The sequence below is a fragment of the Gopherus flavomarginatus genome, chromosome 3 (genome assembly GCF_025201925.1).
Source record: "Gopherus flavomarginatus isolate rGopFla2 chromosome 3, rGopFla2.mat.asm, whole genome shotgun sequence".
NCBI classification, from domain to species: domain Eukaryota; kingdom Metazoa; phylum Chordata; order Testudines; family Testudinidae; genus Gopherus; species Gopherus flavomarginatus.
In genome coordinates this window covers 258,462,832-258,607,010 of record NC_066619.1, presented here as the reverse complement: position 1 = coordinate 258,607,010, position 144,179 = coordinate 258,462,832, and the positions used below count along the sequence as shown (strand labels likewise).

The following is a 144,179-nucleotide window of genomic DNA, read 5'->3' as shown; positions in this document are numbered from 1 at the left end:
TACCTGATTTTTTTAAATGACAATGAAGTGCCCACTGCTTTGCAAATGTATATTTATAAACAAATGTATCTCTCAAAGAATCACAGGAAAAAGAAAGACTAAAACAGGGGCAATACCAAACTAAACTTCCAGCTATGAGTTTGTAGAAGAAATTAACATCTCACTGACTTTACATTTGCTATATTTTGTGAATTCACACAATTTCCCGGACTGACTTTACCTGAACCCAGTATTCTGCCACAATGTTCCTTTGTTTAAAGAATTCTCTTTACTCCCCAGGGAAGCTACAGTGAATCGCCTTTTGCAACAGATTGTTTTCATCCCTATTATGCCCCTCCCTGTATCAAACAGGCGCCGCAACCTCGAAAGCCACCATGTTACAAGCCCATGCGAAGGAAACCCTGTAGACTCTTTGGAACACACTGTTACCAAGCCCTGCCGCCGGGGCTGAGCCTCGCTTGGCGGCCCCGTGGGCAGGGGGCTCATACGGTACATCAGACCGGGCCCTGTGCCGCCCGGAGCTTTCCAATAAGGCCCGCCCCGTTCCCGGCGCTCTGTAGAGCTCTACTCTCCGCGGGCGGGCGGGGCGGCGGCGCTGGCCAATGGGGCGGCGCGGCGGCCAGGCGGGGGAGCTGAGGTCAGTTCCGCCGCACACTCGCTGGCTGCTGCACTCGGCGCAGGGCGTAGAGCCGAGTGGGCGCGCAGGCTCACCCACGGAGGGTAAGTACCTGGCAGCGGGGCGCTGCCGCTCCCCCGCAGGGCGTAGGCGGGGATGGGGGGGTGCTGCTGGCGCTTCGCGGCAGGGAGGAGGTTGCTGGCTGAGCTGTGGGTGTTCGGGATCCCCAGCCCCCCCTCCGTGTAACCTGAGGCGGGGGCTGTCCTAGCCCCCCTTCTCTCCCCGGGGGAGGCAGCCTCGACTAGGCCCCAAGCGGACACCCTCCCCATCCCGCTGTGGGAGGAGTCTCCAGCAGCGGGACCTGGCGCTGCAGCCCCTAGTCCTGAGCTCCTCTAATTCCGTGGGTCTCTTCTCCTCTCGTCACCGGGCGGTGGAAAGGGGTCCCCCAGCTGCGGTCCAGGCGGGGGTTGCACTCTTCGGCTGGGGGAGCGGTAGGACCTGCTCCTGCCGCACTCTGTGCTGCCCTCCCTGGGCCGGTTGGAGCATTGCCGGGATTAGTGGAAAAAACCTCCTTCCTCCAACCCCCCTTTTATTTTGTAGTTACAGACTATGAGAAATGTCTCTTTTCCCCAAGGAAGGGATCAGGGACCCTGCTTTGAGCCTTGCAAAGTGCAGGGAGGAAGCAGGTTGTCTGCTCTAGTCGAGTCCCAGTAACACTGTTACTTGGATGCATTTCCTTGGGCACATTGGTGCAACTTCTGGCTGTTCAACAAATTTTGTGTGTGGCCATGGGGTTAGCCTTTTGTAGAGCCTTTCAGACATCCATCGACACCTACTCTGTTGCCCCAAGATTACAACTGGGTCTTTTGTCTTGGTGCTGAATAGGAACTTTGGTTAGTGGTTCTGCTACTGAGGAAAGTTTAGTACATGGCCTTAATATACAAATTAACAGTGAAATACTGTAGGGCAAGAGCTGTAATAGATGATCTAAACGAAATCTTTTCTATCTGTAATTTGTTTCAAAAGAAACTCCCCTAAGACCATAGTAGAATGAATATATTTCCTCAAAGGATTTAAACACAAATAATGATTTGTAATTAATATCCTGTAGGGAATAATCCTGCATTATCTCAGATTTGGCTAAATGCCTTGCAGTATATTTTCAATAGCAAATTTCCATGCTGTTACTAAGAAGACCATCAGTGGGACTACTCATGGTTGTAAAATGTTTCCAGGATCCAGGTCTAAGAGATACATAGTTTTTAAATAGGATACCCTTCATCATTTGGTTCTATGTTTTCTTCAGTGCTGTTCCTCGTTACTGTATTCTTATTTGCCCTGTAAGTATAGAATAGTATAATACTAAACCCTGGTTAACCAAGCTTAGAATATTGAGGGATTTTTTTAATGGGCATAAATGTGTGCAACAAAAAACTCTGATACTTAATTTAAAGGCTGGCAATTATACATCTAATCACAAACAAGTGAAGGTATCTCTTGAGTACCTTTTACAAAGGTTACTATAGATGCAGTAAATATTTAGCATCTCAGGGTGTATGTCAGGTTACTGCAACAGGACTACTCTAGTTTTCTGCTTGAGGTTGATAGCAGCATTTTGTATATAAGTAAATTGAGGGCCCTGATCCTTCACTGAACGATGTAGGTAGACCTCTGTAGTTCTCAGTACAGGAGTGAGGCCCTAGAATACTGTGCAGTGCAGTGCATTTACAATACATTCTTCTTGTTTTCCTGAGACAAAATATATTTAAGCTATGCTTTAAAATATATATTTAAGCTATGGTTTAAAAATACCCACAGTTTGTTTTTAAATTAATGTTTTGTATAATTCACTTTATAGGAGGTCCCAATAAATTGTTCTGCATATAATTCAAATGCATATAATTCAAATGGAGATTTTTTTTACATGAGCACAGGATGTGAAATAATATAAAATAATTTTATATTTTATAATAAAGGCAAGCTTTAAAAACTGGTGCATGGTTTTTGCTTTTTTTAAAAAATCTGGTGTATTGATATTTTTATTTATTTTTAAAGAGAGAAGAACTTTGAACTCCACATAATACATTAAGTGTTCTGCTACATGGCTAGAAGTTCATTTGGAAACAGGATATCTTCTACACCATTATTTTTGCCAAAGAAAGTTCCATTGGCAGATTTGGTGGCTCACTTGCTTTTTAGCACAATATTGTTTCTTTTAAATTTATTAATACTTTTCTACATGTTTCGAAGATATCAGAACTGAAAACAGTATTCCAGCAGATTTATATTACAACATTATAACATTTTCAGTATTCTCTTCTCTTCCATTCTTTATATATTTAAATCTTTTGTTTGGTATATTGGCTGCTGCTGGACGAGCAGAGGTCCAAAATGATACCTTTGGATTGTATAGTCATCTGTACTTTTCTGTGCACATTTGAGTTGTGCTGCACTTTGAAAAACTGTTTCGTTTAGTTAACCATCTGCATTGTATCTCTATAAATACTTTGAAGAGTATAAAGGTAAGCTACAAAGTGTCCAGTTTTTCTACATACTTTGTCATGCTGGTGTGTAGGAAACCCACAGTATGTTGCCTCCTGAGGCTGTGTGGATTTGCACAATTCATGGTAACTGTGTTCTGAAATATTCTCACATCTTAGTCAAACATCTATATTTCTCTTGTTTTCATTCATTCTATCCCACACAATGACAAAATGGAACCCTTCACGCCAAAACCTTCCAGATTGGACATTCAGCGCTCAAGAACAACCAGTGGTGGGTCTTGGCAAAGCAAATAGGGCATGTCATTAAGACGTCAGATTGCTGTTTAATCTTTTTTTCTCCCAGAACACTATTTGAATGTTTCTGTTTATATTCATTCTCTTGATTCTAATACAAATCTAATCTGAACATGAGATTTGCCACATGCTTAAATATAGGATTTCTTCTAAATGTAAGGCCTGTTCAGTTCAGAGAACTCAGTACGGACAGTCAGCTATCTAAAATATCCCAGTTTAGTGTTTACCGTATCAAACTTTCTACTTTTAAACTGAATAGCCCAGTTGTATGTCTATTAAATCAAAACTTTCTTAAAATAGTTTTGTTTCAAGCATACTTCAAAATCTCTCTTGTGTTCGGCTAAGGCCTGCCTCTTTGATATACTTCTGTTCATTTGTCCATATTTTGTGAAATTTGTCTTGCTGTTTTTGTAATAGCATAAGAAAACACTTGAGATTTTAATTCTTTTGTGTGTGTGTGAGATCAAGTAATTGGCAGCTGAAGCCAGAAGGTTTTGTTTCCCTATTTGGTTGGGTGCAATTATATTGTCTATGGATGATTGCACATAGTTTTTTTAAAAAACGCTTAGGATTGTCAATGAGAACATAAATGTTCTCCATCTTTGCTTTTGATATACAGTTTCATTAAGATTTCAATGCTGCAGACAACATCAAAACAATTGTGTGGATGCAACACTTAAGTTTTGAAGAAAATGTATTTTAAATTTAACAGCATTATAAACATCAAGTAAAGCCCTGTATCATCATCTTCACCTGAAACACAGCAGTAGGTCTGCCATATTTATGCCCAAAGGAAATAAAGACTTGGATGGAAAGTGGCTTGCTCCTGTTCAACCTTGATGAGACAGAGGTGATACTGATATGAAAAGAGACAAACCTGGATGGGACAAATAGGAATTTTCATCTAGTTCTCTAATAAGGGCATATACCCTCCAATTGTCAATATGGTCAAAGCATTGGAGTTATAAAACATACTCATAGATGTCCAGATGGCTCAACAGCAGCCAACATTTGGCTGCACAGGAGTCTGTCACTGCTTCCAGATGTGGATTTAGCTACAGTTATTACCACATAAAACTAGATTACTACAATTTGGCTTCATCCATAACGCTGTCACAAACTACAGTTTTATTCAGCACATAGCAGAATAGGTGGTAAGTGGAGTGAACCAATAAAAGTACATAACACAGTTCCATCAATTACATTTGATTTTCATAAAAATTGAGGTGGTACTTCAAAGCCCTGGATGGACTTAAAACCAAGATATCTCTGAGAATCAATCCCTTTCCATGGCAGCATTTCCTAAGAACACTAACTGATGGAATACAGATTCAAGATCAAATGAGCTCACAGCAGTGCATTGTCTGGAAGTCATTCCCACCATAGTTCAGGCTGACACGTAGACTTATAGTGTAAAAGTGTCCTCTTTCACATGGGCATTGCCTTTGTATGATATTACTAACTAATCCCAACATCATGCTCTTGGGGCAATTGCCCAAAACGTAGCTATCTATAAGAAAGCAAAGGGAGGGGAGAGGATGACTCCTGATGAATATGTTGCTATGCAACGTCATCTAGAAATGTCTCAGTGCTCATTATGCAATCGCATCTACATGTATAGAAATGCTTGTACAGGGAAAATGCAAATACATTTTACATGTTGATGCTTGGGTAGACGCTACACAGAAGGAGAGTCTATATAATTAATCTTTATTTAGCTTTGTGCATGCTTTGAGCAAAAAACTTTTTTGTTTTATTTTTTTAACATATATCAACATTCTCACAATCTAGACAACAGCTGAGGATCAGATTTTATTTACATGAAGTTTGAAAACCACAGGAAAAAACGCCATTGCTCTTTGTTCAAAGAATTTTGGAACTATCAGGTTGTGAAATACATTTTGTATAGGCTAAGAGTGCATGGTTTGCTGCTGTAGCTCCCAGTAGAGTCCTGCAGTTTTGTGGATATTGATTTATATCTGTGAATATGTCTTTGTATTCGTGCAGGTCTCTACCTATGCAGTAACTAGCACAATGGAAATTTGGTTCTGACTTGGATCTTTGTGCAGCACTGCAGTGCAAATAAATAAAAAAAAATTATATATCAACTAAATTGGTTAGTCCTTATCAGTGGTAGGATTCGCAAACTAAGCTATATGCTTTTTTATGATTATCCAAATTAATTTTGATCAAAAACATTGGCACCGACTAAGAGAACCTTATTTGAAATATTCAACCTCACTGGAGCATTTCCAAATTGTCTAAGCCAAGGGGATTTTTAAGCTAACTCGTGGTAATTAGGAATGTGATCTTGATGGATAACAAATACTCATTCAACTCTATCTCAGTAGTCTTTGTAAGGGCAGGAAATTTTAGATCTGCCTCTTCTTAGTTCTCAGCAGAAACAAGACATGGAAGTTGTATTCTAGTGTCCATATGATAATTTGGCTTTTGCTCTCAAATGATAGAGAGGTTTCTCTCTGCTTCAGTAACCTTATGTCAAATTTCATTAGTTTTAAAGAATTTTAAAAAATACATAGGAGAAAATACCATAGAACACTGTATTGTGTGAATTTTATATAATGCAGATTACAGCTGCAGGATGTAAGCACTTGTGAAAGAATACATTGAGTACTCTTTAATGGTTGTATGTACAATATGCCTAATAAAGCAGAGAAACATAGATTTGCAAACTATATTTCAACAGTCAGCTATTTTTATTATACTGCAAGTATTTACTTACCAAGTAACAACAATTTTTCAGTGTTTTTTCAATAACTGACCCAGTCTTTCACTTTTATTTTTTTAGTGCTGCAAATTGAGAGAATCCTGTAGAGAACTGAAAATAGAGTTTTATGGTTTCAGAACTTGAAGCAACACTTATTCATAAAGATAAAATGCATACTCTCCAGAGCAGTTGCCCGAATGATAGCTGAGCAACACATTTGAGAGACTGTCACTATGAAAATTGTTTGTGTCTATTGCTATTGTATTTGACTAAACCAGCAAAGAGCCACTTGTTTTGAAATGCAGCTAAAGAAAATGAGAGAAATTTTACCAAAACTGTATACAAGCCAAGTTAATGACATAAATAATTCTTTGACTACATCTCCAAAGCAAGCCAATGAGGATGAAGCAAATCAACCAAAAGGGACTGAAGGCCAGAATTGTGACTATCAAGTGGCTGAAGCTGAGGATAAGCTGTCATTGGTCCTTTGTATAAAGTGCAGAAGTATGCAAAAACTTCCAGTGCATGAATTACAAAAGCATAACAAACCCAGGCAGACTGAAGACAAAAACTTTGTTTGCAGCAGTTGTAGTCTGAATACGCCACCGACTTTCCATTTTGTAGCTGACAGTGCCACTGCCATAGATTTAGAAAATCAAGAAAAACCATCCCTAAGTAAAACTCAAAAAACATTTAAAGTAAAAAACTTTCAACCAGACAAATATTACTGCGATAAATGTCGATTTTCAACAAAGGATCCTTTGCAGTATAAAAAGCATGCAGTTCAACATGAGGAGATTAAGTTTGTTTGCTCCCACTGTAACTATGTATCCTACACCAAAGGAGAATTCCAGCGGCATTTGGTGAAACACACTGGAACTTTTCCATATCAGTGTGAATACTGTGAATATGGTGCTGTTAGACATGATTATATAGTTAAGCATACCAGAAGAGTACATGAAACAGTTACTGAGAAGGGGCCAGTGAATATGGCTGCAAAGCAAGAGCAAAAGAGATCTTGCTTATCAAAGAGAAGCACTTTTTCTGACAAGCAGAAGTGTGATCTAAAAGTTCCTCTTCAGAATGAGCCTTCAGATTTATCGTCAAGTACAGCTTTCAGCAAAATCCAAGATGAAATGAGCAAAAGAGTTTGTTTGTCTGGCGATGTAGAATGTAGCCTAGGTACAGCATCAGTCCGAGATAAAACTGTATTGGAACCAGCTGAATTAAACATATATGAGAACCAAAATGTGGAAGTTGAAGTTTATTCTCCAAAAAAAGAACCCGTACAGCCTGGAATGCCATTAACAGTGATTGCACCTTCAGAACTTGTAGTTCCTTCTAACTGCTTAGCTCAGTTATTAGACATAAAAATAGTGAATGGAACACAACAATTGGTTCTTAAACTTATTCCCCTGAAAGAAACAAGTAATAAGCCTATAAACTGCGAAGAAGAGAAACCCAGGAATCAAGGTGCAGAACAAACAGAGAAAGGAAAAAGACTAACTTCTGTTGCTCAAAATGAATTAACCACTGAAGCAACTGTAAATGTATCTAGTATTAGTAACATGTTTGCTTTAGATAATAAATACAACAGGAACTCTGAATGTCTTAATTCCTCCAATTCTCATACTTCAGACTGTAACTCAAATGTACCTAAGCAGGATAAATCAAAAATAAGTTGCCCTAAATCCTCAAATAAGGAAAAATATGCAAAAAATGATTTATACTGTTCTAAAGAGACTCTGGACATGCCCACATGTGCATATGCTGCTTCTGCTGAAGGTGATGGATCCCAGACTGTTTTGTTGCAGGCGGCTCAGAGGAGCAACAGTTCTTCTTCATCTCCTGCCCTTGGAGAAAAGGACATATTGCCTTTAAATGGTGATGACAAAGAATGCAGGAGCCACATCATTAGCTCTCTGAAAACACATTTATTTGATACCTGTTTAGTTAAAGAATCTTTTAAAACTTCTCAAGGAGGAGGAGAGTTCTCTTTAAATAAAAGTGCATCTTTAGAGGAATCAAGTGTTGGCTTAAGTAAATTAAACAGAGAGAACTCTGATTGTCAAAATAATCCTTTAGAAGCTTTAGAATTGCAGAATGTAGAAAATAAGGACAGCCCTCCTGAGGGTCCTGTCATTTCATCTGTATTTTCCCTTAGCTCTGGGGCTGAAAACATCCCAGAGGGAATCAAGTGGGATAATACTGCATGCAGTAAAAAGTCAACAACAATGCTGTGTAGAAAGATTGCTCAGTTGATGTCTGCTGCCGAGTGTAATGTGAAATCTACATTGGCTGCTTCACCTATGCCTGTTAGATGTTGTGCTTCTAATAAGATGCCTTTGCCTCAGGAAACTTTAGCAAACTCTGAAAAAAATGTCCCTGTTACTGAATTGGAACAATTTGCATCTTCTCTTCAAACACCGCAGAATGGTGGGATTGGTAATGAACTGTGTAATAAACAACCACCACAATCACGGTCAGCTACAACAAAAACTAAAAGTAGAATGACTAAAAACACTCACGTTGCTACTCCAGTGTTCATTCCAAAAGGGACAGTGCTGAGGGTCCTGAATGTTGCTAGGAGTGAAAACACAAAAGAAGTAGGAGATAAGAACGAAATTACATCTGTTACGATGTGTTGCAATGAAATGTTTCTACCACGACCAGTTCCTTTCAGCATTTCTGAGAAACTAAACAGTAACTTTCCTTTGCCCAATGAGAGTGAACTTAATGAGCAGTCCAGAAATCAAAATATGTCACTTAGGCACAGACCAAAAAGAGAGTCTAATGCAAAAAGTAATAGCAAACAAAATTGTGTACTACTGCATCAAAAAAGTGATGAGCTAAGTAAGCAGAGCAAACTTACTTCAAAGGATCAACTTGTATCTAAAAATAAGGTAAAACAAGCAAATTCCAGGGATTATTTGTCTAAGAAGAAAACAAGAAGCCACTCAGAAACCAGTGGCATTTCTGAGGCGATGCTTCTTTTGACAGCAAGACGTCTTAGGCTTGTACCTCTTAGAGAACATCAGTTGATAAAATGCCCTCGTCGTAACCAGCCTGTAGTTGTGTTAAATCATCCTGATGTTGATTCAGCAGAGGTAATTAATATAATGAAAATTGTCAACAAGTATAAAGGCAATATTGTGAAAGTCGTTTTATCAGAAAGAACAAGTAGTTGTCTTGGTGTGAAACAGTATAATAAACGGCTTACATTTCAGAACTTGGAAACAAGAAGCGAAATGAAAAAGCAAAACTTTTTAAAAATGAAGCTAAAAAAGACCCATAGAAACAACTACCGGGTTGTGGAAACGTCACCAGCTAAAACACTGCAGTGTATGTTTAAGTGTTGGTTTTGTGGAAGGATATATGTAGACCAGGAAGAGTGGATAAGTCATGGACAGAGACATTTGATAGAAGCAACCAAAGGCTGGGATGTTCTTTCTCTTCCTCTAGAAAGCCACAAGTGAGAATCTGTCAGTTTACTGCTCTTATTTTAATACGAGTGCCATTAATTTGTTTGGAAAGGGAGACAGAAGTAAATATTTTACTGGAGGATTTTTATATTTAGCAGGTGGGAGAGTAGTAATAGGGATTACAAACTGTATGAGAAGCCAGTCTTGAGCACTAAACGCTACATAGCACTCCGATGCCTGAAATAAGTGTTACGGCTGTTCCTTGCTTTTTTGAAGGAGACCTGGAAATTATATGCTCTGAAAACATTCTAGTTGAATTCTCTTCAATAGGACACTATATGCAGTAATGTTATGTTGCAGGGTCAACACAGATTTAAAATATCCAACTATATGACTAGCTTAGTGGTTCAGCTATCAGGCATAAGTCTAATGAAGAGCATCTTTGACTCCGCTATGAATAAAAAGATGTTCATCATAATTTAGTAGCAAATTAAAAAAAAAATGCCATAGAGGAAGAAACTGGTGCTGAATCTGATCAAACTCCAATTTTATGGAACAGAAGTAACTCCACTGACTTTAGTGGAGCTAAACCAGTGTAAATGAGGAATTGGTGAGATCAGAATCAGACCCATTATGTGGAATGGCAATGAAAGCTTGATTCTGTGTTGTGCAGCCAGGGGCCAAGCTGTGTATTGTGCCACACAGGTGTGAAGGGAGAAGAGGACACAGGTGACTACTTACTGTGCAAGCAAGCAGGAGCTCAACTTAGAGTGCTTGAAATGAGGCCTGGCTTCTTTACTGGCTGGCATGATGTGATTCTGATGGATTGTGCTTTAATGAGTTAGGACCTGACCACACCAACCTATGCTGTAGGGCGTAATGATCAGTGCTATGTGTAATCCCATTAGAAACGTACATGTTCAGGATAGAGCCTTTAACCAGGACCCCAGCCAGCCTAGCAACTAGGGCATAGATGAGAAGAACTAGTTGGAGAAGCAGACTGCTGCTTTGAAAAAAGAGAATTTATGTTGCAGAACTCTACATTGCCAGTACCTATCCACATTTTCAGTAGAATCTTTGTTTTGACATCCTAAATGTGAAGAATTTGAATGTTAGAATCTACACCTGTAAGCCTCAATTCAGCAAGCTACTTACCAATAATAAGAAGCACATGCCTAGGCATACTCCCATTGATTGCTGTGTGACTACTCAGTGAAGTCAGTAGGATGATTCATGTGCTAAGTGCCTTGCTGAATGAAGGTGAGTTTTTAGTCGGGAAAGAGGATGGATGATAGTGAAGTTTAATAGTTGGCCACTGACGTATAGAATTTCCTTGGTTATCTTGTCACAAATTGTAAACCATTTTATTTTTTAAAATGTCATGTACAGCAAGTAATGACTTGAGCACATATTTGCAGTCACATTTCTACAGGTAAAAAAATAATGAATTTGATGCTGGAGATGCATTATACATTTGAACGTTGTATAAATGCTTGTAGTTCCTAATTGTTAACAGTGGAAAAACACATTTTGTTAAAAAAACAAACAGACAAAAAATACAACACCCCTCCCACCCTCCACCCCAAACAACCTACTAGTCTGGGAATATTTTTGTTTTTTTATACTCTAGAAAATTAAACATGCTTTTGATAAGATATGTTCTATATCTGTATTGAAATGTAAATACTTTGAAACTATAAAGCACATGTTGAGACTTAGGTCTAATTTACAAAAACACTTATGTGAAACTTTGTCAGAGCATTTTGCAATACAGTATTAAAATCTTCAGATATTTGGTGCTCTCAGAAGGGAGATCTTGTATTACTTTGCAACTTTTTGTATTGTAGTGAGAGGCTAAACTGTTCAATAGAATACATTTTTGTATTCTCTGTTTTTTTCCAGTAATTAAATGACAGTTCTTATTTTGAAATGGGAATTTATATTTTTTTAGATAGGTACAGTAGAGATTTTCACTGTGTTCTTTGAAGCCAAACATAATATTGTTTTTAAATTGTGAAAATAGTTTCCATTTCTAAATTCTGTCATATCAGAGTATAATAAATATTGAAACTGGTAACACATGAAAAACCACTTCTGGCCAAATTCTTCCTCACTTACACTCATCAGCCCAGGCAGATGTTTGAACCGACTTAAGTTTCTGTAGAAGCTATTGAGGAAATACTTTTGAATCCTCTATTTGTTTAAGAGATGTCATTGGCAAAATATGAATATCTTTAATCAACTTTGTATTCTTAAAAATGGTGCTGCGTGCAGGATTATAAACAGATTGTAGATGGGCTTAGAAGTGTTTTCCTTTGCCTATTTTAGTAAACAAAGAAGAGTCTTTTTGTATCTGAATTGTTAATCTACATGCAACTGTTCTCCCTGTATTCAGTTTACAAAATATAAGTGTATTTATATTAACATGAACATTTTTAGTAAATTGAATTGTATGGTGACTATAAAAATTAGACAGCAGATCTCATGCCTCTTTCTCTTGCCAAGGATATCCAAACTCAGCCCAGATGAGTGTGTCTCTGATTTTTGTTTTTTGATGTAGTATTGTCTTTGGTTAGTTTTCCTTCTGGAATTTTAATACTTTTGTGACTTAAGAAGTGTGTGACCTGGATTCTCTCCTGTGCTGAGCTTCCTTTGACAGAGTATGCTCCAAGAGAGAGGCTGTCTGGGAGTTGGGTATGGCTTTCTGTTTCTCAGGGCAGATTTGCACCTTGATGAGCCCAGTAGAAATTAGAATAGGGATTGGAATACCCTATTAGGGCTCTATAACCATTTTTTTTCCTGCATCCTGCCAGACAAGATACTCTTTCTTGTTCCTGATTTGTTAAACTGATTCTGACTGATTCTGTTTTCTATTATATTTTAATCATCTAACCAATCTCGTGGGAAGCACGCTTGAGAGACCCACTGAAGGTTTGAGGAACAGAAGCAAGGTTTGCCCTACACGTTCAAGCTGAATTTAAACTACAGAAACTGTGCAAATCTCAAATGATGTAAATATATACTATATATTACATAAGAAATTCTTTTTGTACAAACTTTTTAGTGTGTGTATTTTTAAAGTGGCCAGAATTATGCTCTAGTGCCTCTGACTATGATTTCCTCTCAAGTTTGCATAGGGTATGAATTCAACGGGACTAAATGCGTGAGTAATCTTACCTCCATAAGGGTTTGAAGAATTGGGAATGAAACACAAGCCTCTGTTGCTTGAGCTGAAGAATAGTTACTGTTAGTCATCCCTAGTAGTAAGATTTATCTCATGGAGGCCAGCCCTAAAGTCTGATCCAGAATCATAGAATCATAGATTATTAGGGTTGGAATGGACCTCAGGAGGTCATCTAGTCCAACCCCCTGCTCAAAGCAGGACCAGTCCCCAAATCCCTAAATGACTCCCTCAAGGATTGATCCAGTGGTGGTTGAAGTCTGTTGAAAGACTGTAATTGGTTTCATGAATATTGGATTGGTCCCCTACTGAGCAGGTGATTGGATTGTTTGTTTAAAACCAGCCTATAGTCTGCCCCAACAGAGAAATGGTTAAACAATAAGCACCAAGTTAGATGCAACTTTTCTGAGTTTAAATGCGGGAATATTTTGTAATGCAATTCTAATATATTACATTGTTTTGTTTCATGGATTTATTTTGTATTCCTAGTAATGGAGAGGTTTTGTTAATATAAGCAATCAAACAGTTTATCAGTTATCAGCAAGACAGGCAAAATATTGCTTAGAAGTTAGCTGCTTTTCATACCTTTTATTTGCAGTTGTACTATGACATTTATTTGTACGTGCAGCAACACCCTCTATTTGAAGTTTCACTTTTGTATATTTCATAATTTTAATCATGCACAGCAGAGTACAATTTGATCTAGTCTCACATATGAGAAATCACATTTCATGGAAGTTTCTCATGAATAAAATGAAGAGTTCTCATTCTTGTTGAACTCAAGTCTAATCTCCTAATTTCTACACAGATATTAAATATTAAAGTGTTCTTATTTCTACATTTATACAAACAGTTGAAATCACTTAGGGTAAGAGGCATCTTCTGTTCAACTTAAAAGGGTGTGTTAGGTAACATTGTTCTCTCTGGATTCCAGACTTATCCTTTCCATCAATAAGTGTAATGGGAACATATGTGTAGAAGTCAATGATTTCTTGCACAGAACCAAACTTCTGAAAAACAATAAACAATTGAACAGAGAAATGCTGAAAATCCTTATCTTCTGATATGAAACAGGTAAGAAGAACCAAAGCAATACCACATATAAGAAATAACACTCCTCCCCACGCACTGCCACCCCATTTGATCCCCTTTGTGCCTCCAGTAGTCTTCCTTGCTTAATATCACATTGGGACACGGTAGCTTTCTTTTTTAGGGGCAGAAGGTTTTACACCCTGGGAATTTAACCTAAAATCCAGCAAACAGCAATATGTGTGTGTTTTTAAAGTGTGGCATTGCCCATAAGGGATTAAACTACTGATTTTATTTATTTATATACACTGGACCCTTGCTGGAATGCGGGATTTGCAGTCCATGCACGGTACCGCATTAATGCGGGGACCACATTAAAATGAATTGCAATTAAAATAATTAAATTTGGGATCCATGGCTGCAACTATATTATATGCAAATTCGTGCTATATAGACGAGTGTTCTAGTGAGGGTCTGGTGTATATAAAAACCCACTCACCGTTCCTAATCTGTTACTTACTGAAGTATCCAAAAAAAACAAAAAAAGAAAACAAACTGACATTCAGTGCAGAATACGTTAACTGTTGTATAATATGCTTCCTTGTCCTTCCTGAAATTGATGTCTTTTAGTGAATATATTGAGCTCATGGGTTTTGATAGCACTTACCTCCCAGCTGTTATGAGGAAAGTAAGATAAAAACATCCTACTTTTTTTTAAACTAAGCAGTTGGGGATATCTTTTGAGGAGCTGAGCATCTCTCACCCTCATTAACTTTAATGAGATTTGAAAGTGCTTAGTAGTAACTCCCAGAAGATGCTTGGCTCATTGTACGATCGGGCCCTCAGATGAGCTCAATTTAATATACAAAATATATATGTAAATGTGTAAAGCTGTGGCTTAATTGCCAGCAAAAGGCACCAACAAAGTTATGATTTTAAAATTGTTTTTTCTCTTTTGCTTGTATTCATTGCATTATGGCTTTGTACCAATTTAACTGCATGAGGTTTTAGACAAATGGTGTTGGTCATTGTGCTGCTAATAGAGCGGTAACAGTTTTCTAGGATAAATCCAAACTCTAGTCAATACATTTTTTTTTCATAAAGAGATGTAAGGCCTAACGCTGTCCTTGGATAGATGCTTAAGTGGAATCGATTCCTTCTCGGAAAACTTCCCAAGGAAAAGTATGAAAAATAACATATATGAGTATACATTAGTTAACAATCTGAATATGAAAGATCAAAACCAGTATTTGGGATGGAAAAAAATTGCTAGATTAAATTAATTGAGTTTAAAAAAATAGGTAAAATAAATTAATCCAAAAGTGAAAGCATGATGCAGAAAATTTCCATCAGAAGAGCGTTATCCTTTAAAGAAGTGAAGATGCGAAATTGGAGAGAGGATGGCAAAGTACAGATTTTGTCTGCATCTATTTTTTTTCTGTCTCCCACATGCAAGTATGGAATTCACTTAACAATATACTAATCTGTACTAAATACCTTTGAAAAGCATTTAAGCAGACAGGGAAATTGCAGATTGCAATTTTACTCTAATTGTTGAAGCCTTATAAATGTTTTAACCTCTTTGAGACAAACTAAGAAGAGAATAAACAAGAAAGAGCGGCTTTGGACTCCTGCTTACTCCATCTGAAATGCAGAGGCAACTCTGATGAACGGTACATGCTGTACCTGCACCCCTACCCCAGTTCAGTGCATCAGTTCCCTCCCCACTTCCCAAAGGCAGGTGCTGGTGTGATAGAAAGAAATGCTTCTCTTGGGAGTGTCTCGTCTCTGGGGCTTCCCAGTGCTGCACAGAAACTCTGGTCAATAGGAGACTTTAATCAATCTCCATTGTTGGTTTCTGGGAAAGTTTTTTTTTTTTTTTTTTTTTGAGTTAAAAAAAACAACCATAGAAAGCCAACATTAAAATGGAGGATTTAAGCCATTTCTAATAGTTATAGATGTATTTTGTTAAAACCAGCCAGTCTTGTACACTATGGTGATAAGAACTGAGAGACTAATAAAATACTTATTTTTGAAAATGGAACAGCATTGTAATATGAGTACTTTTGGTGCAGATCCACAGTCTAGGGTGGGCATGTGCCCTCTGTGCACAGATTAGAACCTACTTTTAAGTTCTGACTTTTGGGTCTGTTCATCACCTGAGATGACAAGGTTGGTATGTCTACCTTCCCATGTCTATCAAATCATTGTAAGATTTTTTTTTTCCTCAAAGTTGTTTGCATTTGTAAGATCATATATAGGTCTGTCTTTTCCAATGTGCTAAAATGTCTGAAATTTTGGTAGCACTCTGTACCATTGTGTAATAGTGCTCTGTACTGCCAGTTTTACTCCATTTTTTATGAGAATTCTATCTCCTGTTTTGGAGCCTTTTTATTTTGTCTGAATCCATTAACAAGAAGTCTCAAGTGTGCATCTTGCGAAAGGCAAGATGTCATTCACCAGCCTCCACTTCAGCTGGGTGGTTGTGCTTGGAAGAGGGTCATCCAAAAATGTGATGCTCAGTTTACTGATTTCACTAAAACATTCATATGGAGTGAATATGAGTGTTCATTTGTTTTTTTTTGACAGAAGAGGCTTTGAAAACTTAGGCAAGGTCTGGCCACAGTGCCAAGTGAAGGCCAGGCCCTTCTCCCTTATGAGAGCTGACACAAATCACAGGCCATATGCAAGGAGTCCTTGGTTCCAAGAGGTTCCAGGAAGCCTCAACAGTTGAAGAATCATACAAGCTTGAATATCTCTTTCAGGGAGAGGGAAGAAGCATCACCACTGTTCCCCTGGACCACACTGTGGTCCCAGGAAAACAGCTAGAAACTCAGATCTGAAAGAGTCAGCACTTTTTTAGAGTGCCTCACAACCAAGACAAGGGGGCTCCAGCAACACCTTGGTGATGAACCTTTTGAATCCGAGGGATGGAACATCTATATTCTTGGTGTGAACAGTTCCTTTAAGAGCTGAGTGCTGGCTGGAATCTACACTGTGATTATTAAGGTATTCTAACCTCTACTTCTAAGTCTAACTCATTGTGTCTGAGCTGGGATCCCTTTCTCATTGCTAACCCTGCATCCACTGAAGGGAATCTGACATTGGAACTCAGGCCTCAAAAGTGCTGTCAGATGCATAAAGTAAAAACTGAAAAAATAGCAAAAATTATTTTTAAAAAATTGCATATGTCATTTGGAACCACATGGATGAAACTATATAGGCCAGAACTGTTCTTACTTGGGCAAAATTCCTGATGGTTTAAAATGGGAATTTGAGCATTTAAAATTAGGCCCTAAATTATTTCTGTGACTTATTTGTCAGCATTTCAAGCAGTTACTATTTGAAATGAAACTTTTAATGAAAAACCTGACAAGTTAGTTATCTTTATGCTACGTATTTTATAAGAACGGCCATACTGGGTCAGACCAAAGGTCCATCTAGCCCAGTATCCTGTCTTCTGACAGTGGCCACTGCCAGGTGCCCGGGAGAGAATAAACAGAACAGGTAATCAAGTGATCCTGTGATGTTGCACTCTGTATGATTTTATGAAAATATGCTAATGTAACGAATATGCTTCATGCAAAAGGTCTCTTATAAGGTATCATTACAAAGCTTATAATCTGAGTGTGATCATCCTATTTGTATAAAGGTACCACTCTTGTATCTGAAACTAGAAATATGAAATATAACTCTGAGGACCTGTTGTAGTTCTGCAAAGTGGGGGCCATTAATGGTGGTTTGGAATCTTGATGGCTCCCATTAACCAGGACAATTGACTGTAGATGGGTGTGTTTTACTTGTAAGTCTGCCTGTATACCTGTGTGCTGGCAAGTGGGTAATGAAGTCTTACAGTGACGTGATCATCTCACCTGAACTGGAATCCATCTTTAATCTGGTGCTTTTCCATTGGGGGGACCCAGAGGGACAAAGGATTCCCGCCTTATGCAAAAGATATGTAAGAGGGTAGAACAGAGAAAAGAGAGAGCCGTCATGAAGAATCCCCTAGCTACCACCTGAGCTGGAACAAGGGCTGTACCACGGGAGAGGATTGTGCCCAGACTAGGAAGGCGTCCAGTCTGTGAAAGAGACTTATTGAAACATCTTTCCGGGTGAGGTATTATCTGTACTCAGTTGTATTCGTGTATTAGGCTTTGATTTGCGTGTGTTATTTTATTTTGCTTGGTGATTCTCTTTGTTCTGTCTGTTACTACTTGAAACCACGTAAATCCTACTTTCTGTATTTAAAATAAAATCACTTTTTTACTTATTAATTAACCCAGAGTATGTATTAATACTTGGGGGAGAGGCCAGACAGCTGTGCATATCTCTCTATCAGTGTTATAGAGGGCGAACAATTTATGTTTACTCTGTATAAGCTTTATACAGGGGTAAAATTGATTTATTTGGGTTTAGACTCCATTGGGAATCGGACATCTGAGTGTTAAAGGCAGGAACACTTCTGTAAGCTGCTTTCAGTTAAGTCTGCAGCTTTGGGGCAAGTAATTCAGACCTTGGGTCTGTGTTGAAGCAGATGGGTGTGTCTGACTCAGCAAGGCAGGATGCTGGGGACTCAAGCTGGCAGGGAAAGCAGGAGCAGAGGTAGTCTTGGCACATCAGTTGGCAGTTCCTAAGGGTGGTTCTGTGATCTAACCCATCACGGATCCATCCCCTGTTGCCCATTCCCAGCTTCTGGCAAACAGAGGTGAGGGACACCATTCCTGCCTATCGTGGCTAATAGCCACTGATGGACCTATCCTCCATGAACTTTAGTTCTTTTTGAACCCTGTTATAGTCTTGGCCTTCACAACATCCTCGGGCAAGGAGTTCCACAGGTTGACACTGCACTGTGTGAAGAAATACTTTCCTATGTTTGCTTTAAACCTGCTGTCTATTAATTTCATTTGGTGACTCCTAGTTCTTCTGTTATAAAAAGGAGCAAATAACACTTCGTTATTTACTTTCTCCAGTCATGATTTTATAGACCTCTATCGTATCCCCCTTAGTCATCTCTTCAAAACTGAGAAGTCCCAGTCTTATTAATCTCTCCTCATATGGAAGCTGTTCCATACCCCTAATCACTTTTGTTGCTATTTTCTGAACCTTTTCCAATTCCAGTATATCTCTTTTTGAGTTGTGGTGACCACATCTGCATGCAGTATTCAAGATGTGGGTGTACCATAGATTTATAGAGGCAATATGATATTTTCTGTCTATTATCTAGCCCTTTCTTAATGACTCCCAACGTTCTGTTTGCTGCACATTGAGTGGATGTTTTCAGAGAACTATCCGCAATGACTCCAAGATCTTTCTTCAGTGGTAACAGCTGACTTAGACTTAGATATTTTATATGTATAGTTGGGATTATGTTTTCCAATGTGCATTACTTTGCATTTATCAACATTGAATTTCATCTGCCATTTTGTTGCCCAGTCACCCAGTTTTGAGATCCTTTTGTAGCTCTTTGCAGTCTGTCTGGGACTTAACTATCTTGAAGTTTTGTATCATCTGCAAATTTTGCCGCCTCATTGTTTACCCCTTTTTCCAGATCATTTGTGAATATGTTGAATAGGACTGGTCCCAGAACAGACCCCTGGGGAACACCACTAATTACCTAATTAATCTCCTATAGTATTTAGAGTTGTTAAGTGCAGCACGTAAACAATAAAGTAGAATATCACTTACATCATCTCCTCTGAGCCCTGTTCCCAATGCATATTGCTTGCTGTCTTCCAGAAAACGTATTTTAATATTGTATACCTTGTTTCCATAATATATGACCAACACATATGGTTCAGAACTTGATTTTGTTGAACAGTCTCTGACCAAGAATGTCTCATCCTGCATGAAAAATTATAACATTAGTTACACCTGTAAATTCCAATACATAAACAGCCCAAGAGTTTTGGGTAAATTCTACAGGATTATTTAATGTGTGAACTATATAATGGAATGTTGTAATCAAAGTAGATTTTGTAACATACTATATTTGTAAACAATGTGTCTTCTGACAAAATAACAAAAGATTTTTAATTAATAACGTTCTTAGATTTAAGTAATGAATTACATCTACGTAATATACTTATTGAATCTCTGTATACAATAATGAGAATTATAGGGCAATGTATATTGCAATATTATAGAATGTTTGTTTTAATGTGGAAGTACCTTTTTCATATTACAAAATGCTGGAAAAATTGATGATAAGAAGACAATATTGTATGCAAAGAAAGAAGAGTAAGATGATGATGCAAGGTAGTGGGAGTGTGATACCACGGGTATTGCATTTAAAAATAAAGTTCTGGTTCATGCACTTCAATTACACCTGGATGTAAAGTAAAGAAATTACATGGACTATCTGAAATGGAACCTATGATATTACCATACATTCTATATGTTTGCGTTGAACCTCTTAATTTATTTTAATTTAATTTTATAGATCTAGAAGGAAGCATGCTTCAAAATTTGATTTTTGTATTGTATTTGCACATTTTAAAGATATGCATTTTAAAGATATCAGACTTAATTTTATTATAGACTTTTATACAGGCCCCAAATCTACATACACATACTTAACGTTGAACTCTTGAGTTGCCCCATTTGTGTCAAAAGTATGTCTTCACTACCATCATTAAAGCCATGCCACAGCAGCACTTTAACGTGGCTGTGTAGTTGTGGCACCAGCGGTGAGAGAGAGCTCTCCCAGTGCTGTGTTTTTAAAAAAAAAACAACAAAAAAACAACCCCAAAACCAAAAGAAAACAAACCAACCCCCCCACCCCACACTACCACTAGGGAAGTACAGCTGCCAGTGCTGGGAGCACTGTCTGCACTGCCACTTTTCAGGGCTGAAACTTGTATCGCTTAGGGGGGTGTTTTTTCAGACCCCTGACGGAGAGAGTTTCAGCACTGTACAGTGGCAATGTAGACAAGGTCTTAGTGTTTGCAGGATTAGGACCTTTAGCAGTTCTAGTGAATTCAGTAGGGTTGCTCACATGCATAAAGTGAGTCATAAGCCTAAGTACTTGCAAAATAATGGCCTCAGATTCTCAGGTCTTCAGGGCAGGGACACTTCCTTCTGTGACTGGAATGTGCCTATCGCATTTTGGATGATACCATCGTATAAATAATAGTAGCAGTAAAGCTTTTCACTCAGTTTTGCATTTAATTAGCCCTATGATCTGAACATGATTGAAACTACTTTTAGCCACTCTAATTTGGGATTACTCAACCTCACAATAGAAGTAGTCTGGAAGGGATAAAGTGTGCGCCCTTTTTGACAACTGCTGTTCCACATATTTTATTTGTTGTACTGAGCATTACAGTCCTGGATGTGGATTATTTGCAGCCTATCTTGTGTGTATATTGTTTTTAACCTTCACAAAGTGTGAGGGCCGCACTGAAAGTACAGTGAGAGACTTGCATGTATATTGCTAAGTAGGTACCTGTAATAAGTGTAGACATCACACAAGTTGTTTCAAGACACTGTTTGTTTGATAAATTAAGCGAATAGCTTAGTATCAGGCAAACTACATAACAATTAGATGTACTAGGTATCCTGAACTTCATTTTCCTATTCAAGAAAAGTTACTAGTCTCTATGGGGCTGATCCTGCACCTATTGAAGTCAACAGCCAAACTCTCCATGTCCTCAATGGTGCAAGATCAAATGTGTTTTCACTGGCAGTTAACCTGAGAAAGAAAAAACCTCATAGTGATAGGGTTTTTCAAGAGAGCTGTTTTATTATTGAAGGGGAAATACATTGAAATGGATTTTGAAAGTATCTTTACATTAATGGAAATTTTCCTTCGTGCTTACCATGAGAACATTAAAAGAGAAAACAGGATCCTCTTTTTGTGGTGGAGTCATAATGTCTTAAGGTATGTCTATACTACCCATGATACAATACTGGCACTTTTCAGCACTAAAACGTTTGTCAATCGAGGGTGTGTTTTTTCACACCCCTGAACGACAAAAGTTTTAGCACTGAAAGTGGCAGTGTAGACACAGCCTTAGGATGAACATTGGGTGGGATTTTCACAGGTGGTTAAAGGAGTTAAGTGCCCAACTTCTACTGACTTTCCAATGATAGAAAGGAGAGTGTGCCCATCCCTCTCACAACAGCAGGAGCAAGTACTCAAGGCTGAATGATGTCCTTTTTATATTGAAGTCTGAAACACAATACACCAATGCAGCCACTCCTTGCTGAAGTTATCCCTCCCTAATACAGAGACGTTTTGGCTGTGATCCAATTTTCAGTATTGGAAAGCCATCTTCTGGTGAGATCTCCCACAGTCAGGTTGTGACAAATAGCATTCTTTTGTTAGCTGCTTTTCCTTTATACCACTCGCCTGTACGAAAAAACAAAAGATCTTCTTTTGCTTTCCAAATCATCCATTGTGAGGATGGCTGGTACAGTTCAGTGCTGTCAAATATGCCAATGCAAGGGGCCTTCAGCTCTTGTATGCTGCTTCATGCTAATTGAGAGTTCTTTGGGGAAAAGGTGAGCCCTCTGGGAAACAGAATGTCTCCCACTTACCTTGGGTTAAAAATATTATGCATAAAATGGCCTGAAATAATATTGCAGATTCCTTTAGTCACCTATTTAACAAGAAACCTGTATGCAATATTTAAATGATAAATGAGGCTGGTTTCAGGACAGTGTTCCCTCTAATTTTTCCCATGTGTGCAGAATGAATTTTGTTATGTTCACCAATACGAAGGTGATTTGTCACACATCACTGTCATATTGATGCACATAACAAAATTCATATGGTGGGGAGGGGGCTCAGGAGTGGGGCAGAGGGGTGGGCTGCAGGGGTGTGAGGGGTCTGACTGAGGGTGTGGGCTCTAAAGTTGGGGTGGGGAAGAGGGGCTCAGGGCTGAGGCAGAGGGTTGGGGTGTGGGCTCTGGAGTGGGGCCAGGCCAGAGATGAGGGGTTTGGGGTACAGGAGGCTATAGTAGGGAGAGAGGACTTCCCTGAACTCTCACTCCCGGCAGCAGCAGAAGCAGCATCTGGGCTGAGCTGGGCTGGGCTGTGGGGAGAGGTGCCTCTCCTCACCACAGCAGCTCCAGGGCTGGGGCCGTGAGACTGGTGCCCTGGCTGTGGCAGGTCCCAGCTGGGGCTGGGTTTGGGCTGCCCCTGCCCAAGCTGTAACAGGTCTAGGGGTGGGTTGGGGCCTGGGAGAGGTGCGCCCTTTCCACGGCAGATCCAGGCTGTGTGGGTTGCCTGAGTGCCTGCAGGATAACTTACTTATTTAACAAGCAATAGCACAGTACTGATCCTGCTGTAATCGAGCCTTATTGGAGAAAGAAGGTGGGTGAGAGAACTTATACTAGACCAACTTCTGTTGGTGAGAGACAAACTTCAGAGCTTACACAGAGCTCTTCAGGTTTGGGAAACTTTGAGTCACAACTAAATAAAAGGGGAACAGATTGTTAAGCATAAGTAGTTAAGACATAATCCAATGGACTGTGCTGGTTGTGTTTGGACTTTTCTCTGAGACCTTTTCCATTCTGTCCCCAATAAATGAGCTTGAATCTGGGCTTGTCACTGATGTGTTTTTAAAATTGACATACAGCAAAATTACCCTAAGGTGATCAAGCTCAAATGCACTGGAGTGGGTATAGGGATTTACCACAACTCCGAAAGCACATATGTTAATTTTATATATAGATGAATGTGTGCATATTACATAAATTCTAAACCGTCCAAAAGTTACAAAATATGCTAGTAAACAAAGCTGCAGCTGCAAACTTATCACACACTGCTGGAGAATCTGTGATAGTCAACAGGAAATATGGCAATGAATAGTGTCTTGCAAGACCCTGGCAACTTTAAATTTCCTGCTGCTGGAGATTAACCCTGTAACTCCTTTCAGGAGTGTGTTTGTGGGACACTAGATGAAAGATTTTTTTTTTTTTTGGCAAAAATAGTCATTTTTTAAGAGTATTGCTGTATTTATTCCAAGAAAGACTGTCTTAATTATAGTACATCCATGTGCAGAGATGTGTGTCATGTAGTATTAGTGCCTTTGTCTTTTAGTTTTGCAGCAATGATTTCAATTCCTCCTTTTGGTTCCAGGTGATGATTAATTTAGTGTGTTTATTTTTTCACAGTCTGTCATGTTTTGGCTTGGTTAAAGAGAGGTTCTAGCAGTAGGAATAATGTAAGAGAGGATGGAGCTACATTTACTATTTGAGGAACCTTGCATAATGTTGACCTTACCTTGCATGTTCTAAGACTCTACAGGAGTAGGAGGAGAACAACCAAGCTAATGACAGGGAAGTCAATCCCAATAGCAAAGAGTTTCACTAAAGAAATCATTACTGTTCACTCTTGGGATTAGGTCCTGTATAACAGGATGGTCTATCTTTTTATGGGTCAGGGAGGCTGGGGAGCAGACAGCACTGTTCTAGCAATGAGCCTGGAAGGCAGGTACAGGGAATCATCCAACTCAGGTGGGCAGCATCAAGGGACTGGGTCTGATGACTTCCAGTTAAGGAATATAAATGAGGGCCTGAGCTCCATGTGGGAGCATGGGACCAAAGCGTTCTGAGAGAAGACTCCTGGAATTGCAGCTGGGGACAGCAAGGTGGACCTACATGGACTGAGTGGACATTCTGATCAAAAAGTTGCTGAAGACCAGTAGGCTTTGGAGCTGGTTTGAGACTGGTTTTGTTACTTTATGTTGTCATTCCATGTTTCCTTTTGTCGAACAATGAACAGAGCTCTGAGACGAGGACTGTGAACAGATCTGAGCACTGCTGATTGTCTTTTCTATGCTGGTGATTGAGTCCATCAGCTTCCGTCCCCTTTCTTAGCTTCTCCCCCCTCCCTTTCCACATTTCCACTTCTAATTCTTGGTCCTTAGTCTGTCAAAACATGTCAGAAGTGCCTCCTCTGAGAAGCAACCAATAGTCAGGAGCCTCATGTGTGATACAAATTAACTGTGGCCATCCCTCAAAATTGGGGCCCTACCTGACCAGGGCCCATAAGTAGAGCCCTGTGAATCTGTGGATATCCATGGATGCATGTTTGGAGACCGTGGATGGATTCAAATCCAAATTTTGTATGTATACAGGGCTCTACCCATAAAGCTTGCCCCAATAGCAGCACATTTCTAGTACTGTTACATTTAAAGGAAAATGTTGGTTTGTCTAGAAATAATGTTGCTAAAATGAGCATATTTAATCCAGGGGAAAATATGGCAGTGTAGTATGGTATTATTCTTTCCTTAGTCCTGATCCAGCAAAGCATTTAAGCTCATTAATATACTACAAAACTGCAAGATGTGTGTGTATTTTTATGAGTATCCCTACATTAAAAATCCCATAAAAATAGGCCCAATGCAGCCCTGAGGAACAGTGTAACTCCCTTTAATATTCCCTGGGATGTAAAAAAAACAAAGAATTTGACCATATATGTTTGTTTGACTGATTTGTGTGTAAATTACAGGTTCTGAAAAAATATAATTAACAGCTGTACAATGAAATTCAGAAGTGATTTAAAAAAAAAATGTTTCCAACCCTGTTCATATACACTGTACCAAACTAGAATGCTACATAGGAAAACCTTGTTTTTCTCCAAGAGTTAAACCCATTGCTTTGAAGATTAGTGATACTCACAATGTTCTCCTGTAACAAAGCCTCTTCTGCTTTCTGACGATCAAATTCTCCGGTATACCAGTCATATTTATTTAAATCCTAAAATTTGATTTGTTATACATACATATATAAAAATGAAGTACAGTTTGCAGAGGCAAGAGCCAGTGAAAATATACTGAATAGATACAGTTTGCATTTGAAAGAGAATTGTATTCATCAATTACCTAGTAGTATAATTACATTAAGGGAAACCTTTTTTAAAAAAATTCTGTGCTTAAAATTAGGCATGATAAATCTGTAATTGGCCTGATTTTCAGAGGTACTAATTGTGACACTTGTACCAAAGACCCCGTCTCAGTTAAACACTGACAGATACATAGCTGGAATCAGTCTGGCTCACCTGCATGTTAATATTGTTAAAATGGGTAGTAGAATTATAAGACTGTGTTTAGACAATTGAATGCTTGTGAGTTGCTGTGTGAATTAATCTCACTTATAACATCTGTATCCCATACTACAACGGAATATTTGAGTGGTTGTATTGTGAACTTCTGTGACTGTATAAATCACCAGGCAGGAGAAAGACATAGTGTGAAGAGCTGATCTTCAACAAAAGGTGTTATATCCTGCCCAACAGGAAAGATCCATTGACACTTGACGGACTATTGTGAACTGTTAACAAGAACAAAGGACTTTGTTGCTATGCCACCCTGCCCCATGAAGATGAATCATGCAAATGGTTTCCTCCCATCAGCTGAGGGCAGGGGTGGCATGAGTGTGTGCTTGGGGTGGCAAGCCCCGGGGGGCACTCTGCCAGCGCTGTGAGGGTGGCAGGCAGGCTGCCTTTAGCGGCTTGCCTGCGGAGGATCTGCTGGTCCCACAGGACTAGTGGATCCTCCGCAGGCAAGCCGCCGAAGGCAGCCTGCCTGCTGTGCTTGGGGCGGCAAAATGTCTAGAGCTGCCCCTGACTGAGGGCATGGCTACACATGCAGATGTAGAGTGCTGTGAGTTAAACCTGCCTTTGTAGAGTGCAGTAGGGAAAGCGCTGCAGTCTGTCCACACTGACAGCTTCAAGTGCACTGGTGCGGCCACATTTCCGGCACTTGCAGCGGCATTGGGAGCGGTGCATTATGGGCAGCTATCCCAGCATGCAAGTGACTGCAATGTGCTTTTCAAATGGAGGGGATGTGGAGTGTGACAGGGAGTGTGTTGTGTGTATGTGTGGGGATAGTGGGTTTTTGGGGTGCTGAGTGTGTCAGTATGCTGTCTTGTAAGTTCAAACCCCCGCCTCTCTCTCACTCACTCAAAGCAAACAGTAAATGTTTGCTTTTTCTCTGAGCTGAGAAGCAGCCGGCTTCTTTGAAACAGAGCTTTGAAAAGGCATTGCCACATTCCTGCGGCCGATTTCACAATGGCAACAGTGGCCACTTGACTTAAGGGGATTATGGGACATTTCTGGAGGCTGATCACAGCGCAGTACCTTGTTCACACTGGCACCGCGGAATACCACCAGCGCTGTAGCTGCGGGGTCAGAGCGCTCTTCATGCCTTGCCAGTGTGGATGGGGAGTGAGCTAGGGTGCCCAGGGCTGCTTTATTGTGCTGTAACTTGCAAGTGTAGCCAAGACTTGAGTTTTGCACCTCAGAACACAAGAGAGAAGGGGGATAAAAACCCCTAAGAAGAAGGAACTGTTTCTCTGTGCTACTTGGACTCTGTGGGGGCAAGATTTTCTAGGCATAAGCAAGGGATCCCCAGCGTCTTAGCCTGGGTTAGCCCTAAAGGACATATAGAGCTGTGGCTCCCAACTGGGGATCCGCAGCTCCTCAACAGATTTCAGAGGCTCTGCCAAATGGGTCCACTGGGAATCGAAGCCTGAGCCCCACTGCCCAAGGCCAAAGTTGAAGCCCAAGCCCTGCCAGGTTTACACTGAGTCAGTAAAACAAAAACAATATTCAGTTTTTTTTTATTTTTGTACCTATCTTATCCTTTTATTTTTTATATTATATATATGTATGTGTTTACTTGTATAACTATCAATTTAATGCAACTTTTAATCTACTGGATTTGCAGAAAATCAGTTGTTGTGGCACAGGAGGGCCATCGAGTTTTTATAGCATGTTGTCTGGGGCCTCAGAAAGAAAAGGTTGAGAACCCCTGAAATAGTTTGCTTATTATAGAACCTTCCATTACCTATGGAAACTTAGATATACAATCAGGGCCGGCTCCAGGTTTTTTGCCACCTCAAGCAAAAAAAACCCAACAAAAAACAGAGTGCTGCCCCTTGAAAAGAGCCTCCCCAAGCTTGGAATGCTGGTGCCTAGAGCTGACCCTGTATACAATGAGTTACAGTCTTATGTTTACCTGCTTTAATATTGCAAATAACGCTTGTTTCCTTCTCCTATTTAATTAATTTTTATACAGTTTATTATAGGATTGGCTACAAGCATTGTCTTTGGTATGAGATCTAAGTTGCAAATGGCCTGGGGTAAGTGACTCATTCTTGGGACTGGGAGTTGTGACATGATCAGGTTAAATATGACCACGTAGACCTCTGTTGCTACCACTGTTTTATAATTGCAACAAATCTTGTACAAAGTGTGGCATGTAAGATGTCTATGGAAAAGTTACAATTTCCTGAATATGATTATGCCATTTGTATGCATGTATTATTTTTGTATCTAAAGTAATGAATATGAATTAGATACCTGTATTTCAAATGTGTTTGCTTCTGGGTAACACCAACGAAGTATTTAGCTAGCACATTGTGAAGGAACTGTTCAAGTTGAATGGCACATCAGAGAACACTTCACTCACAATGAACCACGGAAGTTGCCTATCTACACTAAATGGACTTTCCTGAGAACATTCTAATTTGAGTATGGCTAATGGCTTCTGCTATGACTGAGGCCACGTCCAGACTACCCGCCGTATCGGCGGGTTAAAATCGATTGCTCGGGGATCGATATATCGCGAGACGCGATATATCGTTCCCCGAGCACGCTTATATCGATTCCGGAACTCCATCAACCCCAACGGAGTTCCAGAATCGACACGGAGAGCCGCGACCATCGATCCCGCGCCGTGTGGACGGGTGAGTAATCCGATCTTAGATATTCGACTTCAGCTACGTTATTCACGTAGCTGAAGTTGCGTATCTAAGATCGATTTCCCCCCCCCCTAGTGTGGACCAGCCCTAAGTGAAGCATGCCTGGACATGGGGCTTGCCCATGTGACTCCAAACTCCATCTTGTCACCTGTAATTTTCCATAAACTAGAACAATGGGTTTCCCTTCATTTGGGAGAAGCTATAACAGGCCCTGGAAACATCTCCATTTTTTGCCTGTTTCCTGTTCTGCTCTCTGGATTATGAACTTATACTAATGGGAGCATTATAAGCAAGGAACTGAAGACCTTCCAAAGATTTGGAAGCAACCAGAGACTTGACTTAAGCCAGCAGTTTATTCTATCACTGCTACAAGCCTGATCCAAGAACCTTGCATTTATTGTATGTATTTGATTCCTTTAACCATTTTTAACTCTCACCTTTCTTTCTTTTTATAAATAAATCTTTAGATATTAGATCCTAAAGGATTGGCAACAGTCTGATTATTGGGTAAGATCTAAGTTATATGTTGACCTGGGTATGTGTCTGGTCCTTTGGGATCAGAAGCACCCTTTGGTTGATTAAATTGGTTTCAAATAACCACTCATCATTAAGTCTGTTTGGTTTTGGTGGTGATACAAGGACTGGAATACCTAAGGAGACTGCTTTTCTGACTTCTTGTTAGCCAGCGTGGTGAAAAAGAAGTTTGCTTTTGTTGCTGGTCTGGTATATCTTATGGATGAATAACCACCAGTTTTGAGGTGTGTCTGCTCTATTTCTCAACTGTTTGTCCTGAATTTGATATTCTCAATTGTAACCCATGGAGACACGGTGACAGGAGTAACCTGAATATTACTGTGATTCTTGGTGTAAGCCATCTGTTACAAATGTATGCTCACCTGGGTGGAAAGATAGATTTGAGTACGTGAAGGGACACTCTGTGACTCCATATTTAGGCTATTATAACACCTGAGGAGTTTATACTTTTGATTATTGATTGGTGAAATCTAAGTACAGAATTCACAACCAATTTGCAGTTTGTTCCCTGATTCTTAACAGTCTGCCCTAAGGTTGGTATTCATGCTTATGAGTCACTGCAAGCAGCATTACACTAAGCACCCACCGTTTCCAGGCCACTTAAGTGCCTAGATAGAGTTAGTATGCAACTATTGTGGCTATGTCAGTGTGTACGCATACAGAATATACAGTGTTAAAATTTTTTTGCTGTGTGTTTGTACAGCAACCAGCAACTACTACAACTATATCTGTTTGGTAAGAAATTGACTCTTTAATGTTTCAGAGGGTTGTTTACCTTTTCAGCAGGCTTCCTAAGATGCGGTGTTGGCAGGTTTACATATATACCTTGTGATCTACATTCAGAAGGCTTGTGCTTTCCTGGAGATGGTGACCTCTCAATTGAACAGTTTTGTATGTTTAATCTGGATCCTGTAAACATAAATTAATGGGAGAAAGACCACGTTGTTCTGTATTTCAACCATCATGTCATTTTGCCATCATATGTGCCTTATTGAAAATACCTTAAAGTGTAGTGTTTATTATTTGAAAATGCAGTTTTGTGATAACATTTAAAAATAAAGGGACCTGATTCTGATCTGGGTGATACGGCTATAACGCCACTGATTTCAGAATCAGGCCCAATTGCATTTTCCAAGGATTCCTTTTTACTTCACTCAAGGTTCATGCACAATGAAAGTCACTTGCAAATATTAAATATGTACTACTTATCTATAACATAATTTCTAAGGGCCCCCATGGTCAAAACAGTGCTTTAGCAGAAAATATTTATGGCTATCTATGTGCCATAAGGGTAACAAAACTTTTCCCACATTTTATACTGCTTGATTTCCATGGATCTATGTAGCCTTAGCAATGCTTGGTCTAGGGTACATTAGAGCCATTCACAATCCCACCATCTGGGGATACCACTTCTGTCCACCCATCCACAGGAATCTCTAAATGTTCAGGATCTCTGCTGCTCTACTTAATATGAGTCTTCCCAATGAAGTCTATGAGCTTTGGCTCAGGCCCTGTAGTCTGAGTTCATAGAAGTGACATCTGCTACTTGTCGCACAGCTGGGAGGTATGAAAAGCAGTCATATATTTCTAATTTTCGCTAATCAGACAACAGTTAATGTACAGATAATATTGGAATAAAACTGGATTATTGTAACAATGTTTAAAAGCATATCGTGAGCATGTCACTTATGTAACAGAATATTTTATTTGTTTTGAAAAATGACATGTGGAAAGGGTACAATAAATGATTATAAGACAGGAAAAGAAAAATGTGATTATCTAGCTCTTCTATCTTTTTTTTCTGGGGTCTATCACTTGGGCCTGCTCTGTTTACCCAAGCTGTATTTCATTATATTTTATCTATCTTTCTTGCACTGTTCTGACCATATTGCATGCTGGAATAATGAAGACTCCCAATCTTGCATGCTGGAATAATGAAGACTCCCAATCTTGAAAACAAGTTATATGACAGAAAAGTAATAGTTTTCATGTGTTTAAAATTAATACATCTTTTGAGCAGTATATACCACATTCTGGCTTCTAACAGTATAAAATTTATTTTTAAAGACATGAAACAATGCCTATTGAAATCAGTCGGAAGTCTCCTATTGTCTACGCTGAGCATTGGATCAGTTCCTAAATGAAGGCTGTGAGCCAAATGTTTAAAAGGTCTGGAGCCAGGCCTATAATTTTGTGTCTGCAATCAACTGTGTGTGTCAAATTGTGGCTATGGCTATATATCCAGTTTGTAGCTGCAAATCAGGTCACTAGATACCAAAGCTCTGTCATTTGTGTCCACAGTTGATTGTAGATACAGAAGTAGTTGCCGCTTTCTGGGAGGGGGAGGCAGCACTTGTAAGCAAGATTTCATATGCTCTACTTTAAATTTATTGTTGTAAAGTCTCCTTGCTTTGTGTGGAACTGAGTGCAGCAGCCTGGAAATTCTGTTGCAGTCTTGGGTAATTTTTTTTTAAATGCAGATTTTTATTGATTTAAATATAATAATTACAGCTGCTATTAAAATTTTTTTTGAAAATTTTTAGTTTAATTTTTTTATTTCCCCACAAGAAAAGTTTGGTTTTTGACCTCAAAATGCCTCCTAAAATCCTTGAAAAAAGTTCATTTTTTTTATTAACACCCAGAAAACTTCAACCAAAATGACATTTTCCATAGGAGTTTGCTGCCTAACCTACTTAGTTAGGTGCTTTTGAAAATCCCACTAAGGTCCAGATTTTTAAAGGTATTCAGGCACCTAGAGAAATCAATGAGAGTTAGTCATTTGGGAGTTTTTGAAAATCTCCCTAGATGCCTGTCTACATCTTTCGATATGTAAATACCTTTTAAAAACTTGGGCCTTAGGTCTGTTGAAAATGGGACTTAGGAGCCTAAGTCACTTAGCACTTCTGAAAATTTGACTGCAGGTCTAATAAAAATACATGAAATCATTGAATTTTTTCCTGGAGATGTTTATTTTTATAGTAACTTTATCTTATGCAGCCCCTAAATTCAGTGTGACTCAGATTTTTGTGTTGGCAGTACATCAGTGCATTTGCAAAAGTAGTCAAAGGAGAAGATAAAGGTTTTGGTAACTGGGTAGAGATGAGCTGGAGCATTTACCACCAGGCCCACTTGCTGCAAAACACAAGAACTAACTGAGCCCTACCCTGCTTAACTTGAGAAATCTGATGATAAAAGCTTGTTAGCCTGGTGCAATATTAATGCAATAAAAAGCTCTGTTAATTTGGGTTTTTTATTAATTTTTTTTTATTAAAGCCACTTCATTCTTATTTATAAGTAATCTATCTTCTGATTCTTATACATTAACCCAAAGACTGTTCATACATCAACTTGTACATGTAGAGGCAATACAAGGAGATATTCCCTTTAGCAGGTGTTTGTGCCTGAAAGACATCTTGTCTACATTCAACTAATTACAAACTGATAGTAAAGTCTTCTGCTTAGAGAGTAGGGGGCCCATTCTTTTATAACCAAGCCTGGAGAGCAGGTGATAGAATGTGAGCAGGGTTATTGTTATCTAGCTACCTAATTAGATAAATCTATATGGCTCCGATCGCCATAATATCTGACTGCTTTTCTAAGGTTGAAAGAAAGAGATTTTGTTCGTTCTTCCTTGCTTGTGCTAAGTTTGGTTAGTAGAGGGCTTTTTGTTTTGTTTTTGTTTTTTTAGTGTGTGTGTGGTATTATGGGAACATTACTGTAAACAACGTGTACTAACCAATAATTAGAGGTGAGCCAAATAAAATTTTGGGGTCTTTGGTCTTCATTTTACCAACACAGATTATCCAGGGGTGATAGTGAACAGCACGTTTGACAGTGTGATTTGGCAGTAAAAAGGCCAGTGCTGCTTTTAGCAGCATATGAAGAAACTTCATTTTCTGACTGGAGAGATGAGTATTTCTCTCTGTGTGACTTTGAGGAGACTGCTCGTGAATGATGCATTCACTGCTGGTAATCAGAACCAGAAAGATGCAGACAAAATGAATAGAACTGAACAATGCTGTCAGTTACTGGGCCAGCCACACATTAGACCACTATTTATCCCTCTTGTGTGTACCCTTCAGTCCACCCATTTAGACTGGATCTCTGGGCCTCCTTGTTCCCCAGACATGTTAGCTGAACAAGGCAGTTCAGGCTCCAATTCCAGCAGCTGACACTCCAGGCCAGGATTCAGCAGCAGCTGAGCAACTTACTCAGCCCCGCATGTTTGCAAGCTTGTCTCCCTTTGGGCAGGGGTTGGGGGATGGATGTAAACAGTGTAAATGATTGTAAACTGGCCGGGGGGAGGGGGAGAGTGGGTAAAAACATCTCGTCCCCCGCCCGGTGGGGGAGTGGAAAGGGGTGAAAGCTGCATAGACCACAGCACTGCTCCTGCTCTGTTGTCTCTGGCTGCCTTGGACTGGCTGCCCCAGTGTTTTGCTGTAAGTGGCTGCCCCATGTGGGGGGCAGGCAGTCCAGATGTGCCTATCTTTAAGATGCAATACAGGCACAGTGCAGTACTTGCTTTTTTCTTCTTCTTCTTTTTTTTAATCTCTGATGCCTGATTGGTTACTTCCAGTTTCACATGGTGTCTAGTTGACCGGTCAGTCCATAACTCTGGTGTTTGTATCTTTGCGGTTCTACTATTTGCCCTTGCCTATACCTTAATCTTTCCTTAAAAGCATCTGTAAGTTCCCCTCAGCCCAGCTAACCCTCCTCTGTGGCTGGAAGAAGCAGACTGTACTGCTTTCATCACACTCTCTGTCGTTGTGTGTTGCCTTGTATGACTGTCATCACTCACTGACGCTCCCTGGGGTGCCTGAGTTATCTTATCCACACTTTCTCCTTTTTGTAGGCCCAGAGCCATGTAATGGTTTAGCATCTCCTTTGTCCTGAGCTTAGCCTGGGAAAGAGTAAGCTTTTTTTTAACCTGGTTAGAGCCACATAGGGGGCATTCCCAAATAAACAGCTTCCCTAGTGTTTCACCAGGGACTTGGATCTGTGTCACGGTTTTACTTTAACAACCCTTTTTGATCTAACCCCATAGCAAGTAACTCATCATAAACAAACACACAGGCACATATTGTATTAATGAAAAATAATACAACTTTCTAGTAGCTATTTTCTAGTTCATCATAGAAATATTTGCACATATATTTGTGACACTAGGACTTAGCCATTCCTGTTTTACAGGGTTTTTTTTGTATGGAATCTTAGGATTCTTACCTGAGCCTTGAAAACGTTTACTACTCAGCATACAAGGAGGGCTAGGAGAAAGTAGTAAATAATGTTAAATGCGTACAAATACTCAGTCTGTTACTGATTGTCATATTGCATATACACAAAGACAAACATATGGAAAGTTTAAATGCCACTGAGTTCCATCAGGGATGAATTTGTATCAAAATAATCTGTTAAACATTAAGAATGAAGACAAGGAAAGTGTGAGATGAATGTAGCATGAAAAAATTTCTAAGTTTGAGCTCTAATGACTATGAAGGGAAATAGCATCAAAGGTTGGTATATAGGAACCACAGTCATAGAATCGTAGGACTGGAAGGGACCTCGGTAGGTCATCTAGTCGAGTACCCTGCACGCAAGGCAGAACTATGTAATAACTAGACCATTCCTGACGGCTTTATCTAACCTATTCGTAAAAACCTTTTATGAGGGAGACTCCCTAGGCAATTTATTCCAGTGCCTAACTACCCTGAGAGTTAGAAAGTTTTTCTGAATGACCAACCTAAACCTCCCTTGCTGCAATTTAAGCCCATTGCATCTTGTCCTATCCTCTGAGGTTAACTAGAACAATTTTCACCACCCTCCTTGCAAAAACCTTTGTATTTGAAAACTGTTATGTCCCCCCTCAATTTTTTTTTCTCCAGACTAAACAAAACCAATATTTTCAATCTTCCCTCATAGGTTATGTTTTCTAGACTTTAATCATTTTTGTTGCTCTCTTCTGGCCTTTCTCCAATTTGTCCACATCTTTTCTGAAATGTGGCTCCCAAACCTGGACACAATGTTTCAGCTGAGGCCTTATCAACATGGAGTAGAGCGGAAGAATTACTTCTTGTGTCTTGCTTACAACACTTCTGATACATCCCAGAATTATGTTAACTTTTTTGGTAACAGTTTTACACTATGGACTCGTATTTTAGTTTTTGATCCACTATAACCTTCAGGCCTCTTTCTGTAGCACTCCTTCCTATACAGTCATTTCCCATTTTGTGTGTGTGCAATTGATTGTTCCTTTCTAAGTGGAGTATTCTGCATGTGTCCTTATTAATTTCATCCTATATTCTTCAGACCATTTCTCCAGTTTGTCCAGATCATTTTGAATTTTAATCCTATCCTCCAAAACACAAGCAACCCCTCCCAGCTTGGTATCATCCACAAACTTTCTAAGTCCTGGTCTACACTACGAGCTTAGGTCGAATTTAGCAGTATTAGATCGATTTAACCCTGCACCTGTCCACACGACGAAGCCATTTTTGTCGACTTAAAGGGCTCTTAAAATTGATTTCTGTACTCCTCTCTGATGAGGGGATTAGTGCTGAAATTGACATCACCAAGTCGAATTTGGGATAGTGAGGACACAATTTGATGATATTAGCCTCTGGGAGCTATCCCAGAGTGCTCCATTGTGACCGCTCTGGACAGCACTTTCAACTCTGATACGCTAGCCAGGTACACAGCAAAAGCCCTGGGAACTTTTGAATTTCATTTCCTGTTTGGCCAGCATGGCAAGCTCATCAGCACAAGTGATCATGCAGTCCCAGAATCACAAAAGAGGTCCAGCATGGACTGAATGAGAGGTACTGGATCTGATCACTGTTTGGGGAGATGAATCCATGCTATCAGAACTCCATTCCAAAAGATGAAATGCCAAAATATTTGAAAAAATCTCCAAGGGCATGATGGACAGAGGTTACAACAGGGGCCTGCAGCAGTACTGCATGAAAATTAAGGAGCTCAGGCAAGCCTACCAAGAAATCAAACGGTTGCTCTGGGTCAGAGCCCCAAACATGCCGCTTCTATGAGCAGCTGCATGCAGTTCTGGGTGGGGCCCCCTCCACTACCCCATTCCTGTCCATGGACACCTGCAAGGAGGAGTCTTGTGCAACAAGGATGACGATTTTGGGGACAAGGAAGATGAGGAGGTGGAGGAGGATAGTGCACAGCACGCAAGCAGAGAAATCATTCTCTCCAACAGCCAGGAACTGTTTATCACCCTGGAGCTAATACCCTCCCAACCCAGGCTCACAGACCATGATGTTGGAAAAGGCACTTCTGGTTAATGTACCTTTTGTAAATATAATGCATGGTTTAAAAGCAAACATGTTTAATGATTAATTTGCCCTGAAGAGTTGGGATGCATTCGTGGCCAGTACAGCCCCTCCTTTTAAATGGCTAACCCAATGGGTACTTGGTATGGGAAAGGAGAGTGCTGCTGTTTGAAACCATTCCCACATGTTATGAAGGTTGAAAAAGCTGAACTTACCATGGCTGCCTGCAAGTTGAATTCTGTTGCCTGGCCCTGCATGTGTGATCTCTCACCAAACTGGCAGGCCCGCAATATAAGAGGCAAAATGCGACCGTGTACCGAAAGCACATGTGCTATGTAATGTTAACTGCTTGGTTCACCGTGGAAGAGTGTACCCATTGTTCTCTAAAATGTGTGTTTTTAAATAGTACTCTCCCTTTTTTTTCCCTCTCGCAGCTGCAAATGTTTCAACACTTCCCTATCATCTCCGTCCCAGAGGGTAGCGCAGATAAGAAGGTGGGAAAAAAAGCACTTGCGATGAAATGTTCTCTGAGCTCATGTAGTCCTCCCACACTGAAAGAGCTCAGCAGAATGCTTGGAGGCAAACAATGTCAGAGTCCAGGAAAGCAGAAAATGAACATGAGGACAGGAGGGACAAATGAGATGAGAGGTGGCGGGAGCAAGATGAGAGATGGCAGCAGCGCGATGAGAGGAGGCAGGATGCAATGCTGAGGCTACTGGGGGATCAAACTGATATGCTCTGGCATCTGCTGGAGCTGCAGGAAAGGCAGCAGGAGCACAGACCACCACTGCTGCCCCTGTGTAACTGCCTGCCCTCCTCCCCAAGTTCCATAGCCTCCTCACCCAGACACCCAAGAATGTGAGGGGAGGAGGAGCTTTGGGCACCCAACCATTCCACCTCAGAGGACTGCCCAAGCAACAGAAAGCTGGCATTCAATAAGTTTTGAAGTGCAGTGTGGCCTTATCCTTCCCTCCTAACCTCATCCACCACCCAAACTCTGCAAACAGTGATCGAAGGAGTGAGGGTGGTTGGCTTATAGGGAAGTAGAGTGAAACAAGGGGGTGGGTTTTCATCAAGGAGAAACAAACAGAACTGTCACACTGTAGCCAGGCCAGTCATGGAATAGGTTTTCAATGCTTCTCTAATGCGCAGCGCTTCCTGATGTGCTGCTCTAATTGCCCTGGCTATCTGGCTGTGCGTAATCAGCGGCCAGGCGATTTGCCTCAACCTCCCACCCCGCCATACATTTCCCCCCCCTTATTCTCACAGATATTGTGGCACATACAGCAAGTTGCAATAATAATTGGAATATTGGTTTCACTGAGGTATAACTGAGTCAGTAAACTGCACCAGCACACTTTTAAATGTCCAAATGCACATTCTGCCACCATTCTGCACTTGCTCAGCCTATAGTTGAACAGCTCCTTACTACTGTCCTGGCTGCCTGTGTATGGCTTCCTGAACCATGGCATTAAGGGGTAGGCTGGGTCCCCAAGGATAACTATAGGCATTTCAACATCCTCAATGGTTATTTTCTGGTCTGAGAAGTAAGTCCCTTCCTGCAGCTGTTCAAACAGACCAGAGTTCCTGAAGATGTGAGCGTCATGTACCTTTCCTAGCCATCCTACGCTGATGTCGGTGAAACATCCTTTGTGATCCACCAGTGCTTGCAGCACCATTGAGAAGTACCCCTTGCAGTTTATGTACTGGCTGCAAAGGTGGTCCAGTTCCAAGATAGGAATATGTGTTCTGTCTATCACCCCACCACAGTTAAGGAATCCCATTGCAGCAAAGCCATCTACTACCTGCACATTTCCCAGAGTCACTACCCTTGATAGCAGAAGCTCAGTGATTGCATTGGCTACTTAGATCACAGCAGCCCCCCACAGTAGATTTACCCACTGCAAATTGATTTCTGACTGACCAGTAGCTGTCTGGCATTGCAAGCTTTCCAGAGGGCTATTGCCACTCACTTCTCAACTGTGAAGGCTGCTCTCATCTTGGTATTCTTGTGCTTCAGGGCAGAGGAAAGCAAGTCACAAAGTTCCATGGAAGTGCCCTTACGCATGCGAAAGTTTTGCAGCCACTGGGAATCATCCCAGACCCACAACACTATGTGGTCCCAACAGTCTGTGCTTGTTTCTCTGGCTCAGAATCGGCGTTCCACGGCATGAACCTGCCCCATTACCACCATGATATCCAAATTGCCAGAGCTCGTGCTTTGGTAGAAGTCTGTGTCCATGTCCTCATCACTATCGTGATTGCGCTGTCGTTGCCTCCTCACCTGCTTTTGCAGGTTCTGGTTCTGCACATACTGCAGAATAATGTGTGAGGTGTTTACAATGCTCACAACAGCAGTGGTGAGCTGAGCAGGCTCCATGCTTGCCATGGTATGGTGTCTATAGGAGAGCAGAGTTGCAGCAGGAGCCATGGATGACAATGGTTAGCACCGCGCACATTTCCTGAGGAAGAACACATGTTCCCAGGAGTCCATGACAGACAACATGGAGAAATTTGCTATCGAGACACGAGCAGGAGAGCAGAGTTGCAGTGGATGACGACAGGATGCCAGGAGAATAAATATTTATAAAGAATGATGAGAGGACCTATGAGGTCGATTCATGGCACCAGGAGAGCAGGAGAGAAGAGTTGCAGCAGAAGCGGTGGTTGGATGACAACGGTTAGCAGTCTTATTGCACCGTCTGCTGAAAGCAGTATGGCATCTTTACAGAAAAAAGGCACGAAATGATTGTCTGCCTTTGCTTTCACGGAGGGAGGGGCGACTGATGACATGTACCCAAAACCACCCGCAACAATGTTTTTGCCCCATCAGGCATTGGGAGCTCAACCCAGAATTCCAATGGGCAGTGGAGACTGTGGGATAACTACCCACAGTACAATGCTCCGAAAGTCAACGCTAACCATGGTACTGTGGACGCACTCCGTTGATTTAATGCGCATAGTGGGGACACACACAATCAACTGTATAAAATCGACTTCTATAAATTCAACCTAATTTCGTAGTGTAGACATACCCTAAGTGTACTCTTCTCTGCTATTATCTAAATATTTTTAATTTAGATATTGAACAGAACCAGATACAGACCAATCCCTGCCATTCGATATGCCCTTAATGCTTGACTGTGAATCACTGTTGTTTACTCTCTGGGAATGTTTTTCCAACCAGGTACGTACCCACCTTATGTTAGCTCCATCTACATTATATTTCCCTAATTTGTTTATGAGCAGGTCACGTGAGACAGTATCAAAAGCCTTACTAAAATCAAGATATATCACATGTACTGCTTCCCCCCATCCACAAGTCTTGTTACCCTGTCAAAGAAAGCTATTAGGTTGGTTTGACATGATTTGTTCTTGACAATGATTGTATGCTATATAGATATATTAGAAACAGAGACTGCTCGCAAATAAATACCATGTATTAGAAAAGTGGAAGACTCATCGCTTCAGAAATTTGTATTGTGTTGCGTGGCTAAAAAGGGTTAAACATCCTGCAAAATAAACAATCCTCAAAAGACGTGTGGGGAGATAATGTTTTTGTGTATTTACATATATATGAGTTGGGTGGACAATGTAATCAACAGTCCCTGTCTATGCTGTATTCTGACAATTCAGAGATCAAAAGAACATCCTAGCATTTAAATAAATTGTGAACACGGGATATCTCTTTATTCATCTCTCTTTGAAATGTATAGCAAATAATCTGTGAATGGTGGAGGAACAAGCAATTGCCTTATGTTAATTCTGTAGCTAAGTACTGGTGATGGACCTCCTTCAAAGTCATCCTAATTCCTTTTTTTCCCCGAGGAACTCCCAACTTGTCAAAGAGGACATGAAATTGTATAAAAGAGCCTTGGGTTCTGATTCTGTTATCTCAGATCTGCTTAGGCTTCATCAGGGGAAGTTTGAGTTGCAAGACTGAGGTCCCAGTTATGCTGGTATGCCCTGAATATGAGATTTGGACATTGGACTATAACTTATGAACTATTTCTAAAAGAACTCTTTGCAACTACAAAGCTCCTCATCTCTGCTATGAATCTGAATCTCAAGATTTGAGCTCATGTCTGTATGTATATTGATCTTTTAACCATACTCTCTCTCTTGTTTTTTAATAAATTTTAATTTAGTTAATAAGAATTTGCTGTAGCATGTATTTGGATAAGATCTGAAACATTCATTAACCTGGGAGGTAATGTGTCTGATCCTTTGGGATTGGTAGAACCTTTTCTTTTATATGATGAAATAAGATTATCAGGAATCTTCATCATACTTGACTTAGGTACCTGGATGGAGGCGTGAGACTGGATCACTTTAAGGGAACTGTGTTGTTTGGACTTCTGAATAACCAGTAAGGTAATAAAGAAGCTGTTTTATGCTGGCTTGGTAAATCTAAGTATTGGAATATCCACCAGATTTTGGGGGATTGTCTGCCCCATTCTTTGCAGTTCACCCTAACTGAGTGATCATAGCTGGCCCCCATTGGGACCCCGGTCACAGTATGCTGTATAAATATATTAGAGATAGAGACTGCTCACAAGTAAATACCATGTATTAGAAAAGCAAAAGACCCATCGCTTCAGAATTTTTTTTTATAAAAAACAGATTGGCTAAAGCAATAAAAACTATACTATAGGGAACAACTCTGCACTGTAATTGGTAGATAACAGGGCCTCATTCAAAGCCTATTTAATGGTAATCTCTTTGGATCATGTCCTAAATTTGGTAATAATATAGAATCATAGAAATGCCGGACTGGAAGGGACCTTGATAGGTGATCTAGTCCTATCACCTGCACTGAGGAAGGACTAAGTATTATCTAGAAAAGTGGTTCTCAACCTATTTACCATCGTGGGCCGCATATGCAGCTCTCTCTCTTATGTGGACTGCATCAACACAATATATATATACTACCTGTATGGCCCTGAGAATGTCACATGGGTCTCAGCTTTGTGCTGATTGGGCCACAAGTGGCCTATAGGTTGAGAACCACTGATCTAGACACATGGGTAACTTGTTCTGGTGCTTTAATTATTCTTACAGTTAGGGAGTTTTTCCCCACGTCTTGCCTAAATCTTCCTTGCTGCAATTTAAGCCCCTTACTACTTGTCCTGTCATCAGCAGATAAGGAGAACAATTTATCACCCTCCTCTTTAAAACTTTTTACATACTTGAAGACTGTTATCGTATACTCCTTCAGTCGTCTCTTCTCTAAAGAAATGCATATTTTCAATCTTTCCTCATAGGTCATGTTTTCTAGACCTTTAGTCATGTTTGTTGCTCTCTCTATATGTGATAATTGGTTATCTCAGTTTGCAGGGGTTCATAAAACTTTTCCATCAGTTTTTGCTTCTTATGGATTCACATCCCCTGACTTTTGCTCTGACTTTTAGGTTTGAATTATATCAAATACAAAGTGCAACTCAATCAAGTTTTGCTTGGATTCACATAGGTCACAAGGGTGACTCTGTATCAAGCAAAAGAAAGCCATAGCTTGATTTTTCAGAAATCATGTTAAGCTTGAATTTTTGGCAGGTAAAGTCACTGTGCCAAATTCAATCCTATTGTAAACAACCTCTGTGGCATCATTGAGGGTGGAATACTTCTGTAATACAGGGGGAAAACATTATGGACTCACATACCTCTGCATGATTGTATTTTAGGGAACCACCACATGTGTCTCTGAACAGGAACACCTCCTTAAACCAACATTTATGCACTAGTCAAGGTTTCCCATGGGATTTTTGGCTTAAACTGGTTTTACTCATTTGTATCCTGAATTTTAGCCATAAATCTCAAATAGCGCTATTGAAATCATATCCTAACGTGTATTGAGCTTGCTGTACGTGCATAGGCACTGGAGGACAGGGGAGGTCACATGTGTCCCCCCCCCCTCAGATTTCTGCCAGGATGGGAGTTGGGCTGAGCAGAGCTGAAGGGACATGTCCGGGAAAGCTACCAGCAGGAAGTGCTTCCACTGAGCCCCACTAAGTGGCACCCAGAGCAGGGAAGTGAGACTGGGCTGACAGCACCGCTCTCTGCCAGAGTGGGTGCAGGGAAGCCTGCTGAGTCCCATCCCTTCCTTGCTGTCAGGCAACTGCACTTATCTGCTCGAGTACATATCTGGACTATCCTGGGGTGTGCAGAAGGGAGTTTGGGGAGTCAGTTGGAGCAATGGGGGGTGGGAGGAAGCAGAATCCAGGGGAGGCAGCAGGGGTCGGGGTGATGGTCACGGGTGGGTGGGGAGTCTAGGGAGGCGATAGGAGTGTGGGTGGGGAGTCCAGGGAGGCAGTGGGGGGCCAGAGGGAATTAGGGGATTGGGGGAGGCAGCAGGGACCAGAGGCAATGGGGAGAGGTGGAGGTCTCGGGGAAGGCATCAGGGGCCAGAAGCAATGGGTGGGGGGGCCAGGGGAAGCAGTGGGGACCAGGGTGCCATTCTTCCTAAGGGTGGTCCTGCAAGAGCTGGTCTTAAGGGTGGGCAACATGTGCAACCGCCCAGGGTGCCGTGGTCAGGGGGAAGACGTGGTCAAGAGGGTGTTGCTGGAGGGTGCCTTGGCAGTCACCAGGAAGTTGATGGTGGTGATGGGTGGCCTGTCATGCCCCTACACTATCAGCAGTTACCAGTCAACTATGTGTATTCACTGCTTGGAAGACTCCTTAGTTGAATAAAGCCTGGTCTTTGCTAGTATGTGTGAAATCTATGGGCTGGTTCCAATGCAATGGGAGTCTTTCTATTGACTTCAGTTGGCATTGGATCAGGACCTGTATGTCTGACGTTTTTTAATTTGAAAGGACCTTGCCTGAATAATTACAAATTACAGGACCACTGGTTCCATAAACCAAGAATCTAGTCACAAACAATTAGGGGCTATGTTTTGCCACACTTACTCATACTTTGTAATACCTTCCTCCTCAAGTAGCTGAAAAGAAAAATAGGATCTGTTTTGTGAACCATTAAGAGTTGAGTCAGTACAAAATGCAAGTACGGTATCTTTCAAAGGACAAAAGTTAAATCATTATATACTTCAAATTTCCCTACCCTGTCTTTTTATGTTTCAAAAAAAATTGAGAAAGGTGGTGTGAGTGATATTCAAAGAGAGGTTGAAAAGGCTTATGGAGGTTAGAATGAGGAAAAGAACAGAAAAATTATAACAGGTCTATATAACAGTGACAGGTCTAGAGAAGGCCAAAAAGATGTTCCTTATTAAGAAGAACAAGGGACCTCCCAATGAAAGGAACAGGGAACAAAATACAAAGAATATACAGGAAAATTTCTTCTTTATGTAGTATATGGAACTCACTGCCATAAGACATTATTGAAGCACAGAATGCAGTAAGATTATAAATAGGAAGAGCATCTGCAGTTACAACAGCTTGAATGAAATTACAATGACCATCCTGTGTCATGTTTCAGGGTATAATTACTGACTGGTATTAGAAAGTAATCATGCCTCTGTGATATGGTACTGCACAGTTTTCCAGGTGCAGGGGGTTTGATTTTTTCTGAAGCATCTAGTACAAGCTCATGTGATTCCTATATTCCTACCTGGATGCAGGATGATATTTTGGTTTTTGCTGTCTTCTTTGGAAAGCTAATTCCACTTCCCTGCTGATGTCTGGAATTTCATAAATAAGAATGTATTATTCCTTCTCACATGTAAATTGCACAGCACTAAATACAAATAAGCATGCACCTAATCACAGTAATGAAAGGAAGGAAAGTAATCTATATTCATGCATACTACAAAGTGATTCAGTAAAAAAGCTAATGGGCCAAATTCATCCCTGACATAAATGGGCTAAACTATTGTCATCAGTGGGGGAATAATTTATTCCAGGGTTGAATGGCATATAGTTTACAAGGTAACATCATAATCTTTCCTGATACCAAACATGGAGTAATGTAAAGGTAAGAAATGCAGAATGCTCCCTAGAAGAATACAAAATATCCTTCTCTCCCTTTAACAGATGGGTGGAATTAATCCTCATGTTAACGGGACCAGTGCTGTTTGTTTAAGTCAATGAGAATTATTCCATTGTCCTCAAAGGGAACAGAATCAGCCCCCCCCCCCCCCCGAAATTAAGGAACTCTGTCATATGGAGTTATAAATTGCAGGGAACGAACAATGTATCTTCTTGTTACTTTAAAGTATTTGTGCTTTTCAGGGAGGAATTTCAAAGACCCTTAAATGAGAGGGGGATCCAAATCTATTAGAATTCAATACAAGTTGGGCACCTGGGGGCAAACTTTTAAAGGCATACAGGGGCCTCGAGAGACAGATAGACCGTTCATGTGATTATTAAAAACCCACTGAAATCAATGGAAAGTAGCTGCCTAGTTGCTTCTGTAAATCTCACTATGTGCCCATCTACATCTTTAGGCATCAAAATGTCTTTGAAAATCTGGCCTGTGGCTCCCCTTCAGAAATCCAAGCCTTAAATTAGATTTGACATGAGAGATAAGTGTGATACTGTTGTTACACGGAAAGATTTTGTTAGTTCCATTTTAGAGTCCTTCTCCAGATAAGCTTTCCATCACTATGCAGATATTCTAAGCCTCTCTCTTCTCAGTAGTTGTATACATGAAGCCTATAGTTTAATACTCTACTTTATGCATCCTCCACTATGAAATTTTGGCCATCACTCTCATTCTAAAAGAAGTAATGGGAATATAAGACCAGACCCTCGGCTGCTGTGGACCAGCACTGAACTCAAAAGATGACACCAATTTACAGTATCTGAAGATTTGGCCCAGAATATGTTGCTCTTACAATAAGAAGGAAAACACAGGGAATCTGCAATATACAGTTAAGTACTAACCTCTTCCTCTTCCAAGTGCCTATATAGAATGATAAAATAGATAATGAATATTGGAAGCTTTCAGTGACAATTATATACTATTTTTTATATTTGTTTGCTCCACATGCTTGTTACCACAGTACAGATGTGATTTGGCCCAAGTGAGGTATTGCTAAATGAATACTTGGTGAGTCAGATGCATGCCTGGTGTAACTACATTAGAGACACACCAGCCATGAATTTGGTCCAATTATCCTTTATTCAGTGAAGTAATTGGGGAATTTTGCCATTTCTTGACTGAAAGCAAGATAAGGAGTAATATTTCAAATCATCCTCAGTGACCAGTGATCCATAGTCCATTGAAATAACTGGGAGTCTTCCCACTGACTTCAATAGAGCTGAATTAGGCCCTTAGTATTAGTAACTATACAACTTGAATTTACCCTCTATATATGTCTTATGTGATGAACTGCATACTCATAGATTCATTGATTACACGGTCATAAAGGACAATTGTGATCATCTAGTCTGATCTCCTGCATAACAAAGGCCATAGAATTTCCCTGGATTCCTGTTTGAACTAGAGCAGATCTTAGAAAAATCGTGATTCAAAAATTGTTAGGATGGATGTATCCAAATATGGATATGAATGTATATATATAAAAATTACAGGTTTACTTTGATATAAACACAAGCTAAATTTTTATCTTAATTCCACCGCCATAACTGAACTTTGAATTTATATAGCGGTGTAACTAAAGCATGGTTTGTCCTGGTAATGATCTCACTGAAACAGTAGATCAAATTCTGCTCACAGTAACAACATTACAACCTTTACGAAGTATGTCATGTTGCACCTGTGTAATTGAGAGTAGCACTTAGCCAGGTGTTTCCATAATTAATCTTCCGTTAAATCAAGCACTGAAATAGAATGCCTATAAATTGGAGTTTTCTTTTGAGCCTACCTCACTGATACCACTGCAGAAAGATAATTGTGCTATTATATTACATTCAAAATATATTGTATGAACAGTATTCACCAGAACATACTATGGTACAAATCTCAAAACAATAATAATTACTATAATAAACATAATGGATCAAATTCATCCCTGGAGTAATTCCATTGAAGTCAGTTAAATTGCACCCAAGGGAATTTGACCTTTATTTTATTTTGATGTTACTTTCATCCACTAAACATACAGGAGTATCTTCAGTAACATAAATTAATAGTAAAGAAAAAACAAAACAGTCTACAATCAGTATATTCCTTGCACTTTGAATCTTAATTAAAAATTACTTCCTAACTACATTTTCTCATTGCTCGTAAATGGATAAGGTTTTATAGTCACGCTATCTGTGCCATAGGGGCTATATTAATACAAGTTTTATCTAATGTGAAATCTCTTCTTTTCATATTGTGCGACACTCAGGGCCGCCCAGAGGTGGGGGCAAGAGGGGCAATTTGCCCCAGGTCCCGGGCTCCGCAGGAGCCCCCACGAGAGTTTTTCGGGGCCCCTGGAGCGGGGTCCTTCACTCGCTCGGGAGCCCCAGAAAACTCTTGCGGGGCCGGGCCCTGGAGCTTCTTCCGCTCCCGGTCTTCGCTGGCGGGGGAGTCCTTCCGCTCCGGGGCGGAAGGACCCCCTGCCATCGCATTACCGCCGAAGCGGAACCTGCCGCCGAAGTGCAACCCGGTCTTCGGCTGTAATTCGGCAGCAGGGGGGGCCCTTCTGTTCAGGGACCCACTGCTGAAGTGCCCCGAAGACCCGTGGCGGGGGCCCCCCACCACCGAATTACCGCCGAAGAGTGGGCTGCACTTCGGCGGTAGGTCCCGCTTCGGCGGTAATTCGCCGGCGGGGGGCCCCCGCCGCGGGTCTTCGGGGCACTTCAGCGGTGGGTCTCAGAACGGAAGGGCCCCCTGCCGCCGAACAGGGCCGGCTCTAGACATTTCGCAGCACGGGGGGCCCCCTGCCGCTTGCCGGTCCCACGGCTCCGGTGGACCTCCCGCAGGCATGGCTGTGGATGCTCCACGGGAGCCGCAGGACCAGCGGACCCTCCGCAGGCACACCTGCAGGAGGTCCACCGGAGCCGCCTGCCGCTGATGGCCCCAGGCCCCCGGAATCCTCTGGGCGGCCCTGGCAACACTCAACATTTGTCCTGAAATTCTGGGCTTGTCTTCATGTATAGCACTACAGTTTGCACCAGTGCAGCTGCGTCACTGTAGCGGTTAGTGAAGCTACTACTTCACTGTTGGTGTAGTTAATCCACCTCCCCAAGATGTGGTAGCTATGTCGATGGGAGAAGCTCTCTTGTTGACATAGCACTGTCTACACTAGGAGTTAGGTCAGTATAACTAAGCTGCTTAGGGGGTATAGATTTTTCACACCCCTGAGCAACATAGTTATACTGATATAGATCTGTAGTGTAGACCTGGCCTCTGCTTTTTAAACTTACATATGAGTATTTTTGCAACAATATTAGTGTGGCTGTCAGGGGTGCAAGTAGAGTAGGTTAATTACTGGAATGTGTTCCCATTTGTCATTAAGAATATATTCATTACTAATTTCTGTAATGAGTCAAAATGTCAAAGAAAAGCCAGATCAAAAAATATTAAATCTTTTTCTTTCTTGCCAACATGTCAGTTCTGAATGTTAGACATCAGTAAACTGCTGTAATAAGTAACTGTATCGTAACCTGTTTTGTAATAATTCAGCAAATGTGGAGTCCATAAAAACATATTAGCTACTTTTAAAAATTAATCCTATAGATAATTGAGGTTGGATAAACTCCATATGGATAAAATAAAAAATGACCATTTTCCCCCAAGTTGATCTTTCTGGAAGTTTATTATTATTTATTTATTTATCTAATCTACTCACCTTCTTGCGTATAGGTAGTAGAGGATGAAATAGCAAAACCCTAGACAGAGAATATTCTCAAGGTATTTTTGCCTTAGTTGGAACTAGAAAATATCAGCTCTTATCCCGCAATTTGTATTCTTGATAAGTTCTAGCCCAATTTGTCCCTCAAATTATTATAAAAAGTTTATGGTTGAACAATCAAGCCTTCAAATTACATCATTCTTATCTGAGAAGTTCAATAAGGATGTTTATTTGATAAATGGGATAGTGGGAAATCCAAGACAGATGTAATTCTTTGGCAGTGGGGACTGTTAGTACATCAGAGTAGCAGCAAACATCCAAAGTCCACGAACGCTCCTGTGGCAGTATGGGATGCGATTGTCCCTCATTTCCCCATTTTAAATAAGACCATTATTAGACAGTATCAGCTTTGCCAGTCATAGGATAATTGAACATTTTGAAGAATAAATACCATAAAATACATTAAAGAAAAATCCTATAAAATGTAATGTTATAGAAATGTAATAGTATAATATAGAAATTACTGTAAAAACCTATATGATTTAGTAGAGAATAACAACATTCTATATGGATTTGAACCATCCATAGAATTTTATAGAATTGTAGATATTATGTTTTTTATTAAATTCTATAGGATGGTTAAAAAAAATGCCACAACTATAGAGAAGTTATTACTTATTGATTTTTATAACATTTATTAATGCAATTTCCTATTATTTCAAGCTCTATTATCCTTGTGTTTTCAGTTTTCTGTCATTCGGAATATATGTTGAACAAGGGCACAATTTATATTTTTCTGAGATAAAATTACTAATTTTTGTGTGTATGTACTGCTGAACCTTCATAGACCTCTACAGCAGTTTGCATTTATGAGACACATTCTTATCTAAATGCTCAGGAAGATAACTTTAAACCATGTATACAAATCTCATTTAAGCAATTAACTTTACACCGATCTGTCATTGACAGAGCAGTGCCTTTAAGACTACTACTACATTTTGTCTTTATTTACTTTCTATGTTGATAATGTATACAAGGATTACTACTTACTTCATTTAACTCCTTAACAGATAGGTGTCTAGAAAAGAAAGAAATAGATGCAAAACATTTCATTATTGTAAAATAAAAATTCCGAGATCTTAAATGCTTTGATATTATCAAAGTAAAATTAATTGCCCATGGCATAGTAAGGAGTTTATTACTGCTATATAAGTTAAGAAGCTGGTTATTTTCCACATAAATTCATTGGAGAAAAAAGTTATGGTTTTCCATAAAAACTGTGGAATTAATCATGGTAAATGAGATACATCCATTTGAAATGTTTGTATTTTGGGAGCACATATGTGCGTGTGGTGATGATGATCTGTATACTTATGAGACTTCTTCTTCTTTTTTCCAACCTATCAAAAAACATCACTAACTTTTATTTCAACTATAAATTTATGTTCCCTAAAGAATGAAAATTATTTTAAAATTGAAATGCTCAAGACAGGTGGAATGAACGGAGCAGGAGAAGAGAGAGAGGCCATGGCTACACTATTGGTAGGTTGGTGCTGCTGCAATCAATGCAGTGGGTGTCGATTTAGCGGGTCTAATGAAGACCCACTAAGTGGATGGCAGAGCACTCTCCGGTCGACTCCAGTACTCCAGCGGAACAAGAAGAGTAAGGTAAGTTGATGAGAGAGCATCTCCTGTCCTCAGAAGGAGAACCCAAGATACAAACAAGTACAGAGAAGTGGACAACAGTAATCAAGGCCCTGATTCAGCAAAGCAATTAACTCGTATTGAAGTCAATGTCCTAGTGAAGTGCTTTGCTGAACAGAAATGGATTTATGCATGAGCTTAAAGTTCAGCCTTTCGGCTCTTTGTTTCACAGCTACAGGTGGTGCAAACTGGAATAGCTCCTTTCGACTTCAGTGAATGATGTACCTGCCAAAGAGGTGACCTGTCATGTGTAGGTAGGAAGGGGAATGTCTCTACAAGATTTCTTATATGAAATAAATAAAAGTTAATGTACTAATTGGACTAGGTGCAAAAACTGAATTGATTTCCTACCCTTTTGTCACTGGAGAGCTTAAATCTATTTTTGATTACATATGAAATTTATTTGATGGACAAAGCCTAAGTCCCATTTTAAAAACAGATTTATGGCCAGATTTTTGAAGGTATTTATGCACCTGTAGATGCAGATAAGTGCCTCATAGAATTTTCCAAAGCATCTAGCTGCCTAACTCCCGTTAAAATCACCTAAACATCTAGGTACCATTTAGAAAAAGACAAGCATGTTCTTAAGTCCATTTTTGTGAAGCAAAGCACTGAAGTATGGCCCTAACTTTAGGCACATGATTAAGTTCCTTTGATTTTAAGCTTAAGTACTTTGTTGAATAGAGATGGACTGCTGGGTAGGGGCCATGGTGCCTTTGTAAAATGAGTTGGCACTCTGTCCCCTTGAAACTAAATATAGTTGGTACTATTATTGGAAGGTTCAGCAGTATGGTGACCATATTTCTCAAAGAGAAAATGGGACACCCACAGCCGCTTGCCCAAGCCCCCCCGCATCCATGAGGCTATTGCCTGTTGCTGGAACCCTGCACTCTTCCCCCGCAGGAAGCTGTTGCCTATCACTGGAACCCTGCAGGGTCCCCCTCAGGAGGCTTTTGCCCCAGTGGCTGGAACTCTGCTGCCCCGCACATGCTGGAATGCTGCCTCCTGCCACCTCTGCCTCTTCCTGCACGGCCTGGCATTTCCGCTCACCTTCCCCCAACACATTCCTCCATACTGCATACCACTTTTTTGACAAAAGTGGACATTTGTCCAATTTGCTCTTGCCAACTGACCAAGGCAGCAAGAGCAAATGGGACAAATGCCTCCTTTTGGGGGAGGGGGAAGTCAGGATGGCTAGGACAGGGCTTAAAAAGGGGGCTGTCCCAGCCAAAACAGGGTGTATGGTCACCCTATTCAGCAGGACTGCCAAGAACTGACTGGAAATGTGACTGAGCAACTCTCTACACAGTAGGATCCTTGGGGCAGGGATTGTGTTTTTCTCTCTTTCTCTTTGCTTGCATACCACTGTGTCCACCATCTATGTTAAATAAATATAATTATTGTACTTAGAGATGGCTGGACATTTTCAAAATTTCAGTGAAAGAAGTGGGACAAAATTTTCACAAGAATTTTCATGAAAATTCCACCCATTTTTCTAATCGGCTCTGTTTTTACTTTGCTTTTGTTAGTTTTTTAGTGTTAGTATCAGATTAAGCTAACGCAAGCTACTCTTTATATAGTAATAATTCATGGCTGTTAAAGAAGTGGCATTTTCAGGGGTCCAGGTTTCATATTTTGGTCTATTTCAAACTTCCAGGGCTTTCTTACACAATGTATCTGAGACTCAAAAATTTGTCCTTGGCAAGGTGAACAGAAAATGAAACAAACATGCTTGGTAACCATTACCTGGTGTTCTTTGCTGACACTGGAAAGGTGTGAGCCTGACTAAATATTTTCCTTGTATGAGGCAGCTGGCTGCTTCCCTCTGGTTCTGGAGGAAGTGGCTGATATTGCTTTGGAAGTGTCTTAAGAGGCCTAAAGTCAAAAATATAAGAACTGTTAGGATGTAAAGAAGACACAAAACAGTCTAGTAATTGCAGGTTGCACATGTAGAGCACTGGAATTTTATTAGGACTATCTCTTATTATATATTTGGACAATGCTTAGCTCAGTAGGGCCCTGATCTTAGTCAGGACCTCTAGATTCCATGCACAGGTCACAGGACAGGCCTAGCAGAATGAGGTCCCAGTCCATGATGAAGGATTCTCAACACTACCACAGCACAAACAATAACAAATACATTAATATTTAAACAGCGTTGAATACTGAAATCACTATATTTTGACAACTTTGAGTTTGCTAGTATATACATTTATTGAAGTATTTATATTCCCTATATTTAATTTAGGGAATATTATGAAGATGGCGGCAATACTAATGGTTTGCAAAGCTGTTTACAATTTGAATGGCATTCACTATATGTGTAGTAAAATTAGCTTGGCATTACTTTCCAAAGTATATTTTATTTATGATGATTGTTAATCTTAGATGAAGATAAAAGGACCAACAAGGCAAAATCATTGATTATGTATAACAAGATAAAAAGAATTGCTTTATATTAGCAGAGTAGAGCCCAATCCATTTCTCATGAAACTAAATGATAAAATTCCCACTGAAGTTCCACAAGAGCAGGATTTAGGTCTGTAGTATATGAAACAAATTAATATAAGGAAAATGTTAACAGGAATTAAAATGCAATATTGTTCTACTGAACAGACTCCTGGGGCTTCATCCAGCAATCATGGAAGTCAATAGGAATCTTTCCATTGACTTCAGTGGGAGCTGAATCAGACCCCAGGTTTCCTGACTTAGGGGCCTTATCCGTCTCACATTCAAGTCAATGGCAAACGTCCCATTGACTTCAGTGATGCAGGAATGGGCCCTAGGTACAAAGCTACTAAGCTTAATCCTTTGTTCTGCCTAGCACCCAACTTAATTTTAGAATGTAGGAATGTCCCAATAGTACTAATTAGACAATAACCTGTAAATTCACTTACAAACATCTTATTGACATGACTCATTGAGGTGGGCTTGTGCACTAGTTTTCTTATCATGATTCTTTAACCATCCCCCCAAAAGCTATTTAGGAAATGCATGCATGTTCTGTCTTAGTACGCTTACCTTGGAGGGGGCAAAGGGTTCTGAAAGAGAGAGGAAGCATAATCACATGGAACTCCTTTTTTTTTTTTTTTTTTTTTTTTTTTTTATTTACAAGAAGAGGCTGGAAACTGAAGAATGTTTAGGCTTCACGAGCACAAAACTCTTTAAGCCTTTATTTCTGCATAACACACAGACATGTCTAGCTATGACAAAGGGCCTGATTTTTAAAAATCCTTCCAAGCCAGCTTCCATTTTTTGTGAGCGCAAATAAGTGAAGCTGCTATTAATTGCGAGGGCTAAAGCTATTGTGTCAGACGTAGTTCAGGCACATGACTAGATGTCTGTGGGCATGATTTGCAGGTGCACTTGGATCTACAAAAGCATGGTTTACAGGTGCAGCAATCAGACTTCCAGGTTCAGAAATCTAAAAAGCAACATTTGTGGGTATAATTAGTTGGGGTGCACAAAGTGGTGCCTGCAAAAATGGACCCTACTTTTCAAAATCAAGCCCCTAATATTGTTAATATTTTTTTAATTAAAAAAAACTTGCAATGAAAGTGTCATTAATGAGAGAAATTATCCTTACCTGTGATCCAATTACTTTTTCTTTTTCTCCTAATATAGGGATGGTTAAAATAAATGTTAGAGTGCTGCCCATGTACTTGAGAAACAAGCCTGTAGTTCGTTAGTTCAATGCTATGAGCAAGAGATAGGAGCTAGATTGTGTCTTTAGACACAGTCCTGAAGCTGTAAAATGCACTAGTACAGGAATAGCCCTTGAAGGCACTTAGAACTACCCCTCTAAAATACAGTTCCCACCCTTGCTCCAGGAGTTTAATAATTTGTTGCTGACCTGAATCAGCAGCAAATGACAATATTCCTAATTCTGTCCCTGTATTCCAAGTTTGAGGGAGTAAGGAGGGGGCACAGCACCCCAGACCCAAGCCCTAGGTAATGTACAGAGGTGTAAGGGGTGGCTCTTACTCCCTGTGTCAGCATAAAGTCTAATTCACAATCTACACAGATGGCTGGAATAGCAGTTGCTGGGGACTGCTCAGTAGTCTCACTGTCTGGCCCTGGGATGAGGATGGATTCCACATGCCAGCTGCTCTGCACTTGACATTCACAGACTCCAAATCCTGAGGGTAGAATGGATTTCATTCTTTCTCTAGCATTGCACTTTTTTGGGCAGCAAAGGATCAAAGATTTGGATTTCACATTCTCAATCATTTATGCTTATCTCCATATAAGATGAGAATTAGTCTGACCAGCCGTATAGGAGCAAACATAGGTAATTGCCATAACAATAACAAAAGCTGGAACATTATTCCTCTTTATATTTGGGTCCAGACCAATTCTCTCTAACGTCACTCACAAAAAGCTGATTATTATATGTGCTAACTAAGGAACAGTTATGGTTGAGGAAAAAGCTTTATTTTTTCATCTCACATTTTCAGTTGCAGAAGTAAGAGCACATATAAAATTGGGTCAATTTTTTCACAAAAGTTGGTGTGACACTGGGACTGAAATTTGATTTAACTATGCAGTCGTTATATAAAAGATTTGGCACTGATATTGACTTTTCTAAAATTGTTCATAGATTATATTTTTGTTATCAAGTTGTCTGGCATTCAGTTTGTTTTACTAATTTACATGTTAATTATGACTTTTCCATAAGACTCTGTTACCCTAGTAAATGTACTTGCTGACTTCTGTAAATAAAACTATGAAGTCAAATCCTGTTTTCATTATTAGTTTTTTGCATGTAATATGATTAATTACATTTTCTTCATTTTTTAATCAATGTTCTTCAAGCATTTAAATCACTTTATTTTACTCTTGCTGTTATAGTTTCTGCTTTTTTAAAAATAAACCTTGACTTTGTCTCCATAAAGTTCTATGACATATGCCAACAACATAACTAAACAAAAACAAAATATAATAGATGTTAATTTATCCTGCAAGCAGTAAACCGTAACAAATTATTCTGAACTGAAGTAATTATAGCTTTAATATTTAACAGTTCTATAATGAAACTGACAAAGGAATTTTGCAAGTTTGTGCAGATAAATCCCTTATGCCATCTTGTGGTTCACTGGTTTAAAAGCATCAAGCAGGAATATGAATGTTGAGAAGATAGTTTCTATAACTGTGCAGTTACTATTGTTAATTAAAAATAATAATGAAGAGTTCGATATAGGTGCCATAAGTTTAGAAAGCGCTTTACAAATGTGTTTTAAGACACCTGCTCTAATCCCAATCAGTTCACCCTACCTTTAGCAAATCTGGGTTAAAATTTTCTAAGTGCTTAAGAGACTTAGGACCTAAAATAATGGAATTTAGGCTAAGGGACAGATTTTTTAACAGTAAGTTCCTAAAGATGCAGATAGGAACCTGGGGGATTTTCAAAAATGCCTGCACCCACAAAGCCTGGGCTAGGTTCCTATGCTCCCTATACAATGAATAGAGAGATATAGGTGCCTTAGAATTCACAAAGTCATCATGCTAGGTGGGGAGCTGCCTAAAGTAGCCAATGGAGATGATGCCGATAAGAGGGGTATATGCTAAGCCCTGCCCTACTCTCAGAGATATGCCAAGTCCAGATTGCAGGAAGGTGCCTATCTATGCTAGAGATCCACTACTGGGAACCCCCATCTCAGAGTCAGGTGGCTTAGGTGCTTATCTCCACACAAAATGGCCAGAGGAGGAGTCCATCTTATAGCTTTTAGCTCAGTCCTACCTCCCAGGAGTGTGCTAACCCTTGAGATATAGGATAATCTGATGGGGGTTACCCTCAGTCTCTCCTGGTGAAGCTGTTCCACTTTGGATAAATATTTAGTCATTCAAGCAGGGGGACTGGATCTTGGGTCATCTGCCCCCCAGGTGGGTTCCTTATCCACTAGGCTACAGAGTCAGTCTCGCTTGCTCTTTAGCGGCCCCTTCCTCCCCTTTCATAGTTCACTCCACAGTGGACCAACTTCAGCATGAGAGTTTGCAGGTATGTATGTAGTGGAATGGCTGCAGTTGGCTAGGCAAAGAACTCGATTCTGTTCCTATTTGATCCATCTGAAATCGGGAATGACTTCAGCGCACACTCTAATTGCTCAAGAACTGAATGTAGTGGACTTGCCACTTCTCTCTCTATATTTCTCCTTTCCTATTTCTTCTTTATAATTGGAGAGAGAGAGAGAGCAAGAAAGAAAAATCTGATTTTTACACAGGGATGGTCTGTCCCTGACGAATGGAGAGCTAAATGCCACAACATGTCCCCTCTTGAAAGTGATTACTTCAGTGTTGTTATTGCGTTGAAGCTGGATTCTCAATTGTAATATGATGAATTTTAAAGTGACTGATATTTTGAAACATATAGGCATTTTATTCTTTCTTCCCTGACTTACATGGTTCTTCCCCATATATACAGCAAATAAGAAAATGGTATTTCATAATTTAATTGCAAAACAAGTTTTTTTATTGTACCTTTAACATTTGAGACTCTGCTCTCCTCTGAAACATATCTGCATTGCTGTAAATAATATAAAATGTTTAGCTGTGATATTGGTCAGTAATAGAGGAAGTATAGCTGATAAAATTCTGCTGTTCCTGACACAGCAAGATGATTTACCAGTTAGTGGATATCTCCATATATATTTCCTCCACCATTGCACACACTTGGCCTCTTCATACCATAAAATAGTTAACAATTAAAAGCCACTAATCTAATCTATTCCATAATTGTTATCTCCTAGAAATCTCTTATTGACATAACATTAATATGGCTGACACATCTCCGTTCAGCACAATTTACAGAAACAATGAGAGCAATATTACATGTGGCAAAGTGAATGAAAAGCCCAGACTAAAATATGAGTCTTAACACTGAATTGTACTGATTCAAAAAGATGTCCAAGGATTTAGCCATGCAACTCCCATGGCTTTGCATAGCATTAAGTGATTCAGAAAAAGAAGGAATTATATTTGTGTATGATATTTACTTACACCTAAGTCTCGAGGGGAGTCAGAGGACTTTGGCTGGCTGATGACAGAGGATTTAGTGTTTCTAGAAATGTGAGTAGTAGCTGAATCTCCTAAATACCTTTGATCTATGACAAAGGAAAAAGATAGAGTATATAAGAGCTGCCATCCTGGAACAAACCATGGTCCATCTTGTCCAGCATCCTGTGTCTGACAGGGGCCCATACCAGAGCTTCAGGGAGAGTGTACAAAACAGGACATTTATAGAGTAATCCACTTGTCTTCCACTCCTGGCTTCTGGTAGTCAGACGTTTAGAGTTGCCCTGAGGTTGGGGTTGTGGCCCTGACCACCTTGTCTAATACTCATTGCTAGACCTATTCTCCATGAATTTATCAAGTTCCTTTATGAACTTTTGGCCATCACAACATCCCACGGCAATGAGTTCCATATGTTAGTACTTTTTTACACAATGCATAACTTTCTCATTTGTATTAAATCAACTGTCTATTAATTACATCAGGTGACCCCTGGTTTTTGTACTGTGTGAAGGGGTAATATTTCTCTATTCATCTTTTCCACACTATTCATGATTTTGCAGACCTCTATCATATCCCCTCTGAGGCATCCCTTTTCTGAGTTGAAAAGTCCTAACCTTTTTAGTCTTTCCTTGCATGGAACCCATTCCATATCCTTGATCATCTTTGTTGCACTTCTCTGAACGTTTTCCATATAGTTTTTGAGATGGGGTTATCAGAAATGGACATAGTGTTCAAGGTGTGGCATTATGACATCGTATTATTTTTTCATCCCTTTTCCATATCACAGACAGCTGCAGAAGCACATGGGCCAGCAAACAGAGCTGTAAACAGGGGAGTTTGAGTGGGAGTTCTGTTGGAGGAGAAGGCATTTGTAGAGGCTGGTAGGAGCAGTGTGCTGGGAGAGAAGCTGAGCCCTGATTAGGGGGTTGGGCTTCTCTGATTAGGCATCAGCAAACAGAGCTGTAAACAGGGGAGTTTAAGTGGGAGAACACTAGGAGAACCACGCAGAGGAACAGATAGGCTAGTGAAGGCAGTGTGTGGTGTTTGGTGTTTGTTGGGGGTTTGTTTTGCTGTGGGTGGTGATGTTCTGGTTTGGTTTGTGTTTCCTGGACTAACAGGACCTAGGTGGACAGGCTATGACAAATACAGAGGCAGCAGTGGTAGTGACCCAAGCGGTGGAAGACACAATGAAGATGACTGATGTGGAAACTGCAGCATGTACATGATCCTGGAGGGGGTACCTGAAAAGAGTTTCGTCTGCATGAAGTGCCACCTGATAGAGCTGAAGGAAGAAAAGATCTGAGGACTGGAGATGCAGGTGGAAACTCTGAATGAGTTTAGAAGGGGGTTCAAGCAGATGATGCCGCAAAGACATGAAGAGACTGAAGGGAAAAGCTCAGACTTGCAGATGGAAGCAGGATAAAAGAACTCTGAGGGAAGGCTTCACATAGCTGAAGTTGCATAACTTAAGTTCGATTCCCCACTGGCAGTGTAGACCAAGTCTAAGAGAACCAGGCAGAGGAAAAGACTGGCTAGTGAAGGAGAAATTGAACTCAGGAACAAGTTTTTAAAGTTGAAAAATGAAGAAGAGCCACAGCAGGTGGTCACTGAAGGTGGGAAAGCAAGAAAGAAGAGAAGAGCAGCTAGTTCTATAGGAAAAGGGGAAGAGTCAATGGAGATAACAACACCAAATATGAGCCCCAGGAAGATACAGAATGAGTTGCAGAGGACTGCAAGGGAGAATAGGAATTGAGAGGATCTGCAGCCAGAGGGAACAGGGGATAGATCAGAAAATCACGGTATCATCAGGAAAAGGCAGGTTTACATGACTGGGGACTCCTTACTGAGAAAAATAGACAGGCTTGTAACTGGAGCTGATCCAGAGAACAGAAGGATATGCTGTCTGCTGGGTGCTAAGATACAGGATTTGGACCTGTCATAAACAGATAGTTAAGGGTTAATGTCTCTTTTACTGGAAAAGGGTTAACAAACAGGAACCCAAACACATGACCAGAGGACCAATCAAAAAACAAGATACTTTCAAATCTAGGTGGAGGGAAGCCTTTGTTTGTGGGTTTTGGGTTTGTGTGTTGTTCTCTCTGGGTCCTGGACGGGACTAGAGGTGCAACCAGGTTTCTGCCAATCTCCCTGCTACAGTCTCTATCTATTCAGAATAGTGAGTAAGTACAAAGGCGGTTATAGTCTTTTAACTTGTTTTTCTTTATTTGCAGATGTGTACTTGCTGGAAGTAGCTTAAATTGTGTTTCTGCTGAAGAAAACTTCTTTCTATTGTCTATAAGCTATAAAACCCTGTATATTTACCATCTTGATTACAGAGACAATTTTTATGTTTTTCCTTCTTTATTAAAGTTTTCCTCTTTTTTTTTAAAAATCTAATTGATTTTTTTGGTTATCTTTTGTAAGACTCCAGGGAAGGGAGTCTGCACTCACCAGGGAATTGGTGGGAGAAAGGAAAGGGAGGAGGGAAGAAAAACGTGCTCTCTGCGTTGATCTCTGTATCTCTCTCCGGGGAAGAAGGGAGGGGGAAGGTAACATTCCTCTTGGGGTGGTGATTCAAGGAGTTGAATAACGGTGGTCTCCTAGTGTACCCAGGGCGGGAAAGAGCTGGGAGGAAGAAAGGATGGGGAAGGGAAATGGTTTATTCCCCTTTGTTGTGAGACTCAAGGAATCTGGGTCTTGGGGGTCCCCAGGGAAGGGTTTGGGGGGACCAGAGGGTATCAGGCCCTGGAATTCCTGATTGATGGCAGCGCTACAGAATCTAAGCTGGTAATTAAGCTTAGAGGACTTTAGGCTAGTACCCATATCCTGGACATTAAGGTCCAGAGTTGGGAATTATACTATGACATGTTGGCAGCGTGTGGGAAAGTAGAATCCAAAAGCCAGTAAGATTATTATTTTTCTTTTTCTCTGCTAGCTGCTTGTAGCAGAGAGAGGGTTTTCAAAACTACAGCCAGAGATTTTTTTTTTTTCCTTGCTCCGTTCTGGCTGTGCATAGAGATTGCCTCAGGTAAAGGCCATTAAGTTTAACAAGGGTCTTTTGTTAGACAGTAGAACTCCAGCTGTGAGTCAACTACACCAGCAGAACACACATGCAAATGAAGGGTTTCTTTTTGTTCTAGTTTTATCCGGGAAGGCTAGTTAGAAAGGCACTGTTGCTAGGCCACCCGAGAAGCAACAGAAAAGCCGCAGTTCAGGCAATAAACACCAGAGGGCACCCCAACACAAGAAAGCAGGAACCATGACTACTAAGGATACCCTGAAACAGGAACAAGCGAGACTGGAGGCAGAGGAACAAATCAAAGAGGCAGAGCACAAGCGAGACATGGAAAAAAAACTACAAGAGCTAGAAATAAAACAAAAAGAGATGGAGCTAAGAGAAAGAGAAAAAGAGGCTGCCCACAGGAGAGAGCTGGAGATAAAAGAGAAAGAGTTGGAACTCCAGAGGCAGACCCTGGAATTAGAACGGGCTAAGCAACAGAACACAGCCAATCCTAACAACCCTTCTCAAGATGTTGTTCCACATCCCAAGAAATTTCCCACCTACAAGGCAGGTGATGACACTGAGGCCTTCGTAGAAAATTTTGAAAGAGCCTGCCTTGGGTACAGCATCCCTGAAGACCAGTACATGATAGAGCTGAGACCACAGCTCAGTGGACCTTTAGGAGAGGTGGTGGCTGAAATGCCTAAGGAGAAAATGAACGACTATAAACTTTTTCAAACCAAGGCCAGATACCAAATGGGGATCACATCTGAACATGCCCATCGGTGGTTCAGAGCCCTTAAATGGAAACCAGATGTGTCATTCCCCTGACACGCCTACCACATTGCAAAGAATTATGAAGCCTGGATATCAGGAACAAAGGTTAACAATCTGGATGAGCTGCACTTCCTGATACAAATGGAGCAGTTCTTAGATGGTGTTCCTGAGGAAATAGAAAGGTACATCCTAGATGGAAAGCCCAAAACGGTAATCGAGGCAGGGGAGATTGGAGCCAAATGGATGGAAGTAACAGAAAAGAAAAAACCTACTGTCAAGGGGAACGAATACCCCAGGGGGCACACCGACAATAAACCCTATAACCGAGGGCAGCCCAAGACCCCACCTACAACCCAAGGAAAGCCACAGACGCCCTATTCTTCCACCTCACCCGTCTCCAGTAACCCACCTCGACCCAGTGACCAGTCAGCTGGAAGATGCTTTAAGTGTAATGAACTGGGACATATAAAGGCCAACTGCCCAAAGAACCCAAACCAAGTGCAGTTCATTACACTACCATCACACCAAAGATCCCCAGGCCCAGATGCCTCTCAAATACTCTTGGAGCGAAGGGAAACTTTGAGAGTGGGCGGAAAGAAGGTTACTGCGTGGAGAGACACGGGGGCACAAGTGTCAGCTATCCACCAATCCTTGGTGGACCCCAAATTCATCAACCCGAAGGCCCAAGTGACAATTTACCCCTTCATGTCACAAGCTGTAGACTTGCCTACAGCTGAACTGCCTGTCCAGTACAAAGGCTGGTCAGGAATGTGGACTTTGGCAGTCTATGACAATTATTCCATCCCCATGCTACTAGGGGAAGATTTGGCCAACCAAGTGAAGCAGGCCAAGAGAGTGGGAATGGTTACATGTAGCCAAACCAGGCAAGCTTCCAGACCCATTTCTGTTCCTGAGCCGTCCACAGGGGCCCCGTCTGTGTTACAAGAGACCCAGACAGAGGTAGTGGACCCGGATCCCATGCCAACAATGGAAACAGCCACAGTGCCTCCAGTCCCAGACCAGGAACTGGAAAAGCAGCCAGCACCAGAACCATTGCCAGCACTGATGACAGTGCTTCCAAATCCATCTTCAACCCCAACGCCAGAGGGCGCCAGCGAGCCTGAACTGGCAGAAGCAGCAGACAACCACACCCAAGAGGCTCAGCCAGAGCCTGAAATACCCCCTGGTGCACCAGCGGAGAGCGGCTCACCAGCAACGGAAACAACCCCATCACCTACATCGCTTCCAGAGGGACCAAGCCCAAGTCCACAGTCTAAGGAAGAACTGGTGTCTCCAGCTTCAAGGGAACAGTTCCAGACTGAGCAGGAAGCAGATGACAGCCTTCAGAAAGCTTGGGCGGCGGCAAGGAGCACCGCCTCTCAGCTCTTTTAACCGATCCCGGTTTGTTATAGAACAAGGACTTTCATACAAGGAGACTCTTTCTGGTGGACACCAGGAAGAATGGCAGCCGCAAAAACAGTTGGTGGTTCCAACTAAGTACTGGGAGAAGCTCTTAAGCTTAGCCCACGATCATCCCAGCGGCCATGCTGGGGTGAACAGAACCAAAGACCGGTTGGGGAAGTCCTTCCACTGGGAGGGGATGGGCAAGGACGTTGTCAAGTATGTCCGGTCTTGTGGGGTGTGCCAAAGAGTGGGAAAACCCCAAGACCAGGTCAAGGCCCCTCTCCAGCCACTCCCCATAATTGAGGTCCCATATCAGCGAGTAGCTGTGGATATTCTGGGTCCTTTCCCAAAAAAGACACCCAGAGGAAAGCAGTACATACTGACTTTCGTGGACTTTGCTACTCGATGGCCGGAAGCAGTAGCTCTAGGCAACACCAGGGCTAACGCGGTGTGCCAGGCCCTAACAGACATTTTTGCCAGGGTAGGTTGGCCCTCAGACATCCTTACAGATTCAGGATCTAATTTCCTGGCAGGAACCATGAAAGAACTGTGGGAAACTCACGGGGTGAATCACTTGATTGCCACCCCTTATCACCATCAAACCAATGGCCTGGTGGAAAGGTTTAATGGAACTTTGGGGGCCATGATACGTAAATTCGTCAGTGAACACTCCAATAATTGGGACCTAGCGTTGCAGCAGTAACTTTTTGCCTACAGGGCTGTACCACATCCCAGTTTAGGGTTTTCACCGTTTGAACTTGTGTATGGCCACGAGGTTAAAGGGCCATTACAGTTGGTAAAGCAGCAATGGGAGGGGTTTATGCCTTCTCCAGGGACTAATATTCTGGACTTTGTAAGCAACCTACAAAACACCCTCCGGCACTCTTTAGCCCTTGCTAAAGAAAACCTAAAGGATGCTCAGGAAGAGCAAAAAGCCTGGTATGACAGACATACCAGAGAGCGTTCCTTCAAGGTAGGAGACCAGGTTGTGGTCTTGAAGGCGCAACAGGCCCATAAGATGGAAGCATCATGGGAAGGGCCATTCACGGTCCAAGAGCGCCTGGGAGCTGTTAACTACCTCATAGCATTTTCCAATTCCTCCCTAAAGCCCAGAGCGTACCATGTTAAATCTCTCAAGCCCTTTTATTCCAGAGACTTACAGGTTTGTCAGTTTACAGTCCAGAGAGGAGATGACGCTGAGTGCCTGACGGTGTCTACTACGAAGGAAAAAAAGACAGTGGCGTGGAAGAGGTGAACCTCTCAACCACCCTGGAACGTCTGCAGCGGCAACAAATCAAGGAGCTGTGCACTAGCTTCGCCCCATTGTTCTCAGCCACCCCAAGACGGACTGAATGGGCATACCACTCCATTGACACAGGTAATGCTCACCCAATTAGAACCCCACCCTACCGAGTGTCTCCTCATGCCAAAGCTGCTATAGAACGGGAGATCCAGAACATGCTACAGATGGGTATAATCCGCTCATCTACCAGTGCATGGGCATCTCCAGTGGTTCTGGTACCCAAACCAGATGGGGAAATACGCTTTCGCGTGGACTACCATAAGCTAAATGCGGTAACTCGTCCAGACAACTATCCAATGCCACGCACCGATGAGCTATTGGAAAAGCTGGGACATGCCCAATTCATATCTACAATAGACTTAATCAAGGGGTACTGGCAAGTACCGCTAGATGAACCTGCCAAGGAAAGGTCAGCATTCATCACCCATGCGGGGGTGTATAAATTTAATGTACTTCCTTTCAGGCTGCGAAATGCACCCGCCACCTTCCAGAGGCTGGTAGATGGTCTACTAGCAGAACTGGGTGAATATGCAGTTGCCTACCTCGATGATGTGGCCATCTTTTCTGACTCCTGGCCCGAACACCTGGAAAAGGTCTTTGAGTGCATCAGGCAGGCTGGACTAACTGTTAAGGCCAAAAAGTGTCAAATAGGCCAAAACAGAGTAACTTACCTGGGACACCAGGTGGGTCGAGGAACCATAAACCCCCTACAGGCCAGGCTATCCAAAAGTGGCCTGTCCCAAAGTCAAAGAAACAGGTCCAATCCTTCTTAGGCTTGGCCGGATACTACAGGCGATTTGTACCACACTACAGCAAAATCGCTGCCCCACTGACCGACCTGACCAAAAAGACCCAGCCAAATGCAGTTAAGTGGACTGATGAGTGTCAAAAGGCCTTTACCCGACTTAAGGCGACGCTCATGTCTGACCCTGTGTTAAGGGCCCCGGACTTTGACAAACCATTCCTAGTAACCACCGATGCATCCGAGTGTGGTATAGGGGCAGTTCTCATGCAGGAAGGACCGGATCACAACTTCCACCCTGTCGTATTTCTCAGCAAGAAACTGTCTGAGAGGGAAAGTCACTGGTCAGTCAGTAAAAAGGAATGCTACGCCATTGTGTACGCCCTGGAAAAGCTATGCCCATACGTTTGGGGACGGCGGTTCCAGCTACAAACTGACCATGCTACGCTAAAGTGGCTTCATACTGCCAAGGGGGACAACAAAAAACTTCTTCAATGGAGTTTAGCTCTCCAAGATTTTAATTTTAAAATTCAACACATTTCAGGAGCTTCTAACAAAGTAGCTAATGCACTCTCCCGTGGAAGTTTCCCAGAATCCACTGGTTAAAAATTGTCCTTAAAATGTAGAAGTCTTGTAGTTTACATACGTATTAGTATATGTAAAGGTGCATTGTGTTGTATTAATCTGTTCATTCTAAAGTTCTAGGAAGAAATCACCGCCAGTGAGGTTCCCCACTGTCTGCAATTTGGGGGGCATGTCATAAACAGATAGTTAAGGGTTAATGTCTCTTTTACCGGTAAAGGATTAACAAACAGGGACCCAAACACATGACCAGAGGACCAATCAAAAAACAAGATACTTTCAAATCTAGGTGGAGGGAAGCCTTTGTTTGTGGGTTTTGGGTTTGTGTGTTGTTCTCTCTGGATCCTGGACGGGACTAGAGGTGCAACCAGGTTTCTGCCAATCTCCCTGCTACAGTCTCTTATCTATTCAGAATAGTGAGTAAGTAAAAAGGCAGTTATAGTCTTTTAACTTGTTTTTCTTTATTTGCAGATGTGTACTTTCTGGAAGTAGCTTAAATTGTGTTTCTGCTGAAGAAAGCTTCTTTCTATTGTCTATAAGCTATAAAAACCCTGTATATTTACTATCTTGATTACAGAGACAATTTTTATGTTTTTCCTTCTTTATTAAAGTTTTCCTCTTTTTTTAAAAAATCTAATTGATTTTTTGGTTATCTTTTGTAAGACTCCAGGGAAGGGAGTCTGCACTCACCAGGGAATTGGTGGGAGAAAGGAAAGGGAGGAGGGAAGAAAAACGTGTTCTCTGCGTTGATCTCTGTATCTCTCTCCGGGGAAGAAGGGAGGAGAAAGGTAACATTCCTCTCGGGGTGGTGATTCAAGGAGTTGAATAACGGTGGTCTCCTAATGTACCCAGGGCGGGAAAGAGCTGGGAGGAAGAAAGGATGGGGAAGGGAAATGGTTTATTCCCCTTTGTTGTGAGACTCAAGGAATCTGGGTCTTGGGGATCCCCAGGGAAGGGTTTGAGGGGACCAGAGGGTATCAGGCCCTGGAATTCCTGATTGGTGGCAGCGCTACAGAATCTAAGCTGGTAATTAAGCTTAGAGGACTTTAGGCTAGTACCCATATCCTGGATGCTAAGGTTCAGAGTTGGGAATTATACTATGACAGTACCTGAGGCTGAAGAGGATCCTAACATGTCTACATAGGGATTTAGGTCGGCTTAACTATGCCAGTCGGGTGTTGGGGGACAGGAGGGTAGATTTTTCACAACACTGACTGATGAAGCTATGTCAGCCTAATTTTCTAGTGTAGACCAGGCTGCTATTGACTGGATCACGCTTATCCGTTCGCTAGTTGACTCCCTCAAATAATCCTAATAATAGAATTATAGAATCATAGGACTGGAAGGGACCTTGAGAGGTCTTCTAGTCCAGTCCCCTGCACTCAAGACAGGATTAAGTATTATCTAGACCATCCCTGATAGGTGTTTGTCTACCTGCTCTTAAAAATCTTCAGTGATGGAGATTCCACAGCCTCCCTAGACATTTCATTCCAGTGCTTAACTACCCTGACAGTTAGGAGGTTTGTCCTAATGTCCAAACTAAACTGCTATTGCTGCAATTTAAGCTCATTGCTTCTTGTCCTATCCTCCGAGGACAAGGAGAACAATTTTTCTCCCTCCTCCTTGTAACAACCACTGATGTACATGAAAACTGTTATCATGTCCCCTCTTGGTTTTCTCTTCTCCAGACTAAACAAACCCAATTTTTTCAATCTTCATGTTTTCTAGAACTTTAATCATTTTTGTTGCTCTTCTCTGGACTTTCTCCAATTTTTATACATCTTCCTGAAATGTGGACTGGACACAGTACTCCACTTGAGCCGTAATCAATGTGGAGTAGAGCGGAAGAATTACTACTTGTGTCTTGCTTACAGCGCTCCTGCTAATATACCCCAGAACAATGGTCATTCTTTTGGTAACAGTGTTAGACTGTTGACTCATATTTAACTTGTTATCCATTATGACCCCCAGATCCCTTTTCACAGTACTCCTTCCTAGGCAGTCATTTCCCATTTTGTATGTGTGCAACTGATTGTTCCTTCCTAAGTGGAGTACTTTGCATTTGTCCTTATTGAATTTCATTCCATTTATGTCTGACCATTTCTCCAGTTTATCCAGATCATTTTGAATTTTAATCCTATCCTGCAAAGCACTTGCAGCCCCTCTCAACTTGGTATCATCCGCAAACTTTATAAGTGTACTCTCTATGCCATCATCTAGAGCACTGATGAAGACGTTGAATAGAACTGGACCCAGAACTGATCCCTGTGGGACCCCACTCGCTATGTCCTTCCACCATGACAGTGAATCACTGATAACCATTCTCTGGGAATGGTTTTCCAACCAGTTATGCATCCACCTTATAGCAGCTCTAGGTTGTATTTCCTTAGTTTGTTTATGAGAAGGTCATGCTCGATCTTATCAAAAGCTTTACTAAAGTCAAGATATACCACATCTACATCTTCTCCCTATCCACAAGGCTTGTTACCCTGTCAAAGAAAGCTATCAGGTTGGTTTAACATAATTTGTTCTTGACAAATCTATGCTGACTGTTACTTATCACTTTATTATCTTCTAGATGTTTGCAAATTGATTACTTAATTATTTGCTGCATTATCTTTCTGGGTACAGAAGTTAAACTGACTGGTCTGTAATTCCCTGGGTTGTTCTTATTCCCATTTTTATAGATTGGCACTATATTTGCCCTTTTCCAGTTTTCTGGAATCTTACCGGTCTTCCATGACTTTTAGAAGATAATCGTTAATGGTTCAGATATCTCCTTAGTCAGCTCTTTGAGTATTCTTGGATTTATTTCATCAGGCACTGCTGACTTGAAAACATTTAAGTTGTCTATGTAATTTTTAACTTGTTCTTTCCCTGTTTTAGCCGTTAATCCGACCTCATTTTCACTGGCATTCATTAAGTTAGATGTCCAATTGCTACTAAACTTTTTGGTGAAAACTGAAACAAAAAAGTCAATTAGCACTTCTGCCATTTCCACATTTTGTGTTACTGTTAATTGAATGGTGAAACATGATTTCTCTCTACAAAAGCCATGTTGGTTCTTACCTAACAAATCACATTTATCTACGTGTGTGACAATTCTATTCTTTATTACAGTTTCTATCAATTTTGCTGGTACTGAAGTTAGATTCAGTGGCTTGCCAGGATTGCCTCTGGAGCCCTTTTTAAAAATAAACATTAGAGGGGATTTGATTGCAGCCTTCAACTACCTGAAGGGGGATTCCAAAGAGGATGGACCTAGGCTGTTCTCAGTGGTGGCAGATGACAGAACAAGGAGCAATGGTCTCAAGTTGCAGTGGGGGATGTCTAGGTTGAATATTAGGAAAAACTATTTCACTAGGAGGGTGGTGAAGCATTGTTATGGGTTACCTAGGGAGGTAGTAGAATCTCCATCCTTAGAGGTTTTTAAGTCCTGGCTGGGATGATTTAGTTGGGGTTGGTCCTGCTTTGAGCGGAGGTTGGAGTAGGTGATCTCCTGAGATCTCTTCCAACTCTAATTGTCTATGATGCTATGAACATTACACAAGTAATTTAATGTTAGTGTGCTTTGATAAGTGGATAATGTTCAGGTCAATCTTAGTTAAGTCACATATTCATTTATATAGCAGTAAAATCTTATCATTCCAAAACATCACTGGTAGATTCCACAGCTGTGGAATAGTGTTTTTTAATCACTTCATGGTGGCTGAGTGCCCCAAGTATATTTGGCAGCACCTTTATAGCTGCCAAATGCCAATTTATAGCTTAGCTATGTCTAAGGAATTTCACTGAATTCAGTGGAACAGTCATTTGAAACATCAGCAAAGGACATGAGAGGATCTAACAATGTAGACATTAGTGGCTGGTTCAGAAACAACAAAGGATGTGCAAAACCCTTCAGCTTTCCTCGCTGATCTTACTCATGGAATTAGTCCCAATCATACTCATGTGATTTTGGCACATGGAGATGGCCCCTCCAGGCATGAATCTGACCCCTTCTCTATTGAAGAAGGGTGTCAGTTATCTCTGCAACTCTACACCCCACTTTCTAGGACTCTACAGAGGAATCTCCACTGGGGATCTATGCAGGGTGAGAGGGGCAGTACTAAGCAGGGAATGGGCAATCCAAGTTGGGTGTGATCAGGGTTGTGGGGGATGCACATAATTCCCCTGTGGCTCCCCAAAAATTATCTGGGAAAGGTGATAAATCACCAGACTATATCTTTCCTATTGTGCAACCTCCACATTGGGGAAGTCCTCCTGAAAGTGGGGGTTCCCTGGGCTACATAACAGTGGTCAGAGGAGTCCCTGCAAGCTCAACTCCACTGCCAGGGACTGATCATAGTACCTCTCTGACCCAGAGCTGATATTGGTTGAAAAAAGCCTCCAAGATAGCCCAGGCCGCCTGCAAATCCTGAGAGATCTGTGGAGTTTGTAGGCCAACTCTTTCAGGAAAATAGGACAAGCTCCATCTCTGCCATTTGGGAGCAATTCTACCAGGATGTCTTTGTCAAGTCCCATTCCGTTACCCCTCCAGATTCTACCTCAGGAGAGGGCAAGCTTGACCTATTTTCTTAAAAACCTCTGCAATAGAACAACAATAATAATAATAAAAGATGGTTAGAAGCACTGTCCCCACCAGACAGTTATTTTTTTAGAAATTTCCTGCCTAAACTGCTGTCCTTGACACTGTCCCCTGCACCCTATATTCTTGTTTGTTATCATTTATTCAGAAGGTATAACAGGAATTCTTCCCAATATCTACATTTGTTTCTAATACACACATTTATGCTTGTCTAAAATGTGCCTACATGTTGATACACATCCATGTACATGAGCATGTTTTTCTGAGTCGGTACATTTTCTGGGTCATTAACTTTAAGTGCATATTTTTATCTGGGACATGAACACAAAAGTTTGTCTTTCTGAAATGCATTTTCAGATTCTTTTCTGGTATGTGACAGCTACAGGTCATAAATAAACTAAAAATATCTGTCTATTTGTTTGATATGCTTTTCTTTGGATCCATCAGTCAAAATTTGCATTGTTTTCCCCAGGCAGTAACTGTACTCTAGGGTTCTCTTAGATAAGCACCAGAGGACGCTTACCATAGGGTTCCTAACAGAAATGTTCCCATTGGCAAGTAGTGTGTATGTGTGTGGGGAGAGTTAATGAAGCATTTGAATGCAGCTACTTCAGGTTTCCAGATAAAGCCTGGACATAAGTTTTTAGAACTCAGCATAGCCTCTCCCTGAGTTGAACCCATACTTTGTTCATACACACTGAGAAATCTAAGGAAAAATGAGCTCAGTAATTTGATTAGGGTCCAATCTAAATCCCATTGAAAACAATGGAAAAGCTTTAGCTTCAGTGGGAATTGAATCAGGCCCTTAATTTATACAAACCTCTCCCATTTGCTGCTGTGGAGTTTATTTTAGCTTTCTAAAATTAAATTTATTTAATTAATTTATTTGTTATTTGTTGGGTGCATTTTATGTACATATTTATTAAGATATTTCTGTCTACAGCTCTCTTTTTTTTTTTTTTGCAGTGGTTTATAATCTTAGAAAGTAGTTATTAGGGCTGACTAGTATAGCCTGTAGGGACCACCTTTCTTTACCCCAAATTTGACAGTGGTTTGTGTCAAATAATGTATTATATGTAAATGTTAAAATAAAAGGACACTTGAATAGGGCCTTTTGTAAAACAAATCACTGGCTTGATTAAAATACCAAATTTTCCTACAGACAATCTTTGGGAAAATTATTTAAAAACAAAATGCCCATTCCTGAAGGATGCAGTAGGTACCCTTAAAATAATGTTTCATTCATATGCAAATTGATTATCCTGGCAATTACGTATTTTTCTTTCTATATCTTTCACCCAGTGGAGCACTTGGTCTAAACATTTTTTAAAATAACCAGACTGAGCACAATCTGGTCCTTGCTTTCCCCACTTAGTCCAAGGACTCTGTTATGTTTTAGCACAGAAGTAAATTACCTGCATACTCGGATTCTTTTATAGGTTTGGCAGGCAAAATTTTCAAAGCATGCATTGCCTCCAAGCTGGAAGTTTTTACAGTATCATAGGGATACTGTTCTTCATCAAGTACATCACGTGAATGTTCTGATTCATCCTCACCCACTTTTGCAAAATGTTTATCCTAGGCAAAAGAAAGAAATTCAGGTAACAAAATGAACCCATAGCTGCAGGGCTCACTTCAGGCTTGGCCAAAGTGAATGCAACTCCATTGACTCAAATGGCTCTACTGACTTTGACTTTGATGGAGTTGGACTGACTCATGCCATTTCATGCCTGCAGACTGTGAACTGGGAGTTTTGTTCAGCTGTTGAAGGGATGAAGATGAAAGGTTGCACATGGTACACTGGTGCAGCAGAGTTTCTATTTGCAGTTTAGAATGTAACTAAGGCCAGGTCCACACTACAGCATTAAATCGATTTAAACCGCGTTAAATCGATTTAACGCTGTACCCGTCCACACTACAAGGCACTTAAAATTGATTTTAAGGGGTCTTAAAATCGATTTATGTACTCCAGCTAAACGAAAGGAGTAACCCTAAAATCGATATTACTAAATCGATTTAGGGTTAGTGTGGATGGAAATCGAAGTTATTGGTCCCATTCTTTTACTGAGCTACCCAGAGTGCACCACTCCGGAAATCGATGGTAGCCTGGGACCATGGACGCACACCACCAAAGTAATGTGCCCTAGTGTGGACGCTTAAAATCGATTTTATAAAATCTGTTTTATAAAATCGATTTTATTAATTTCGATTTTACTCTGTAGTGTGGACGTGGCCTAAGGCTGCATACAGACATGAAAGTGACTTTAATTTGAAAGTTAGTGGGACTCAGGCTCCTAAGAGGGAGCTTTTCAAATAGCAGTTAGGAGTCTAATTTCCATCAAGTTTTGCTGAGTATCATTTGTGCCTTTGAAAATCTCCCCCAAGTGCCTAAATCACCTTGGACATGGTAATCTGGTTCCTAAGTCACTTAGAGACTTTTGAAAATGTTACACAGAGTGTAACTTAACCAGCAAAGCACATTTTAAAAATTTTACATTTCACTGTAATATTTTAAATGCTACATTTTTGCTATGCTGTTCAGTTACGTAAAACTTCAAGCTAGGGAATAGAACTAATATTATCACTGAGGGTATAGCTTAATGGCAGAACATTTCTGGCCTTGGACTCTGTGAATCTGAACATCAGTGATTTATGTAATTAACCAGCTCACCACAAATTGCAAATTTTAAAATAAAAATATAATATTCAAAAGTCACTTTTGGTTAACAGAAATTTAAGTATTTGAGTTTTGAGTGCTTGCACTAGCAAATCTTCTGTGTCCAAGCAAACAAGGCAGGGTGGTGAATATTACTGAATTGTAGAATTGCAATCAGCTTTCACATTTGAATGAAAGTTCACTGCAATGTTTTTATTTGTCCAGCTCTTCTGTTGGCACTACTTGGGTACTAATTGTCCAATTTATAGCACATGCTCTTACCATTCTTGTTTACACTAACTTCTATTGATTTTAGAGTGATTTTTGAGGTACACAAGTAAAACAGAATCAGGCCATAGATCAGCAATTGGCTGTTGAGCAGTCTGCTCCTGTAACAGCTCCTGTCAACTTCAGAAGTTCCAAGCCTATCTGGAAATAACCATTTTCCATGTTTATTTTAATACAAAATTACACACTAGAGAAAAAATGCATCTTATACTTTGGTAGATTTGATACTGAATGATTATTCTAAATACAATGATACTGTAGTTCAAACAGAACATAGCTATATGCAGAAAATGAATCCTATTCATGGTATTTTCAAAAACAAGCGTTGGCCTGATCCTGCTCCCGTTGAAGTCAAGTTAAAGCTCTCATTGATTCCATTAGGAGCAGAGTTATGCCAAGACTAAGCACTTTTCAAAATCCCACTCTACATTCCATGGGCTCAGGCAGAAAGGATGGTCTTCCCACAACAGCACTACAGCAGGCGACAATCTGAAATTTCAAGTCTAAGCGAAAGTAAAGCAAAATTTTCAAAAGGAATGGAAAAAAATACTTACAAAATTAGATGTTTTTCCAGGAATATTTCTGCTCTTGCCTTCTAAATAAAGTAATCAGAAAGATTACAGCAAGTATTATATATTCTATATAGAAGAGTGATACATTATTTAGCATTTTATTAAAAGGAACAGCACTCAGTTAACTGTATAATATACTGAAAATATTCACATAGCTCACATAGTGAAAAATGCTGGCTGCCCCTGAGTAGATACATTAGTAAGGAAAGAGTCTTATGGAACCTCAGACCCACCCTTATTTCATCTACACAGAGGCTATTAAGGCCAAGTTTTTTCTCAAATAGGTGCCTAAAGCTAGGTGCCTAAATAATAAATAAATACAAATATTGTAAATAGTTGTATGGTCCCCATCACCACAGCATCTGAGCACCTCACAGTTAGAGCTTAGAAGAAAATAGTTTTCCTGTCTCATGGATATTTTTGGGAGCTCAACATTTCTTCCTGTCTCAAATCTGGACAAAAAATTGGAATCTCAACTATTCATGAACTGAAAAAAAAACCCAATTTGTTTGGTTCTGGGCAATCAAAATGTTTCAGTTTTATACTTTTGAAGTGTTTCATTTTGATTTCAGCTTTTTTTCTTTTTTAACCTCTTTATACTCTGGCTTAAATTCTAAAGTAAACATAATTTCAAATCAGAAAAATTGATTTTTTCTTTTTGAAAATGTCAAGACAAAATGTTTTGATACTTTTAGAACTTATCTCATCACTTTTTTTCAAGTTCAGAATTTCATTAAAAGGGACTCCATTTCACAGCCGTTTCAGTTTCAACAAATCAGTATTGTTTGGTGAAAAAAAATATTATTGAAAAATTCCCGACCAGCTCTACTCACAGTCTTTAGTGTATTACACTCTTGCGAGGTAAGAAAGAAGCATAATTCCCATTACCTGGGAGACTGGGTCGCAGAGAGACTGACTTGCCCAGAGTCACACAGGAAGTCTGGGGAAAAGCAGGGAATTGCCTCTAGGACTCCTGAGTCCTAGGCTAGAATCTTAATGACTGGAAGTAGCCTCCCTCTCCTATGTGGCCAGAGTTTCAAATTTTCAGCAGCCAGCCCACCCACCCACCTGGAAAGTGGCAATATAATCAAAGAAGTCAATATAGTTTTGATTTTTGCAAATAGTTTGTTTACATATGCATGCTCCCATTTGATATATATTGTGTTATGTAGATCCTTTGGTCATTCTAACTGACCCTGATCAAAAAACAAAACAAAAGAAACACATACTTTTATGCATCATTGTTCTTCTGTAAGTTAGATGCAATACATGATCCCAGCAACAAAATATTGCACAATTTTGCATGGCCCAGCAGATGGCATTAAATGTTCATTTGTACTGTACCTGTACTACTGTTATCTTTGTTCATATAGGGGGAGGAGAAACAGACTCTTGCAAACTATGGGCCTGACTCTCTGCTTACTTACAACAATTTACTACTATAGCTCCATTGATTTCACTGAAGTTACTCCTGATTTACACCAGTGAGAGGAGAATCAGGCCCTACAAACATAATGATGAAAACAAACCAGTGCTTTAAAGTTTCATTCTTTGGTTTTCTATTTCAAATTATAAAAATGACTCTATATTCCCTGAGTTCCAAATTAAACATGCTCAACATGACAGGAAAATGAGTCATACAGATCAATATTATTGGCCATGTTCTCTAGTGTAACCAAGTGGAATTTGGAACAGGACCAGGCAGAGGTGGCCTCATTCCCAGCATAAATTAGAGCAGCACAAAGACATCAGTAACTTAAATTTACACCTGTATGTCCAGAGCCCCAAGCCATTCTCATAGTAAAGTGGGTGAGGTTCTGTGGCCTCTAAGGTGGAAGAAGTCCATCTAGATGATCATGATGGTCCCATCTGGCCTTTAATCATAGAATATCAGGGTTGGAAGGGACCTCAGGAGATCATCTAGTCCAACCCCTTTCTCAAAGTAGGGCAAGTCCCCAGACAAATTTTTTTTTTTTACACTCCAGTTCCCTAAGTGGCCCCCTTAAGGGCTGAACTCACAACCCTGGGTTTAGCAGGTCAATGGGCAAACCACTGAGCTATCCTTCCCCCATGTCTGTGAGTTTATGAGTCAGGGATCACTGGAGCTCAGAGGCATCCCAGCCATGCCTCCTTTCTTCTGGGAACACCTCTTCTGACGAAGCATGGTGAGGATGGTCACACAGAGCGACAGGACTGGCACTGTTCTATCTAGGGATTCCCTTTACGCAAGGATAACCCTCAGTTTCTGGTTAAGTTATTTGTCCAGCTTCTTTCTGCTGACTGAGTAATTCAAACCAGCCAGTACAGGAGGCAGAATATTCCTGGACTTTCAGTTCAATACCTTTTCTATAGTGGTGACAAAGCTTATATACAGTGATATAACATAACCAACACAATGTGTATTGGGGCCTGATCTTGCAAAACACTGAGCACCATTTGGAAGGTGCATGGTAATTGAGGGCTCTAAACACTTTTCAGGATGGTATTATTTTCTTTATTATTTGTAATATGCTCATACCCTCAGGTCTCAGTCTGATCAGGGCCCCATTGCACTGGTGTTGTACAAGCACATGTAGTATATAGTCTTTGTGCCAAAGAGTCTACAATCAAACTGACCTCTTCTTATCACTGTTATTTTCATTGGAAACTGAAAACTTGTAGTTGGTATAGAATCAGAGTTTCTCAGCATTTTCATGGTGGTGACCCCTTATTCAAAGTCAAAACATTTTCACAGCTCCCTTACATTTACTATAAAAGTAAATGTGTATCAATGATAACAATAAGCTCATATAATTACGTGGGCGTATTTCAAAAGGTTGACAGAAAACAGCTGAAGGGTAAGGGGCTGCGGGAATTTTGGGGCACGAGATTTTCTTTGCTTTAAATTAGATTAAAATTTTCAACACGTGATGATCTTCCACGGAGGTTGTGACCTACTGGATGAGAAACATTGGTGTAGACCAAAGTGCCACGCATTACTATATTGCACATTAGTACCAAGTATCAAAATTTCCTTTTTTCTTTAAGTGAGAAAGCAGGGACAACTTTGATTCTGCGGTCACACTAATTAAAATAGGAGTTCACAGGATCTGAATCTGTACCCATGGACTTCAATACAAGAAGGTATTTGAAAGGTCAGTGATTTCATTGTTTCTAATAGTGACATCAGACAGGAAGTTGTGTTTTAATAAACAGCCCAACCTTCAGATGTACAAAATTGGGTTGGAAATTTTTCAAGGGTAAGGCTCTCATAGGTAGTTTCTAGTTGTCTGGAAATATCATGAAAAATGCAAATCTCATGTATTTAAGCATCTCTGTTTTAGGCCTTAGCGAGGCCATGCAGGATCCTCAAAAATTATGTGGGTTCAGTTCAAGGGATGAACAGGAGAATAGGCTGGCCTCTCTTCTGAGACTTGGGGTAGGGGGCAGGAAGATGCCAGAAAGTGCCAGCTGTAGTGAGGTTTTGCTGTGATGTGGCCACTGGTCCACTTGGAAGTGAATCGAAAGAAAACACGTCACTGAAACCACCAGACATGTTGGTTTTATTTTATCTGAGTTGGTTCTTTTCACCACAAAACCTATTTTCTATTGGTGCTTGTTGGAAACATCACCTAGTGGTTAGGAGGTCACTTCCTTCTTAATATGGGGAACCCGGGGGCAACTTCCTTCTTAATAGGGGAACCCAAACCCTGTGACAGTTACCAAGGTCTGGCACCCAAAAGCACCTTAAGGCTACCCTCCCTGGGTCACCTCCTACCCCTTTCTCTATGGTCCAAGCTTTGCAGTCTGTAGCAAAAGGTAATGAAAAAAATACACTAACTATACCTTTAGCCTGTCTGAGGCCACTGGTAGGCTCCTCTTTTCCCAGAGGGGCTGCTGCAGCATCCCTTTCTAGGAACTCCCAGCGTAGGCCTTTCTCCCTGCCTTGTCAGCCCCCTTCAGAGCTGTCTGGATTCCTTTTAAGCTCTACCTCCATTTGGAACATGCTCTGCAGCTGCAGCTGGGCAAGGTCAGCTGGGCCCCAAGTTGCTCTTTAACCTCTTCAGACCAAGTGCTGGGTTTATACACCCCATAACATCCTCTATTAAAAAAAGCCCTGTGATGCTATTTGAAAGTAAAAAGTAAGGGGGTGGTGGATGTACTCATTTTAGCAAACAATCCTTTATGTGTGAATGTGTAACACGTGGTAAGATGCACATGTTGTACAATAAATGTTGGGTACTGGTTTTACATCCAGCAATGTGTTTGGTTGATAGAGACCTTGATTCAGCAAAGCACTGACATACATTCTTTACATTAAGCATGTTCCATTAAGGTCAGGGGGTGAAATCCTGGGTCTATGGATGTCAGTGGGAATTTTCCCCACTGATTATAGTGGGGCTAAAATTTTATCCACAAAGTCAATGTGACTTGAGTACATGCTTAATGTTAAACATGTGCTTAAAAGTTTTACTAATGGGGCTAGAAAGCATCTTATAATTAGGATCAGGGCCTTACGAATAGGAGATGTTTACTTTTTTTTCTAAATTAAAATTGATTTTTTTTTGCAAAAGGTTAAACCCCCAATTGTTTTAGAAGCGATCAACCGTTTTGATAATTTAAATCAGATCTGATGGTATGGACACCTGTGCCCATGAAACTCGACACAGGAACAGAGGTCTATGCTAGCAGAACTGATTGCATGATGGAAGCCTAAATGGGGCAAGATAGATATAGATAAAAAGGCACTTTTAAAAATAAACTTTATACATTCTTTCCTCCCATGGTTTTTAGAAGCAATGAACCATTTCATTAACAATTCAATGTTTGTTGTATTAAATCTCCATTTTACATGCAGCAGGATAACTTTTTGTGATGTAGAACTTTTTAATGCATGAGGCCACAAAATCAATATTCTTCTTGTATGCTGGTAGCTTTTGGCCTCATTCATTAGTTGTGTATATACACACCTGAGTTGTGTATATTTCTTACAACAGATCAACACACCAGGGTTGTGATTCTATATTCTTTGCATATTGCAAACTATTGCTGACATTAAGGGTAATAAGTATGGTAAAAAGAAAATGTAATGAAAAATATTATTGAGGGGAAACATTGTACAAATGATAACATAATATTTTACCTTTGTGGTTTAACTCAAGTTTACTTGCTGCATTCATGTTTGGCCAAGATCTAAAGAAGTAAAAGAGAACAAATGCACTCACCAAAGTATTAGCAAGTTTATCAAAACCTCATTGAAGGATTAACATAACAGAATGAGGGACCTGCTAATCATTTAAGTGAGAAAATATGTTTGGTAACTGTGGGAAATTTGATGATTTTGGGGCCTCTTTATCTGTCTTGGTTCTATTGCCAGAAATATGTTGCAGTTACACAGGACCCATCTTTCCTATGCAAGAATCTCAAAGCATTTTACAAATATGAATTAATTAAGCCTTGTAGGTAAATAGTATAACTCCTGTATTGGTGATTCAGTAGACGGCACTTTTCCTTCTGAATCTGTACTGATCCAGTGTCTTAACATGCGCCCTGATGAACCACCAAGATGTGAGCACAGAGGGTCCATATGCATGGATCTCTCCCTTCACTGTTGGAATGATGGCTCTGTCTGTCACCCTCATCCCTCCTCACCCTTTGTACCTCAGATCTATTTACCTGTCCCAGTACTTATATGGATCCATCATTGTGGTATGTGAGCATCTACCAACTATTAAAAAACATGAGAATAACTATGTTTTTGAATATAGATGTAACCAGGATTAGAAATAAATGTACACAAAACCCATCACCCTAATATCTGAGAAGCTACTCTGGGAAATGCTCAGGGTTAGCAAAATATCAGCTCTAAACCTTTGGGCTCCAAACTCCCCCCCTGTACTAAGAGCCATCCTATATCTTCTGCTCTTTTTTGTCTCATCTCTTGTAGCAGCTACTAAACAAAAAAGGAAGCTGAGTGGTTTCCTGTTTAGTGAGCTCTCTTCAAACCACATTTGATTCATCTGACCTTTAGCTGGCCAGTGTTTGAAGCAGCTATACATCAATAATAAAATTGTTATAATTATTTATCAGTGCTTTAAAAATACAAAATTTGCTTACCTATTCATTGGCAAAGTTAGTTTCCTGTTTTTCAGATCTATTGGTCGTTCTACTATAGTTTTCTTGTTGACTCTGGTTCAGTAGAAAATAACTTAATTAGAAAATAGTAATAAGTTGGAAACAAGCTTTCACGGGAGCAAAATTAGGCCCATGTAGCTTAGAAGTTTTTCAAATCTGGGAAACTATATGTATAGCTGAATGACATTTCTTTTCCCCTCATGTCTTTTCCCCCTTCCCCAATGGGAGGATTTGGCTTTGCCGGGTCTTGTTTTTAACAATTTAGAACCAAATTGTTCCCTATGCAAAAAGAAAGGGGGAGAAAAACCCATTGGTGACAGGAAACTTTGAATTCCAACTCCCAGTGACATAATTCCATTAGAGGGGGATGCATTAACTTTTTGTGGAAAGGAAAGGGAATTAAGTTACCAAAACCTTTGGCTGTCCAGCTGCGAACTCCATGCCAGAAGCTGTGATTGGAAAATGGGATGGATCACTCAAAATTGCCCTGTTCTGTTCATTCCCTTTGAAGCAGCTGACACTGGCCGCTATCAGAACTCAGGACATCGGGCTAGATGGACCTTTGGTTTGACCTGGTATAGCTGTTCTTGTGGGCAGTGGGACACTTGCTAAACAGTAGGGTATACATGAAGCTCCTGCCCCAATTACTGTGTTTATGGCAACATAGCTCTGCTTCCCTGCCATGCCCTGTCCACTTGCAGTTGCTTCTGAGACCCCTTTGGAGTGGGGTTTCTTCTAGAAGGCAGGGTAACCCAGGCAAAATAATACTGATCTATGACTTAATTCTGCAAACTCCTGCAAGCTTAAAGTTAATCATGCACTTACGTATTTGCAGGAAAAAGGTCTTACAATTAGTTCACTGCATAATCCCCATAGATTTCAAGAGTGACAATTCCCTGGTGAGCAGCTTTCCCTAGCTCAATTTCTAGCTTACTCACTCCAGATCCACAGAGCCCAACAATGCAGTTTTCTTATGCAGAGTTTTGCTGTGGTCTCTGATTCGTGCAACAGAGGCACTGCTCCCTCCTTCTGCATGTTGGGGAGTTTTCCATGCCATTTAGCACCCATTCTCCTTTGTTGCAGAAGAGAGTATGTGGCCTTTCAGTTAATGGTAGCATTTTCCAGCCTTTGCAATCAATGATATTCATTGTCTAGCTAGAGCATGTTCGGAAATCTTAATTCCATATTTGTGATCGTGCCCTTCATTGACACAAAGTACCATGATGCTCATTTCGATTCATAATTCAAGTCACATTATTTATGACCATCAAAGATATTAAGGAGGAGGAAATGTAGGGTAGCATTAATTTTAAGTGTCCGTTGACTAATGTTTAATTGCTGACAAAATGCAATGAAACACCTACAGAAATACATTTGACATTTACACTAATGCCAGCTGAATTCAGCATGATGGATTCTATTCTCATAGATTATGATTAATTCATGATGAAATGGATACATAAAAGTTTCTGTTCCAAAATCTGAAATTTGCCAAGAATCATGACACTAAGAGCCATATTCTGGTACACTTACTCAAATTCAGGGGTATCTTACTTCACACAGTTCCATTGACTTCAATGGCACTACATTGGTGTAAAGTGCAATTTACCCTGAGTGAGGTTATCAGAATATGGTTCTAAGCAATAACAGGATCAATGCACAGCCTAAAAAGAGTTAAAGAGATTCATATTCATTTCTCCTAGCTCCTCACTCTCCATAAATTTGTCCTGCATGTGAACAGTAAAATAAAGAAAAACTGGTAATATTCCATTCAATATTTTCATATCCAACTGCAGCACTTTAAATGAGTCCAATACTGGACATTTGCTTTTTCATTAGAGTGCTAATTTCCACTGATAATGCAACAATTATTCCTGTGAGTAATCTTTATTCACAAGAGATTGTACATTTCACAGTCTGGCCCAAAATGTTCACAGGCACTTTCAGGTTGGTTGAACATTATTATTATTATTATTATTATTTATAGTGCAGCAGCAACTAGGGGCCCCCAATCATAGACCAAGGCCCCAATGTGCGCTAGGTATAAGTACATAAGAAAAGCCATTCTTGTCCCAAGGAGCTTACAATCTAAATAAAGGACAAGAGAAAACAGACAGATACACCTAACAGATAGGATGAGCACAAGGTAACAATGACACAAAAGTAGGTCAGCAGGAAAGAAGTGGACCATGGAATACATTTAGGGTGTGGGAACCAGTGCATTATGTAGTTACACTCCCAAAAAATCAATGGGACTAATCATGGGATGGGGAATTACTCACGTGAGTAATGCCTGCAGGACCAGGTTCCTTGACAGAAACACTGTCTCAAAAGAAATACTAGGCCATTATTTCTGCAGGGGAAATGTCTGTTTTAAACTTTACAGCTGAACAATAGTGCTAGATGTGACCAAAGGATCCTGTTTCATATCTCAGTGCTGCTTATCCTACTCCATAACTCAAAATTATGTTCAGTATAAGTGTTTACCAGGGCAATATTTAACTAATTACACTATTAAGGCACTAGTAAAATAACTAGCTTCGTTCCTAAACTGTGGTTAAAAATGTTACACATGGTGTGCACAGAAGTGTGATTAAAACTTTAGCGGCTTAGAAATCACAAGGTCATTTTGTTATATTGTGGTTTAGTGAGGATTGTGTTGCTCATTTCCTTTTCTGATAAAATTTTTTTTCTCAAACACTGTAGCTTAGTACTAGCATTCTGGTCAGCAGAAGCATCGGTCACAGGCATTATGACCCTGATGAAGCAAAACTGAAATCAGTGGAGTTTAAGTCAATGGGACAGGCTTAAAGTTAATCGTAGGTAAAATTCTCAAATGCACCGAAGTCTCTCTTTCAAAAATGAGGTAGATATGATGGCTACCATCTTGGCTAACCCACTAAAAATGGAATCAGTTACCTTCAGAGCTAAAAGCCCTGGATGCTATAGCTTGAGCTAAAGAGCCAAGACTCTGGAGCTCAGGGCTCATAACAACTCATATTTTCTCTAATACACACTCACTGATGGGCCACATAAGCCCTTAGGCCCTGTAGCGAGGCAGTGGGATACCCCACAGCCGTGCTGAGGGATGGACCTCCCCTAACACCAATGTGGACGGAGCCACTGGGTCCTACGCCCGCCCCTCAGAGGTCACGGCGCAGACCTGGAAGTATAAAAGCTCACTGGCAGAGCTCAGTGGAGAACCAGCCGCCGCAGAGATCAGATGTCTGCAACCGAGCTCCCTCTTGGGAGAGAGCAGCAGCCCGCAGCCTGCCTGAGCTCACACCCACCCAGCCGAGCTCGCTACCCTAAGGAGGACTGGCTGAGGCTACCCTGCGCCCGCTACCCCGAGGAGGACTGGCCAAGCCTGCCCCGTGCCAGCTACCCCGAGGAGAACTGGCCGAGCCTGCCCCGCGCCAGCTACCCCGAGGAGGACTGGCCGAGCCTGCCCTGCGCCAGCTACCCCGAGGAGGACTGGCCGAGCCTGCCTCGCGCCAGCTACCCCGAGGAGAACTGGCCGAGCCTGCCTCGCGCCAGCTACCCCGAGGAGGACTGGCCGAGCCTGCCCTGCGCCAGCTACCCCGAGGAGGACTGGCCGAGCCTGCCTCGCGCCAGCTACCCCGAGGAGGACTGGCCGAGCCTGCCTCGCGCCAGCTACCCCGAGGAGAACTGGCCGAGCCTGCCTCGCGCCAGCTACCCCGAGGAGGACTGGCCGAGCCTGCCCTGCGCCAGCTACCCCGAGGAACTGATAGTGCTCAAGACCGCCGAGGATGCTAGCACGACCCAGGTAACCTACGAGGAGGAGTGTGGAAGTAGCCCGGGGCAGCTGACCCCAGTCTGGTTGCAGCACTGCCTGAACCTATGTCAGTATGTTGCGGCCAGGATCCCCACTGACAGCAGCGAGTCTTTGCCGCTGCTAGGGCCCCGGGCTGGGACACAGTGGAGTGAGAGGGCCTGCGTCGAGTGGGTGGCAGACTCCCACTTCTCCCTGGCCTGGAGAGGCTAGGACCTCCTGCTATTGAACTATTGACTCAGCCCCTGCTCAAGGGCCTGAGTCTCTGACTATTTGTTGGCTGCCCCACCCTGAGCTAAGGCCTGGGCTGCTATAGAACTATTGACTCAGCCCCTGCTCAAAGGCCTGAGTCCTTGACTGTTTGTTTGCTGCCTCGCCCTGACCCAGGGCCTGGGCTGCTATTGACTCAGCCTGCCTATGGGCCTGAGTCTCTGACTGTTTGCTTGTTGCCCTGCCCTGACCTAGGGCTTGGGCTACTATTTGAATTGCTGACTCAGTCCCCGCTTAAAGGCCTGAGTCTCTGACTGTTTGCCAGCTGCCCCGCCCTGACCTAGGGCCTGGGCCACCATTTGACTATTGACTCAGCCCCGCTCCAAGGGCCTGAGCCCCTAACCGAGTGTGTGTTATTCTCCACAACTGCAGAGCCGACGACTGGCGAACTAGAGCGAGGCGGTGGGATACCCCACAGTCCCGCTGAGGGACGGACTGCAGCACTGCAGGCCCACATCCTCAAATGTGTTCAGGTGTCTACCTCAATGGGAATTAGGGATCTTAATACTTCTGAGGATGTGGGCATGGAGAACCTAACTGCTAACTATCTCTTTTTTCTGAAAATGAGATTTAGGTTCCTAAGTCACTTAGATGCTTTTGAAAAGTTTTATCCCACATGCTTAAATGTTTTGCTGAATTGGAGCTTATATTATTTTTAAACCAAAAAGCCCCTTTCCCACAGTACATCAGTAATAGGATGCTCAGTGGAAAAAATATACAGAAGACAACATTGTATTCAATGTTGTGAGTAGTAGATAACATTGAATAAAAGTGATGCTCAGGTAAACAAATAAAATACAGTTAGAATATTGAGGCCATCAAACTGCCACTAATTCCACCTGGGCAGACTCCAGCATCCATACAGAGCCGTGTTTTGTTTTTAACTAAGGTGAATGTTGGTATCAAGACTGATAATTTGTTAATATTTATCTCCTTTTTAAAATGTCTTTTTTTAAAAAAAAAAAAAAGACAAAACCAAATAAACATTTGGAACAGTTTCTCTTATTAACACCTACTTAGCAGATTTATGTAACTGATCATTGGCAACAATTTTAAAATGGTGATCGATATGTATTTGCTTATTTAAATTGTTAGTATACTACAATTAAACTGTGTTGGGGTACGTCTACAGCACACACAGAAAAAAATGCAGCTCAGCTGACCCTGACTCACACTACAGGACTAAAAATAGCAAAATAGACATTTGGGCTTCAGCTGCAGCCTGGATTTCAAGACTGTCCCCCCTCACTGTTGTTTCAGAGACCAGACTGCAGATCAAGCCCAAGTGTCTACACTGCACCTTTTAACCCTATAGCACAAGCTCGAGTCAGTTGACATAGGCTTCTGCATCTTTTTTTACAATGTAGCCCTACCCTGGATGTCCTTGATAACATTTTAAAAGGGGACACACAAATAAACAGACTCACCAAGATCAAATCAAATAACTCAGGGGTAGGCAAACGTTTTGGCCCGAGGGCCAAATCTGGGTCTGGAAATGGTATGATGGGCCATGAATACTCACAAAATTGGGAGTTGGGATGCAGGAGAGGGTGAGGGCTCCGGCTGGGGGTGTGGGCTCTGTGGTGGGTCCAGAAATGAGTTCAGTGTGTAGGAAGGGGATCCGGGCTGGGGCAGAGGGTTGGGGTGTGTGTGGGGGCTCTGGCTGGGGGTGCAGGCTCTGGGGTGGGGCTGGGGATGAGGGTTTGGGGTGCAGGAGGGTGCTCTGGACTGGGACCAAAGGATTCGGAGGGCAGGAGGGGAATCAGGGCTGAGGCAGAGGATTGGGGTATGGGAGGGTGTCAGGGGTGCAGGCTCTGGGTGGTGCTTACCTCAAGCAGCTCCCAGAAGCAGTGGCATGTCCCCCTTCTGGCTCCTATGTGGAGGCACAGCCAGGCAGCTCTGCACACTGCCCCTTCCATAGGCACCGCCCCTGCAGCTCCTATTGGCTGTGGTTCCCAGCCAATGGGAGCTGTGGGAGGGTGGCACTTGGGATGGGGGCAGCGTGCGGAGCCCCTTAGCTTCCCCTAAGTGTAGGAGCTGGAGGGGGACGTGCTGCTGCTTCCAGGAACTGTGCAGAGCCATGGTACATGAAGAGCAGGGCAAACCCCCAACTCTGCTCCCCGACTGGATTGCCGGAGCGGGGTAAGCCCCAGACCCTGCTCCCCGGCAGGAGCTTGAGGGCTGGATTAAAATGTCTGAAGGGCCAGATGCAGCCCCCAAGCCGTAGTTTGCCCACCCCTGTAATAACCCAACAAGAACATAAATATAACAAAACTTAACCACCATGTTGGTTAAATGAAGATTTCAGAAGTACCAAATAGAGACATTTCCTTAACATTTTTTGAGAGAGTACCCTGGTGCAGAATAGCTTTAACCATCTGCAAAAATACAAGCACTATTTTTACACTCAGAACACAAAAGGTTAGAAGAAATTAAAGCTGCTTCTATCAGGGAAACAAATCCCCTAGTATATGTGGTATGAATCCTGCTCCTCTAGTCCTCTGACAATACAGGCATTCAAAACTGACAATTAAGATACACATTACATACTTATATCTATATTATAGCCTAATCTTCTGGTTGGAATTGCTGCAGTGAATCCAAGTCTGGCTATTTGGCACTGGATGAAGAGATTAAAAAAAATAATCCCTGTGACTGAAGAAAAGCACAGAACTATGATAAGGCATGTTTCAAACACCAAGCATTTTGTCATCCTGTAAAACATGGAATTATTTTACTTAGCCTTTCTTCTTATTTCCAAATACTTACTGAAACTAGCCCTTTAAAAAAACCTGCTGCTGCTAAACACGGATTATATTATATTTCTTTTTCTAAAAGTGATACAGTGCTGCACTTTGAAACTTTTGGAAGGAATTTGGCATTTGGCGGTATAAAGAACTGTCAGTTTCCCTTCCAGACCTCTTCTGTCAGCACAGTTCAAACTTGTGCAGCCAGCAAGGAAGTGTTTCTGGCCAGGTGAGGCCAGACTGTGTACTATTATTAGATGCATGCACAGCATTTCAAAACTTCCTCAGGGAGAGCGTTGTACCTCAAGAGGGGAGAATGTGCATTGCATGCTCTGCCATGCCTTTCAATGATGCAGTCTGTGCTCTCTCCTGGACCACCAGGTTGTGTTTGCCTCCTCCTTGTGTAACTCCATTTGCACAGGGATTCATTACACACAGTGAAGAGCATTGCCAAATTTCTCCATTAATTTTGTGCTGTGTACTGGTTTATACTTATGAACTTATATTACACCCTCAATCAAAGTCATCCCGTGACATCCAATAACTTTCACAAATGTACTCAAATACTTGGCATTGTTATTACCAGCAAAGTTTGAAGCAGTGGCTTGCTGACTGAACCCTTTTTGTGAGGAGCAGCATGAACGTTAGGAACCTGAAAGATAACTAGATACGCCTGAAAAAAAAATGCAGGTTAGGTTTGTCGAACATGTAGTTATTACTCCTGTATCTGTGTTTATGCCAAGTGTTTCTTATCTACAATAGCAGTTCTGTTACAGGCACAGCATATAGAAAGGAGCTTAGGAGAACAGTGGAGAGAAATATAAATACTTATTAACTGTAATATGAACTCTTCTGTGCTGTGGATCTCTGCTAAACTAACTCTAATTCATGGATTCTGCAGAAGGATCAGCAGGGGTACAAAATGAAGCACAGCTATTGCACATACATACTCTGCAGCTTTGTTGTCCAAGTAGCTAGAAGCAAAATGTTTGTTTGTGTGTAAGAGAGGGAGGATTAGGAAGGGAATGTGGATAGTAGACACAACTGCAATTAAAAGAAAGAGTGGACCAAATTTAGCCCTGCCCCACACCAAAGTCAATGGGAATTGCCCACTTTCTATGCCAGCGCTGAATTTAGTCCAATATTATTGTTGTCCTGTTGACCTACCTATAATATTGTTAATGCATGTCCTCACCACTAGAGTGCTCCCTCCTGCCTGAACACAGCATTGCAGGGGACTTTGCCTCCTGTAAAGGCTCTGGTGGCCACTTCCTCAGCCACAGTGACCACTTCCAGCTGGCCTCTTCCCCCAACTCCCACACTAATCTTCTGTGTCTCAGCCCTTTGGCCAAGTCACACAACAGTTCAGTCCTCTTCCGGATTTTAGCTTTACCAAAAGTCCTTCACCTCTTCTGGGCTTGACTCTAAACAAAAGGCCTTTTCACCCCTCTGGGGCTTGACTTCAATTCTTCCCCCTTGTTAGGGTATTGGCCCCCCCAGGCTTCTCCATACTGGCAGTCTAAGTGCTACTTAAACTAGTCTTCCATGCCTCATGGGCTTCTAATGCGCTGGTCCTCACAGACTCTAACTTGAGGTTCATCTCCACTCTAGGGTCTAACAACAGGAGTTAACCCTGATCCTGTAACTTTGCTTTCTGGTCACAGCCACTCACAGACTACTGGACCTCCCTGCAGGCCCTTCCTAGGAACTCTCCCTAGCTCTTCAGGGGTAGTAGCATATGATGGAAGACTAGTTAACATTATACCTATATTTAAGAAAGGGAAAAAAGGTGATCCAAGCAATTACAGACCTGTTAATCTGACCTCAGTAGTATGCAAGGTTTTAGAACAAATTGTGAAGGAAAGAATAACTAAATTCATAGAGGTAAATGGCAAAGGGGGTGCAATGCAACATGAATATATCAAAGATACATCGTGCCAGAATAACCCGATTCCTTCTTTGAGAAAATAACTGATTTTTTAGATAAAGGAAATGCAAAAGATCTGACATAGTCGGACTTTAGTAAAGCATTTGACATAAGGCCACATGGGTTTATTAGAGAAGATGGGGATCTGTACAAGCATTGTAAGGTGGTAAGGTCAAGGAGAGAAGGCAACAGGTTGTGCTGAAAGGAAACTATTGGACTGGATGGAGATTTACTAGTGGAGTTCCTCAAAGATCAGACTTGGGCCAATCTTATTCAATAGGCCTGGGCACAAAAAGTAGTATGAAACTTGCTGATGATACTAAGTTGGGAAGCATTGTCAATACAGAGGAGAATCAGAACATTAAACAGGAAGATCTGGATGATCTTGAAGACTGGAGTCACAGAAATAGGATGGAATTAAAAAGTACAGAGTGCAAGGTCATACACTTAATACTAATAATTTCTGCTATGAGCTGGGGGCTCATCAGTTGGAAGTGACATAGCAGGAGAGAGACCTAGATGTGTTGGTCAGTCACAGGATAGCTATGAGCCACCAATGTGATGTGGCTGTGAAAAAGGCAAATGTGATCCTAGATGTATCAGACAAGGCATTTCCAGCAGAGAGAGAGAAGTATTAATAACTTTTTACAAGGCATTGGTAAGATCTCACTTGGAATACTGGGTACCATTCTGGTCACCCAAGTTCAAGAGAGATGAATGTAAACTGGAACAGGTGCAGAGAAGATGGATGATCAGGTGAATGGAGGACTTGTCTTATGAGAGGAGACTGGAAGAGTTTGTTTTGTTTAGTCTAACAAAAAGAAGACTGAGATGGGATATGATTGATCACTAGAAATACGCTAGGGGAGTAAATACCAGAGAGGGTGAAGAGCTATTTAAGCTAAAGGAGAATGTTGGCACAAGAACAAATAGATATAAACTGGGCATGAACAAATTCAAGCTGGAAATTGGAAGGTTTCTAACCATCAAAGGCGTGAGGTTCTGGAACAACCTCCCAATACGAGTTGTGGGAACAAACAACTTAATTAGTTTGAAGAGAGAGCTGGACAAATTTTTGAGTGCAGTTGTATAACAGGGTTGTTTGTGATGGAAGGGGGCAAGGGCTCACTTCTAATTTATGTCATATGTTCCTAAAGCTCATGCTTCAGGGTTTCAGCCACTAGAGGTCAGGAAGGGATTTCTCCCACCATGTATTCTGGGAGGGATTTCTTAATCTCCTTCCACTAAAGCATCAGGAATGGCTACAGGCAGAGCTAGGACATTGGCTGGGGTAAGTCAGGGCTCTGAGGTGGCACTGAACATTCTCTCAGGTGCTTGGTTGGCTGGTTCTTGCTCACCTGCTCAGGGTCTAACTGATCACCATATGTGACACCAGGAAGGGATTCCCCCCCTCATCAGATTGTCAGTGACCTGTTTTTTTTCTACCTTCCTCCAGTGTGTGTGGATGCAGTTCATTTGCCTGAATTATCTGGATATATCTCACTTAATCATTTCCCTGCAATAGGGGGAAGGGACTCTGGCCCTGGTACACCTTAGACCCTCCTATTTTCTGCCTGTGTCACATGATAGTTTAGTTTCCTATGGGCTATAACACTTTGATTTTATTTCAGTTCTCTCGGGTTAGCATGCGCTGGCTGTAGGGTGGTTTTGGTGGTCTATGCTTTACAGCAGGTTAGCATGAGTGATCTATGATTCTCTATCCCACTCCACTGAGTTCCCAGCTCTATTTAAATGGTATTTACCCTCTTTCCCCACTCCAGCTGGGGTCAGTTTCCAGTGAAGCCCCATTACAGCTAAGAGAGGTCACCATTTAGCTCTTCTGTTGTCATCAGTGAGGCTGAGGGACAGCTGCTAAGTCAGAGGCATGGCTGAGCCCAGCTCACCTCAAAGGGCTAGCAAGCTCATAGCAAATATGAATAGCCCTTCTCTATGAACTATTGTGAGCTTGAGTCAGTGCTTTTGTTCCCACTTGCTACCTCTGTCCAGCTTCTCAGACTTCTCCAGAACTGACTGGTAGAGAGCTTGTGTCATAAACAGATAGCTAAGGGTTAATGTCTCTTTCACCTGAAGCACCTGACCAGAGGACCAATCAGGAAACCGGATTTTTTCAACTTTGGGTGGAGGGAATTGTGTGTCTGGAGTCTTTGTTTTCTGTCTGCCTGCTTTCCTCTGAGCTTTGGAGAAGTAGTTCTACTTTCTAATTTTCTGTTTCTAAGTGTAAGGACAAAGAGATCAGATAGTAAGTTCTATGGTTTCTTTTCTTTGGTATTTGCATGAATATAAGTGCTGGAGTGCTTTGATTTGTATTCTTTTTGAATAAGGCTGTTTATTCAATATTCTTTTAAGCAATTGACCCTGTGTTGTATCATCTTAATACAGAGCACATTTGTATGTATTTTTCTTTCTTTTTATATAAAGCTTTCTTTTAAGACCTGTTGAAGTTTTCTTTACTTCAGGGAAAGTGAGGCTGTACTCACCAGGGAATTGGTGGGAGGAAGAAATCGGGGAGATCTGTGTGTTGGATTGCTAGCCTGATTTTGCATTCCCTCTGGGGGAATAGGAAAGTACTTTTTGTTTCCAGGATTGGGAACAGAGAGAGGGGAGTCTCTGTGTAGTTTCACAGAGCTTGTGTCTGTGTATTTCTCCAGGAGCACCTGGAGGGGGGAAGGGAAAAAGGATTATTTCCCTTTGTTGTGAGACTCAAGGGATTTGGGTCTTGGGGTCCCCAGGGAAGGTTTTTCAGGGGGACCAGAGTGCCCCAAAACACTCTAATTTTTTGGGTGGTGGCAGCAGGTACCAGGTCCAAGCTGGTAACTAAGCTTGGAGGTTTTCATGCTAACCCCCATATTTTGGACGCTAAGGTCCAAATCTGGGACTAAGGTTATGATATGGTGTAGCAGTGGTGGGATATAGACAGAATCCAGAAGCCAGTAGGAATATTATATTTTTCTTTTCTCTGCTAAGGGCTTTTTAGCAGAGAGAAACAGTTGGTTTTAAAAGGGAACCAGAGAGAATTTTTTTTTCTGCTCTCTCTGGCAGTTTGTGGCTTGCATGTTAAGCGAGAAGCCATTAAGAGACTGTTGAGGGTCTTTTGTCATGCAATAGCCCTCCCATTAGGAGGCAAGTACCAGCACTTATATGCATGCAAATAAAGTGGTTTTTCTGGTTTCCTTTCATTGAACATTAGCTAGAGAGAGAAAAGGAAAAAAGCACTGTTGCTAGGCAGACTTCAGGAGGCAACAGAACCTGCAGTTCAGAAGATAAACACCGGAGGGCACCCCAACACAAGAAAACAGGAACCATGACTTCTAAGGCAAAAATTGAGGCCGAAGAACAAATCAAAGAAGCTGAACATAGGCGACAGATGGAGATGAAAGAAAAGGAAGAAAGCATGAAACTGGCAGCCTTCCAAAGAGAACAGGCAGCCCAAGAGGCAGCACACAAAAGAAAACTAGAAGAAGAAGAGGTAGCCTACCGAAGGAAACAAGCAGAAGAAGAGTTGGCCCACAGAAGGAAGCAAGAAGAAGAGGAGGCGGCCCACCACCGAGAAATGGAAAAACACCAAAAAGAAATGGAAAAACAACAAAAAGAGAATGAAGAGAAGGAAAAACAGAGAAAACATGAACTGGAGTTGGCAAAAGCTGGGCTGCATGTGCCAGCCAACCCTAACAACCCGGCGCCAATTATTGCTCCACAGCACAGGAAATTTCCCACCTACAAGGCAGGTGATGACACCGAGGCCTTCTTGGAAAATTTTGAAAGAGCCTGTCTTGGGTACAACATCCCCGAAGACCAGTACATGGTAGAATTGAGGTCACAGCTCAGTGGACCTTTAGCAGAGGTGGCAGCTGAAATGCCTAAGCTGCAAATGAATGACTATAAACTTTTTCAAACCAAGGCCAGATACCGAATGGGGATAACCCCGGATCATGCCCGTCGGCGCTTCAGAACCCAAAAGTGGAAACCCGAGGTGTCATTTCCCAAACACGCCTACTACATTGCAAAAAACTATGAGGCCTGGATAACAGGAAACAACATTCAAACCTTGGAAGAACTGCACCTCCTCATACAAATGGAGCAGTTCTTGGATGGTGTTCCTGAAGACATCACACGGTACATACAAGATGGAAATCCCAAAGATATCGCTGAGGCGGGGGAGATTGGAGCCAAATGGATGGAACTGGCAGAAAGCAAGAAAGCTACTGTCAAGGGGAACGATTACCCCAGGGGGCACACAGACCATAAACCCTACAACCGAGGACAGCCAAAGACCCCACATACCACCCAAGTAAAGCCACAGATACCCTACCCTTCAACCTCACCAGTCTCCAGTAACTCACCTCGGCCCAGTGACCCATCAGATGGAAGATGCTTTAAGTGTAATGAACTGGGACATATCAAGGCCAACTGTCCAAAGAACACCATGCGAGTGCAATTCATTACACCACCATCACACCAAAGATCCCCAGGCCCGGATGCCTCTCAAATACCCTTGGAGCAAAGGGAAAATTTGAGAGTGGGCGGAAAGAAGGTTACTGCGTGGAGAGACACGGGGGCACAAGTGTCAGCTATCCACCAATCCTTCGTTGACCCCAAATTCATCAACCCAAAGGCCAAAGTTACAATTTACCCCTTCATGTCACAAGCTGTAGACTTGCCTACAGCTCAACTGCCTGTCCAGTACAAAGGCTGGTCAGGAATGTGGACTTTTGCAGTCTATGACAATTATCCTATCCCCATGCTACTGGGGGAAGACTTGGCCAACCAGGTGAGGCGGGCCAAGAGAGTGGGAATGGTTACACGTAGCCAAACCAGGCAAGCTTCCAGACCCATTCCTGTTCCTGAGCCGTCCACAGAGGCCCCGTCTGTGTTACCAGAGACCCAGACAGAGGTAGTGGACCCGGATTCCATGACAACCACTGAAACAGCCACAGCACCTCCAGTCCCAGGCCCGGAACTGGAACAGCAACCAGCACCAGCAAGTGCAACCACATTTTCAAACTCAACGCCAGAGGGCGCCAGTGAGCCAGAACTGGCAGAAGCAAAAGACAGCCATACCCAAAAGGCTCAGCCAGAGCCTGAAATACCCTCAGGTGCACCAGCGGAGAGCGGTTCACCAGCAACGGAAACAACCCCATCACCTACATCGCTTCCAGAGGGACCAAGCCCAAGTCCACAGTCTGAGGAAGAACTGGTGACCCCAGCCTCAAGGGAACAGTTCCAAGCTGAGCAGGAAGCAGATGACAGCCTTCAGAAAGCTTGGGTGGCGGCACGGAGCACCCCACCGCCTCTCAGCTCTTCTAATCGATCCCGGTTTGTTATAGACCAAGGACTTTTATACAAGGAAATTCTTTCTGGTGGACACCGGGAAGAATGGCAGCCGCAAAAACAGTTGGTGGTTCCAACTAAGTACCGGGGGAAGCTCTTAAGCTTAGCCCATGATCATCCCAGTGGCCATGCTGGGGTGAACAGAACCAAAGACCGGTTGGGGAAGTCCTTCCACTGGGAGGGGATGGGCAAGGACGTTGCCAAGTATGTCCGGTCTTGTGAGGTATGCCAAAGAGTGGGAAAGCCTCAAGACCAGGTCAAGGCCCCTCTCCAGCCACTCCCCATAATTGAGGTCCCATTTCAGCGAGTAGCTGTGGATATTCTGGGCCCTTTCCCAAAAAAGACGCCCAGAGGAAAGCAGTACGTACTGACTTTAGTGGACTTTGCTACCCGATGGCCAGAAGCAGTAGCTCTAGGCAACACCAGGGCTAACACTGTGTGCCTGGCCCTAACAGACATCTTTGCCAGGGTAGGTTGGCCCTCCGACATCCTTACAGATTCAGGGTCTAATTTCCTGGCAGGGACCATGGAAAAACTGTGGGAAACTCATGGGGTGAATCACTTGGTTGCCACCCCGTACCACCATCAAACCAATGGCCTGGTGGAAAGGTTCAATGGAACTTTGGGGGCCATGATACGAAAATTCATCAACGAATTCTCCAATAATTGGGACCTAGTGTTGCAGCAGTTGCTGTTTGCCTACAGGGCTGTACCACATCCCAGTTTAGGGTTTTCACCATTTGAACTTGTGTATGGTCACGAGGTTAAGGGGCCATTACAGTTGGTGAAGCAGCAATGGGAGGGGTTTACGCCTTCTCCAGGAACTAACATTCTGGACTTTGTAAGCAACCTACAAAGCACCCTCCAACACTCTTTAGCCCTTGCTAGAGAGAACCTAAAGGATGCTCAAGAAGAGCAAAAGGCCTGGTATGACAGACATGCCAGAGAACGTTCCTTCAAGGTAGGAGACCAGGTTATGGTCTTGAAGGCGCAACAGACCCATAAGATGGAAGCATCATGGGAAGGGCCATTCACGGTCCAAGAGCGCCTGGGAGCTGTAAACTACCTCATAGCATTTCCCAATTCCTCACTAAAGCCTAAAGTGTACCATGTTAATTCTCTCAAGCCTTTCTATTCCAGAGACTTACAGGTTTGTCAGTTTACAGTCCAGGGAGATGATGCTGAGTGGCCTGACGGTGTCTACTATGACGGGAAAAAAGACGGTGGCGTGGAAGAGGTGAACCTCTCAACCACCCTGGAACGTCTGCAGCGGCAACAAATCAAGGAGCTGTGCACTACCTTCGCCCCATTGTTCTCAGCCACCCCAGGACGGACTGAACGGGCATACCACTCCATTGATACAGGTAATGCTCACCCAATCAGAACCCCACCCTACCGAGTGTCTCCTCATGCCCAAGCTGCTATAGAACGGGAGATCCAGAACATGCTACAGATGGGTATAATCCGCTCATCTACCAGTGCATGGGCATCTCCAGTGGTTCTGGTACCCAAACCAGATGGGGAAATACGCTTTTGCGTGGACTACCGTAAGCTAAATGCTGTAACTCGTCCGGACAACTATCCAATGCCACGTACCGATGAGCTATTGGAAAAGTTGGGACGTGCCCAGTTCATCTCTACAATAGACTTAACCAAGGGGTACTGGCAAGTACCGCTAGATGAACCTGCCAAGGAGAGGTCAGCATTCGTCACCCATGCGGGGGTGTATGAATTCAATGTCCTTCCTTTCGGCCTTCGAAATGCACCCGCCACCTTCCAGAGGCTGGTAGATGGTCTACTAGCTGGACTGGGAGAATTTGCAGTTGCCTACCTCGATGATGTGGCCATTTTTTCAGACTCCTGGCCCGAACACCTACTACACCTGGAAAAGGTCTTTGAGCGCATCAGGCAGGCAGGACTAACTGTTAAGGCCAAAAAGTGTCAAATAGGCCAAAACAGAGTGACTTACCTGGGGCACCAGGTGGGTCGAGGAACCATAAACCCCCTACAGGCCAAGGTGGATGCTATCCAAAAGTGGCCTGTCCCACGGTCCAAGAAGCAGGTCCAATCCTTCTTAGGCTTGGCCGGATACTACAGGCGATTTGTACCCCACTACAGCCAAATCGCTGCCCCACTGACCGACCTGACCAAAAAGACCCAGCCAAATGCAGTTAAGTGGACTGATGAGTGTCAAAAGGCCTTTACCCAACTTAAGGCAACGCTCATGTCTGACCCTGTGCTCAGGGCCCCGGACTTTGACAAGCCATTCCTAGTAACCACGGATGCATCTGAGCGTGGTATAGGAGCAGTGCTCATGCAGGAAGCAACAGATCACAACTTCCATCCTGTCGTGTTTCTCAGCAAGAAACTGTCTGAGAGGGAAAGTCACTGGTCAGTCAGTGAAAAGGAATGCTATGCCATTGTGTACGCCCTGGAAAAGCTACGCCCATATGTTTGGGGACGGCGGTTCCAACTACAAACTGACCATGCTGCACTAAAGTGGCTTCATACTGCCAAGGGGAACAACAAGAAACTTCTTCGTTGGAGTTTAGCTCTCCAAGATTTTGATTTTGAAATTCACCACATCACAGGAGCTTCTAACAAAGTAGCTGATGCACTCTCCCGTGAGAGTTTCCCAGAATTCAGTAGTTAAAAAGTGTTCTTAAAATGTAGAAGTCTGTTAGTTATATACTTAGGAGTATATGTAAAGGTGTATGTGTTGTATTAATCTGTTTATTTTCAAGTTCTAGAAGGAAATCGCCGCCAGTGAGCTTCCCCACTGTCTGCAATTTGGGGGGCGTGTCATAAACAGATAGCTAAGGGTTAATGTCTCTTTCACCTGAAGCACCTGACCAGAGGACCAATCAGGAAACCGGATTTTTTCAACTTTGGGTGGAGGGAATTGTGTGTCTGGAGTCTTTGTTTTCTGTCTGCCTGCTTTCCTCTGAGCTTTGGAGAAGTAGTTCTACTTTCTAATTTTCTGTTTCTAAGTGTAAGGACAAAGAGATCAGATAGTAAGTTCTATGGTTTCTTTTCTTTGGTATTTGCATGAATATAAGTGCTGGAGTGCTTTGATTTGTATTCTTTTTGAATAAGGCTGTTTATTCAATATTCTTTTAAGCAATTGACCCTGTGTTGTATCATCTTAATACAGAGCACATTTGTATGTATTTTTCTTTCTTTTTATATAAAGCTTTCTTTTAAGACCTGTTGAAGTTTTCTTTACTTCAGGGAAAGTGAGGCTGTACTCACCAGGGAATTGGTGGGAGGAAGAAATCGGGGAGATCTGTGTGTTGGATTGCTAGCCTGATTTTGCATTCCCTCTGGGGGAATAGGAAAGTACTTTTTGTTTCCAGGATTGGGAACAGAGAGAGAGGAGTCTCTGTGTAGTTTCACAGAGCTTGTGTCTGTGTATTTCTCCAGGAGCACCTGGAGGGGGGAAGGGAAAAAGGATTATTTCCCTTTGTTGTGAGACTCAAGGGATTTGGGTCTTGGGGTCCCCAGGGAAGGTTTTTCAGGGGGACCAGAGTGCCCCAAAACACTCTAATTTTTTGGGTGGTGGCAGCAGGTACCAGGTCCAAGCTGGTAACTAAGCTTGGAGGTTTTCATGCTAACCCCCATATTTTGGACGCTAAGGTCCAAATCTGGGACTAAGGTTATGATAGCTTGATCTGGACTGAAGAATTGAGGTGAGACTAGGAGCTGGATAGGTTTTTGTTCTTTATGATATTGCAGCAGCTTTCGTATCACATTCACTATTAGTCCCTGGGAAAACTTGGAAAACATTCCTTCTGAAAACATATTTTCTCCTCGTGTTGTAATGTTGAAAAACATATTTTAATTTCCTTTCTATTTTGCTTTTATCTCACAAATGTTGTGGCTTCCTGACTTGTGCTGAGTAGCTCCTGAACAAGCTGCTTGTAGTGACTTTTTGTCAGCATTTTAAGCTGGTTTGCTTAGCATTGTGCCTACTCTAGTTTGCCATCTTGGATGCAAACCTCCAAGTCCTTATTCATATGAATGAGCTGGAGGGGTAGTCACATGTGGAAGAGTTTGCGGGCTTCTTAGCCCTGGAATTCCAGAGTCAGATGGAGTTGCTCAGTTTGTAGGAAGGATGGCAAAGCCTTAGCCCCTGTCTATTTGTATGCCCTGCAAAAAGGCTAGGTAGTACTCCAGTCTCTGTTCTCAAAGGAGCACAAGGGATACTTTTTCCCTGTTTCCCCCAGACACATGTAGTGTCCCAAAGGTGGGCAAGAGGCAAGGCAGGTGATATGCTTCACTCTGTAAATGGTTCTGCCCAAAACAGAACAGATCAAATGAATCTAGAGGGGGGAAAACAGACACGAGGGCCTCAGTCATGTATTTTCCCCTTGTGTTACAATGTTCAAAAATATCTTTCAATTTCTTTTCTATTTTCAGTACTTCCATTTTTATATAATGACCAGCATCTCTGAAAATTTCCCCCCAAAACCAACACTCACAATTACCCTGAAATGAAAAGACTATTTGTTGATTCAGGTGGATGTATTTTGATAAAATTAGAATACATAAATTGACAAATTCTTATACAGAGAGAACGTCTTATATAGGGATAGGTGAGGAGTGAAAAGAGCAGTTATTACAGATGCAGGGCTGGAATGCAACAATCTGCTAATGACTTGCAAGTTTCACATGGGGCTTTTGCATTGCAATATAATATCCATAAATCTCATCTTGAAATATAAGAATATAACAAAGTTCCCATTTTTGGGAGGGGGAGAGACTTCACTATGTGTTGAAATATCTATGCATTTTATTTATACATACATTCATATGTAAAGATCTTGTCACTTAGGCTAGAACCTTGAAACACAGGTACCTTTAGTTTGGTGCTTGAATCAAATTTAGGGGCCTAGAGGCTTCCAAATTTGAAAATGCTGTCATTCGCCTAGGTATAATATGACCGGCATCATAGTAGACACTGAGTGCCTCCCAAGTGTTAAAATAGTACTAACGATACCAAGCTCTTTCACACTCCATCTGATTGCTGGTAGAAGTACATTTGAAAACTTAGCAGACTTCATATATGCCTATTGTGTGTCTATGGCTACTTTAATTTAACTAACTCGAGTGCCAGATCAGTGAAGCTTTGGCAGCACAAGTTAGCCTCTGAGAAATTACCCTGGGTTCTGGGTTGGCTGGTATGTCCTGCCCTGAAGCCAGTGCTGCCATGGATTCACTGCTCCAGTACTCGAGCTAGGTATATATTAAAGCTAACTTGGGGATGCCTATATAAGCTTCAGTCGCACCCCAAGATTGCACTGTAGTCAGACTTTGTGTGAAGAGCTTATTGAGGGAAAGTTAAATCAAAGAGTTTTGCATTTTGGCATGAAAGTGATGAAGTTGTTCCTATCTCTGGAGGGAATGAATTCCATAGGCTAGCCTCGATGACCCTGCTCAACCGCAGAACCACAGGCAAAAAAATGAACATTTCTGAGGGTTGTTGCACTATAAGGCACACTAAGGACAAAAACAAAACATTAAGAACAAAGACAAAACTCTCCAAATAGACACACATTTTTTTAATCCAAGTGAAGCAGAAGGCAGAGCACTACATACACTGGACTAAACCCTGACCTCTCAGACAGGAGTAAGGGATGGGGAAAATCTATATCTAAGCAGGTTTGAAATATGCAAAAAGAGAAACACATACCTGGGCAGACAGTCCAATGAATACAAGTAGAATCAAATGCAGAAAAATAAACACAATGGTCAGATCTTCGGCTCATGCAAATAAATGTAATTCTGTCAGATTTACAAGTGGAGTTTCATTGGTCTTACACCAGCTGAGGATCTCACCCAATAATGTGCAGAGATCTAAAAGAAGACCTTTTGACCTCCTTATTTTCTTTAATAGAACAGAGGGGAGAGAGTGGGAATGGGGATACAATGGGCAGACATATTTTTCCATCTTAATCATCAATTCAAAGAAGCTATCCAATGAGCACCGTATCCTCTACATCCTGATTTATGCTTCTCTTGCAACTTGTGCATTATCTTTTTTCAAATGAGATGTTTTCTGTTAACAAAACCACTGAGGCTCATGCTGCTGGCTTCACATTTGTATTTGTGTGCATCAGGAAAACAATTTTTGCTGTCGGGATGCCAATGATAACCCAAGAGATTTTTTCTTTCTGACAGCGATGGAAGCCTAGAAACATCATATTAGAAGCACAGGGCTGCAGAGAGTCTCATACATTTCTCTGATGATGATGTCACTGAATGTAGATTTAGACAGTCATATTTTTGATTCATCACTCCAGCACAGAGCCTGCACTTCCTTGCTGATTTCTGTCTTGTAATAAAGTGCAAGGACAGGATTATTTCTGGAAGGCAGATCCTGCTCCTAGTGTGTGGTAGCACAGCACAGGAGAAAGGCAAACTCTGGCAATTGAAACATGCTGGGATGAGTGAGGGGAGAAGAGGAGGTTGTATAACTTTTAAAAAAAAATTAAATCCAAATAAGACTCCAAGAGAGAATGGCAGATCCTCAGCTGGTGTGAACTAAAAAAGCTTCACTGACTTTTTAACAGAGCTGTACCAGCTTACCCCAGCTGATGGTCTGGCCCATTTTTGCATGTAATTAATATGAATTAAAAACTGACTTAAAATTTAAAACCTAGACTGTAGCTATCTTAGGTACTTCTATGGCCCCCTCTTACTGTAGTATCTGAGCCCCTCACGATCGTTAATGTATTGGTCCTCACAACACCACTAGGAGGTACTATTATCCCCATTTTACAAATGGAGACCCGAGGTACAGAGAGACTCAGGGCACGTCTACACTTTGTTTTATCCCATGTTGCACTTATAGATTGTCCATGCAATGAAACTAGCAATAAGGTAATGCAGTGTTTAGTAAGCACATAGGGGACAGCCTGGTAGGAGAGATGGCCTAGTACTTTAACTGCACAAAGTTAAGGTAATGCTAAGATGGTTAGATAAAGCATTATAAAAATCAGGAAATGGAGATTTAAAATTAAAAAGTCAAGAGCTGATGCCTGCTGTGGCTCTCTTATCAAGTGATAGAGCTCCAGCTCTGCTTTTGCTGAAGTCAATAGTTGTTGCTGAGTGCTCAGCATTCTTGAAAATCAGGCCATTTATTTAAGTGTTTAAATATGGATTGAGGGCCCAGAGTCCAAAGGAACTTAGAGGCCTAAAGTCCTAGATTCAGGTGCCACTGAGATCGACAAAATCCTTGCTTGGCTACTGCCTACCCCCGTAGCTGCCTCAACTCATTCAGTGCCTACATTTTTGCTGTAAAAGTCCCCTAGTTGCTGAAATTTCTGCCTCTGGGCAAGTGCACTACCGCCTCAGGGCAGGTGTCTGGGTGCAATCCTCAAACCAGGTGGAGATAGGTGTTCTCTTCTCTAGGGGGGGCTGATCCAGTAGGTGTGCTCTGAGCATGCCTAATTCCACACTAAACTATGGGGGTAGAGAGAAGGTTATCTCCTTTAACCCAGAGCACTCACCTAGGACATAGGAGGTGCTGGTTCAATTCCCAACTCTGCCTGCTGAGGAGACAGGATTTGAATAGCTATGGTCAAGAGAGTGCCCTAAACACTGGGCTGTATAATCTTTCTAGTGAGCTCTTTGTCCCAATGCATATTTAATTACTTATAACAATGGCATGCCTTCAGGAGAGATTGGGACATTCTGATGTGGGTGTCCCTCAGTCTCTCCTGTTCAAGCTATTCCGTTTTGTATAAATAATTTAAATATGCATTGAACTGAAGAGAGTGAATAACTAGATAGTCTAATGATCAGGGGGCTAAGAGGTAGGAAATCCCTGTTCAAATCCCTTCTCCTTAGCAGGCAAATTGAACCAGGATCTCCCACATCCTGGATGAATTCCTTAACAACTGGGCTAAAGGTTATAAGGGACGTGTCTTCCTTGGCATCTACTAGCTTAGGCAGCCCCTAAGCGATCATGGTGGCCTTTATGGATCCCCTTTTTAGCCACCTATCTCTCCTCGAGCATTGTTTAGGGAGCCAAGGTACCTAACTAGGTTTTGTGAATTCCATGAGGAGGCAGGGTGCCCACAAGTTAGGTATTGCCACACCTAAGTCCCTTTGTGGATCTGGGTTCAGGAGCTTAACTTTCGGCACCCATTTTTAAAAAATGTTAGTAAGAATGTTTGGGGCCAGTGGACGTTACTGAGTGCAGTCACGAAAGGTGGGTGCATGCATATCAGACATACCAGCTGAGAATCTGCCCCTCTAAATTGCTGTAGCTCCATTGACCTTAATGGAGCTCTGACAGCTCACAGCAGCGGAAGCTCTGCCACCCAGACTGTAGAGAAGAATGTTATCATGAAACTATATTTTCACCATTCCTCCCAAGTGGCTGCTAATGTCACACTAGTTGTATATCAGTCACACCACACAGAGAGTTAGATCAAAATGGATGTCAAATGGGGAAAACAGTCTGTTAATCAGCACTTCAGCACATCTCTGCCTTGTCAAAGTTAAATAAAACCTAACGCTTTGGTGTCAGAACATCATCATTTCCCCCCTATTCCTCCATTCGTCCACTTCCAGAAGAGCACTGGCAAATGACTCAAGGTGATGTTTTAATATAAAACTTTCAAAATTAACCACAAATTTGACATACTTTAAATAATAAGATAGCAGTGGAGTGGCTGTATTTCACCCTTTGGGGCACTGCTGCTGTTCATAAGCCACTTGAGCTACCCTTGCATTGTTAATAATATCAGTGGAGCCACTCAAGTTAATTACAGTATTATATTTACTCCATAGTTCTCTATATGGCATAAGACACAGTAAGAAAGAGGGCAAGCAGATAATGCCCCCAAAGAGATTATTTCGTGCTTGTTAAAAGGGCCGACAGAGCTTCACAGCTGTAGATGAAATGTTTTACTCCATCATGAAATCAGAGATACTCTTGAATGTCTGTTGAATGGAGCAGCTTAACTGACAGCGGTTCCAGGCTGGCCAAGCAACAAAGAATAATGCTGGAAACCACAGCCAACTAGTAAGAAGGGCTATTGCTGCTCCACTGGAGAAGGGAAGGAAATAGGAAGTGAAGGATAAGTATGAAAGAACAGATTCACAGTGAGTTTGAAACTGTCCTCAATGCTCCCTTGACAATGATTAATAAAATAAAAATTAGTCTGCAATAGAGCACATTTACAGAGAACTGGGGGGTGGGAGGGGATGCTGTTGAAAGGGGAGGATGGGGGGAGGGGAAACCTGAAAAGATTTAATCAAAATAAGAGAATTTTAAAAATATTCACAAATTTCTTTTTTAATAAACTAAGGCCATTTTTATACAAGCTTTTTTAAAATAAACAATGTCAACCAAGTACATTCATAAATAAGAAGAGACTCTTAAGTGTGGAGACAGATAATTGGAGAAGAAAAAGCCATCACTAAAAAGTTCAAGATGCAAGAAAAATAAAAAATACTTCTTTGTTTTAAAGGTAGGTCTTTTGTCTCGTTCTGTGGCCCAGAGACCCATGAAAATAACAGATCCAGAACAAGTCATTCCCCTACTCCTTGTGCGTTGCATACTGCAGCCTGGAAAAATTTATAGCAAAGGCCACTCAGGTCATGCTTGCCCATCGCTTCTATGTTTTTACAGTGTTGCTGATCACTATGTCACCCTGATTCTTCCTTGAGTGCAGTGCCTCTAGAGCAGCTGATGGTGAAGAACTCCTTCACACACTTCCCCAGGTTGCAGGCAGTGGCTTAAAGACACAATCTAGGCCCAACATTCCCTCCAGTTACCATACTGTAATATATGAGGTATCATGGGTTATTTCCTGTCCAAAGTTAGGGAAATACTGCTCCATCTCCGATAGCGCTGTATGCCAAGTGTTGGTAAGAGCTGATGTCAAGGTTTCTTCCCCACTCTGAACTTTAGGGTGCAGATGTGGGGACCTGCATGGACACTTCTAAGCTTAATTACCAACTTAGATCTGGTATCGCTGCCACCACCCCCAAGCACTACTTTTCTCCCCTGGGTAGTCTTGAGAGACTTCACCAATTTCCTGGTGAACCTAGATCCAAACCCCTTGGATCTTAAAATAAGGAGAAATTATCCATCTCCCCCTCCTTTCTCCCACCAACTCCTGGTGGATCCAGATCCACCCCCTTGGATCTAAAAACATGGAAAAAATCAATCACGTATTTAAAAAGAAGACTTTTAATTAAAGAAAAGAAAGGTAAAAGAAAACCCTCTGGGAGAGATTAGCATACCAGCTACTCTCACAGACAACAGATTCAAAACACAGAGGATGTTCCCCTGGGCAAAAACTTTAATATACACAAGAATACCCAAATTTGATAATTCCTTTAATGGTATCAAGACAAGTTACAAAGAAAATAAACATAAACCTATTTATACCTTTCTAAAACTTACTTCTCTGATAAGAGGCTGGTTCCTTGATCTTTTTCACTCTGGCTGAAACTGAGACTCTAAACAAAGGAAAACTTCCCTCCTTCCATTTGAAACATCTTGTTCCCCCATTGGTTCCTCTGGTCAGGTGTCAGCGAGGCTAGGTGAACTTCTTAACCTTTTACAGGTAAAAGAGGCATTAACCCTTAACTATCTGTTTATGACACGCCCCCCAAATCTCAGACAGTGTTGAACCAAACTGGCGGTGATTTCTTCCTAGAACTTTAGGATAAACAGATTAATAAAACACATGCACCTTTACATATACTACTAATTATGTAAAACTACAAGATTTTTCACATTTTAAGGACAATTTAACCAGTCAACTCTGGGAAACTTTCATGGGAGAGTGCATCAGCTACTTTGTTAGAAGCTCCTGAAATGTGTTGAATTTCAAAATCAAAATCTTGGAGAGCTAAACTCCATTGAAGCAGTTTTTTGTTGTTTCCCTTGGCATTATGAAGCCACTTTAGCGCAGCATGGTCGGTTTGTAGCTGGAAACGCCGTCCCCAACCGTATGGGTGTAGCTTTTCCAGGGCGTACACAATGGCGTAGCATTCCTTTGCACTGACTGACCAGTGACTTTCCCTCTCAGACAGTTTCTTGCTGAGAAACATGACAGGATGGAATTCTTGATCCGGTCCTTCCTGCATTAAAACTGCTCCTACACCACGCTCAGATGCATCTGTGGTTACTAGGAATGGTTTGTCAAAGTCTGGGGCCCTTAGCACAGGGTCACACATGAGTGTTGCCTTAAGCTGGTTAAAGGCCTTCTGAGACTCATCAGTCCGCTTAACTGCATTTGGCTGGGTCTTTCTGGTTAGGTCTGTTAGTGGGGCAGCGATTTGGATGTAGTGTGGTACAAATCGCCTGTAGTACCCGGCCAAGCCTAAGAAGGATTGGACCTGTTTCTTTGACTTTGGGACAGGCCACTTTTGGATAGCATCCACCTTGGCCTGTAGGGGGTTTATGGTTCCTCGACCCACCTGGTGCCCCAGGTAAGTCACTCTGTTTTGGCCTATTTGACATTTTTTAGCCTTAACAGTTAGTCCTGCCTGCCTGATGCGCTCGAAGACTTATTCCAGGTGCTCCAGGTGTTCTGCCCATGAATCAGAAAAAATGGCCACATCATTGAGGTAGGCAACTGCATATTCTCCCAATCCTGCTAGGAGACCATCTACAAATCTTTGGAAGGTGGCGGGTGCATTTCGCAGCCCGAAAGGAAGCACATTAAATTCATACACCCCCGCATGGGTGACGAATGCTGACCTCTCCTTGGTGGGTTCATCTAGCGGTACTTGCCAGTACCTCTTGGTTAAGTCTAATGTAGAGATGAACTGGGCACATCCCAATTTCTCCAATAGCTCATCGCTGTGTGGCATTGGATAGTTGTCGGGACGAGTTACAGCATTTAGCTTACGGTAGTCCATGCAAAAGCGTATTTCCCCATCTGGTTTGGGGACTAGAACCACTGGAGATGTCCATGCACGGTTAAGGGACAGATTATACCCATCTGTAGCATGCTTTGGATATCCCGTTCTATAGCAGCTTGGGCATGAAGGGACACCCGGTAGGGTGAGGTTCTAATTGAGTGTGCATTACCTGTGTCAATGGAGTGGCATGCCCGTTCGGTCCGTCCTGGGGTGGCTGAGAACATTGGTGCAAAGCTAGTGCACAGCTCCTTGATCTGCTGTTGCTGCAGACGTCCAAGGGTCGTGGAGAAGTTCACCTCTTCCACGCCACCGTCACTTTTTCCTTCATAGTAGACACCTTCAGGCCACTCAGCGTCATCTCCTCCCTGGGCTATGAACTGACAAACCTTTAATTCTCTGGAATAAAAGGGCTTTAGAGAATTAACGTGGTACACTTTAGGCTTTAGGGTTGAGGTGGGGAATGCTATGAGATAGTTAACAGCTCCCAGGCGCTCTTGGACCGTGAATGACCCTTCCCATGACACTTCCATCTTATGGGCGTGTAGCACCTTTAAGACCATAAACTGGTCCCTTACTTTGAAGGAACGCTCTCTGGTATGTTTATCATATCAGGCCTTTTGCTCTTCCTGAGCATCCTTTAGGTTTTCTTTAGCAAGGGCTAAAGAGTGTCAGAGGGTGCTTTGTAGGTTGCTTACAAAGTCTAGAATGTTAGTTCCTGGAGAAGGCGTAAACCCCTCCCATTGCTGCTTCACCAACTGTAATGGCCCTTTAACCTCATGGCCATACACAAGTTCAAATGGTGAAAATCCCAAACTGGGATGTGGTACAGCCCTGTAGATAAAAAGCAACTGCTGCAACACTAGGTCCCAATCACTGGAGTGTTCATTTACGAATTTACGTATCATGGCCCCCAAAGTTCCATTAAACCTCTCCACCAGGCCATTGGTTTGATGGTGGTAAGGGGTGGCAACCAAGTGATTCACCCCATGAGCTTCCCACAGGTTTTTCATGGTCCCTGCCAGGAAATTAGTTCCTGAATCTGTAAGGATGTCGGAGGGCCAACCTACCCCGGCAAAAATGTCTGCTCAGGCCTGGCACACACTTTTAGTCCTGGTGTGGCTTAGAGCTACTGCTTCCAGCCATCAGGTAGCAAAATCCATGAAAGTCAGTATGTACTGCTTTCCTTTGGGTGTCTTTTTTGGGAAAGGACCCAGAATATCCACAGCTACTCGCTGAAATGGGACCTCAAATATGGGGAGTGGCTGGAGAGGGGCTTTGACCTGGTCTTGGGGCTTTTCCACTCATTGGCACATCTCACAAGACCGGACATAATTAGCAACGTCCTTGCCCATTCCCTCCAAGTGGAAAGACTTCCCCAAACTGTCTTTGGTTCTGTTCACCCTGGAATGACCACTGGGATGGTCATGGGATAAGCTTAAGAGCTTTACCCGGTACTTAGTTGGAACTACCAACTGTCTTTGAGGACGCCAGTCTTCCGGGTGTCCACCAGAAAGAGTCTCCTTGTATAAAAGTCCTTGTTCTACAACAAACTGGGATCGGTTAGAAGAGCTGAGAGGCGGTTGGGTGCTCCGTGCTGCCACCCAAGCTTTCTGAAGGCTGTCATCTGCTTCCTGCTCAGCTTGGAACTGTTCCCTTGATGCTGGAGACACCAGTTCCTCTTTAGACTGTGAACTTGGGCTTGGTCCCTCTGGAAGCGATGTAGGTGATGGGGTTGGTTTTCGTTGATTGTGAACCACTCTCCGCTGGTGCACTATGTGATATTTCAGGCTCTGGCTGAACCTCTGGGGTAGGGTTGTCTGCTGCTTCTGCCAGTTCAGGCCCGCTGGTGCCCTCTGGCATTGGAGTTGTAGATGGGTTTGCAAGAGCTGGAGTCAGTGCTGGCAACGGTTCTGGTGCTGGTTGCTTTACCAGTTCCGGTTCTGGGACTGGATTCACTATGGCTGGTAGCATTCATGGGTAGAAAATCTGGTTCCACCACCTCTGTCTGGGTCTCTGGTAACACAGACAGGGCCCTGGTGGATGGCTCAGGAACAGGGATGGATGTGGAAGCTTGCTTGGCCTGGCTGCGCGTGACCATTCCCACCCTCTTGGCCAGCTTCACATGGTTGGCCAAGTCTTCCCCCAGTAGCATGTGGATGGGATAATTGTCATAGACTGCAAAAGTCCACATTCCTGACCAGCCCTTGTACTGGACAGGCAACTCATCTGAAGGCAATTTTAAAGATTTTGACATGAATGGGTGAATTGTCACTTGGGCCTCTGGGTTGATGAATTGGGGATCTACTAAGGATTGGTGGATAGCTGACACTTGTGCCCCAGTGTCTCTCCATGCGATAACCTTCTTTCTGCCCATTCTCAAGGTTTCCCTTCGCTCTGAGGGTATTTGAGAGGCATCTGGGCCTGAGGATCTTTGGTGTGATTGTGGTATAATGAACTGTAATCGGTTGGGGTTCTTGGAGCAGTGGACCTTTATATATCCCAGTTCTTTATATTTAAAATATCGCCCAGCTGACTGGTCACTGGGCTGAGGTGGGTTGCTGGAGACTGGTGAGGTGGGACAATAAGGTGTTTGGGGCTTTCCTTGGGTTGTAGGTGGGGCCTTGGGTTGCCCCTGGTGATTGGGTTTAGTTTTGGTTTGCCCCCTCTGATATTCGCTCCAGCTGCTAGTAGTTTTTTTCTTTTCTGCCACTTCCACCCATTTGGCTCAAATCTCCCCTGCCTCGGTTACAGTTTTGGGCTTCCCATCTAGGATGTACCTTTCTATTTCCTCAGGAACACCCTCTAAGAACTGCTATATTTGCATTAGGAAGGACAGAGCTTCCACAGAGTCGGCACTTGCTCCTGATATTCAGGCATCCCAATTCTTTCCAATGTGGCAGGTGTGTCGGGTAAATGACACATCTGGTTTCCACCTTAGGGCTCGGAACCGCCGACAGGCATGCTCAGGTGTTAGCCCCATTCTGATTCTGGCTTTGGTTTGAAAAAGTTTATAATCGTTCATGCGTTCCTTAGGCATTTCAGCCGCCACCTCTGCCAAGGGTCCACTGAGCTGTGGCCTCAGCTGTATCATGTACTGGTCTATGGAGATGCTGTACCCAAGGAAGGCCCTTTCAAAATTTTCTAAGAAGGCCTCAGTATCATCACCTGCCTTGTAGGTGGGGAATTTTCTGGGATGGGAAACAGTACCTGGAGAAGGGTTGTTAGAGTTGGCTGGTACATCCTGCTTAGCCCTTGCTAATTCCAGTTCATGCTTTCTCTCTTTTTATCTCACCTCCATCTCTTTTTCTCTCTCCTCCATAGCTCTTTTGTGGGCAGTATCTTTGGCTTTCTCTTCTCTCTGGTGGGCAACCTCATCTCTGGCCATCTGTGTGTCATGTTCCTTTTGGCTCTCCTCAGTCTGGAGTTTGGCTAATTCCAGCTCCTTGTTGTATGGTTTTTTTTTAATTTGCTTGACATGTTTCCCTGCTCTGCCTGAGCTATCTTGGTTTGTGAGGTTTAAAAAAAACAAACCCACAGCTTTTAACTGGACTTCTCAGAATGAGAAGAGACCAGAAAAACTGGTTTGTAACTTGTCTTTTGCAAACTGTTAATTACCCTCCAGCTAAGCCCAGGTGGAATCCTTTCTAACAAAGCCTTGTTAGAAAAACCTTTATCTGTTTGCCTTCAGGGTATCTCTCCTTCACTGCTTCCCCAGCATCTCAAAGGAGAAAAAACAAATCTGGCTTTTGGTTCCTAAAAAATCCCTCACCGCTGCTCACCATGTCAAGGTTCCTTCCCTACTCTGAACTTTAGGGTACAGATGTGAGGACCTGCATGGTCACTTCTAAGCTTAATTACCAGCTTAGAACTGGTATCGCTGCCACCATCCCCAAGCACTACTTTTCTCCCCTAGGTAGTCTTGAGAGACTTCACCAATTTCCTGGTGAACCTAGATCCAAACCCATTGGATCTTAAAACAAGGAGAAATTATCCATCTCCCCGTCCTTTCTCCCACCATCTCCTGGTGGATCCAGATCCACCCCCTTGGATCTAAAAACATGGAAAAAATTAATCAGGTATTTAAAAAGAAAGGTAAAAGAAAACCCTCTGGGAGAGATTAGCATACCAGCAACTCTCACAGACAACAGATTCAAAACACAGAGGATGTTCCCCTGGGCAAAAACTTTAATACACACAAGAATTCCCAAATTTGATAATTCCCTGAATGGTACCAAGACAAGTTACAAAGAAAATAAACATAAACCTATCTATCCCTTTCTAAAACTTACTTCTCTGATAAGAGGCTGGTTCCTTGATCTTTTTCACTCTGGCTGAAACTGAGACTCTAAACAAAGGAAAACTTCCCTCCTTCCATTTGAAATATCTTGTTCCCCCATTGGTTCCTCTAGTCAGGTGTCAGCTAGGCTAGGTGAACTTCTTAACCCTTTACAGGTAAAAGAGGCATTAACCGTAACTATCTGTTTATGACAGCTGACTTTTCCAGTGACCACTGTACTGGATACATAGTGGTAGATGGAATACTTAAATATTACAGTGGTTCTAACTGTGTGTTTGTAGACTGCCTTGCACATTAAGGCTATGTCTACACTGTACCGGTGCAGCTGTGCCAATGTACGTTCTCTCATTTAGCTGCTCTATAGTGACAGGAGAGAGCTCTCCCATTGGCTTAATTAAACCACCCCCAATGAGTGGCGGTAGCTATGATGGCGGGAGAAGCTTCTCACCAACATAGCAGTGTGCATACTACCACTTATGTCGCTCAGGAGGGTGGAATATTCATACCCTTGAGCAACATAAATTTTGCTGACACCTTGTATAAATATAAATGTTTTTGAAAAACATAATGGATTAATTCCCTTAAACACAATGTAAAGTGTAGCTGTATTCCTCACCCAAAACTTGTTTGTAAACCTGGATATGGAAGTTAGAAATGGTTTCTAAATGGTTAAAATATGTACTTTTCTGTAACTGAGGTAAAATGGAAGTCTTTGGATCCTAAAACCTTCAGTGTGTGCAAAAGCCTGTATTTCCAGTTCCATCTCCAGTCCAACGGTGGCATCTCTGCCTTTGAAGTACTCACAGCTGGGGTTGAAACTCCTCTCTGTAGACAGAGAAGCCTGCTGTTTTTAAACACTGGCTCTAAATCTACTAGTAGCTTAGCTGAAAGTCGACTTAAAGTCCCTTTTCTCATTCCTGAGGCCTGGTCCACACTATGCTGTTAAACCGATTTTAACAGTGTTAAATCGATTTAATGCTGCACCCGTCCACACTACACTGCTCTTTATATCGATTCAAAGGGCTCTTTAAATCGATTTCTGTACTCCTACAAAACGAGAGGAGTAACGCTAAAATTGATATTACTATATCGATTTAGGGTTAGTGTGGACGCAAATCGACATTATTGGCCTCATTCTTTTACAGTAGCTACCCACAGTGCACCGTTCCAGAAATCGACGCTAGCCTCGGACCACGGACGCACACCACCGAATTAATGTGCCTAGTGTGGACGCGCACAATCGACTTTATAATATCTATTTTATAAAATCGGTTTAAGCTAATTCGAATTTATCCTGTAGTGTAGACGTACCCTGAGAATTACCTTCGTATGCACTTCAAAGCCAGGTAATGCTGCAGCATCGTCTGCCTTTGACATGCCCATGGATCAGCTCTCACAACAATGGGAAACCAGGGGTTTTAAAATGCAGGTTTTAAAACTGTTTGTACCTGGGTGACAATTAGAATTAAAGACTGTGGTTTAATTCTCAGCTTCTTTCTTAATCAAAGCTATCTTTAATTTAATCTGTTTTAAGTATTTCATGCATCACCATAGTGTGTAAGTGCTGAGTCCCATTCATTGTGAGTTTTGCCTGAGCAAGGAGTGAGAGTGCACTCCATGATCAGGGCTTGCATTTTAAAACATCAGGGCTCTCTCTTCTCAGAGAGGCCGCACCTATGACTACTTCAAAAGGAGAAGTCACAGCTGGGGCTGTAGCTGAAACGGAAAGTGCTGGTTTTGTGTGACACTGGAGGTTTTAGGTGTCTACTACTTCAAGGGCTATTTGTTCATTTGGAATGCATTTTTACAATAAATATTATATTTGTTGGGTGCTATAGGGACACTGGCAAGCTATTGCCTACAATTCTGATCCATGTCCCTGTTTTCCCATGGTCAACTTTATAACAAAATGGAAGAGGGTGAAAAAAAATGCAAAATGTATTATTGTGGGAACTGTGTATCGACCACATTTCTACACTACACCCAACAAGTGTCATAATACTGGAAGGTAAATTGAAAAGATTGGATGGTCTCTTTGATCTCTTGTATGATTTAAAAAAGAAACCTATAATATTTTTGATGTTTTGTTTTTCAATTTTATGTTAGAAATGTCAAGAATAGCAGGTTCTGCTTCCAATCTTTGTGCTGGAGGACTGATTCTGGCAATGTTTACAGGGACATTGACAATATTTTTGGTAGAGGGTGAGAGGGAATATTGAATTTTGTGCTATTTAGTCCCCAATTCTAAAAGGTAATTTAGGCATGGCTCCATTCAGCATTGCAAGGCCTAAGCGATTTAAGAGTTTAATTCTCATTTTCAAAGTTGACTTAGGCACGCAAGTCTGATTGAAAATCAATCAGACTTAGGCCTGGTCTACACTTAAGAACATAAGAATGGCCATACTGGAATAGACCAATAGTGTATCTAACTCAGTATCCTGTCTCTGACAGTGGCCACTGCCAGATGCTTCAGAGGGAATGAACTTACATGTAAGATTGACACAGCTATGGTACTCAGGGCAACAGAGCTATGCCAACATGGTGAAAGTAATTGATCTCTGGAACAATTTAAAAATGTTGTGGTGCATTCTCCTTCATTAAAAATTTTTACACCAAGATTGCATGTTTTTCTAAAAGATGTACTCTAGGAATTTGTTTAGGAAGTTCTATTGCCTATGTTTTAGAGGAAGTCAGACTAGATTATCACAACAGTCCCTTCTGGTTTTGCAATCTATGAATCTAAACCCCAGTGTAGACACAGGGTACGTCTACACTACAGGATTATTCCGATTTTACATAAACCGGTTTTGTAAAACAGATTGTATAAAGTCCAATGCATGTGGCCACACAAAGCACAATAATTCGGTGGTGTTCGTCCATGTATCCAGGCTTGCGTCGATTTCTGGAGCATTGCACTGTGGGTAGCTATCCCGTAGCTATTCCATAGTTCCCACAGTCGCCCCTGTCCATTGGAATTCTGGGTTGAGATCCCAATGCATGATGGTGCAAAAACAGTGTCGCGGGTGATTCTGGGTAAATGTCATCACTCATTCCTTCCTCCGTGAAAGCAACGGCAGACAATCATTTCATGCCCTTTTTCCCTCGATTGCACTGGCAGATGCCATAGCATGGCAACCATGGAGCCCGTTTTGCCTTTTGTCACTGACGTCGTATGTGTACTGGATGCCGCTGACAGAGGTGGTACTGCAGCGCTACATAGCAGCATTCATTTGCCTTTGCAAGGTAGCAGAGATGGTTACCAGTCGTTCTGTATCGTCTGCTGCTGTCATGGGTGCTCCTGGCTGACCTTCGCTGAGGTTGGCGGGGGCGCAAAGACAAAAATGGGAATGACCCAGGGGGTCATTCCCTCTTTTATGTTGTATCTAAAAATAGAGTCAGTCCTGCCTAGAATATGGAGCAAGTGTACTAGAGAACCAGTGTATCAGAGAGCCAGAGAGCACAGCTGCTCCATGTCAGATCCCACAGAAATGATGAGCTGCATGCCATTCACGGGGGGTGCCCCTGCAACAACTCCACCCGTTGATTCCCTTCTCCCCCAACCTTTCTGGGCTACCGTGGCAGTGTCCCCCATTTGTGTGATGAAGTAAGAAAGAATGCAGGAATAAGAAACACTGACTTTTTAATGAGATAAAATGAGGGAGAGGCAGCTGCTATGATAGTCCAGGCAGGACATTAAAGGGTGGCAAGGAAGAGGAGCCCAGCATCCTGCTGCTATGATAGTCAGGGCAGTACAGAATCTTTTCTTTAGATATGAAAGGGAGGGAGCTGATGGAACTCAGCTCCCACTTGCTATGATGAGGACGGTTACCAGCCGTTCTGTACCATCTACCAGGAATGACCGGCAGTCATTCTTATTTTTACCCAGGTGCCCCCAGCCGACCTCACCTGAGGCCAGCTAGGAGCACTCACGGGCCGATGATGAGGATGGATAGCAGTCATATTGTACCGTCTGCCGCCGAGGAGGGGAGGGGAGAGGATGCTGCTATTCATTGCCGCAGCACCACGTCTACTAGCAGCATGCAGTAAACATAGGGTGACATATAAAAAATGATTTTTTCCCCTTTTCTTTCACGGAGGGGGGAACGATTTTTTCCCCTTTTCTTTCACGGGGAGGGAGGGGGTAAAATTGATGACATATACCCTGAAACACCTCGGACAATGTATTTGACCCTACAGGCATTGGGAGCTCAGCCAAGAATGCAAATGCTTTTCAGAGATTGCGGGGACTGTGGGATAGCTGGAGTCCTCAGTACCCCCTCCCTCCATGAGCGTCCATTTGATTCTTTGGCTTTCTGTTACGCTTGTCACACAGCACTGTGCTGTGGCCTCTGTCTATCATAGCTTGGAGATTTTTTCAAATGCTTTCTCATTTTGTCTTCTGTAATGGAGCTGTGATAGAACAGATTTGTCTCCCCATACAGCGATCAGATCCAGTATCTCCCGTACGGCCCATGCTGGAGCTCTTTTTGGATTTGGGACTGTATCGCCACCCGTGCTGATCAGAGCTCCACGCTGGGCAAACAGGAAATAAAATTCAAAAGTTCGTGAGGCTTTTCCTGTTTACCTGTCCAGTGCATCCGAGTTCGGATTGCTGTCCAGAGCAGTCACAATGGTGCACTGTGGGATACCGGCCGGAGGCCAATACCGTCGATTTGCAGCCACACTAACCCTAATCTGATATGGTAATACTGATTTCAGCACTACTCCTCTCATCGGGGAGGAGTACAGAAACCGGTTTAAAGAGCCCTTTATATCGATATAAAGGGCCTCGTTGTGTGGACGGGTGCAGCGTTAAATCAGTTTAACGCTGCTAAAATCGGTTTAAACGCGTAGTGTAGATCAGGCCACAGTTAGGTCAGTGGAAGAATTCTTTCATCGATCCAGCTATTCTTGCTTGGAGAGATGGATTACCTACAATGATTGATTGAAAAATCTCCTTCTGTATTATGGTGATGTAGCTGCAGTGCCATAGCTGTGCCATTGTAGCCACCATACAGCAGACCTGGCCTTAGACTTCTGAGTCACTTAGGGGCAGATTTTTAAAGGTGTAGGTGCCTAGTGGGACTTTAAAAAGTATCTACATGCCTAATACTCATTGATATCAATGGGTATTAGGCACTTGGTGCTTTTGAAAATCCCACTAGGTGCCTACATACCTTAGTTCCCAGTTCTACAACTGACTGCTAGGCCCGCATGGAGTCCACTGACTTGACTGGAGTTCTACACCGTATTAATTGCAGGATCAGAGTCCTAGAACTCAACATTCCCACCCCACACAAATGAGAATTAGGAAAGATACAACTTGGGTTTCAGTCTTGTGTGATGGCCCATTCCAGTCTTTTAAATATTGCCCAAGTCCAAGATACAGAGAGCAGCCAGAACCTGACAGTTCTAAATTCAAACACAAACAGGAAAAGAAAAAGCCTGTATATTTGTTTTTAAAAAAGTGGAGTCCATTATTATACATAATAATAGATTAGTAAAAGGTGCAAACAGGATTTTATTATTTGTTATTACTATTTTTGCATTGATTTACCACTTAAGGGAGACAAGGTGGATGAGGTAATATCTTTTTATTGGACCAACTTCTGTTGGCGTAACAGACAAGCTTTCAAGCTACACAGAGCTGTTCCTAAGGTCTGACTATGGCCCTGCTCCTGCATACACTGAATTTCTTTATACACATGAGCAATTTTCCAGGGACTACTCAGCTGAGTAAATTTACATGCATAGTTAAGTGATTGCAGGGCTCAGATCTACAGTAGCTCATGGAATAATCACTGAATTTCTATTGTTATAAAAACTGGCAGGTGTGTTCATAATGAGCCCCAATTAATATTTGAGGTGCAGAAATATTCAGAAATGGGAATTTTTACTCAAATGCAAAATTAGAAAAATACAAAGTGTAGGATCAACCAGAGAACTGTCAACCTCAGACTTTGCTAGTTAAGCAGAACTGAGATTTTATCAGATGCACACAGACCAATAGCTGCTGATACACCCCATAACTAGTCTTGGAAGGATTTGATTTTAATCAGTAAATGTCAGTAAATGTTGGTTTCACAGTATATGCACAAACCATCGAAAAAATCTTTCCATCACTGAAAACTGAAATAACCAACAGTAAGAAAAAGTAAGAAAAATGCTTCTTGAGAACTTATTAGAGTTTGATTTAAAGATATTTACTTTTTATATTTTGACATGTGATGTTGACAATTTGTGTTTAATGGTTCCAAAGCTTTAACTTTTTGAATCTCAATGTCCATTGTCACTAAACAGTTGTCTGATATCCCCATAATTTCCTACAACTATGAAAATTTAAAATCAATAAAGGAAGAAAAATGTTTAAACCCCACAATTTTGCACAACTCTGAAAATTTGATTAAAAAAAACCCTTAAAATTAAACTTCAGGTGGTTGGTTGCTGCTACCAATGTCTGTGAACAAAATCCAGTGTGTGAATCTCTGTCCAACCCCCACCCCTACCCTCCCGACCTCCCCCCAGCCCAATCTGGTAGTGTAAAAGTGCCTCATAGTAAATGTATGTTAAATTTTCACCCCTTCTAGACCCCTTTACACTACCAGCGTGGTCTGAAGTGGCCTCAGTGTAAAAGAGCTAGTCCCTACACACAAACAATTTACCCATAGAATATACTGAAAAACATTAAAAAGCTTTAAAACAACATTTATGGGCTTGCAGTAGCAGCATTTTTTCTTTCTAGAACAGCAACAGTGTGTAGGCGTGTCTAGGTGTCTGTAATGCTCCCAACACATGGATGCACCAGGGAAGAAGGGAAGTCATAGAATATCAGGGTTGGAAAAGACCTCAGGAGGTCATCTAGTCCAATCCTCTGCTTAAAGCAGGACCAATCCCAACTAAATCATCCCAGCCAAAGCTTTGTCAAGCCGGCCCTTAAAAACCTCTAAGGATGGAGATTCCACCACTTCCCTAGGTAACCCATTCCAGTGCTTCACTACCCTCCTAGTGACATAGTTTTTCCTAATATCCTTGACCTCCCACACTGCAACTTGAGACCATTACTCCTTGTTCTGTCATCTGCCACCACTGAGAACAGCCTAGCTCCATCCTCTTTGGAACCCCCATTCAAAGTCCTGGCTGAAATGATTTAGTTGGGGTTGGTCCTGCTTTGAGCAGGGGATTGGACTAGATGACCTCCTAATCTTCTATGATTCTATTAAATGAATAAATAAAAATAGCAGAGGCAAGAGAGAGGGCTCCTAGCTGCATTACAGTCTGTGGTTGCAAGAGATCTACACTTGGGTATTAGAGAGACAATGTGGGTGTGGTAATATCTTTTATTGGACCAAATTCTATTGGCCAGAGAGACAAGCTTTTGAATCACACTGAGCTCTTCTTCAAGTCTGAGTGAGGAACTAGAAGTGTCACAGCAAAATGCAGGATAAAACAGATTGTTTAGGTTAAGTAGTTAGCACATATTTTTAGGGCCTATTCAAGGTAGAGTGGTCAGTTAACACCTCTGCAGTTATAGGACAAAAAGAGGGAGTTCGTGGGTTATGCATTGTTATAATAAACCATAAATCCAGTGTCTCTGTTCAGTCCATGATTGGGTATGGCAGAAAAGAGGCTAAATACCTTTCAGAAGGCGAAAAGTTAGTCCTTGCCTTTGAATCTTTTAGGATTAGACATTCTCTTCAAGGAACACTGTTAAATTAGGAAGAACTCCTAATACACCCCTCCCTCCCGCTCCCCTGCAATATTGATAATGAAAAGCTAGTTGTACTCACGCATCATAACTCCTATTTCCAAATTCTCTGCTAATTTTGAGTGTCCTAATTGAGCCACCTCCATTAATGAGAGAGGTTTACTCAGGACTGCTGAAAACAAGAGCCCGGTGTCTCAGCTGAGAGTAGAGACATATTGTCAAGATTTTTTTTTAAATTAGTTGGTGCTAAACTGAATTTACAGCCGACTTCAGTTTGTTATATTTTTAGGGCTGTGCACCGGTGTGTGTTATTGGTACCCCTACTGCAGAGTGAAAATAATTCTCTAAGCATGTTTAACCTTCGCCTTCCCCAAATGAAAAATGAACACAAGAGGCAGTGCAGATCAGTGGATTGGCACTCAGGAGACTTGGTTTCTATTTCTGGCTCTGCCACTGATTTGCTCTATGACCTTAGATAAATCACTTATGTCTCTGTTTTCCCTCCGACTCTTTGTCTATCTTGTCTATTTAGAGTGCAAGCTCTTCAGGAGAGACTGTGTCCTGCTATGTATGTGCACAGTGCCTAGCACAATGGCACTCTGACCTAGGTTAGGGCCTTTACATGCTACCATAATACAAATAAATACTACTGCTAACAAAGATTCAGACCAAAACTGTCTTTTCCTAAGCACAAATATCCTCTAATTATAAACTTCAGTTTTCAATTGCTTTTATCTAACATATTATTTGTTTTAAGTGTTCAGATTATAGCTGTCTTCCTCTTTGTATCATGCTCATCACCATGGTACCTGAGTGTCTGACAAGAATTACATAAAGTCAACAATGCAACATCATAGAATGGCACAACCAGGAAGTCTGCTGGATAAATAGAAGGAACTATATAAACAATCCCTTTTTCTAAGGCAGTGGAAGTTCTGTCATCAATATCAATGGAAACTAGATCAGGTCATAAATTTACAATGAGAAAAATAGTGTTTTGTATACTTTAGTACAATTATCATTTCATGCATTTTGTATAATGTTTTAGAAAGCATATGGCAACATTCATTTTGGACTTCAGAGCCCAGTAGCAGCCCACACAGTAAATAAAAGCTGGGGTGATTGGACAGAGAAGTAATCTTATAGGGATAAATCCAGCACTTTTTGTTCACAAAGAGCCTCCTGCTGAAGTGAATGAGAGTTTGGGGAACACGGGAAATGTAGGACCACCCCTAATGCTACTCATTTACAGAAGATTTTTTACTATTTAAAAAGTTCTTTGCTGGTGGTGGGAATAAACCTACCAGCAAAAATAAAACTATTCATTACCTCACAAGCTTTGGCTACAGAAACAACCTATCTCTTCCAGGAAAGTAAGAAAAGGGAAGTGATGCCGATGTACAATGACCTTATTATCACTACACAGGTGGAATAAAGACAACACAAACATTAGGATGAGTGATTGCAGGGGCAGGAAGAATGAAATGGAGAATATACACTTCCTCTGGACCCCCCAGGAGGCAGAGAGAAAGCAGCAGTGACTGCACGAGTAGTCCAGGCTGGGTACTCCCCACCCATTTCCAACTTGATTGGCTCTAGGTCCGCAGTGGCCTCCATCTCCAGAATCATGTGAGGGTGGAGCTTCTCCCCCAACATGTCCAAGCGGCAGGGTGAGAGCAGCAGTGGGCAGAAAACTAAGCTTCTCTCTTAAGGACTGGTCCTGCAAATACTTAAGCTTTTCTCCACTTCATCCCCTGTGCATGGAACACTCTTCCTCAGCTAGTCCATGGAGCCATTGTCTGCTATTACGAGTCCCACAAAAAGTGAGTCAAAGACATTTATTTATGTAAAAAAAAAAATCCTCCTTCACCACGATGCACACGTGTCTTTGCTGAATAACCACATAATCTTACTGCTGTAGCCCTGGCCTTTCTTTTCCCCTAACTATGCCCTATTGCTTTGTTTGTCATTAGACTCTAGTCCTGTATACCATGCTCTACTGAGGACACTGCGGGCTTGTCTCCACTGGCAAGCTTCTGCACCCTAAGGCAGCTTTTTGCGCTCAAACTGCAGCCGTGTACACACTGCCAAGCCACTTTGTGCGCAGAAACTCCTCATTTGCAGCGCTGCAAAAAAACCATCTTGACGAGAGTTGTGAGGCTATTTGTGCAGAGGCTTCAGCGCTCTATTGCCTGTGTAGACACTTGATTGCTTTCTGCGCTGTAATTGGCCTCCAGCGCTGTCTCATGATGCCTCATGTGACTGCTCTGCTCATTGTTTTGAACTCGACTGCCCTGGAGACATGCGTTCCATCCCTTTCAAAGCACCATTTCTGACATTCGCTGTGTGCTGTGCTGATCTGCTCCGGGACACAAAGCAAACCATTAATGTGGAATGCTCCTGCTGTTGAACACAGAGGCACGTGTGTGTGTGTGTCTGTGTGTGTGTGTGTGTATGAGAGAGAGAGTGCTGTGCAGAGAGCCCAGGAAGGGAGGCGGGGGCTGATGATGGGATTTCCCCCTCCCTCTCTTCAGGACTGGTTGCTTTCTGCCGCTGTCTGAACTTACAAGACAGCATCTGAAAAGCAGCTGGCAATGTAGTAGGATGCCCATGGAACAATGGGACTGAGAAACCTGCATCATGTGACGCTGTGCCTGCCCTTGCAAATCCTTCCCAAAGCACCCTGTGGCCAGTTGCACAGTGGGATAGCTACCACAATGCACTGCTGTCTTTGCCATTGCAAGAGCTGCTAATGTGGATGCGCTCCAGCATCACAAGGAGCACAGTGTGGACACGCAATAGGGGTTTAATTCCAACATTTTTATAAAAGTGGTATAACTTGTGGTGCAGAAACTTGCCAGTGTAGGCATAGCCTTACTCACATGCTTAAGGGTCTGCAGGAAGAGGGCCTTTGATTGTAAGCGCTTCTAGGGAGATCCCATGTCTCCTTACTTCTACTGTGACGCAGTCAGTACCATGAAATAACTAATGAATGCAATGACAGGATGATAAATGTCACATTACAGTACTTACTCTCTATTCATGATTCTTGGTACCCGTTTAATACAAAATCTTCAGGTCAGCCTGTGAAGAGATATTCCAGTGTGAACATGAGGAAATTATTTATCTAGGTCTTTAAAAATAACATGCTAGCTGACGTGTTACCATGGCATGTTGTTTCAACTTGATCAAGGAACTAATCCTACAGCTCTCAGCAGAACTCCCATTGAAATCAGTGGGAGTTTAGTGTAAGAAAGGGCTGCAGCACTGGGCCTGATTCAGCATGATATTAGAATAAAGCTTTTCATTAAACTAGACAGGGACTTAATTCAAAATGTCATTATTTTTAAAGCAGAAGGAATTGTTTTGTTTTTCAGGGAGCATCTGTTTCTGGGATGTTTTGATCATTACTGCAGGGAGAAGCAGGTGGACATTAAGGGCCATGTTTTCAAAAGTGGCCTTAATAAGTTCTCAATTTGTGCTTTTGCAGCTTAGCACCAATGCACATACTGTGCTAGCATTACCATCTGTGTACACAGGTGATGGGATCACATGTACAATTCCCTATGGGTCCACATGGATTTTTGGTAAGTGGGGAAGAGGTGTAAATCTTATCAACTGTGTTTGAAATTTATAAGTATCTTTCAAAACTGTACAGAGGTACATTTGCTGCCAAACAATATTTGAAGGTGTATGTGTCTATAAAGTTGCTCATTCATAAAGGGGAGGCTTTTTTATTTTATTATTATTATTATTTTTGTTACATTTGGCTCCAAATACTGGCTGCATTTTTGACTGTTAAACTTGCTGATTCTATAAACCACTTGGAAGTTGTCAGTCAGCTTTTAAACTGCAATCTTCTTTATGCTGATGGCTCTCAGGGTATGTCTACACTACAAAATTAGGTCGATTTTATAGATGTCGATTTTTAGAAATTGATTTTATACAGTCAATTGCATATGTCCACACTAAGCACATTCAATCGGTGGAGTACGTCCTCACTACCGTGGGTAGCATCGACTTACGGAGCGGTGCACTGTGGGTAGCTATCCCACAGTTTCTGCAGTCTTCGCTGCCCATTGGAATTCTGGGTTAAGCTCCCAATGCCTGATGGGGCAAAAACATCGTTGCGAGTGGTTTTGGGTACATGTCGTCAGTCACCTCTCCCTCCTTCCTGACTTTTTTCCCGGGTTCCTTCCTGGGTTCCTCCTTGTTGCAAACCCACCCCCTTTGTTGATTTTAATTCCCTGTAAGCCAACCACCCTTCCCCCTCGAAATAAAGTAACTATTGTTTTGAAACCATGCATTCTTTCTTAATTTTTTAAAAAATGAGATCACAGACAAGGTGGCCTGGGTGGGGGAGGGGAGAAGGACAAGGCCATATTCCTTATTGTAGCCACACTAAAAACCAAACTGTTTGAATGACAGCCTTCTGTTGCTTGGGCCATCCTCTGGAGTGGAGTGACTGGGTGCCCAGAACTGCCCCACTCCGTATTCTTGGGCGTCTGGGTGAGGAGGCTATGGAACATGGGGAGGAGGGTAGGTGGTTATACAGTGGATGCAGCGGATATGCTCTTGTTGGCTTTCCTGCAGCTCCAACAGATGCTTCAGCATGTCCGTTTGCCCCCCCCATTAGCCTTAGCATCGTGTGCTGCCTCCGCTCTTCATGCTCACTTAATTCTTTCCTGGCCTCTGCCACTGAATGCCTCCATGCATTAAGCTAGAGGACTGCATGAACTTGGAAAACATGTCATTGCGAGTGCATTTTTTTCGCCTTCTAATCTGCGATAACCTCAGGGACAGAGATGATAGGGGGAGCGTAGAAACATTCTACGTTCTATGATACTGGGGGGACAGCATGGTCACCTGTGTTGCTGAGTGCTGCTGAGTTCACCATGCTGACCAAACAGGAAATGAAATTCAAAAGTTCCCGGGGCTTTTCCTGTGTACCTGGCTACTGCATCGGAGTTCAAAGTGCTGTCCAGAGTGGTCACAATGGAGGCCAATGACGTTGATTTGCATCCACACTACCCCAAATTTGACCCAGCAAAGTCGATTTTAGCGCTACTTCCCTCATCGGGGAGGAGTTCAGAAATTGATTTTAAGAGCCCTTTAGATCGACGGAACAGGGTTGGTTGTGTGGACGCAGTCATTTTTAAATTGACCTAACGTGGCTAAATTCGACCTAACCCATAGTGTAGACCAGGCCTTAGTGTAGCTTTGCATCCCACTCATCTCTTCCTGGCTCACTGGTATTTCTCATGGATGCCTTATCACTCCCTTAATCTAAACACTCCCAAACAATGAACTTCTAAACTTTCCATCTCACCCTCTCTCAGCTTCACAACCTGGTCTTATCCACGACTCTCTCCATTTTCTTCTCTCTCCAGGGGTCTAGTCAAATGGTTGCTTCTCCCTCTATAACATTCTAAAACTCATTCTACCACTCTGCTCCCACTGCAAAAAATCTGGGTCACACCGTAGTTATCTCTCAGACACCTGGATTAAATTAATCTCCTCTTCAGTCGAGTGAGCAATGAACTAGTAGAATAATCTTCATCTCCTGCAGCTCTGAGCATGTCAGCAGGCTCCTCTAGCTCCCCGTCTCTTTCCACAGAATATCTTTAAAGCTCTGAGGAGCTCTACCCTTGCTGGTTCTCATCTTTAATCACTCCATGTCTGCACTGAACTCAGTCTTTCCTCCTTCCATTGTATTTTTCATGGCTTTTTTCATGCTTTTCTCTATGGTGTATTGAGGACTCTGTTGAAATTTCAAGTGACTGCTGTAAGAGTGGGTGATTTCCTGATCCTGCTGGCATGCTGGGTGCCTTTGTAAGGAAGTATGCAATCAGAGCCATTCTGGGAAAAAGTCAGTCTATGGTAAGGTGGGGTGAGTTTTGCCTCTCTGTGTTGGGGAGCAGCCTGCTGGGTATGTCTCTGTTTTGGGGGTTCTTGGGTGTTATCATTCTGAATTCTAAAAAAATAGTGTTATGTTGCAACCTTCCATCAAGAGTATTTGTTTTTATCTGACTTCTCTGGGTGTATGCCATGAACATAACTTTCTCCTAATGCCTGGAATGACATTCCTCTTCCTGTTACAAAGCATTCCCATTCTTCTCCATTTCCCTCCTCAAAGTATGCTTGTTTTCTATCATGAACTTCCATGCACTATAAAACATAAGCCAGAGTTTAATTTTTGGATTAGGATTGTCAGGAATAAGGATTTGCAACTGAGCCTGCACAACCTCCAGCCAGCTGAGTAGCACAACTGAGGTGTAGCAGGGGTGCCTAATTGGCCTAGGAAGTTAGCAAGCCTGCTCTTAGTCCAACAGCAATAACTGATCTCTGGCTGTTCAATGTACATGCCCACAGGTGCAATCTTTCCAGTGCCTGCCTTGTTCTCAGCCTTCCTCCTGTCCTGCCCAATCTGCTCCAGCCCTGCTTTCCTACTCGTTTCCTGGCTCCTGCACCAACCACTAGACCCGACAGTCTGCATCCCAGGTTGTGACAATGATAAGGCCACAGAAGTACCTGAATGGATATTGGCTATTGCTATTCTTTGGCTACATAATCCCTTTAAGTTTCCACAAGAAACATGCCTCACTTCTCCATATGGTTAGAGACACTTTGCATATGTGTGGTACTGCATTGTTTTTGCTATGGGGCCAATGGGCAGAGTCATGAATGAGTAGGAGGAGGAATCTGTCAGTCATGTACATATTTATGGGCTCTCTCTGAGTTGTCTGCCTTCATTGTACAATTTCTTGACCTTTCCATTTTAAATCTGCATTGAAGACATTCTGGTACCTCCTCATAAAAAATTACTAAGCTTTCTATTCAAAGAGAAAATTGTTCATATATTTTTCTTCTCCTAATTTTAATTGTAGTCCATTAATATTCGTATGGAAACAAAAGTTTTGATTCTGTAAAATCCACCCACTCCTGCTGTTTGCTGTATGCAGATTAATATAGTTCGTGTTTGTACAGTTCTTGATCGATTTAAAGCATTATTATTATTCCTCACCTGAAGTCACAGCCATCTGTTTGTGATAGCAAAACTAGTGTTGGCTGTGGCTTGTGATTCATTGGAGGTGCATCAGGAGCAGATGAACCTTTAATTATGAAAGATCATGGTTTCATATCCATCTCTTATAATGAAGACAGAATGAAGAAGAAAATCAAGTCACATACTAGGGACCCAAAATCTTTAGTCATTTTTAAAAATTTAGGCCTACAGTTATTCTGTGAAAGATTTGTTTTCACTGTTAATCTGATGCTGAGAATATTAAAGGGATAACAGCAAGGATGGAGGAACTTATAGACAACATATAGACATGCAGTTTTGCAAACTCTGACTTATCACATGTCTTGTGGTATTAGGTGTTCTTAAAGCTACAGCTTCTGGAACCAAGTAATTACATAAGAATCTATTTCCTTTCTTTTCTGTTTCTGTTTCTAGGTTTCATGGTTGCAGAAAAAAACTTGAAAATGTGAACTGTAAAAGCTCAAAAGGCAGAGGAGAAACCAAAGGATCCTCAAATCTCATGATTTTTTAGGAAGGAGGGTCCTGAATTTGAATGCTTGGTGTTTGGCAGCATGGGATATGATAGATGAGAAAGGGAGAAAGATATGGAAACAGCAGTAGAACTCCAATGAGAGTGAGAGCTGAGCAGATAATTAAGCAGAACTGAGCTGAGATAGGATTTGGCTGCATACTCAATTTAGTTGTAGAAATGGTGCCGTTGAAGTCAAAAGAATTACTCATGAGACTAAGCCAAGCAGGAATTGACTCATAGTAGAGAACCTGCATGATGCAAAATTCCCCAGTGCTCTAATAAACCACACATATGGTGTTCCAGTCCCACTGAGTTCAGACTCCTACCTTTTGCTGCATCATATCCGGTGCTTAGAAACTATGGTGATGTCTTTTGAAACTACATAGAAGAAATAATTTAACTTGCTGTCCTTTATCTGGTGATTTTGTAATTTGGAGACACATCCTTTAGGAAGAGACCTTTGGATTATTTTTACTAGTGACTTGATCTAAATTTACAATTTTGGTTCTCAGTCTAGTGGAATAACCCACTGCACCAACTAGCCTTGCCCACCTTTGCTCTAGCTTAACAACAACATCGCTTGCCTCACAACCTAAGTCGTGCAGAACGCAATGCCATCCACAGCCTCAGAAACCACCCTGACATTATCATCAAAGAGGCTGATAAAGGAGGTGCCGTTGTCTTCATGAACAGGTCTGACTATCAAAAGGAGGCAGCCAGACAACTCTCCAATACCAAATTCTACAGGCCACTTCCCTCAGATCCCACTGAGGAATACACTAAGAAACTACAGCATCTACTCAGGACACACCCTACACTAACACCAGAAGAAATCAACATACCCCTAGAGCCCCGACCAGGGTTATTCTATCTACTACCCAAGATCCACAAACCCGGAAATCCTGGACGCCCCATCATCTCGGGCATTGGCACTCTCACTGAAGGACTGTCTGGATATATGGACTCTCTACTCAGACCCTATGCCACTAGCACTCCCAGCTATCTCCGCGACACCACTGATTTCCTGAGGAAACTACAATGCATTGGTGACCTCCCAGAAAACACCATCCTAGCCACCATGGATGTAGAGGCTCTCTACACAAACATCCCACACACAGATGGAATACAAGCTGTCAGGAACACTATCCCTGATGATGCCACAGCACAACTGGCTGCTGAGCTCTGTGCCTTTATACTTACACACAACTATTTCAAATTTGATGACAATATATATCTCCAGATCAGTGGCACTGCTATGGGCACCCGCATGGCCCCACAATATGCCAATATCTTCATGGCCGACCTGGAACAACGCTTCCTCAGCTCTCGTCCACTCACACCCCTTCTCTATCTACGCTACATTGATGACATCTTCATCATCTGGACCCATGGGAAGGAGACTCTGGAAAAATTCCACCATGATTTCAACAGCTTCCACCCCACCATCAACCTCAGCCTGGACCAATCTACACGGGAGGTCCACTTTCTTGACACCACGGTGCAAATAAGTGATGGTCACATTAACACCACCCTATATCGAAAACCCACCGACCGCTATGCCTACCTTCATGCCTCCAGCTTCCATCCCGGGCACATCACACGATCCATTGTCTACAGCCAAGCACTGAGGTACAACCGCATCTGCTCTGACCCCTCAGACAGAGACCAACACCTACAAAATCTCCACCAAGCATTCTCAAAACTACAATACCCGCACAAGGAAATAAGGAAACAGATCAACAGAGCCCGACGTGGACCCAGAAGCCTCCTACTGCAAGACAAACCCAAGAGAGAAACCAACAGGACTCCACTGGCCATCACATACAGCCCCCAGCTAAAACCCCTCCAACGCATCATCAAGGATCTACAACCCATCCTGGACAATGATCCCACACTTTCACAGGCCTTGGGTGGCAGGCCAATCCTTGCCCACAGACAACCTGCCAACCTGAAACATATTCTCACCAGCAACTGCACACCACACCATAATAACTCTAGCTCAGGAACCAATCCATGCAACAAACCTCGATGCCAACTCTGCCCACATATCTACACCAGCGACACCATCACAGGACCTAACCAGATCAGCCACACCATCACTGGTTCATTCACCTGCACATCCACCAATGTAATATACGCCATCATATGCCAGCAATGCCCCTCTGCTATGTACATCGGCCAAACTGGACAGTCTCTACGGAAAAGGATAAATGGACACAAATCAGACATTAGGAATGGCAATATACAAAAACCTGTAGGAGAGCACTTCAACCTCCCTGGCCACACTATAGCAGACCTTAAGGTGGCCATCCTGCAGCAAAAAAACTTCAGGACCAGACTTCAAAGAGAAACTGCTGAGCTTCAGTTCATCTGCAAATTTGACACCATCAGCTCAGGATTGAACAAAGACTGTGAATGGCTTGCCAATTATAGAACCAGTTTCTCCTCTCTTGGTTTTCACACCTCAACTGCTAGAACAGGGCCTCATCCTCCCTGATTGAACTGACCTCGTTATCTCTAGCTTGCTTGCTAGCACACATATATATACCTGCCCCTGGATATTTCCATTACATGCATCTGAGGAAGTGGGTATTCATCCACGAAAGCTCATGCTCCAAAACGTCTGTTAGTCTATAAGGTGCCACAGGATTCTTTGCTGCTATAACCACATAGTAAGAGAGAGAGACCCTGCCCTGAAGCAACCCTGCACAGTCTTAATAATCAGCAAAATCTTTTTCTCCTTGTATGGCTCTTTAAATTAAACTGTGTAAACAGTTTTGGAAAAGTATACTGAAGCGTCACTAAGGGATGGTCAGGAATTGGGGGAGAAACACCTATAGCCAGCCTCTAAAGCACTGTCCAAACATACCAGCTGAATTGCAATTAGCAATTTGCCAGGAACTCAAAGCAGAACTAATCAATTTTTTTTCAAAGCTCGACCCTTTGACATTTCAAATTGAAAAACAATGGCGGAAAAGTTGCAAAAATGTTCACAATTATTTTCCCTTTCCTTTGACCAGCCCGAACCAATAACTACATTACATAAAATGGAGCAGCTAGTAGTGGCTCTCCTCTATAATGTGGAGTGGCATGTCAAGAAATTTTCAAACCAGAAGCATGATGTGCTTCATCTTGAATTTTCCCTCAGTTGTCTGGCAGCCTGGATCAAGATGGAGCATTGCACTTGGACCTGCAGTCTCCTTGGCTTGAATTGCTCTATTAAAGCACAGGCACAGGTGTTTCATAGTACAGCTTGGTGAGCACATTTTCCACCGATATGCATGTTAGTTTTTAAACTTTGTTTTAATGCCCTTGAAATTTGATTGGAGGGATAATCTCAAATATCCTTACTCTTTGCCAAATAAACCACTCTCTTGCAACTCCAGTACACAGCAGCGCCAAATCCTGAAGGAGTCCTTATTCAGACACACACCCAGTGACCTCAGTGAGAAAACTAGCCAGGGACAGACTAAATAATCTGTCCCTCAGTTGTCTTCAGATAAGTATTTTCAACCCTAAAAAGAACAGGAGTACTTGTGGCACCTTACAGACTAACAAATTTATCTGGGCTACAGCCCACTTCATCGGATGCATGTAGTGGAAAATACAGTAGGAAAATACACTGCATGCATCCGATGAAGTGGGCTGTAGCCCACGAAAGCTTATGCTCAAATAAATTTGTTAGTCTCTAAGGTGCCACAAGTACTCCTGTTCTTTTTGCGGATACAGACTAACACGGCTGCTACTCCGAAACCTGTCTTCAACCCTGTTTTTAACATCAGAGCCCACAGTAACAACTAAAATAGCAGGCCTAAAAGCAGCCTGACTATTAACTAGAGATGACAACAGCGTAGAGGCAGTGGGTAAAATTTTATATGGACCCATTCAGCTCCATTGCCTAGCATATATATTATTTTATTGTAGAGTTTTAATGGAAAGAGTTGGAAGTTGTATTAAGCAGTACTATATGCCTAACACAGAAAATCTATCACAGGCTTGATTCCAATCAAGGTGCATGGAATATAAATCAGCATAGTATTTGACCCAGCCACTATTGCCCTTTTATATCTCATATAGAAAAGTTCTACCATACCAAGTCACGATGGTAGTATATAGTAGAAGGATTACTTTTAGATTGTGGAACAAACATATATATTCTATCAAGTGCCACATGGTGTAGAAATTTCTTCCCACAACAACAGAAAATAGTCACATGCAGGAGAGACAAGCTGTAGAACTTGTTTCTCTGACTGAAATGAACCCGGTCTCTTTGTAATTTGTTTCTGGCATAATTAGCACAATGCTTAATTTATTTTAGTAACACGTTCATTTAATTCTTCCACTTGCTAGCAATGCAACCAGAAGCAACGTATTAATGATATGAATATATTAGTGTATAACTGATAGGAGTCTTCCACCAACATTTTTAAGTAAAGCTGTTTGTTGATTTAATAAAATCCTTATGTGGGGTAACTCAATTTAACTTTACAATACAGTCCTCTTTTAACACATCGCTTTGCAAAGAAATATACATTAGCAATGAAAAATGACACATGCAGAGAACTTAACAAAAAAGTTCTAATATTTCAATTGATTGGAAGAGGTTGCATTGATTGTCCAGTTCAAGAAGGAACTGAGAATGATTTTAAAATGCTGAAGCCTGGCTGTTTTTGACTGCAGCTGTCTTGCATATGGCAGACTAAGCACAGCTAGCATTTACACATCTTACAATCTTTTTGCCTCAAGTAGCATGAGAAGTTTGTCAGGGAAGGAACAGGCCAGGTACCATAAATCATTCCCATGTTTAAAATGCATGTTTCAAGTGGAAGCTTGTTCAAAAGCAAATGAGCTTAGGCAGAAGCAAGAGTTATTCATGTAGGTTTACCTTAAAATATGCGTGATCTGAGGCAGCAAAGCGCTGAGATGCTGTTTCCTATGAAGCAAATTCTGTGCACCATTGCTAGATGCTTTACAGAGCTGAATGGGTTTCAGTGTTATTTCTTCAGTATAAGCAATACTCAGAAATCTCCTTTGGAGAATGTTGTCTGATTTCCTGTAAAGGGTTGCCACAGGCCCAGCCACCAATCAGCAGTATGAGCTTTGACCAGTGAATACCCATTATGTCCCTTCTCTGAGTCTCCCTTGAATAGAGAGAAAAGTAAGCACACAGTTCTTACCTCCTTTGTGTTGCATTTAACAATTCTACCCCAGTGTCTGCTGTTCAAAGAGCAGCTTTAAGCCTTAGCATGAAAGGGATGAACTTCTTTTGCCAGATATCTTTTTCAGTTTAAGAAAAAAAAATGATTATCCACTGAACTTAAACTTTCTCCTACCTTCTCTGCCTGATCAAAGGATTTATTGAATTGTTTTAAGATATGTCTAAATATTTTAATCACTTTGTTCTTAAAAGAAATGAATACATTGGGGGAAAAATGAATTAATTCTGCTCTCAAGTGACACGGGATCTCAATAGATTTCTCTAGCAGTGTGTGAGAGGAGAATTTGTCTGCATGTGCTTAACTAGGAAATATTTTGCCATATCTTCACAGCTGTTTTAAAACCTATATGCGGGGGGAACAGATATTGTTTTCATCCAGAGCTGGTTGGAAAAATAATTTTTCCACAGAAAATGTGGGCTTTTGGGGGAAGGAAGGCAGTTCATCATGAGAGTCCATGGCCACAGTACCTCATAGAACACGGGTGGGCAAACTTTTTGGCCCAAGGACCATATGTGGGTATGGAAATTGTATTGTGGGCATTCATGAATGGTGGGGGCTCCAGATGGGGGTGCAGGCTCTGGGGTGGGGCTGAGGGTGCTCTGAGCTGGGACTAAGGGGTTCAGAGGGTGAGAGGGGATCAGAGCTGGGGGTTGGGGCTCAGGATGGGGTCACCGGTGCAGGCTCTGGGCAGCACTTACCTCAAGCAGCTCCCGGAAGCGGCGGCAGTCCCCCCTCTGGCTCCTACACAGAGGCATAGCCAAGCAGCTCTGCAGTTCCTGGCCAATGGGAGCTGCGGGGGCAGCACTTGGGGCAGGGGCAACATGCGGAACCCCCTAGCTGCCCCTATGCGTAGGAGGCGGAGTGGGAACATGACGCTGCTTCTGGGAGCTATGAGGAGCCATGGCACATGTGGAGCGGGGCAAGCCCCAGACTCTGCACCAGTCCCAGCAGGAGCCTGAGGACTGGATTAAAACATCTGAATGGCCAGATGTGGCCCCCAGACCATAGTTTGCCCACCCCTGTCACAGAAGATATGCAGTCCAGCTGGGTAATGCCACTGCATTGCCTTCTCTAAAATAAACAACGGCATCAGTTATAGATATATATTAAAAAAATCCTACCAAAACAAGACTCTTCACTGCACATTCTCCTTGTGCGTGAGGACGAGAGAACAAACAACATGTGACAGATTGTGTAGTCATTCTCGTTAATGCACTATGGGAAGGCACTCAGATATTATGCTGATGAACACTGTAAAATCTATATAGATTAGAATAAAGGAGAATGGGGGTATGTGTCACCGTGAGTGCATTTCTAAATTGAAATATTAATGATTTTGGCCCAAAAAAATGAAGTTTTTGGTTTTGGAGTATTCATTTTTTTATGAAAAATCAAAATTGTGCATGCCAAGCAAATGCTTTGCAAAAAATTAATTTAAACAAAACCATAATTGTCAGCCAGCCCCATTTATGGCAAAAACAGGTGCTTTATTGTAGTTATTTTATGTAACTAGTTGGAAGTCATATTACACATAGTGCAATATGTGCGACATAGAAAATCATGCTCATCACTGTGGTGTCTGGACAGAATTGTAATTACAAAAAAAATAAAAAAAAATTGAGGCCTGAACCAAAGTTCATTGAAGTCTGTGGGAATTTTGCCATTGACTTCAATGGGCTTTAGCTAGGGGGCGTAAGTATGAAGACTGTATTTTCTTCCTTGCCCAAGTAAATAGATGCTGATTTTCTTCTTCCTTTTCTCCATCCTCCTTCTGCCTCTTCTTGTTGCCATTCCTGGGAAGTTGTACAGGAAGAGACGGGTCTCACAATTTGTTCCAAAAGTGGCCGGATGTGAAGGTGTTCCAAAATTTTGCAGAAGAAGGTTCCGTAAGTGTTAGGTAGCTGCTGAGAAGTCCCTTGTACTTGTGACACACCCTAGGCATGATGAGCTCTTGTGCTTCTGTGGAAGGGAACTGTTGCGCTAGATCAAGTTCATGGACAGAGGGATGGTTTGTGAGATAGTCAAGCCCAATGAATTCAGAACTGAGCTGTGTTACTATCATTCACATTGTTTGGCTTTTCCTCATTGGCTTGTGTAAAGTTTGCACAGCTGGGCCCAAATGGTTTGAAGATTAAGATTAGGGCCTTAAATTGGATTTTGCATTGGACTAGGGGGCCAGTGAAGAGAGGAACACTGCTTGATGACATCTTATTGCCCTGTGTTAGCTAAATGTCAGGGTCCTGCATCTTGTACCATCTGGATCGCCATAATAGCATTCTCAGACTGCTATAGAGCATTCCAGTCATTGATTCTTGAGGTGATGCACAGGTGGCCATATCTGCATTGGAGTGGAAGGGGTGAAACCTCCTGCCTACCAAAGATGGTTGTATTTTTGGCTACTAGAACCATCTGACTATCCAAAAGCAATGAAGAGCCCAGAGTGGTCCCAAGACTGTGATCAGAGAGTAAATGCCTTTGAATGAAAGTGATCTGGTATAGGTCAGTTCTTCAAAGCATATCTCCTACTCTCCAACATTAGCTCCAACTTGCCTCAATGTAGTTTCAGCCAGCTGCTGATTTCACTGCGGAACTGAGTAAGCTGTGAAATAGCGCTCTCTGTGTTCAGTGTGAAGATGATATAAGGTGGGGCATCCCTTGAGTATTTATAGCATACGAGACTAGTAGAACCAGAAGTCTCGTATAAATGTTGAAAAGGATGTGGAATCCTTGAAGGGGCCCACAAAAGAGTGCTCATGAGGCAGAAAAGCATTCATTCCTCTGTGAATCTTTCTGAAAGAAAGTATTAGAATCACCTAAGTATCAGTCTGTCCACTCCTGCTAAGGCTCAGCTGAATCAGTAACCCCTCATGTTCAGCTGTGTTAGAAACTGCTGACAATCTTAACAGTATGAGCACGGATGTTTATCTCCTGTCTAAAGCCAAAGGGAACTTTCCATTCAAAGGAACAGTTTCCTGTTTTGATATGAGAATATGCACAGAATGCCAAACAGGTAACCATTGCCAAGACTCTTTATTTTGTATAAAGAATCTTTTTAGGGTGTTGGTTTGGCTACTGATTCTCTCCCCCCTCCCCACTCCCCCAATATGTAACATGCATGTTCTCCAGCATGGGGAATAAATACATGGATGAATGTGATGTGACTACACAGATATACATTGCACATAGAAGTTGCCAGTAAGTGAAATGAATATAGTGCAATAGGTAGTCAAGTATCTTAAGGCTTGTCTACACTATCGCTTAAGTTGATGTAACTTACATTGCTTGGGGTGTGAAAAAACCATTCCCATCACTGACGTAAGTTACATCCACTTAAAGCAGTGTCTGCATCACTGTCCCAGTGACATAGCTTCCGCCTCTTTTGGAGGTGAAGTAATTACGTCAACAGGAGAGCGTTGTCTTGTTAACATAGCTCATCCTCATCAGCCTTGCTATGTCAGTGCCACTGTGTCAGTGCAGTGTGCTGGTGTAGCACGGTAGTGAAGACAAGTTCTTAAAATAAATAGCTGACACAGTAGAACCTCAGAGTTATGAACACCAGAGTTACGAACTGACCAGTCAACCACACACCTCATTTGGAACTGGAAGTATGCAATCAGTTAGCAAAGACAAAAAAGCAAGTACTCTACAGTACTGTGTTAAACATAAACTACTAAAAAAACAAAAGGGAAGTTTAGAAAAAATTGACAAGGTAAGGAAACAGTTTCTGTGCTTGTTTCATATAAATTAAAATGGTTAAAAGCACCATTTTTCTTCTGCACAGTAAAGTTTCAAAGCTGGATTGAGTCAATGTTCAGTTGTAAACTTTTGGAAGAACAACCATAATGTTTTGTTCAGTGTTACAAACATTTTGGAGTTACGAACAACCTCCATTCCAGAGGAGTTCATAATTCTGAGGTTCTACTGTACATTCAACAGTTGTGTAAATCTGTGGCACTTGTTAGTACAGTATTAAAATTCCTCTAAGCAGCCTGCGTCTCAAAGCAATGTATACTGACTATATGGCTTGATCTTGCAATATGCTAAGCTCCCATTTAGAGAAACAAAAATTGAGAGCACTCATTTCTTCACAGGAATTACTCAGCACCTTGTAGGATTCAGCTCTTAATATCTCCAAAGTACATTTTAAGAAGAAAATGTCCCTTCAGCAACGGGACCTACATAATTCTTACTTGGATTTTATTAAGCTGAGCAGTACTGCCCTAAAATTCAAGCTATTCTGCAGAAGGGAATGTCATTTCAACAGGGACTCAGTGTTACTCACTGCCAGACAGGGGGATTTTAAGGCTGCACAACTGAATCGCATACTATTTTAAAATTACACTGCTCTACAGCCAAAATGTTTGTGAAATAAATGTAGTCCAACTTTACTAATTCTGGGTCACTGAGAACGAAAATGATGCTTAAAATTGTTGATTGGCTCTAGTTTTCAAGATATGGTATTGGGTCAGTATATACGAACCTTGACTTGGGAATGGCGGAGGAGAAGAGAGTTATAAAGGGAAGGGATCTCAATTTAAACCAGAAATGACTAAAATACATCTTTGACTGGATCTATGAATAAATCTATGACTGGGTTTGGACAGTACTTGCTTTTTAGGCAAAACAATGAATGATGCAATCTGAAGCTGGTACTGCGTCATACATGATATGAATTGCATCATGTTATTCCTAGAAGTCATGGATGATGCAATCATAACGAAGCTTACATCACTCTGCTGAACAAATTGCCCTATATCAGCTCTAGAAATCATACAGTGTCATGCTCTCTTATTTGTCAGTGTTTGATTTTGCAAAGGGACACATTTCTGTTTAGCCAAAATGAGCAGAGATGCCTCATATTTGTGTGAAGAGGACAGATAACTTCTGCTATGTTTGTGGTGAAGTGCCTTTTGCATCACAAAAGCGCAGTATAACCACTCTGGTTAAGAAAGCCTATCACCTTTATTTTGGCTGCAAAATTGGCGATCAGGACAAGAGGTGGGCCCCACATATGCTGCAACACTTGTGCAACAAATCTTCGCCAGTGGTTGAACAGGAAAAGGAAATCTATGCCTTTTGCAGTGCCAATGATTTGGAGAGAGCCAACAGATCATACCAGCAATTGTTACTTCTGCATGGTGCCTCCAGTTGGGAAACATGTGTCAAAGAAGAAAAAGTGGACTGTGCATTATCCAAACATTCCATCAGCTATACGCCCAGTACCCCACGGAGAAGGACTGCCGGTTCCTGATGCAACAGAATCATTCTCACTTGAGTCAGATGAGGAAGAGGAAGAGGATGAAACTTCTGGTCCTGAACCATCAATGTCACAGGACCCACATTTTCTCCCATCCTCCTCCTCTGAACCACACCTCCTAACACAAGGTGAACTGAATGACCTTGTCAGGGATTTGGAACTACCCAAGAGTAAGGCAGAGCTGTTGGGCTCCAGACTACAGCAGTGGAATCTCCTGGCAGGCTATCAGGGCAAATGGAACCCATCAATGCTTGCAGACTATTGCTGGACAGTGACAAGAGATGCTCCATTTAATGAATACAAGAGACAAGCCAAGAAGCGCCGAGTAGACACTGAATAGGACTAAACTATGTACATAATAGTTTTTTGCCTTTTGTTTCATAATAAATTTTATTTATATAACCCTTTTGCTGATTTTTAAAGTGTTACATAAACAGGACAGGTGAAATATTATCATGTAAAGCAACCATAAACACATGAAAAGACCTAGGTTTACAATTTATGATTAAAACTCTACTATCTACACAATATACATAGACATAAAATGTAAAAACTTAAATATCTTAGAAACAGTAGCCAATCAGTTGTTTTAATTATCATATTTGAATTCAGCACATCAAAATACATAATAAATATCACATTTTATCTCTGAAGCAGACGACTTCTCAAAAATTGTAGACCAATGTTACCTAATGGTATTAGAGCTGGCATATCCTCAAAAGTGTTCAAAACTATGAGAGATACAAAAATCTACTCAAACACAAAAGACATAATTTTAACTGGCAGCTTACCAAGATACCACTGATATCAAACCAATTAACTCAACAATGGAATTCTCAAGAGAGGCTGCACTTGCGATCGGCACAGTTTGCTGCCAGGAAATCTGACTTGAATCAGATGAAAGTTTCTAATACTGATTAAGAAAGAAAATCTTAGAGCTGGGCGAACAGCAATAATAATAATAATAATGACATTTTATTTTAATTCAGCTAAGTCTGCAAAATGTTTGAAAATATGACCCATATGTTTGTGAACCAAGAATAATACAAAACAGAATATACCTTGCATGAGCGAAACATGCCTTTCTGATTATTAGGTTTGATATACTACAGCACAAGTCATTTATGGGTTAACCTCTTGTATGTTATATGATCATCCTTACCTAATTCATGTTATTAAATGGCATAGACACTGACCACAGGCGGAATATGTGTTTGTGTGCTGACAGTTCGGACTTAGGCAAGCCCATTGAACTCAATGGAAACTCCCATGCACATGAAGGAAGTTTAGTTTAGTCCCATAGATCAGGGTTTCTCAAACGTCATTGCACTGTGACCCACTTCTGACAACAAATTACTGCACGACCCCCTTGTCCTGTATTACTCTGGATTCTAGAATCTAGCATCAAGGCTGGCATTGGGGGTGGTAAGCAGGGCAATTGCCTGGGGCCCCATTCCACAGGAGGCCAAGTTGCTCATGGGTTGGCTTCAGCTCCAGGCAGTGGGGTGTGGGCTTCAGCTTCTGCCTCTGGCAGCAGGGAGTCTAACACCAGCCCTGGAGACCCCATTAAAAGAAACTCACGAGCCCACAGTTGAAGAATCGCTGCCATAGACTGTAATACTGATACCTCTAACTCACCTGTTAATGACTAGAAGTGCCATCTTTGCCCAGACTAGGATCAGTGAAAATCAAAACCGCACTTAAATTATTTTAATAGGAAGGCAGTGGGACAACACCTTAGATATTGGAGAAAATAGAAACTGTAAAAGTTTAATGATCATTTCAAGTACATGCAGTGCAATCCTAGAGAGAAGCATCAAGCAATTAACTGCTCATTAGCCCCAGGTTTTCTCTCAGAAGCAGGTGTGGTCTTGCAGGATTATATTCAGTCACACTCCTGTTCAGTGCTAAGAGGATCAGTGCAGAATATTGGTTGCAGTGCCTTTACTATGCTGATGAAAACTAGATCTATATTTCTGTCTCTTCCAATCCAGCTGATTTGGTGAGATAATTTATCCAGTGTCTAATGAAGACTAGGGCATGTATGAGGGTGGGGTGATTGAAACACTTTACCAGTAAGACTGAGATAATGGGGCAACAACCAGAAGAAAAGACAGAAATTATATAAGCAAATTCCAACTGCTTTCTACCTTCAGGTCCTCTCTACCCTTCAAGCTCTCATCTTCCCTGCTTTGCAATATATGTATACTTCCACTCCAGCCTTTGCAGTTCCTCCCCCATAAAGTCCCTCTGCACACCAATTCCCAAAGATCAAATGCTTATTGGCATGTGCATATAAATAGTTTCCCACTCTGGGGCTCCAACAAGTCTCAATGGTTTAATACCTGCTCCTCTGTAGTAGTCCACTTTTAAATTCTTCTTGGGTTTTTTTTATGTGTTTTTGAGACAAGGGCCCACATTTTAGCCTGATTAGATATTTTTAAAATGTTTTGACTTTCAGTCCTCAGAAAGAAGTTTTAAAAGTTCAAAGTACATTTTATTTCTTAACATCCTTTAAGTCACCTTGAACATCATAGGTTTGTGTAGCTACACTGGCCATCTTATTAAACACATGTAAACACATATAACACTATGTAGTACGAATAACTGTGATTTCTTTTCAGAAGTTTTAATCTTTAGAGCTTTAATAGCTAAATAAACCATATAAGCAGATTGACAGCATTTGCAAATTGGACTTGTGGCAATTTAACCAGAAACGAGAGAGCAGTCCAAAGTGGTTACAGTGGTCTTGACCAGTTTCACAGGATTAATCAAAAGCAAGTCAGACAAAAGTAAAATAGCCCAGTTTTTAAAAAATAAATAAATAAAAAGTACTGTAAATACATAATATAAAATATAATATAAAAATGTTACATACCTGTGACTATAGGGACACCAATATTTTATGCTTAAGTGCACTGTTTCTAATTTAAGCTTCATATCTGAGGTTGCATATACTTCCTGAAACACATCTGAAAGAACTTTTTGGTTAATGAAACTGCCTTTTGAATGGTCAGCCAGCTACAGTTTTGTTCCTTGGTCATGATTATCTAAAACAATATATAAAGATACCTCTCTCTCTCTCTCTCTCTCTCTCTCTCTCACACACACACACCCTTCTACCTTTAAAAGAACATTCTTAATGTTGAAAAGTCAAGCACTGAAAAATTAGGATGTGCCAGAATTAAGGTTGCCTGTGTAACATTAATTTGGCCTCTTTGTGCATATGCATTATGATCTGATCTTCAATTATATTATCACATTATTTTTCCACAAAACCCCTGCTTCATTCAATGCACGGGTTGGATGGTGCTCACTTAATGAACAGCTATGCAATATATTTTCTCCTCATTGTTCAACTTATGGCCCAGGCCTTATTTACTCACTCAAAGACAGAACTAATTTTCCTCATGGATTTTATTAAGGGGCTTATCTTTCTAGTCACTAAGTGCTTCACAATTAATTCTTTGATCTTTAGAACGCCCCCATGTAGGGAGGGAGTGGTATTATCTCATTACAGATGGGAAACTTAATTCAGGTATTTCCTAACTTTTGAGTGCTTGATTCCACAACCTTAATGATGTTCTTTTTAATATAGTTTTTTGTGTGTAATTTCCTAGTTTTTTTAAAAAAAGCAAAGTGAAAAAACAAATTCCATCATGTGCCAGCTCCACAGACACAGACTTCAGCCATTTGAGCCAATGGAGTAACTGATAGCAGTAGTATGTTATCATCCTCTATGTGGACTAGCATTGAAGAGGAATATGAGATACTTTGCCAATTGGTTTCACAGATATTTGCTGACAGCAGAAGAATGGTCAGACTCAGGAATTGCACACCACTTTTGGTGGTGTATATTGTGTGTATATATAGCTAGACACTTCTGTGAAAAGCACACCGTGTCCACACTGAGGTGTGTAGTTATAAGCGTCAGCAAAAGGCTCTGGCAGAGGCCAGGCATTGGTGAAAGACTTCAGCAGCTCACCACTGCTGGATCTTTCCCCTGCAGCAAGGTTGAGCCTTTCCCGCTGCCAGAGTCTTTCCCCACAGCAGGGGAAGGGCTCTATGAGCAAGGAGGCGGCTCTGCCAGCCTTTCCCTGCTGCTGGGATCTTTCCCTGCAGCAGGGAAATGACAAAGCCTTTCCTCACGTCGGAGACTTTTCCAGCTAAAAATAGCAGCGTAGACAGGGAGACACAGTTTGGGTGACTAGAGAGCCATGTAGGGTATGTGCTTGAGTACATACCCACACCCTTCAGGCATGTCTTTACTCTACTCACCTAAGCAGTGTCTCACTATCTCCATTGCTATTTATATATGTGCTCAGGGGGCGGGAGGCTACACTGGTACATATGCTACATGCCATCAAAAGAAGCATGCAGCTTAGATGCACCCCCGCTTCCATTCCAGACTCTGGAGCTGGTGTACTCTAATGGGTACAGTCAGTTCTGCTTATTCATGCCCCTCCCCCAGATACACCCCTTCTGTCCTGTTTGCCCAATCTGTCCTGGTCCTGTCCCTGACATGTCTCTCTTCCCCATCTATAGCTCCTTGGCCCATTCTCCTTGCCTATCCAGTCCCACTGTGTACTCTTCAAGCTTCCAATCCCAGTCCCAGTCTCCTTTCCCAGCCAAACCCAGTTCCCTCTCCTACTTCTTTTCCTCAGTCTCCTTGCCCAATCAGTTCCAGTTTCCCCTCCTAGGATCCTTGTCAGGTTTGTCTCTTCCCTCCCTACCCCCATGACCCACTAGCTTACAGTTCTTGGCTTCTTCCCTGGTCTTGGCTTCTTCCCAGGTCTTCTCGTCCAGTATCAATTTCCTCCCCCCCGGCACACCCTTCCTGGCCGCTTGCCACAACCTTCCCACTCTCTTTTCCCGGTCAGTCCCAGTTCTCCTTCTTGTCAGATCTGTCTCCCTTCTCTCCCCATCAGCTCCCCATCTCCTTATCCAGTCTATTCCCCACCAGTCAAGTGGCTCCAAGTCCACCACCAACACTATTTTCCTTCCTGGATCCAAATCCCAATCCATGCCCCCACCCCTGGCTTCCTATCCCACTCTCTTTAACCAAACAGTTCCAGCCTTTCCTCTCCCTGCTCCTGCCTCAAGTGCCATTCTCTTTGCCTTGCCAGTCACATTTTCTTTCTCAACCCACCATCCAGTCCCAAACTCACCAAACTTCTTGTCCCAGATCCCTCACTCTCACAGATCTTGGGAGACAGACCAGTCCTCGCTTACAGACTGCTTCCCAACCTGAAGCAAATACTCACGAGCAATCGCACACCATACAACATAAACACTAACTCAGGAACCTATCCTTGCAACAAAGCCCAATGCCAACTCTGTCCACATATCTATTCAAGTGACACCATCATAGGACCTAATCATATCAGCCAAGCCATCGGGACTCGTTCACCTGCACATCTACCAACGTGATATATGCCATCATGTGCCAGCAAATGCCCCTCTGCCATGTACATTGGCCAAACCGGACAGAAGAATAAATGGACACAAATCTAACATCAGGAATCATAACATTCAAAAACCAGTGGGAGAACACTTCAACCTCTCTAATCACTCAGTAACAGACGTGAAGGTGGCAATTTTGCAACAAAAAAACTTCAAAAACAGACTTCAAAGACAGACTGCTGAACTCAAATTAATATGCAAATTAGATACAATTAACTTAGGTTTGAACAGAGACTGGGAATGGTAGGGTCATTACACTAACTGAATCTATTTCCCCATGTTAAAATATCCTCACACCTTCTATGGGTCATCTCTATTATCACTTCAAAGGTTTTTTTCTCTCTCCTGCTGATGATAGCTCATTTCAATTGATTGGCTTCTTACAGTTGGTATGGCTACTCCCACCTTTGCACGTTCTCTGTATATAAATATCTCCTGTCTGTGTGTTCCATTCTATGCATCCGATGAAGTGGGTTTTAGCCCACAAAAGCTTATGCTCAAATAAATTTGTTAGTTTCTAAGGTGCCACAAGTACTTCTGTTCTTTTTGCACAGGGTTTGTCCCCTCTGCATTTGAACAGATTACTTCCTTCTCCAAGCTGCCAGCAAAGGGATCTTTGAGTGTACAGGAGAGAGAGACTTCCTGCTCTGATTTCTGGTGACTGGCCCCACCCTGGCCAGGAATAACTATTACAGAGAAAGTCCAAATTCATCTCTTTAGCACTGGGCTGGAAAGAGCATACTTAGTTTTTCTGAGGGATGGCAAATGCACAGTCCAAGCACATGTCAGAGTTGTGAGGGGATGGATTATACTCAGTTACTCAGTGGAGCTGGTGCATGCACCGACTTGTCAGCATTAGGAACTGTGAGAGGATGGAGCATGCTCAGTGAGGATGGAATCTGCTGAGATTTTAGCTGCTAAAATCTCACAAGAGTCTGCTCTCCTACAGTTTAGCTGTAATCTGGTTGTGGTGAATGCTATGAGGCCTCACATTATGACTTCATTTTCCACAAACAGAGGATGTAGGGATCCATCCGATCTTGATCATAGAAGGTGATCTAATTCTATGGCATCATTTTCCTTTTCTACCAACCTCACTGATATCCTTCTGTGGGGTTTAAGGATTTATATGTGAGAAGGAATCAGGTTAGGGGTGTGCCGGCATCACTTCCCACTTGCTGCATGGAACTTCAGGGGAGTAAGATAATGCTAACTTATTCAGCATTAGCATACTTACCTTTCTCCTTCAGGCTGTTGAATCTTCCGTGCTGTCGAATCCATCTCCTTAAAGGGGTATCTCAATGGTGTGACCGGTGGAAGGGTGAATGGGATTACGAGATGCTAAAGATGGCCCTCGCTTCCAGTGATATCTGCCTGGATCTTGGAGCTCTCCTGTTTTGTGAGATGCAGGCCCCCTATTTCAGTATATAAGCACTTATATGTGAGTACCAGCAAATCTCAACTCCCTAATTCAAAGTCACATCCAAAATACATTAAATCTTGACTTGTACAAAGCTGTTTATTATTGTCAGGTAATTATTGCTGTAGATTCTAGGAAACAAGCTAATCAAAATGTTGTATTCAGAAATAGCATCTCTTACAGGATCCAAAACTCTCATAGATCTCAAAGAGCCTAGAAGTTGGTCCACAGCAAATAATTCAGATAAAAGATGTTTTGGAAACTCGGAAACTTAAAGAACTGAACAAAGTTAACATTGCCTCCCATGAAAACTGTAAGGAGACATCTCAGCAGCTAACCTTCTTTCGTTTTCTTTTTTTAGCTAATTAAATCCCAGACTGCAGCGTAATCACATGGTGCCAGTTTCTGCTCCCTGTGACACCCTAGCCTGCACCCTTCTGAGGTTGGAATTAGCAGGGAATATGACCAATATTATTTCCTTATGCTCCTCCATCTGTCTGTCTGTCTGTCTCCACACGTTGTTTCTTCTTTTATATTTAGATTGTAAGCTTTTAGAATACGATAGAAATGAATAATAATAAATAAATAGAGCACAAAAGCCCAGCAATGGCATGTGCAAAAACCTCGGTACATTTTGTACCATTAGAAATAAAAAAATTCAAAGGGCTCAGATAATAATTTTATTTAGATTCCTTAGCATATTTATTAATTTACTTCTGTTAAAAAAAAATCACATTAGCCATTGTGCAAATTCCTTCCGTCCTCACTCAGACAAGTCTCCCCTTGAGATCAGTGGGAATTTTGCCTGATGGACATCATCCCGTGAAGTGCTAAGCATCCCTAGCTCCTATAGACTTTCTGGGTCCTGAGCAAAGTCTGCAATATTTTTAAATAATATCTCCTATAAATGTAGCTATTTGTCACTTCTCCTACTGCTGATTCAGCATATTGTAACCCTATATTAGCTGTGCACATGGTGATTTCAGTTTTACACAGACAACTACAAAGATCAAAATTAAAACTAACGGGTGATCCTAGTCTGAGTATACATTGCTAGTCTGCTAGAGGTGAGTTCAAATTTTGGAATATTTGCTAGTATTAAGGGCTGTACATGGCTGCCTTAACAAAAGCACTCAACAAAACAGCTGAAGCCAAGCTTTTCAGCAGTAAAACCCAACATGGTAATTTAGGTCAGTGTCTTGTTTGTGGGACACAGTAGTGGTTTGAACTTTATATTTGGTTGTTTAGTTTGGCTTTTGTTTTTAAAGTTAGGGTGATTTTTCTCTTTAAAATGTGAGCAAATGTAGAGCTTATGAAATCAAGGGACTTTTCACTAGCTGGGCCAAATTCTACCTTGATGCACCTGCTGTATTATTAGCATAGCCCTTGATTGTCAATGCACATAAAGCTCTGGCGAGACATTTTGAATTAGGCAGCACCTTGCAGGTAGGCCTCATTACAAGGTGTCTCTAAAGGGGGAGTTGTGTCCACTCTCAATTCTTGCAACCTCCCTCTGCTGTACTTTCTCATGGGAAACCTGCATTTGGATTTACATGAGGGGGTAATGATGTTAGGACGCCTCTTGCTAAGAGAGAGATGCCGTCAGAGGAGAGAGGAAGATGAGACAACAATGTGTAGGCGCAGCACACTATGAGGATGGAATTTTCTTCCTCCATGGATTGGTCTTCAGAACATGGAAGCTGCACCAGGTGACCCCTCCTTTGTTCCCAAAGACCTCGCCTTTCATGGAAACATTTGTTTTTCTCCACTGTATTTTACCATGGAGGGTAGGATGTAACACATGGTGCTAATTAGGGTGTGATGACTGCCACCTTGGCTGACACACCAGAGACTGAACTTGGGGGTTCCACAGTTAAAAGCATGAACTGCTCAAGGTTGAACTAAAGCTCCCTTGCAGGTGCTATAACAAACTCTTGTCCTCTGTGGATCAGGCACCAAGGTGGGGATCTGTAACACATGCTATCCATTGGGTTGCAACAGCATAAGAAGTAAGTGTAATGCAACCTATTATTTCAAACACTGGTTTTCAGAGTAGAGTCCATGTGTCATAAACAGATAGCTAAGGGTTAATGTCTCTTTCACCTGGAAAGGAGTAACCTGAAACACCTGACCAGGGGACCAATCAGGAAACAAGACTTTTTCAAATCTGGGTGGAGGGAAGTTTTGGGTGTGAGTTCTTTGTTCTTTGTCTTGTGTCTGTCCGTCTCGGCTATGAGAGTGATTTTTCTGTCTCCTGGCTTTCTAATCTTCTGTTTCCAAGTTGTAAGTACAAAGATAGGAAGACCATAGGTTTATATTGTTTTCTTTTGTATTTACATGGGTATAGTTGTTGGAATGTGTTAAATTGTATTCTTTTTTGGATAAGGCTGTTTATTCATTTTTTTCTTTTAAGCAAATGACCCTGTATTTGTCACCTTAATACAGAGAGACCATTTTTATGTATTTTTCTTTCTTTTTATATAAAGCTTTCTTTTTAAGACCTGTTGGAGCTTTCTTTAGTGGGGGCTCCAGGGAATT

The 144,179-nt window shown here is 42.0% G+C and overlaps 2 protein-coding genes across 2 annotated transcripts; one reads left to right on the top strand and one right to left on the bottom strand.

Moving 5' to 3' along the window:
- Window positions 1-656: 656 nt before the first annotated feature.
- ZNF518B (zinc finger protein 518B) lies at window positions 657-18,044 on the top strand. Its single transcript, XM_050947434.1, has 2 exons — window positions 657-720; window positions 6,224-18,044. Exon 2 carries the CDS (start codon window positions 6,442-6,444, stop codon window positions 9,616-9,618), a length of 3,177 nt encoding a protein of 1,058 aa, XP_050803391.1. The 5' UTR covers window positions 657-720; window positions 6,224-6,441; the 3' UTR covers window positions 9,619-18,044.
- A 36,526-nt stretch (window positions 18,045-54,570) lies between these two features.
- CLNK (cytokine dependent hematopoietic cell linker) lies at window positions 54,571-129,176 on the bottom strand. The gene is made up of 8 exons (XM_050945512.1): window positions 129,168-129,176; window positions 78,729-78,800; window positions 77,755-77,804; window positions 72,615-72,655; window positions 70,532-70,694; window positions 56,705-56,808; window positions 56,186-56,231; window positions 54,571-54,629 (listed from the first exon to the last, which is right to left on the bottom strand). Exons 2-8 carry the CDS (start codon window positions 78,734-78,736, stop codon window positions 54,571-54,573), a joined length of 471 nt encoding a protein of 156 aa, XP_050801469.1. The 5' UTR covers window positions 78,737-78,800; window positions 129,168-129,176.
- Window positions 129,177-144,179: the final 15,003 nt, after the last annotated feature.

What these genes read in the sequence shown, in the direction of transcription:
- ZNF518B (XM_050947434.1), top strand. Translation starts at nt 6,442, where the DNA reads ATGCAGCTAAAGAAAATGAGAGAAATTTTACCAAAACTGTATACAAGC.
- CLNK (XM_050945512.1), bottom strand. An exon ending in CTGGAAAAACATCTAATTTT is followed by an intron (nt 70,695 to 72,614) that starts GTAAGTATTTTT and finishes TCTTTTGCCTAG; the next exon opens with GATAAACATTTTGCAAAAGT. An exon ending in CAGAGTCTCAAATGTTAAAG is followed by an intron (nt 54,630 to 56,185) that starts GTACAATAAAAA and finishes GTTTTTGTTTAG; the next exon opens with TTATGTTGTTGGCATATGTC.